Source organism: Cajanus cajan, chromosome 3 (assembly GCF_000230855.2).
Source record: "Cajanus cajan strain Asha chromosome 3, NIPB_CcT2T_4, whole genome shotgun sequence".
NCBI classification, from domain to species: Eukaryota; Viridiplantae; Streptophyta; class Magnoliopsida; order Fabales; family Fabaceae; genus Cajanus; species Cajanus cajan.
Window position 1 is genome coordinate 78,056,159 of NC_138519.1, and position 121,896 is coordinate 78,178,054.

Consider the following 121,896-nt stretch of genomic DNA (forward strand, 5'->3'; position numbering starts at 1 on the left):
CAAAGTACTTAGATGGAATTCTAATTTATATTTTTAAAAACTGTATCACAAGTACCAAAAGAACATTGTTAAGTTTTTACCTTTTAGTATATCCCACTCAACCACTCATGCACTAAGACATGAATCCCAATCTTTGCATATCAATTCGGTTATGTCAGTATACATTCATGCAGAATTCTATTTAACATGAGAATTGATGAAATTTGATTTCAGGAAGAAACTAAAGTGAATTCAACCAATAAGGTTTTGGTTATAATACATTTTTTTCCACCAGTCTTTTATTTGAATACATTCCATTTAAAGAGAAAGGGAGTCAGAGACAGGGCACTTGAAATGCTTTCTTCATCCAAATACCGTTCTACAAATTGAAAAAACAGGGCAAATTAGAAGTTTGAATCAGTTTTTTCTTTAAATTAAAAGGAAACATTAGAATGAACAATTAGATGTACTTAAATTGAGTTAGTGACAGGGTTTGACAATATGTTGATTTTCGGAAATTTCCTCTATAAATCCACATTTATTGAACAATGCAGGGTTAAGGAATGTACAACTGAGAATGGTAAGATGACTAGACATCATCTGCATCACTTCCACCGACATGTGCCTCATGGCTGATCCAATAATGGCTTCCATCAGGACCTGACACTTTGTACCTGCTCAATAATAGAACTTATCTAAACCACTACATACTTAACACTCATGATGACTTCACTACTTGATTGTATTATCAATGTCTACTCAACATTTTTACTGACCGTTCAAGCACTGATTTTCCCTCCTTGTACTTCTGGCTTTTTTCATAGGCAGTCTCCTGAAAAGCACCACTTGAGTGACTAAAAACTACAGAAAAACAGGCAAAAAAAACCATGATGTTTGATGCACTGCCTCATAATCTTACATATTTCCAACCCACAATTGATCCACAACCCACACAGAAAATGTCAGCCACGGTATGTAGCCCAGTCATCATCATTCTCTCTTCCATTTCACCAAGAGAAACATTCACACTGTCAAAGAATAAGAGGTTGAAACACAAACTATATCTGTGAACAGAACCAACTGCAATATTATAATGTGACAGCTTTAGAGGTCCAAGAGTCAAGAGGCCATGAATAACTTAACTGTTTTGATCAATAGTTTTGTGACACATGACATGCTATAAGATCTGCAATCACCTAGACAGTTGATAGGACTGAATGACTGATAGCAATAATGCAATGTTCTGTCATGCACTTGTTATTCACATACAATTGTATGATGCAAGCATAAGGGGATTTACCGGTGATGCATATCCTCAAACAAGTTCTTGGACCAACAAAATATCAAAAAAAAAATTTCCTTCTCCTTTTTTAACATCTTAGTTGACAATACTACATTGCCAAGTTTCATTGCTGATGGTCTTGATACAACAAGGGAATGTTTATTTCAGTTTTAGTATTGCACAATGATAAGGTGCCGAAGGTAAGAATAACTTACACCTTATTGAAGAGATAAGCTTTCCCATGTCTGCATTGGAATGTCTGAATATAAACAAAGGAAAAAATGATAGTCAGATAATTTTTTCTTATATAGAAAATCAAAATCATAATTGGGGAGTCCCAGCAATAATGCAACATACAGTTTGTTTAAAAGATAATGCACTCCATATTACAACCCATAAGGTAGCCAAGATAAGATGCACTTATCAATAAATTGAAATAGACTTCCATCTCATCAATTACAAATAATAACAGATTCCAAAGATGCATCTATGCAACCAAAGTGTGTCTGAACATAACTAAGTGCACTAGAGGTAACAAGTTGAAATGCTTGAAGATGCAAATTGAAGTCAATGGCGCAAGCCGATTGAGGTCTCTCTGGGATCTAGGTCAGTGAACAGGAACCTAGAGTGAACCCAACCGATAGTCGATTAATTAAAATGCTACTCAAGTTACTCACATTCAGTTTTCTCCAACCAAGATAATCAATATGGTGCAAATTCTAATTGAGAAGAAGACCGATATTAATTGCAGGAGCACTCTTCTGCTAGTAAACGGGCAAGGAGGCCTACAACTCTACCACATTTATTTCTGATCTAAGATTTACAAAATTATGAGGAAATGGGAATAAGAAAGGGTTAATGGGTTGTTTTCCATAGGTTCCCGGTGAAAGATGTTGAACCAACCATGTCTCAACAGAAGGAAAAAACTCTAAAGAACATCAATGGTCTCTCTATATAAAAGATCAAGAAATTTTATATATTATAGTTCATAAGTAGATAAGAGAGAAATACCTCAACTCTCTAGACAATTCGGTTCATTTACCACAAAAAACAATAAACGCACTCACGAGAATCAAGATATCCATGACTTGAGAGGGGCATAAGTATTAAGTAGCTAATATAAAGTCTAAAAGCACCAAAAGCATAACACGATAAGAGTAACGAATAGCCATTTCAAAGGTTCTAACTTCTAAGATGATCGCATTAAACAGACAATTGGGAAAAGAAGAGGAAAACCCTCATCTCTTTAACAAACCGATTCTAGTAAAGTCAAACATCAAATTTGGTGAAAGTAAGAAAAAGCAATGAATGAAACAGAAAAAAGAGCAGAATAATCCATTTGAAGAGAAGAATGAATTGAAATCTAGGAAAGGGATGAAAATGAAACCCTGGAATAGATGTCTTCGTAAAGGGCAAGATGGGTACGACAGTGTTTGCAGCTATAGATCTTCCCTTCCAAGTTCACCACAAACAACCTCCCCATGATTCTGCAACTAACAACAACAATTCAGATAAAGAAGAATCAGAGAAGAATAATTATGGATCAAGGTTTACCTCTGTCAATTGCTACAATGTACTTGCAAAAAACACAACAAAAATTGTGGACTTAAAAGTGAGAAACTATTGCATATTTGTATTTATTTATTCTCTGTGTTGTTTTCTTTTAATGTTTGTATTTTGTTGCCTTTTACTTACGGCGATAAGGCATATATTTTTTATTTTATCTTCTTGGTGTAATTGTGCCCTCCATAATCTTCTATGAATGGAGTAAAATTATTTTAGGTGATAACTTTTAAATATTTAATATAATTATATATCACAATTTAATTTTGAAATCATTGATTAAATCAAAATAATTTTCAAATTTAACTATATTGTTGTGGCAATTTATTTTTTCTTTTTAAGATATTTCATTTCGTTGATTTTGATATTTTACTTTTTTAATCGTTTATGCCTACCTAGCTAGCTTTACACCCCCTAGTTGCACTTAAATAATGTAAAATGGTTGATTCATTAGTCATCGATCACCAACATATTATAATTACAAGTTAAAAAGGGTTAGGTCATGCAAGTTTTATTTTAAAAATGTGTGGTTCGGTTTGGATTTTAGTAAATGTGATTGAAATGCATACTTAAATTATTTTAATGTTTTTTTTATAAGAAATGTGGGTTATGGTGGGTAAAATTAAATTTAGATTTTAGGTATCAACTAAATAAACAATAACTTACTTTACCAACTTAGGGTTTGCAATTTTTTTTTTCGCCTAAGATACCTTTTTTTTTTGTTTTTGGTAACATGGATCTTAAAGGCTCATACTAAAAAATGAAAAGCATAAAATACTTTCATCAAATAATGTATTTTATAGCATAAGTATTTTGTTTTATAAATAGTTAGAAATAATTAATAAGTACTTTTAACGAGTCTATGAATTTGTTAAAAATAATTTAAAGGAGAGAATATATTTTAAGCATAAATACATTTATAATTATTGATTTGAATTGATAAAAAGAATTATTGATTTGAAAGCTAATGTAACATCATCCTATTAAATTGTTCCTAATTACTTCAGTAAAACGTTTTGTATTTATGATTTAACTAGCATTTTAAACAGTAAATACATTTATAATTATTGATTTGGATTGATAAAAAAATAATTATTGATTTGAAAAACTAATCTCACATCATCCTATTAAATTGTTTCTAATTACTTCAGTGAAACGTTTTGTAATATTTATGATATAGCATTTTAAACGGTCCATTTATAAGATAATTATTTATTTGATATAACTAAATTTATAATAAATAAGTATTTGTGATTATCTGTATTTTATTATAATTAAAATTTATAATAAATAAATAATTTTGAACATATAATTATATATAATATGATAAATAATTTTTAATTGTTGATTTTTCTAAAGAATAATGAAATAAATATAAAAATGATTAATGAAAATAATATTTAAAATTTGAAGATAAAATATATATTTCAGTTTGATACTAAGTCACTCTTTACATAATAAATTATTTATTTGATATGAAAAATATAAGAGATGAAATTCATGTGATATGTTAAGGAGAGTAGGGGAGCAAAATGTTTACAAAAACAAATAATTATTCTAATTCATGTATAAAAAATGATAAATAATCATATTTAATAATAAAAACACTTTTTTCTTTATTGTTAATCTTACACTAAACATATAATTCAAAAATCTAAGCACACAAATGAAAACTTGCACATGTAATTTGTTAGATACAACTTACAAGATCATTCTTTTCAAAAAAAAAAAAAAAAACTTAGAAGATCATTGATTCAATCTGTATATAATAATTTATCCAAATATGTTGAAATAGGTACAATGACCTCCCTTAAACTTTATAGTAAATACACTTAAACTCTACTAAATCTAAAAAAATTACACGTAACTTCCTTTTTTATATTTGACTAACATTTTAATCTATCTTATGGGTTAGTTTTATCAAAAACGTTTTGTATTTCATTGCTTAATCACGAATCATGATAGTCTCCATGAATGTAGGATTTAAAATAACTTTCATACCCTTTCTATGGTCGAGAAGGTTTTTTAAATCAAGTAGCATGATTTAAGTGTATTTAATAGTTATCACTAATATCACGAGAGGTTAGTAAAATTATCCCAAATTGTTTCTTAAGAAACATAAATTGTACCAAATATTACTTTATATCATACAGAAGCATACAACAGAGTAGGTACATACATACAAACATAATGATACGTAGCAGCTTTTGTCTTTTGGGTGCACAGAAAAGAATGAATAAAATTAGAGGATACTTAGGTGGAAAGTTTTTATTTATGAAGTTATACATATATATCTCACTTGCTGAAGGTAGCAAGAAAACTGATAGGGCCTTTGCCTGTTACTGCAGCTTGAATTGCGAAGATGAGGAAGACGACCATGGCCAAACGAGAATGCTTGATCTCTGCAAGTTGAAGTCTAGCCTTTTCTTCAGGATCATTGGCCAAACCCAGAGGATCAAAGAACCTTCCCCCAGGGTACAACCTTTTCTCTGGGTCAAGTTCTGCATTTCTTTGAAACTCTATGTACCCTATCACTATCACCTCGATCCAGATCAGTGTGGTCAATGAAAATGGAAGAGGAAGTCCCAGGTAAGATGACCCTTCTACCAGCTCTACCTGAAATTCAAAGTTACAACATCAAAACAAATAGATCAAAACTTCATACATGTATTGGACTACACAACCACTTTTTTTTCGTCTTTAATAGTAATCACTACTGTCATATTAAACTTCATACATGGTTCACTCAAAACCCATTCTAAATGTAGAACTTATTATCTAGGACTTATATGTCATTTTGTCCGTTTGGGGGAAAGAAGGAACCCATAAAAAGACATTAACGCGACGGGCCAAATAATAATGTGGAGCTTTGTTTAATTTTCATCGTTCATGGCCACAAGGGTCTTCATCATCATCTTCAGCCGGTCATATATCATTGTCGCACTACAGAAATTACATTAGTACAAAATTTTTATTAAAAAAAAAAGTTATATAATATATAAAGCGATAAAGAAAGTGAGTCGTGAAATGAAATAAAAAATAGTTATAAAAATAAAATGTTATTTTGTTTTATTTTTTAATTATGTGAATAAAAATATGTAAGAAATAGATTAAAAAATGTACAAATTATTTTTTATTTTTTCTATTTTGATAATGTATTTTTTATTTATAATAATTTTAGTTGATTATTAAAATAGTTTGTTGTAAATATCTGGTGGCACTATTTCTATATGGCAGTGGATAACAATGAGACACGTCCAAGGTATGTTATTGATACGGGACCATGTTACGTTGTCCGTAACTCATACAACAAAATACCCCCATCCAACAAAATAAAATAAAATAAAAAAAATCAACATCCCCATGCAAATTCTATAGTCTTGTCAAAAAGTTCAGCTCCCAAGTTTCCACGCGCAAGCAGATATCCCTAATTATGTCGTTAACCAAAGGAAAATCAAACGAACAAAGCGTAATCACAATTCACAACCACCAAGTGTTCGATAAATTACCTAACCGAAAACAATGCTCCGTTTCCAAAAACCGGCGAAACGCAGAAGAGAAGGAGCAAAAGGGTATACAAAAGTAGAATCAGATGAAGGAAACAGAAAGTAAAACGGTACCTTTCCGGCGTCTTGCCATGCGACACCGGTGAGACCCTCAACGGCCAAAGCACCGAGAGCACCCAGCATCGCCCACCTTCCGTGGATGAGCTCGCACTCGCGGAACCGCTGCAAGCCGAAGACCTCGGAGTAGGGCTGAAACGGCGTCGGTTTGACCTCCGCGGCCTCCACCCTGGTTCCGATGATGTCTCCGGCGACGTTCTTCGCGAGGTTCTGGTCCAGCGAGTCCAGGTCGAACTGAAGGTACTCCGCGGGCTTCGCGAATCCGAACGGGTCGAACCCGCGGTCGCCGATCATGCTTCCGTCGAGCCACTCCGGCGGCTCCACGTTCGGGAACCACACCAGCCGGTCGCCGGCGGGTTTCAGCTTCACTTCCTTTTTCTTCGGCGGCGGCGGCGCCTTCTTGGTTCCGAAGTTGAAGAGAGCGTGGAATTTCCCAGTGTTTAAGGTTGTCGGGCTGTTGAGGCGGGTGCCAAAGAAGTATGACGTGGCGGCGGCGGTGGCCATGGCGGTGTTTTGGAAGAGTGATGAGATTTTTTTTTTTTGTTGGACAAAGTGGGAAAGGGATGTGTATATATAGTATAATAGATATGTTTATGTATGTGTTTCAGTGTAGGGTGATTTTTGTGATGGATCGAGTGTGGAGTGAGTGTGTGAGCACAAAATGTGGCTTATCTCTCAGCCTTATCTGATTGCTGCTTCACATTTATTCTGTGGACCTGAAGGAAAAACACCATTTTTACATTTTCACATTTTGTTGGTTCCCTTGATTTTTTTTATGCTTGAAAATTATTGTTTATTTTCTACTCGCTAAATAAAAACCAAAAATTAAAAAATACTTGTGTTAGCATGATCCGTACATTTGCACTAAATTTACATGATAAATTACTAGATAATCCAAGATGATCATTTTCTATAGTTTCGGTCAATTAATCTATATATGACATACAATTAAATTTTTATATGTAGAGATTACATTTAATGCAGTAGTTAGGCACTAGTTAATAGTTAGGATTATCATGGTTCGGACCATGAAATGATTTTTCATAGTCAATTACATAAGTCATGCAATCTGGTGACACCGTAGTTCAAATAGTGGAATATCAGGTAATTGAGGTAAACAAGGCAAGAGAAAGTTGGGTGAAGGGGGAGCGCGGGTTTATGATGCTGCGGTTTCTTTAGTTGTATCTAATTTAATAATTGATGCGGTATAGTCTTACGAGGCTTCAGAGGAGCATAGTTAATTACTATCTCTTGAATATTAACCTAAATGGTTTACTGTATACGATATGCGATTCGCTGTACTTAGCTTGTGTTAATGTATGAAATATCAACCAGACATTGTTTGAACACAGAAATACACAAAATTATGAATAATCTTGATATAAATTGTGACTAAGATGCATTGGTGTTGGATAAAGATGCTTAGATTTTAGATAAAATAAGAGTAAAAGCTTCTGCAATTAGCTTCTCTTGCTTTCAGTTTTTGAATGATGACGATAAATTTAAAATCTTCTTACCAGTAGCACCCAACAAGGTCTAATCTCTTGGCAACGCGATGATGCTACTCGACACAACACTTGTGTGCCTAGTGGTATTGTGGTATGTAAAATAGCGTTGAAAGCATGAAAGAACACTTTTATTTCTTCAATTTTCACTTACATTACCTAGCAAGGGAAGCGAAATCCATTTTCAGTTCGCTTTAGCTATAAGCATTGCTAGCATGGAGTAATTTGTGGGGGGTAAAAAAAGAAGATGAAATACGAACGACAGAAATACAGCAGAGCAAATTTCAACTGTGTACGATACAATTTATGATGATTCATAATAATTAAAATAGCCTGAAAATTTTCAATTTAAAAGGAAAAAAAAAATCAAGTTATAGTTCTTTTCATTGTGAACTATGTTGGATCTGTACTAAAGTGGTTTTCGCAGTAAGAATAAGTTTGTCTTCGCCACCTTATTATATCTTGCATTCTAATAGCCCTTTTACCCTGAATTTTAGGTCACTTAATTATGTAATATATTGTTTATTGCAATGATATCATTTGTTTCAATATGTCAACTATTCCTAGTATTGATGTGATATACTTGACTTATTATTTCTGTGCAATAGTAGTGAGTTATTGAAGTGTTTCTTCTGTTATAAAGCACAGTGAAAATTTAACAGTTTACTTGCTTTGTGTACGATGTGTTTGCCATGATGCTTGATCACAATATTCATTTTAATTTTTCTGTCTGCAGTTTTTCTGATTCCTTTTCCCCTTAAAGAACATTTCTTTCAAGAGAAACAGTTAAAAGGTCCTCACCATATTGATCATAAGCTTCACATAGGCCAGGAAAAAGAACTGCAAGTGTCTGCAACAAGTAAGAGCAGGCACATAAAGTTGTGCTGATTTCTTTGTTCCCTGTCCAGGATTGCATGCAGGATCCGAATCCTCATGATTTATGTCGTTGAACAGATGAAGAAATCAACATTATTCCTCATGAAATGGTAGACTTTGCTTCTTGTTTCTTTTGTATTATGGTTTGTATGGTAATGTTATGGCACGTGATGATGATACTGCATAGTACTACACTACTACAGTTTATTTCTGTTCACAATTTCCTGTCTGGCACCATGTATCCTACCAACTTAAAGATGAAAAACAATATCTACATGCCTGATGCCTCTGATCACCTGTCAAATTGCATAAGTTGTCATTCTTTTTTCATACAGTTTTTTAAATTCGTCTGACATTTGTGCACCTTTTCTTTTTCACACGTGGAGGCAGAGAGTAATAATATGACTAGAACCGTAGATTATGAAGGTTAAATATGATGCTCTATTTCCATTTTTCTTTCCTTTCCTAAACTTTTGAGAAAATGAGTAAAATGGACATCATACACACATGGTGAAGAGTGACATTATTGCGATTTAGTTAAATTCAGATGTTATCATGTGTAAAAGTTTAAAGAGTGAGCCTTGGCATAGTGATATTAATAATGTTGTTGCCTGGTGAATTGGCCTGAAAACACTTTTTTTTGTTCATGTGTATATGTTTAGAAAGTGTCTATAAACAGAGGTTACTAGTTACATCTGTGGCCACTTTATATAGTTGTATAGCATTGCCTTTATGTTAATATGGAAATGATTGAATTCTTGATGCTGTTATGTACTTGTATTTAATATGCAAGTTGCCTTGATGTTAATGTTGCATATGCATTCTCTGTTATGTACCTGTATTGGTTCTGTATTTGCTCGTCTTCCCATGTTGGCGTAACACTGTAATGGACAAGCAAAACTGAGACATACATCATTGAAGTTTTCAGATGTGTTTTCATAAGGGTACGACTCTCTATTCTTTTGATCAGCATTATCCAACAATTTGGTCACTGAGTCCACGAAGCCCAAATATCAGAATTTAAATTGATTGACAAATCAAGCCCATGATGAATTCCAAGTTGAGAATCTGCGCACAGAATGGCCCACCATCAAGGGCTAATGAAGATTCATAAGTTGGTCTTTAAAAGTTTTTGTATGTTATCATTTTAATGTTCTAAAAACAATTAAGGTAAAATTGCATTTTTGTCTCTATTTTTTTTTTATCACAATATTAGTTCCTTTAGTTTAAAATTAAGATGTTTAATCTTTTTAATTTTAAAAATACAAAAGTTTGATTCTCCCATTAAATTGACATTTATTAATCTTATATCTTAACATTTATTGATATTTAAGTAATATAGCAGTTAGTAACATGATATTAAAAAATTAATATATATATATATATATATATAAAGTTTTTTATTAATAAAATAAATATTAATCACTCGTAAAAAATAGATTCACCTTTTATATGTTATTTTTAGTTTTTATTTTTATATGTTGCATCACTAAATATCACATCACGATAATAAATTAATCGATAATGTCAAAATTTAACAATACACGAATATTAATGAGACAATCAAAATTTTATATTTTAAAAATTAAAAAAATTAAATATCTCTAGTTTAAAATAAAAGGACCAAAATTATAGATTAATAAAAGTACAGGAACCAAAATAATAATTTAACCAAAAATTAATCATCAAACTAAAATATAAAACCTTTTCATATTTTTATTTTAAAAAAATCTCCAAAAAAAATCTAAATTCATTATAATGGATTAAATCTCTAAGAGATTAATTTTATAATAAAATACTTAAATAATCAATGTAGTAATATTTTATGACTTTAATTAATAAACTAACCACGCATTTAACTTTAAAGAAACTTCATTTTTACATTACCGTGCACAACTTTTTACTATAGAAGGCACCATGACAAAAGGAAGGGTCAAACTTAAAGAGGAAATTGTGTTATTTTCATGGCATGCCAATGAGCCCTTCTTTTCCTCACATATGCCTTGCATTTTATGGGTTATAACTTAAGTGGATGAGATCATGGAGTATTGTAAAAAGAGGAGCTAAGTTAATCATGGAAAGTAAAGCACTTTCCAAACCCATTATATCACCCTAGTTAATGATGGGTTAAATTGCTTGTTATGAAAAAAAATTGAAGTGAGAAAAGCCACTATTCACACGTGTTGGATGTCGGAGAGTGTCACCGGAAAGTAAAGAATGTTGATGGCCTCAAGGTTGCAAGGGACATGCCAAAGTGGGGCCATGAAGCAAAAAAAAAAAAAGCAAAGGAAAAGTCAAAATAGGAAATGAAATACCTCCCACAATGCCTACACTCTAATTTTGCAGGTGTGTTTGTTCGATTTCGATGCTAATCATGATTTCACCTATAATTTAGTCGTGTGTCAAATCCCATCGTCCCCGACATTAATTATTCCCAATGTCAGTTCCAACTGTTACTAATCCTCCCAGGTTGAGGTTAGTGTACATCTTTTCTTTCTAAGCACTTGCTTATGTTGGGTCATCAACAAATCTATGCCTGCTCTTGCTTAGTTCACACTGAAGTAATTAATCCAAATGCTGTCATCATCTTAAGTAATTGAATAACTTTTTTTTTTTATTAATGGTAACAGAAACCAAACTTAAGTTCATGTTTTTATTTGTCATTAATTTGAGGGATATCATTATTTTATTTTATTTGGATATTCTAGTATTCCTCAGCTAATAATTAAAGAGCAATATTTCCAGATAGAAATTGACTTCTTCAAATAAATATTTCATTAGTTACATAAATCTAAAGAATGGTGATCAAATTTCTAATATGACATTTAAAAGACATGTTATTCATCATACTACATTATGTTAGTCTTATAAATTTATATAAATGTTTTACAATTAAAAGTTAAGAGAAATACTAATAATATTCTTTCTAACATTTTTCATTAAAAATGTGAGTCTCGTCCCTTAACTAATAGAACCAACATAAATTAGAATCAATTATAAAAGAATATATTAAAAATATTAGAAAAATTATTTAATATTGCGTTAAAAAAAATAAAGTGATTAATTATAATTATATGATAACAAAAAGATTGCCAAAATTCTTGCAAAAGAATATAATTTGATTGATATTATAATCTTTTGTTCCATCATGTACTTGATAGCTCCCATTGTCATCAAAATTTCTTATTTGAAAACAAGAAAAAGAGAAGTACATTAGAAAAAGTCATATGGAAAGGATGGCAGTAGCATGGAAAGATATCATAGTAAGAGATGTGAATGGCATATTAGGAAAAGTGAGAAAAGAGCATGCCGACCATGGATCATAACTTGTGACTTGTGAGCCATACATTTATATACTTTGCACACTTTTTTAGCCTCTGCTTCCCGCTCCAAGTTAGAAGATGACTAGTAAACTGTAACCACGTACTTTAGTTTTTTCAACTTTCAAGACCATATATAATGTGATAGGAAAAAAAAATTGATAACTAACTTGATTGGTTTAGGTTTAAAAATAATATATAGAGTCGATTAAAGAATGATTAGGGTGGAAGAAATTTTCAATGCTTGGATCAAAGGATTTGACACAAAAGGACCAGAAGAGGCAATTTTGAGCTAGGATTTTGTCCAAATGAACATGATGATTAGTTGGAGACAAAAGTAACCACAACCTAAAAGATTAACAGTGATTTAGCCCGCAATTAATGTCAATCAAGGTAATCCAATTATCACCACTGATTTAATCACAAAGTCTTCCAATAATTATTGGTGTTTTTCCAATATCCTTGTCCAATCAGAGTTCCTCCAATGCTTTTGGTACCTAAAATTTTATAGAGAAGGTGACCAAAGGGAATGTTTTTATTTCACTTTCCTTTTAGCTTTACGCAAACTCTCCATACCAAATTATTTTACTGTGGATTAGTTTTTGGAGACATTAATCCTTACTTTGCGAGGAAAAACAAAGGGAAGGCAGTTGGGTGCTCTCCAAAAAAAAGTGACTATATTATAATATTCTAATTTGGTTGGAAAAAAGTATAAGGGAAAAACATAATAAAATAAACTACACAATTACTCTCTCCATCTCATAATAAGTGTTGCAATTGAAAAATAAATAAATAAGTGTTATATTAAATTAAATATAGTATTCTTTAAAAAATAGTTTGTGTTGCATCATTTTAAGTAAAAAAAAATTAATCATAAGATTAATTTTGTAAAATAAAAATTATATTTATTATTTTTTCTTAATTTGTGTAAAACAATTCAATTCAACACTTGCTATGAAGTAGAAGTATTATTTTTTTCCTTCTCATAAGAAGAAAATAAAATTTATATAAATTTAATTGAAACATTGAATTTATTTATTACTCCTATTTATTTACATATATTTATGATTATATTAAAAAGATATACAATTATTTAATATTATAAAATTTCTTCCCTCACTTTTCTTCAATTAATCACTTTTTCTCTTCTTTTTTTTATTTTCATTTACATAACAGATCAAAAATAATATTTGTTTTTTTTCTCTGCACATCCAAACAAAATGTAACTTGGATAAGGTAATAAAAGACTCAAATGATTAAAAGAAAATTATGACCATTTTTTAAATTAACTTTTTCATGATATGGACCACTTTTTTTCCTTTTAATTTTAATGTTAACCTTTTTTTATAGATTACATTTATTTTTCCCCAAAAGACAATTTAAAAATTTGTTTAGATATAAATTTGAAGTATTTTCAAAGCTTGTTTTACTAATTTCCTTTTATTTTTAATTAAAAAAATCCTTAGAAATATATATTCTTAAAACTCATCCAAACAAATTCTAACTCAAATCACACAAGATTAGGAGATAAAAGTCTCTATCAAATGGTTAAAGCAATTATATATAGACAACTCGGATTGAAGACTAATAATTATGCCAAGTTTAATACAATCTAAGTAGTTTTAATAAGAAATTCCAGTTGTATTGTGCATATATGATCACATACAACAGAAAAGCGCAAGAGATATACATGGTAGCTAGCGAGAAAAGGTCGATAATGGTTGAAAAAACAAAAGAAAATGAATAAGGAGGATAAAAGAAAACAAACAAGTAAAATAAGCATATGTAAAAGGAAAAATAAGAGGTATTGAGAGTTGAGAGTCACTAAATGCATGTTAGCGGGTAAAAGGTGAAGACTAGCAATGCAATGACAAAGAGAAGAGAATGAATGAAGGTGAGATAGACACATCGCACGGAAGAAAGAAACAACAGAAGGAAAACGTCAAAAGAAATCAATGAATAATTAATTAATGACAGTAACACAACATGACACTAAAGCAAAGTGTGGAGTAGCTAATTACATGTGAACATGGTCGCCATTTTATAAGCTCCAAGGATTGGACATAGTGGATTATTATTCATCAAGTATAAGAACCACCCAATAAAACTATTTAAAAAATTGAAAGATTTTGGTACACGTGTGAAGACTGACATAAGTATTCGTGGGAACGAAAGCAGAAATAGCAGACATGGGAAAGTGTTAGGATCAGAGGGACACGTGTGGATCAGGTCTCGTGTCTCGTTGTTGACCACTCACAATCTTTTTGTTGACTTTCTGACGTCATTGTCTCATGGGACTGACAAGAGAGATGGGCAGGTTATAGTATTTATTTAGCACAGTAATTTGAAAAAACAACAGAAATGTACCTCATCTTTTAGGCTTTTTGACCAAATGGTACTTTTAAAAGTTTATTACGCAGTTGGGACTATTTTGTAATTAATTATGCCTTTGAAGTCATTTACAACAGTTGTTATGGGTCATAGCGACACTCATGACACGTGATAATTTTTTTTTTTTGTCTAGGATGGGCTGGAATGAGCTACATCAATGTTACTATAGGCTAGACCAACACAGTTGATGGACTAACAAAAATGATGTAGCTCATAGCGACACCCTCTAAAAAAAATGAAAATAATAAAAATGTAAAATAAAAATAATAAACTGAGTTATTTATTATATATTTATAAAAATAAAATTAAGTTTTTTAAAAAAGTAATTTTAAAATAAATTTTACGTATTTTTTAAGAGAGGTGTTATGGGTCATAGCGACATTGTGTCGCTCATATGTCGCTATGAGCCATAGCGCCTTGCATTTTTTATTTTTATTTTTTACAAAATAATCACGTTTTATTTATAATTATTCGTTTTTGTATTTTTAATTCAAAGTAAACAAACTGAATAATTAAAATAAAATTATATTATATTATGTTCAATTTAAAAAAGAAACTGTGGAAAAAATAAGTAAATAAAATAAAAACGTAAAATAATTTTTTTATATGTTAATTAAAAAATACTAAATCAAAATGTGTAATTAAAAAAAATGGAAAAAAAAATTAAAAGCAGTGTCGCTATGGACACTGTCACTTTTTTTGACTCTTTTTTTCTTTTTTTCTAAATTATTAACTTAATTAATTTTTCCAGATTTTAATTTATTTTTTAATTTTCATATAAATCTATATTTATATAATTATCTTTTCTATTTTTTTTTTATCTAATATTCTTTTTTCTCTTTTTATCATTTTTAATTTTTAATTAGGTGGCGCTATGGCTATAGCGTTACAGTGTCGCTATAGGCCATAACGCCACTTTTTTTGACCTTTTTTTATATATTTGTTTAATATAAATTTTATTTTATATATTTATGTTTCAGGTAATTTTATTTCTTTTTATTGTTTAAGTGTATTAATAATTTTTTTATATGTTAATTAAAAAAAATACTAAACCAAAAATGCGTAACTAAAAAAATGAAAGAAAAAAAATAAAAGCAGTGAAACTGCCACTTTTTTTGACTTTTTTTTTTTTTAAAATTATTAACTTAATTAATTTTTTCCAGATTTTAATTTATTTTCTGATTTTCATATAAATCTATATTTATATAATTATCTTTTTTATTTTTTTTTATGTTATATATATTTTTTTTCTCTTTTTATCATTTTTAATTTTTAATTAGGTGACGCTATGGACTATAGCGACATAGTGTCGCTATAGGCCATAACGCCACTTTTTTTGACGTTTTTTTTTATTATATATATTTGTTTAATATAAATTTTATTTTATATGTTTATGTTTCAGGTAATTTTATTTCTTTTTATTGTTTAAGTGTATTAATAATTTTTTATATGTTAATTAAAAAATACTAAACCAAAAATGCGTAATTAAAAAAATGAAAAAAAAATTAAAAGCAGTGTCGCTATGGACACTGCCACTTTTTTTGACTTTTTTCTTCTTTTATTTTAAATTATTAACTTAATTTATTTTTTCCAGATTTTAATTTATTTTCTGATTTTCATATAAATCTATATTTATATAATTATCTTTTCTATTTTTTTCTTTGTTATATATATATTTTTTCTCTTTTTATCATCTTTAATTTTTAACTGGGTGACGTTATGGGCTATAGCGACACAGTGTCGCTATAGGCCATGGCGCCACTTTCACAAATTATTTTTTTAAAAATTATTTACTTATAGTAAAACTATTTTTTTATATTAAATATTTGACACTGGGCTATAGCGACTTCAGTGGAGCTGTTTTGTGTCGCTATAGGCTGTAGCGACATTATCAATATGGCTTTCATGGCTTCGCTGGAGTTACAAAAATGCCACGTGTCACTGGTGTCGCTATGGGCCATAGCGACACCGTTAAAAGTGCCCCAAAGGTGTATATTGTTTAAAAGCAGCCCCATTTACGTAATTAAGTTGGGGAACTGCCCCAATATGATTAATCATCCCATCTTTTAGATATATTGAATTTTAAACAAAAATTAATTTGTACCTCATCTTTTAGATATATCGATGAAAGAAAAAATAAATTTATACAGACAAAAAGAAGAAAACTAGGGTGAGAGAACAATAGAAGAAGAAAGAAATACATAATAATAAAGATTACTAGAAAAATATCATTTTCCTGCGAATTTTTCTATAAAAAAATATTTGCAAAATTTTTTTGCGAATTTTCTTGCAAAAAATAAACGTAAATTTTTTTGTAAATTTTCCTACAAAAAATATTCGCAGAAATTTTTTGTAAATTTATTTGCGAAAATATAATTTATAGATATTTCTTACAAAATTTGCTACAATTTTAATGATCATAAAAAAAAATTTCATGATAAAAATTTGTAGAAAATATTGTAAAAGTTTTATTTTGTTTCTTGCAGATTTTTTTGCAAAAATAAATTCACAAGTAATGTTTACTAAATGGTAGAAAATATTTGCAAATAACTTTTCTTGCGAATTTTTCCACAAATTTTAATCCGCAAGAAAAAAAATATATTTAAATTTATAACTTTAATATTTTTTAAAAACTTCAAGTGTGAGACCCCCCGTACGGAACCCTTTCTTCCCCAACTCTCTTACCCTCTAACTCTCATTTTCTCCTTGCTTCCACTTGAGTCTTGGGCCTCATTCTTCCATTTTCGTTGTCTCAAGGTGGTGGTGAAGAGTAGGTTCAGGATTTCCTAGGAGAGTTCACGGAGCTCTTCTTCTCCCTTGCTGTTCAAGCTTGTCCATCTTCTCCGATCAAGCTTCCCCCTTCTTCATTTTCCTTCCCGAAGCTCGGATCTTCGAACTAAGGTAAGGGAAGTTAGATTTCTGCTGTGTTTTGGGTAAAGATGGGTCTAGGACTCATTTAAACGGTTGAGAACTGATGATTTTGGCTGAGAACTTCTAAAGTTTAAGTTTTTGGGGCTTTCGGGATTTTGAGAAATTTTGAGAAAATTCTTGGATTGTGGTTGCATGTGGAAAATGAGGTATTTTTCTTGATGTCTGATGAGAATGTGACATTTTGGCTGGATTGCATGCTTGTTTTCTGTTAAGATTTGCAGGTTTTGAACAATTTTCGAACTTGGGGAGAGTTACTGATGAGTTCGCGCTGGGCGCTGTTCTTTGCGTCGGGCGCGCGACCACCAGGAGACTCTGTTTAGGCAAGCCCGCCGGGCGTAAGGCTGTGTGCGCTAGGCAAGCTTGCAAATGGGAGTCTCTGGTTGGCCTGCGTCGGGCGTGACTTGAGCTGCGCTGGGCGCGATATCAAGAGTAACATGTTTTGGGATACGTGGTGTCGCGCTAGGCGCACTTTTGGACTCACTGGGCGCGGAGGCTCCTTGGGAGTCTCTTCCAAGAGCACGCGCGGGCGGAATGCGAATTGCGCTGGGCGCGAGACCTTGGTAGGTCTCTGCCTTCCCCACGCTGGGCGCAGGTTAGGCCCCGCTGAGCGCACGAGACTCCTTGAATCTCTGTCAGGCAAGCGCTGGGCGCAATTTGGAATTGTGCCAGGCGCGGGAGAGCCTTGGTGCTCTCGGGTTGAGTCTCGCTGGGCGCGAGTACTCCTGCACTGGGCGCGCTGGTCCTGGTGCTCTCGGGGTAAGCCGCACTGGGCGCGACCTCGAGTGCGCCGGGCGCGCAAGGAGATGATGACCTTTATGATGTTGGCTGTTGAATTGTGCCAAAATTGTAAATCAATGACGTTATATGGTGAACCATGTTGTATTTGATGAATATGCTGTGATGACTAGGAGATAAATATGTTAGCTGTATTATAGGTGTATAGTTGAGCTGGAATCATTGGATTAATAAGTGAAATTTTATAGTATAACGGAATTTTAGACTGTTGGGCTGAATTGTGGAAAATAATAATTGTGTTGAATTGCTGTGTTGTGTGGTGTTGTGTTGTGCTGTGCTGTGTTGTGTTGTGCTGTGCTGGGTTGTGCTGAGTTGTGGGATATTATAGCCGCTAAGTCGGTGTTGTTGTTAGCCACATATGTGGTGCTGATTCTAACCGCTAAGGCGGTGCTGTTGTTGCCGCTTTGCGGTGCCGTTATAGCCACTCAAGTGGTGTTGTTGTTGCTGCTAAGCAGTGCTGATATTGCCGCATTACGGTGCTGATATTGTTGAGTGGTATAAGCTGTACAAGTGTGCTGATAACTGTATCTGTTGTTTATTTATATTGATATATATATGTATGTTGAATTTTAATTACACTAGCTTACCCTTTTGTTGTCTCCATGATGTTGGACTGCGATGATCATAAAATGTATGGGAGCAGAGTAGGGATAGGTGGGTGTCTGGTGGTGAGTCTCCGGTGGACCCGTGGAGCTGATTTCTGTTGTGATATCTTTTTGCTGTGTAGTTACTTGTGACAGTAACATTTGATTGTAATTTCTTTTGTACACTTTAACTCTGTTCAGACTGGATCATGTATATGTATATTCTAGACTCTATATGTATACATTTGTTCTCTTTTGTGCGGTATTTTTAGTGCGCGGTGCCGTGTGTAGTGACCAGCCGGGTCGTTACATCAAGTCCTACATCAATTGAAAATAAAACAATTAGAGAGTATATAAGTTGGGACAACACTTACCTTATAAGTTGATTTGTATGGTTAAGTGTTAGACTTATAATTTACAATATTAGAATTTAAAAGATTATGTATCACATGTTGGAGGCATGGAAACAAATGCTTCGGATGAATTCATTGTGAGCATTTGAAAGTTGAAGAATTATTGATAGAATTTATAGTAATTTCTTTAATTTTTTCGTAAAAAATATTCTTACAGAATTTCTTGCGAAAAAATTCGCAGGAAACTTTCCTGCGAAATTTTTTTTGCAGGAAATTTTTTTATTATCTACGAAGGTATTACCTGCAGGTAAAATTTCGCAGAAAAATTTGTAAGAACAACGTTTCTTGCGAATTTTTCATAAAAATTCGCAGGAAAAACCGCATGTATTAAGAGAAATTCTAGTAGTGAAAGCATTGAACTTAATTAGTACCAGGGTCATTATAACTACTTTCTCAATCTTGTAGAAGAAAAAAAGAAAATAAGTTTTAAAAAATTATTATTATAGTTTTTAATATAATATTTTTTTTATTATTTTTAATAATATTTTTAATTAATGTTCATGTTGGTTGAGCTTAGGAGACTTATAGAATGATTTCTTTATGGTTTCATAATTGTGTTTTTAGGGATAGATATAGAAGGAACTTTTCTTTTTCTTCCCTCTAAAATTTTTCTTCTTCTTGTGTAGCTAGTCAATAATCATGAGAAGTTATGAGAAGTTGTGTTGCAAAACAGACACAAAGTCGTGTGAAACTTCTTCTTCCATTTTCTTCCTGGATTTTGGTTTTCCAAAAGGTAAGGAAAGCTTGCAATGTGTTTGTGTCATGTGCATGAGATTAGGGTAGTCCAAGATCGCTAAATTCGTATTATGTTGTTGATTCTTTGGTGGTTGAGTTATGGGTATGGGATCTTGAAGCTAGATATCTTGCTCATGGTGAATATTTGATATATGGTTGCATGTTGTTTTTGATGGTGAAATTTTGATGTGCCTATATTGTATACCCATTATATGTTGCCAAATTTCTGTTGTTGGGTTGGTGTGTGCAGGATTTTGAGCAAAAATCAGTTCTACACAAGTGTGAAACTGATCGCGCCAATGCATGCCTTCACCATAGCTGGTGCAACTCAACTAGAGGGTTCTCCATTACCCATGCCAAGCATAGAATCGGTGGGGTCAAGTGTGAGAAGAGGGAATAATCTATTGGGTTGGACTAGCGTCGGGCATGATCCGAAAGGTGTCGGACATGAGGAGAGAGACTCCTCCCTTCCTGGGTTTGCGTCGAGTGTGAGACAAATAGAAATCCCATAAGTGACTTAGTGTCACAAGCTAATGTTGTGGTATATCCATATCCAAATTGTTCTACCTTGACATAGTATCATACTTCTCAATTTAAGTAATAAAATCTTATAAATCAAACTAAGTTGTCTATACTTGGCTCTTTTTGAGGCCTAACATTATACTATACTTGATATGATTAAGATAAGTCTAACGCAACGCTAGGATTCAGTAAGGTCAAGTCATTTAAACTATTGATCTCTGTTGTAAGAGATCTCTTTAGTTGACATGAATGATGATGCATTAATTGTTAATATCTGTATGCAGAGATTGATTTTAATAAAATCGATAAATGTTGAGCAAGGTGTGATTTGTGTTATTGATGATATATGTTGTTGCCTTTATCGTATTGTTGAATGTTGTTTCTTTTATAAGTTTATCTTTCTTTTCCTTGTGATTAAGACTACAATGACCAAACTTGATATGCGAATAGGGAAGGATTAGACAGTTAGTTGGAGTGATGAACTTGAATCAAGTTGGAGGTGACTTGTTTTGTATGATTCTTCTAGCAAAGTCATGTTTTGGAGTTTTCAATCGATCCACTAGAAGATTATTTTTGTAATGATTTTAGACTATGGTGTATATAGTATATGTAAATTGGATTTTTTTATATATATATTGTGTATAATCCATATATTTTATCTTATGTATGTATAGTCAGTTGTTTATATATGCTCATTCGTCTACATGGTTTGCGTATATTTTATTTTAGCTTCCACTTTATTGTCAATTATCGTAATAAGTGTGATAACATGCAAATCGTTACATGTTAAGTGTTACATGATTTATAAGAGAGAAAATTAATAACAAATTAATTTTTATCATAATATTCAAGGACGGAGCCAAGGGGGGACCTACGGGTGCCACGGCCCCCCCAACAATTTTAATTTTTTTTTATATACATATATATTACTATATGGCACCCCCTATTTTTAATATAAACTCATATGTATAATTAAATGAATAACCCAAATTTATTTTTTTATTCAACTTTTGGACTTCTGGTACGGCCTGCTATGTGGTATCACTTTGGAATTTTTTTTTTTTTTTTAAAAATGTAGCGCCTCATTTGATCATTCCAATTCTCGGCCCCCCAGTATTGAAATCCTGGCTCCGTCCCTGATATTATTTTATTTATTTATTTACTTTTATTGATTTATATTAAAAGAACTTCGGAGGACAAAATATGATTTTTTCGTGAATGAACGGTATTTAATAGTTCAAAATCTTAATATATATATATATATATATATATATATATATATATATATATATATATATAAAGTATTTTTCTAATTGTGATTTTTTTTTCCATTTTTCATTTAATATTTATGTTCTAATTTTATTTTATGATTAGGAATTTGGTTTTTAAATACGTGAATATGAAAAAATACTAAATTTTTTCTCACTATACTAATCCTAATAATTTGGATATGAATTTCTTGAGAAATTATTGTTTTAACTTTTGCAAGGGGATACATAAGATAAGTTCACATAGGGATATAATTAGGAATAAAACCTGGATTTATGTTGTAACTTGTAAGATTTGATTAAAGAAATAAATATATTGAAAGTGTGGAAGGATTTGAGAGAAACAAAATCCTGATCATTTCCACACCTGACAGAGCCGGAATCCTTTGTTGCGGCAGCTTGGATTTGAGAGAACATGTGGTGATTCACATTTTGTCCAAATCCCGCAAATCGTGGCTCCTAATCTGTCTCTAAACCACTAACCTACCTACTCCTACTCCTGCTATATTCATATTCCTTATCCATGCAACTTGCATCATCTGCTCTCTATAATTAATTAGTGTAAAATCACAATGGATATTCTTCCCCAGAGAGTAATCTTACGCATATTTCAGTTCAGACACATATAAAGCCAATCAAGTGTGTTTGTCTGATATTTTATATTTAGCCTTAAAGCAAGAGAATGTATGCTGTATAATGTATTTTATATTAGCTTTACCCAATCAAGTTTGAAAATTCGAAGAAAAAAAAATGTTCTGCTGCGTGATATTTAAGTCTGTTGTGTCACTTCGAACATACACATGTTTTATAAATACCATAAATTTTACTGCATCAGTTCTTATACTACCTACATATATACGATTTTTTTTTTACTTGTCCTTCTTTATAATATATTCTTCTAATACTTAGTTGTATTAATTATATTTTTTTAAAATACGTCTATTTAATTAAAAAATTTTAAATAAAAGATAATAGATGTTTGAGATTAATTATATAAAAACATTCTTATTAAATTCATTTTTAGAAATTAGATCAATTCAGTTCAGTTTTTTTTTTAAATTGATTCATACATGAATAAAAAGTAAGTAATTACACCAAATCCATCTAATTTTAAAAAATTTGATTCATATTTAAAAAAAGAATTAATCCACTCTATAAAAAATAATGAATTAATCGATCAATTTTTATAAAATAAATCTGTTTAGTTTAAATTTTTTAAAAATTTAATCCATAAATATCTCTATTTTTACATTAGTCCCATTTACGATGGTTCTATAATCAACTTTAAACGTCTAAAATAATCAACTTTAAAAATGTCTCCCCCAGTAATGTGCTGAATTGGAAAAATTTGTTGTATTTATTAAATTTCATATTAATAAGTATTTTGTATAAGTAAATTTTATGTGAGAATTTTTATTAAAAAAAATAAAATATAGAAATGAAAAGTATTAAAAATATAAGAAAATTACAAATAGTTAATTTAAATAGAAGATTAAAAATAATTATTTATATTAATAAAATCATAAATAATTAATTTAAGTAGTGATATCTGAGAAATCAAGTTATTGTATTATTGATTAATATCTAATTTGTTGTTGATCTAACAAGTCAAAAATATCACCTTGTGTTATTGATTTAGTAGGGTCAAACCACTTAAACTATTCATTCAGTATTGTAGGAGATCTCATAGTTAAAGTACATGATAACACATGTAATTGTAGTGTTATAAATACTATGTTGTTTGACGAACAATTTGAATTATTAATATTATGATGTTTGAATTGTTCATGATGATATATGTTGGTTGTATTGTGATGATGTATGTTGATAGTGTTAGAGATAAGATAAGATGAAGATGTGACAATGTGAAAAACTTGTTGATATTTTCATATAATTTGGATTATGATAATTATATGTGATATGAGAGTAGAGTATGAATAGGCATAAGGTGTTGTAACTCAAGTGACAGAATTGCGGCATTGTTTATATTTTTGGATGCTATCCCAAAGTAGCATTCATATAAGAGTTATTTAACCAACAACTTAGATTACATATGTAACGATCCGGCTGGCCACTACACTCACGACCACAACGCACCGGAAACACTAGACAGAATAGAACGAATATATAAATATAGGATCTAGAATATAAATATATACAAATGTCCCAATCCGACTAGAGTTAGGGTGTGCAATACAAAAATACATCCAAAGTCACTATGCCAAGTAGCTGAAACAAACAAAACATCAATAGGAGACAGCTCCGCCTGCCAGCTGCAGACTCACCACTAGCCACCACCTATCCATGCTCTGCTCCCATACATAGTATGATCATCGTAGTTTAACCACATAGAAACAACAAAAGGGTAAGCTAGCATAAAAAGAACAACATATAGGAAGATTTAAGTAGTATGAACAACTACAACTATCAACACTTCATCAACATACATCTCGTCGATTTTTACGGCATAATCATCAATAAGCATACAATGCGTCGTCATGCATATCCACTCGGAGATCTCCTACAACAACTCAGTCTTTCGGCCTACATCAACTCGGCCTTGCGACCTACAATAACTCAGCCTTGCGGCCTACAACATCAAATATCAACATACAGCACAACACAACTTTACAGCTCAACACAGCAACTTACAACAATATACAACTCAACATCAACAACAGCATTATCTACTAGTCATCATGTAATATTCTAAATTTGTAATACAACATTATTAATATTATATATATATATAAATATATATATATATATATATATATATATATATTCTTAAAATAATACTTCTTTTAAATTTTAATTACCTTATTTAAAAATAAATAAAATTGGTTGTATTATTATTATTTATTAGATAGTTATAATGCACAATTTTATTATTATTAATTTTAAGACTCTTAAATTTAGATAATATATAGATAAATACTAATGATTTATTTATAAATTAAATATATATATATATATATATATATATATATATATCACGTAAAGATATAGCTTATAATTTGATTCTTTATATGATTTCTCATCCTTTTATATATAGGTAATTTTATTCTTGGCATCAATACATTATCCATCAAGAAAGACACGTAAGTAGGTAACATGTTTGATTAACAAAGAAATATCAGAGAACGTATTGGTCTGATCATTGATTCACTTTATTATATAAATCTAACAAAACATGCATCTATGTGCATTCACGTGGCAAGAGAGATAACGAAAAGTGGGAGGGGGTATGTATAAAACGTGTACTGTGAGTGATGTGAGTGAGTGATGTAAGTATTAGGTGAGTAAAGTACAATTACATGTGGAAACGGGAATAATATTATTCCAGGTACTGTGTAAGTTCCGAACGTGGCCAATTTATGTAAGTTTTACAATAAATGGAGCGCAGGGATAAGATTTCCTATATTCTCACTTATCTTTAAGTAACTACAGGTTTATAAGAGTAGTAAAAGTTGGCAAATTACAATCAAATTCTCATTGTATGCTAACGAAGTAATCATTGCATTTTACACTATAAATAGCCTTCACTCAGTAAAATTTTGAGACATAAGAAACGAGTAAAGAGAACAGAGAAGTAAGAAAAGGAAGGAGAAAGAAATAGAGAAAGAGAGCAGAAAGAGAAAACACTTTTACACCACTACTATTTTTCTATAAACCTACATTTCAAGGTAAGGGGGAAGAGAGCTTTGTTTCTTTAAATTTTATTTACTACTATGTTATTTATTTATGTTATTTTCTTGATTCATTTATCTAGTGAGGTGTCCCTAACCTCTTTTATTTGCTTAACCTTTGATTATTTTTGTCTATAATAATTATTAAGGTGTTCATATTTTATATTGTTTCATTATTTTATAATGATTGTCATTTTTATTTATATTATTGGTACTATTAATATATTCTTTTTACGTAAATATATTTATTGTAAATATATTTATAATTAACTATGATATAGTTTTGTTAAAGTCTATTTGACTCATATTGTTATTATTTCTTCACGTATTTATGAAGATAAATATTGTTTTATGGCCATAGAAGATAAAGTTTGAATTATTTATAGCTGGAGGTTTGACCTTGGGGATTTAAATGAGTAATCATTCATGGTAAAATATTCTGTTGACATTTGGTTGGTACTACAATAATGCTCATTTATCCTAACTAGTCACTATTAAAATGATTCAAATTTTATTATTTAATTTTTTATGTTATTACATATAATCTTGTTCTTTATTTAACTAAAAATATTTATTTAATAAGTGTTCTCACTCCTTATTTCTTGTTTTGGAAAAATTTAATAATTAAACAAATATAGATGGATGTGCCAGCGATCCCTGCTCCTTTTCCTTCAATTATTTCTGCTGTATTTTCCGGGACTACGTGGAGTGTGGATGCGGTAGCAAACGCAGTCACCTTCAATGGAGTAGCAGTGTCTAGCTTTACTTTCTCCCCAAATCAAGAAATCCCTACCGTGATCGATGGTCCCATAATAGTCACCTTCTTTTTACCATCTGCGAACCATGTGAACCCCATCGTGAACCTGTTCCAACCACCTATGTAATTATTATGGAAGTAGAAAAATAAATACTATGATGTGTAAATAGGCTTGCAATAATTTGTATTATATAGGTAAGAAAAGCAACTACACACATTTTGTAAAATATTGTAATGATAAGTACTTATGATATGATATAATGTTCTTTTAGCTATATATATATATATATATATATATATATATATATATATATATATATATATATTATTGAGGTTAATATTAATACTATTAGGCGTTACATTTTAATGGTATCAGAGCAATGTTCCATGTGTAACTTGGGGAATGTGCTAACCATGTTTCTAGTATAATAACTAATCTATAAATTTCAGATGGCAGGAAGAAGAAATACAGAACTGACTGAGGCTGTGCAGGCTATTAGAGACATGGCTGCCGCCTTGTTAAGGAATCAACAACCGGAAAGAGTGGGGGAGTCACAGGGACTAATAGAATTTAGAAACAATAAACCTTCCCAATTCGATGGAGGATATAATCCTGAAAAAGCTGAATTATGGATTAAAGAAATAGAAAAAATATTTCGAGCTATGAACTGTCCTGATAATCAAAAAGTAAATTATGCAGTATTTATGTTAGTAGGAGAAGCAGAATATTGGTGGGATAGTACCAGGAGATTATTAGAAGGAGGGGGAATAATCATTACATGGGAAGTATTTAGAGCCAAATTTTTTGAAAAATATTTTCCTAATGATGTTAGAAGGGCTAAAGAAATAGAATATATGCAGTTAAAACAAGGAAACATGACGGTGGGAGAATATGCTTCTAAGTTTGAGGAATTGGGAAAATACTCTACTTTCTTTTATCACCCTGATGAGAGAATGAAGTGTATTAAATTTGAAGATGGACTTAGGCCAGAATTAAGAAAGGCAGTAGGAATATTAGAAATCTTTGATTTTCCCACATTAATACACAAGTGTCGATTTTTGGAAGGTTTTGATCATAATAAGGATAATAGACCAAAATCCTTTGGCCCTCAGTTTAATAAGAAAAAGAATAATGAAGGAAAATCTTATGATCGACCACAATGGAAACCCCAATCTTCTCAATTTGCAGGAAATTTTAGTAGACCCATGAATAATCAAGCTAAGTGTCTTAAGTGTGGACAGGGTCATTATACTAAAGACTGTCATCTCAAAGGACCTGTTTGTTTCAAGTGTGGAAAGCCTGATCATGTGTTTTCTGAGTGTGGACAACCAAAGGTACACGCAAATACCTCTGGACCCAAGCCGAGACCTCCTACAACTGGAAGAATTTATACCATGACCGGAACTGAAGCTGCTCAAAACAACGATCTAATACAAGGTAAATGTTTCATTAAAGGAAAAACTTTAAATGTACTGTATGATTCAGGCGCAACTCATTCTTTTATCTCCAATGATTGTGTTCAACACCTCCAATTACCAATTTCTTCTTTAGAAAATAATCTAATTGTTTCAACCCCTACAAAAAAATCTGTAATTGCTAATAAAGTTTGTTCAGACTGTCCTATTTTTATTGGTGATAAAAAATTCCTTGTAAATTTGATTTGCTTACCTTTATCACAATTAGATGTGATTTTAGGTATGGACTGGTTATCTTCCAACCATGCTCTTCTCAACTGTGCAGAAAAGTCTATCATATTTTCTGATTCTAAGGACCTATCGATTTCATTATCCAAACCAATAAACAAAATTTCTTGGGGTAAAATTCAAGGATATTTAATCTTATCTTCTATGGAAGCTAAAAAGGAAGTCAACTTGAAAAACATAGCTGTTGTTCAAAATTTTCCTGAAGTTTTTCCTAATGATATTCCTGGTTTACCACCTGATAGAGAGATTGAATTTTCGATTGATTTAGTACCTGGAACTGGACCAATTTCAATGGCACCTTATAGGATGTCACCTTCTGAATTAGCGGAGTTGAAGAAACAATTAGAAGAGTTACTTGAAAAACAATTCATACGCCCTAGTGTATCACCTTGGGGGGCTCCTGTTTTGTTAGTTAAAAAGAAAGATGGAAGCTTTAGGCTGTGTGTGGATTATCGGCAATTAAATAAGTTTACCATAAAGAATAAATACCCTCTTCCTAGGATAGATGATTTGATGGATCAATTGAGAGGAGCCACTGTGTTTTCTAAGATAGATCTAAGATCAGGATACCATCAAATCAAAGTGAAAGCAGAAGACATACAGAAAACTGCATTTAGAACAAGGTATGGTCATTATGAATATCAAGTGATGCCTTTTGGAGTAACCAATGCACCTGCAGTGTTCATGGATTATATGAATGGGATTTTTCGTCCATATTTAGACCATTTTGTGGTGGTCTTTATAGATGATATCCTCATGTATTCTCGAACTCAGGAAGAACATGAAGAACACCTACAAACTGTTCTCCAAATTCTAAAAGATAAACAATTGTATGCCAAACTTTCTAAGTGTGAATTTTGGTTAGAAGAGGTTAAGTTTTTAGGACATGTGATCTCCAAAGACGGAGTGTCTGTGGATCCGTCTAAAGTTGAAGCAGTTCTATTATGGGAACCTCCAAAGACAGTAACAGAGATCCATAGTTTTTTGGGTTTGGCAGGATATTATAGGAGATTCATTGAGGGGTTTTCTAAAATAGCTATGCTTTTAACTCAACTCACCAAGAAAGGGCAACCCTTTGAGTGGACAGAGAAATGTGAGAATAGTTTTCAAGAGCTTAAGAAAAGATTAACTACTGCACCAGTTTTAGCCTTACCCAATCCTAATGGACAATTTGTCATATTTTGTGATGCCTCAAAAATGGGATTAGGGTGTGTTCTTATGCAAGATAGAAGGGTAGTAGCATATGCTTCTAGACAATTGAGAGCTCATGAAAAGAATTACCCAACTCATGATCTAGAACTAGCTGCCATTGTTTTTGCACTCAAGATATGGAGACATTATGTGTATGGTGGGAAGTTTGATGTTTTTAGTGATCATAAGAGTTTAAAATATTTATTTGATCAAAAGGAACTGAATATGAGACAAAGAAGGTGGATGTAATTTTTGAAAGATTATGATTTTGAATTACATTACCATCCAGGCAAAGCCAATGTTGTGGCTGATGCACTGAGTAGAAAATCTTTACATATCTCTTCATTAATGATTCATGAGATGAATTTGATAGAAAAATTTAGGGATATGAATTTATCAACTACAGTAAGTCAGAATAGAATACAATTGCATGCGGTTCAAATTACTAGTGACTTACATGGACAAATTGGAAAGGCTCAGGTAGTTGATAAATTTATTCAAAAGAAAAAGAGATCGTTGGGTAAAAAGGATGGTGAGAAGTTTAATATAGATCAAAGAGAAATTTTGAGATTTAATGATAGGATATGTGTGCCTAATGATTCTGAAATTAAGAAAATAATTTTAGATGAGGCACATAAGAGCAAGTTGAGTATACACCCTGGGGCAACAAAAATGTATCAGGATCTCAAGAGAATAGTTTGGTGGCCTAAAATGAAAAAGGAAATAGCACAATATGTGGCTACATGCTTGATTTGTCAAAAGGCCAAAATAGAACACCAAAAGCCAGCAGGAATGTTACAACCCTTAGATTTACCTGAATGGAAATGGGACAGTATAGCAATGGATTTTGTAGTTGGTTTACCACGAACAATTCATAAGTTTGATTCCATATGGGTTATCGCGGATAGACTAACAAAATCTACTCATTTCTTACCCATTAACATTAGGTATTCACTAGAGAAATTGACTGAACTGTACATAAGGGAAATTGTACGATTGCATGGTGTACCATCTAGTATCATATCTGACAGAGATCCTAGGTTTACTTCAAAATTTTGGGGAAGTTTACATCAAGCGTTAGGAACTAAGCTTCGCCTTAGCTCTGCATATCATCCTCAAACAGATGGACAATCAGAAAGGACCATTCAATCCTTAGAAGATTTATTGAGAGCTTGTGTGCTAGAGGATTCTGGTAGTTGGGATCAATATCTGCCTCTGATTGAATTCACTTATAATAACAGTTTTCATTCTAGCATAGGTATGGCACCCTATGAAGCCCTATATGGGAGAAGGTGTAGAACTCCTTTGTGTTGGTTTGAGACAGGAGAAAATTTAATCTTAGGCCCTGAGTTGGTGCAACAAACCACATAAAAGATCAAAATGATTCAGGAAAAATTGAGAACGACTCAAAGCAGGCAGAAAAGTTATGCTGATAAAAGAAGACGATCTCTTGAATTTCAGGAAGGTGATCATGTATTTTTGAAAGTTACACCAACAACTGGTATTGGTAGGGTAATGAAATCAAAGAAACTCACACCTCGATTTATTGGTCCTTATCAAATCCTCAGAAAAATAGGTCCTGTTGCTTACCAAATTTCTCTACCTCATTTTCTTTCTAATCTTCACAATGTTTTTCATGTGTCTCAATTAAGAAAATATATTTCTGATCTACCTCATGTAATAATTCCTGATACAGTACAGTTAAAGGATAATCTTACATTTGAAACAATGCCTATATAGATCACAAACAGAAGGATCAAGCAGTTGAGAGACAAACAGATTTCACTGGTAAAGGTCATCTGGAATGATGTTACTGGAGATACTACGTGGGAATTGGAAGAGAAAATCAGGAAAAACTATCATTATTTATTTCTAAGCAATAAAAATTTCGAGGACGAAATTTCTGTTAGGGGGGAAGAATTGTAATATTCTGAATTTGTAATACAACATTATTAATATTATATATATATATATATATATAAATATATATATATTCTTAAAATAATACTTCTTTTAAATTTTAATTACCTTATTTAAAAATAAATAAAATTGGTTGTATTATTATTATTTATTAGATAGTTATAATGCACAATTTTATTATTATTAATTTTAAGACTCTTAAATTTAGATAATATATAGATAAATACTAATGATTTATTTATAAATTAAATATATATATATATATATATATATATATATATATATATCACGTAAAGATATAGCTTATAATTTGATTCTTTATATGATTTCTCATCTTTTTATATATAGGTAATTTTATTCTTAGCATCAATACATTATCCATCAAGAAAGACACGTAAGTAGGTAACATGTTTGATTAACAAAGAAATATCAGAGAACGTATTGGTCTGATCATTGATTCACTTTATTATATAAATCTAACAAAACATGCATCTATGTGCATTCACGTGGCAAGAGAGATAACGAAAAGTGGGAGGGGGGTATGTATAAAACGTGTACTGTGAGTGATGTGAGTGAGTGATGTAAGTATTAGGTGAGTAAAGTACAATTACATGTGGAAACGGGAATAATATTATTCCAGGTACTGTGTAAGTTCCGAACGTGGCCAATTTATGTAAGTTTTACAATAAATGAAGCGCAGGGATAAGATTTCCTATATTCTCACTTATCTTTAAGTAACTACAGGTTTATAAGAGTAGTAAAAGTTGGCAAATTACAATCAAATTCTCATTGTATGCTAACGAAGTAATCATTGCATTTTACACTATAAATAGCCTTCACTCAGTAAAATTTTGAGACATAAGAAACGAGTAAAGAGAACAGAGAAGTAAGAAAAGGAAGGAGAAAGAAATAGAGAAAGAGAGCAGAAAGAGAAAACACTTTTACACCACTACTATTTTTCTATAAACCTACATTTCAAGGTAAGGGGGAAGAGAGCTTTGTTTCTTTAAATTTTATTTACTACTATGTTATTTATTTATGTTATTTTCTTGATTCATTTATCTAGTGAGGTGTCCCTAACCTCATTTATTTGCTTAACCTTTGATTATTTTTGTCTATAATAATTATTAAGGTGTTCATATTTTATATTGTTTCATTATTTTATAATGATTGTCATTTTTATTTATATTATTGGTACTATTAATATATTCTTTTTACGTAAATAAATTTATTGTAAATATATTTATAATTAACTATGATATAGTTTTGTTAAAGTCTATTTGACTCATATTGTTATTATTTCTTCACGTATTTATGAAGATAAATATTGTTCTATGGCCATAGAAGATAAAGTTTGAATTATTTATAGCTGGAGGTTTGACCTTGGGGATTTAAATGAGTAATCATTCATGGTAAAATATTCTGTTGACATTTGGTTGGTACTACAATAATGCTCATTTATCCTAACTAGTCACTATTAAAATGATTCAAATTTTATTATTTAATTTTTTATGTTATTACATATAATCTTGTTCTTTATTTAACTAAAAATATTTATTTAATAAGTGTTCTCACTCCTTATTTCTTGTTTTGGAAAAATTTAATAATTAAACAAATATAGATGGATGTGCCAGCGATCCCTGCTCCTTTTCCTTCAATTATTTCTGCTGTATTTTCCGGGACTACGTGGAGTGTGGATGCGGTAGCAAACGCAGTCACCTTCAATGGAGTAGCAGTGTCTAGCTTTACTTTCTCCCCAAATCAAGAAATCCCTACCGTGATCGATGGTCCCATAATAGTCACCTTCTTTTTACCACCTGCGAACCATGTGAACCCTATCGTGAACCTGTTCCAACCACCTATGTAATTATTATGGAAGTAGAAAAATAAATACTATGATGTGTAAATAGGCTTGCAATAATCTGTATTATATAGGTAAGAAAAGCAACTACACGCGTTTTGTAAAATATTGTAATGATAAGTACTTATGATATGATATAATGTTCTTTTAGCTATATATATATATATATATATATATATATATATATATATATATATATATATATATATATGTATTTATATATATATATTATTGAGGTTAATATTAATACTATTAGGCGTTACACATCACATTATATTCATCCATCTCAATTCAACTCAGCATATAATGAATTATCATCTATGCGCCCGGCGCACTCATGGTTGCGCCCAGCGCAGTACAACCAGAGAGCACCAGGGGGCCAGCGCGCCCGGCGCAAGCATGCCTGTGCCCGGCGGGACTCAACCAGAGAGCCCAAAGCTCTCACGCGCTTGGCGCAATAAATAATTGCGCCCAGCGCATGCCAGGTAGAGACTCCAAGGAGTCTCTCGCGCCCGGCATGCCCAAACCCGCGCCCAGCGTGGGGAAGGCAGAGACCCCCCTTGGTCTCGCACCCAGCGCAATTTGAATTGTGTCCGGCGCCTCCCATGGCAGAGACTCCAAGGAGTCCCTGCGCCCAGCGCGACCAAAATCGCGCTCAGCGCCATGCCAGAAGCCCAAAAACGAGTCACAACTGACATCGCACCCAGCGCGGTTCAACCCTCACCCGACGTGGCCATCCAGAGGCTAACATTTTCAAGCATGCCTGGCGCACACATCTTTGCGCCCGGCGGACTTGCCTAAATGTTGCCATCAGGTGGCCACGCGCCCGGCGCGAAGAACTGCGCTCAGCGCGAGATCAGCAACAAACCTCATACTTTCGAAAACTCTTCAAAAATCTGCAAAATAATCAGAAAACTCCACATGCAATCGGTTCAAATTACCACATTTTCATCCAATAGTCCAAAAATACTACCTTTTTACACATGCAACAACAAAATAAGAAGATCCCCAAATTTTTCTCAAAACCCCGAAAAACCCCAAATCCCATTTTTGAGCCATCTCTGCTCAAAAGCCAGCAATCATCCAACAGCAAATGAGTATACACACTCAGTCTTAGCCAAACGCAATAAAAACAACTAGCTTCCCTTACTCGGTTCAACGGCTCCGAGCTTCGGGAAGGAAGACGACAATGAAGGAGAAGTGGAGAATGAACGGAGGAAGGAGGAGAAAAGAAATCCCAGTTACTCAGCTAGCAAATCCTGAAGCTACTCCGCACCACCACCTAGAGACAACAAAATGAGGAGAAGTACCAACGGAAAGGATGAGAAAAGTGAGTGTTTGAGAGTGAAGGGAGTGAGGGATAGTGAAGGAAAGAAAAGAGGGAAAAAGGGATCTCACAACATATTAGTTATTTAGTTGTTTGTTTTTTAAGAACATTTTTTCTTCTTTTCATTTTTACACACAATCTTTGATCAATGATTATTTTTATATTTAATGACTATTCACATAACTATTTTTATTTAAATAAAATACATAAAGGATTACGGTGCTTCTTTTTCATTTGTATATATAATATTTTTATTTATTCTATTAATTAATTAATAATAAATAAATAAATAAAATTGCACCCCTCCCCAAAATCCCAAAAAACACAACTAGTGAGCATCTCACTTAGACAACTAATTAACTCCTTGCAACTGATTAACCCCTCTCAAAATAACATGCCGCAACTAACATATTACCCGCGTCGTACATATTAAAGACTTAAGAGATGGTTGCAGTTATTTTTAAAAAAAATTGTAATAAAAAATCTTTACGTTTATAAAAATTTAAAAAATCTTTAAATTTAAAAACTTTCTATAGATCACTTTAGAAATTATAAGAAAAAGTTTTTAAATTAAAAAAAACTTATAACAAAAATATCTTTACTTTAAATATTGTAATTTAAAATTTAAAATTTAATTTTTTAGTTTAATTTTTCTTTCTACACGTTAGTTGTCATCTAATTCTCCTTGCTGCTTGAACTTCTTCATTTCCACGACATCCATACTTCACTTTAGGTTTTGATTTTCTTGTTATCCAGGAAAATTATGGAATATTGTTGCTAAATTTTAATGTTTCATCAATACATGAAACTCTCAAAATTCATGATTAACTTTTTTTAACTCTTTTAGAATTAAGTATCATACAAATATGAAATATACATTTATATGATAATTTACACTCATGTATTGTCTATATCTATTTGATGGAAAAACAATTATTACGCGGCAATTATATTTATTGTTATAAAAAAAAATTATGTCTTTATCAAATAAAAATAGAAGTATATCATAATTTTAATATCTAATAAGATTTTTTTAATGTATTTTATTAGTACTAAAAGTAATTCATGAGATATATAATATTTGAGTAGTTATTGTTAATTTTATCATGTGATAAATTTTTTTCTCCTAATATTTTTTTTTAGTTCTGTCCCTGTGTATGAAGTATGCCTAACAACGGAAAAGGAAGATCTCTGAATTTCAGGTCACTTCCACCAAAACTAGAACTATGCCGTTGATATGGAATAATTTATTTCTCAAAAAAAGGAACATTTTTTAAAAACTTTATCTTTTTTTTTAGAAAAGAAAGAAAAAGTAATGTCCTACACCATTTAATAAGAGTTCATTTGTTTAAGTTTACTTTTATGAAAAATTACTTTTGAAGTATGTTAATTAACCTGCTTCAGTATATTTCTTAAAACATCATAACCTGCTTGAACAAATGAACTCCGATAATTGTTTCAATCATTGAGGAGAATATCAACCAATTTGGAATTGGATCATCCACTTATCAGGAATAATTAATGACATTTTACCTATACGAGAGAATGATTTAAAATTAGTATACAAATCAATACATTCTAAATTTATATTTGTATAGTAAGATATTGATTCGGAATGCTACATTTGGACTGGTGATGAAAATTTGAAGTAATATTTATAAAAAAAAAAATTGTTCAGTTATTGTAATTAGTACTTGTAGTTGTATATATATAAAAAATAGATTGTTAATTCACAATAAACTAAGTCTAATTTTTCGACAATAAACACTACATCAACTTATGAATAACATTGCAAGCCACCAAATTGAAGGAAGTTGATAGATAAACATATTAAATAGTAGAATTTAAACAATATATCAGAAAAGTCATTTTAATTTACTACAGTGTGGGCCAAACAATACACATGCACCACATGAAAGAAATAAGAGACACGGTACAAAATTGATTAAAACTTAAAAGGGACATAATGTAGCTACATATTTTTCTTCCACATGATAAAATGCTAGTTGCTATCCATGGGCTACGTGCATCATAGTCTGCTACAAATTGCCCATTAATTTTGACTCTTATATGACATCAAGTCATGGGCTAAATGATTAGTTGCTTCTAAGAATAAAATGTCCCATCTTTTTCTAATTAATTAAATATCATACATACATTATCAACTTAGCAAAAAAAAAATATTCATCGTTTCAACTTTCAATTATTAAACGTGTAGAAATGATTAGTTTCATAGACTATTTTTTTTATATTAATATTCACAATCGAAAAATAAGTCATTATTTGTTTTTTTTTACAAAATAATAATATAAACATATAAAAGAATAAAAATACTAACAATATATTCTTTATAATTGGTCTTATTATTTAATATATTTCATATTTGACATTTTAGTAACTCCACACGATAAAACTTTACACGATAACCATTTACATAATTCCTTATTAGTTAGAATTTTTTCATTGATTAAAGCCCTCGGTAATTAATAATTCTTTTTTGAGATGTTTGTTCATCATTAAGATCAACATCTATTCCTACACACAATCACAAAAAATTTTAGTGTGTTTGGTCTACACAAACTTTTGAAAAGGTCACTTATCCCTAAATCGTTGTAAGTCAAACATGTTTAACTATGAAATTTTTAAGAAATAAATCATCATCAAAAATTAGATGCATCTTGTTATTATAGTAGTACTAATTAATACCTCAAAGTTATCCTCAATCATACAATCTCACATATGTCCACATTTTGGTGTGTTGGGGTATTATAATTATTAGTTTAAATTTATTAAAAATTATAAAATTAGGATAAAAAAAATGCATCAATTAAGAAGTATATTCCATTAAAAAGTATGTTTTTCAAAAAGATTTCAATCAATAATAGAAAAATGTTTTTAAAAGAGATGTTAGAAAGTTTGTCTTACTAACATTTCCCATAAAAGAAAAATACTCATAGATAGGATGTTTACATAATTGCATATTGACCATTAAACTTCCATGCTTACTTAAATCTGGACAAACACATTGTATTTATATAAACTAGATTTGATACCCGTGTAGTGTAGTATTTATTTTGGTGAGTTAGGTAATTTAATATTTAACCGATTACATAATTAAAAATCAATAACAACCATAGCTACAAAATATAATAATATTAAGAATAAGAGAAAATAATAGTAAAAAACTAAATATACACTTGTTACAAATTTGTGAAAACTTATTTGTAGTTGACATTAAAATACATATTTGAATCTTCATTTTCATTATTAGAAAATAAATTTTTTAATCTACTCTTTAATATAACTCTTGAAATTGCTACATATAATTTACCATGAGAAAAAAATTGATCTTGAAAGATATAATCTAACATGCCTTAAAGATTAACTTTGACTCTTGTTAATAGTCATTATAAATAAATCAACCAATAGATTCTATCTTTGTTGAAATTTGAATGGAATGTTATCATCTGAAGTGGTTAATAATAATTTAGATATATATACCTTGAAACTAATTTGACTATTTAATATGAATTTTATCAATTATTTAAATTTTAAAATAAATGTAAGTAAAAAATTAACATATAAAATACAAAATGTTTATTATAAAAATCATTATACGTTAAAAATTCATGTAAAATATTTATATAATTGACATTTGACAAAAAAAATTCTTGTAATATTAAACGTAAAAGTAAAAAATTCAAAATTTCTCACCTAAAATATTTCTATAAAAAATAATATTCTTATAAAATAAAAATAATAACACATTAATATAGTAAATTGTAATTATATCATAAAACATTAATTATATTAATTATTAATTATTTATATTTTAAAAATAAATGTAAATAAAAAATTCACATACAAAATAAAAAATATTAATTATAAAAATTATTAATTATTACCTTAAAGTATTTATATAATAGACATTTGAAAAAAACAAAATTTCTTGAAATATTAAGCGTAAAAGTAAAATATTCAAAATTTCTAACTCAAAAGATTTTAATAATATATTCAGTTTATTTTATAATATTGTAAAAATTTAATAATAATTAATAATTATTAAAATATTTTTACCTGCATTTTCTTTTTATTTTGATATATTTATTTTTAATTATTTTGAATAATAATTTTGATATATTTATTTTTTTTAATTATTTCTAGTAGTAGTTTATTTTACAATAATATTTATTTATACATAAAAATATTTAGGAGATAGATATCGAAGAAAATAAATATTTAAGACAATTTTATTGAAGGGAAGTTTATTGGATGAAATTATTTTAAAGAAGTTTACTAGAGGAAATTATTTAGAGAATATTTTGGACAGATTTATAAGACAGAAGTTTATCGGAGGAAATTATTAGAAGGAAATTTATTGGATGGAAGTTTTGAAAAGAAGATATTATTCCTTTTATATTTACTATAAATTAATGAAAATGTTTTACATTTTCTAACACGCTCTTTCTAATATATTTTCAATTATTAGTTAATTAAAATTCATAAGAGATCATAAAGTTATGTGTAGGTCTCATTTTATTTAATACATCTCATTCATAATATTAATCGATCAAAAAGAATATATATTAATCATTGGTTATTAATTTTAAGATATTATGTAAATTATATTATAAAAAAATATGTTAATAACACTCTTCTGAAATTTTTTTTAGACACTGATCTATATTAATTGAACAAAGTCAGGGATACAGTAGATGAATACGTTTGATGAATAAACATGATAAATTCGGTTGATGCGAAAAAGAACCATCGATTGCAAACAAAACTAGCATGGTTCTGTATAAATAACCACTAAAAAATTTACATACTCATACTAGTCTTTATATTTGTCTCCTTGTTATAGATTTTTCTTTCGAAACAAAACTATTAATATTAACAAATCAATCTTAATAATGCTTGTACCAATAAAAACAAGGCAAAAAAAAATAAAAAAAAAAATATATATATATATATATATAATCATCTATATATTGTCAGTATAAAAAAATTTTACACTGACAACCAACCATATATTTTAATAGTACATTTTTTATATATTTTAATTTGATTAAATAAGCAAATGACATGACATTATTAAAAGATATGATTGGTTGTCAGTATAAAAAAAAAAACTTTACACTGGCAGTATATAGGTGATTAACTCATATAGTGTTAATCACTTATACAATGTCAGTGTAAAGTTTTTTTACATTGACAACCAATCATATATTTTAATAGTGTCATGTCAGTTGCTTATTTAATGATAAAAATAAAATAAAATAATTTAAAAGATTTAATTGGTTGCTAGTGTAAAAAACTTTACACTGATAGTGTATGGATGATTAACTCTTATACTATAATGGTTTACAACAATTTTACACAATTATCCAATAAACATTATATGTGGTAATCTTATTGATTTTTACAATAACTATCTCAAAAGTTATATTAATAGATCTTTAATTAGTTGATAGTATAAAATTTTTTTTTTTTACTTATAGTGCATGCATGACTATTAAACCTTTAATTAAAATTTTATTATAAGCATCTCTTATGAGACTACTTAAAGATGAGAATAGGTTAGGCTAGGTTTTGAATATATAGGTTATGCCTATTCTATAAAATTAAAGCTTAAGTCTGGTCCATTATCTATTATAGACTTTTTTTGTAAGTCTGATTTGGTCTTTTTAAAGTCTGGTCTAGCCTATTAGTCTATTTAAAAGTATTTAAATTATTAATGTTAATTAGGTCAATAAACTTAAATTTTAAAAATTAATAAAGCGATTTTTAAAATACAGTTTACTCAATATTATTAAAATTAAAATTTTAAAAGAAATACAGGAGAAAAATTAAATTATTTTTTTTGTTAAAAAGACAATTCATGCATAGCCATATATGATGTACACTCATGCAAAGGTCATAAACTTATAAACCTATAATAAAAAAATAATTGTATAAAAGAATATATTTTAAATATTGAAAAATTATTTTATTTTATAAATTTATTTGTTTATTTATATTTTTAATAATATATATTAATTTTTATTATATTAGATAAATAAATAGATTAACCCATCAGATCTAACAAACTTTTCTATAAGTCTAAGTCTGACCTTTTTATATAAATAGAATTTCTTAAAAGTCTAAACTTGACATTTATATTAAACATGTTAACTAGGTCAGACTTTAAAAAGTCAAATCATAGGTCTCCTATATAAGATTTATCCTATTTTCATCCCTAAGACTACCAAAATCGATATCACCGTCAACACCCTCTTAATAATTGTTGTCACCTATTTTTAATCTCCTTTTTCATTATTTTTTTTCACAACACCCTTAATTAATTAATTAATTTTTTAGGTAAAAAATAATAAATGTTGAAAATTAACAAAATAAACTTTTTCCCCTTTTTTTTGTTTATAAAGGATGAATAAACATACTAGTAGATTTTAGGTGATTAATATTATTTTGTAAAATATTAATTAATTAAGTGAGAAGCATGAGACATGTAACGATCTGTCATGGTCATCACACCACTGGATTAACTACCTTCAGCAATGAAAATACAACTAACTACTTAGGATTATATACTCACAGTATTATTAGGATATGTACACTATAGCAGGTATATATGTGGATACAACTAAAAAAACTATATAAGTATATTTATAATAATCCAATAAGTATCGAATATAAAACCTTGAGTTGCCAATCAAGCAACATTTGCCAACAAAAATAGTCGTTTACTACATCGTCAACAACATAGCTCCACAACAACTCCAAAAGCCCTCTTTAGATAACCTTGTCCTGTTCCTATGAAAATCATGATCATCACAATGCAAACCACATGAAAAACACTTAAGGGTAAGCTTGATTTCAAAAAGAATACAAGTATAGAAATGAAACATTTATAATACTCACCAACATGTAAACCATCAAATCAACAAATCATGACTCACATCATACGACAATCAGCAAAATTCCAACATGTTTGAAAGCTAAACAACCAAGTCAATCAAACATTCATCACAAGCATACCACACATCAAGGTATTCACATCATGTATATGATCAATATCAACTCACACCACATCATATGCACACACCATACACAATGCATCATTATGCATTCACTTACGAAGACATCCTAATACACTTAAGTAGTCTAAGTGACTTAATCCTATTGAACCAACTTGATCACTTTCACATCCAATGTGCTCGCTAGATCAACAACTAAAATGGGATACCAATCCCTAGCTCTGATTTCTTAGGTGTCACGACTTAGATTAGGAAAGTTGGATTCCACCGTCAGGACTAGTTTCCTAGTAAAGTTGGGTATAGGTGTACTACAACCTTGACATGCATTACCAAGACACATATGGAGTTAGTCCACTAACTATCCATGAGGAATCACACAACCTTTCCAGTAATCAATTAAGAGTTGTAGTTCTCGACTTTGTACTTCACTCCACATTGACTAAGGACCTAAAGGAGACTCAACAAAATCTACTATAAGAGTTTCACACATACTTGATGAGGGTTTTCAACAATTGGCCTTCTATAGTGCCAAAACAAGATTTCCTATATAAGATCTTCAACTTTCAAACAACACTCTCTCCTTTACTCCTAAGTCAATCAATGTGTTTTAATGACTACAACATTTTCAGCATCAATGTCTCAACATACATCATCTATATACATTACCCTGTGTCAATGCATATAGAGATCAAATCACATCAATCATAATTAACATACCAATGTTATACACCTCATCCAAGACTAGTATACCAATGCTCAATGACTTATTCAATAATAGAATATTAATGCCTATTCACACTCCAATCATATAACTATAGCATATTCCTCACACATAGCATATTGATACTCACCATCATAATACATCTTATCACATTTACATATATATGTCATCACAAATCAATATATATAGACTCAAACATTCATCATACAACATGTGATAGACTCAAATACTTTATTCATATCCACCAATTCACCCCTTAAACAACATGTATAATCAGCATAACCCACACTCAACGTAACTTACCTTATGCTTGGTGCCATTGAAACAGGAAGCTCTCTGTCTCATCCACGTCTGACACCACTCAACCTACACTCAACATGATTGAAGTAGGAAACCCCTCGGACCTCATGCCTAGCGTGACAAAAACCCACGCCCATCCTTATATTAAGTAGAGAGCCTTTACCTTAATCATGCTTAGCACCACCCAATTAAGGTCCAACGTCATCAAGTTAGAGACTTTCCAGTGTTCTCACACTCGAAGCCATTCAAACCATGCCCAACATCATCCCAACTTGAGACGAGTCTCTCTTCTCACATTTGGAACCACCAATCAAGCGCCTGATGCGACATAAAAAATCTGCAAATGCAGACTTCGAAAATTGCCTCAATCCACCTAAAATCCAAAAGAACCAAGCATGCAATACATCCAACAACTTCTACTTATCATTCACAACCAAATTCCAAGTTCAAATGACACATGCAACTTAATTTGCATCATTCACCAAAATCATCCCTATAACTCCAAACACCAAAAACTCAACATGCACCCTACCTCAGATTTGTCAAACAACCAATAATTTAAAGAAATATAGGCACATACAACTCAACAATTCAATAAGAATCGAGTCTAGCTTCTCTTACCTCCCAAAGAACCAAAAGGAAGAAAAGAAAAGATGAAGAAAACTAAACTCCCCTGATGAACTCCCCTGATGGACTCCACACACTCCACAACTAAGATTTGAGGCTCTTAGAACCTGGATCACATCATACAAATAGATTAACAATCCTAGGAAAATATTATCCAATCAAGAGAAGGTTTAGGAAGAAGAAGAAAACTCATGGACTTAGAGTATTTCTCACTAGTTTATCTTTAGAATATGGGAAATTAAACTTATGAGGTTTAATTCTCAACGGAAACCTTATATACCTCATTCCCTCAAGGTCAACCAAACTTCTAACCATAGATCTTCAAAGATTAACTAGATTCTTAAGAATTCCTCAACTCTCTTAGAATCACTTCACACACCTCAAGCACATGATAAACAATTATTATCACAAAACAACAATTAATAACTTACACTGTTACAAGAAAAATGATTAATTTAAAAAACATTGAAAGATAATTTTGAAAAAACTATTTGAATTATCGATAAATTTAATGTTTGTAATTAAATTAATCAATAAAAACTAGTTAAAAGATAATAATATATAAAAATAAAGATAGTATGATATTTCATTTACATGATAAAATATAATTTATAACGATATACAATCATTATATATATTACTTTGAGTGAAATTAAACGTGAATGAAAAAATATGACAAAAAAGAAAAAAAAATCATTAAAACAAATGAATCAAGTCTTTGTATAAATAAATTATTAATTAAGTCAATGAATAATTAAATTCTTATATAATAACAAAAATTGCTTTTACTTGTAAAAATGTTTTCCACCAACCAAAGGAAGTAAACAAGTACATTGACAATATGGATATGCAACCTAACAAATTGGTACATGTATTCAATACATTGTCCTTTTTACCTCATCTAGTGTTTAAGGTTCATTTTTTTTAAAGAAAAAAATGTAAAAGGAAAAAGAAGATGAAAGAAAAAAGAGAAGAAAACGGGAAACTTTTCATACTTTTTTCTCACCCAAATTCTTGTCCTCGGAGTCAGAGTGGAAAAAAAAAAAAAGTTATTTAGGGAGAAGAAATAAACAGCATCAGGTTCTAAAGTTTTCCACAATATCTTATTTTTCATATCATAAATAAATAAATAAAAGGCCTCATACAAGAATGCACTTGTGAAAAAAAAAATTGTCTACTCGAAAGTGAGAACTGCACTTTTAAAAAACAATGTAAGAATAATTATTAATTAAAATATTAATTATTAATATTATAGTTAATTTTAGTTTTATTGTATAAGAATTTAATTTTTTTTCACAATTCTTATCTTATAATCAATATATTTTATCTTATAAATATATGTCTTATTTTAAAAAAGTCAAATCTAAAAATCTAAAAATATAGTCAAGTGTCATAGAAAAATAATAAATAAATAAATATGTATTTATTTAATTCTCTGAATTAATGATTTATTAAATTTTACATTATATTATAACTATATTTAGTATAACTGATTTATAAACTAATCGAAAATTTATAAGCAAGGTAAAACTTAAAAACTATAAATTAGGAGTTAAAAAATTTATAAAGTAATTGATGAATAAAAAATATTTGATAAGATTAATTAATAAATTAGGTTTTTTTTTAAAATAGAAAATATTACAAAGATGGTTATAATGAGGATTGAACATAGGTTCAATACTTCTAACTACCCAACTCTTCCCTGTCCAACTACAAGGCTAACTCTAGTGGTTAATCAATAAATTAGTTAATAAATATAAAATATTATAGTTATTTATTTGAGGTGAAAAAAATCAAATTAATTAATAAGGTTATAAATAAAAAAGAAGTTAAAAAAAATAAAATATATATATATATAGCTTAAAAGCTAATGCATTTTTGGTAAGCGGCTCATGAAAATAAACTAAAAGTTATCCTTTTCGTTTGGTCTAAATTAGTAAATTTCCCTTACAACAAAATTATTAGACTTAAATCTGTCTTGCCTCTTATATATATATATAAACTAATAAATTAATAAAATTGATTTAAAAATATTATTAGAATGTAAAATTAAGAAAAGTAATTAATGTTACATTAAAAAATAATAAATATTATTAATTAATTTTGATAGATGAGATGGAGAAAATAGAGAAAGATATTTTGAAGGAATTAAGTGAGTCAAATCAAAAGGTAAAATATCCTGAAATAATTGATTTATTTTCTTTCATTCATTCTCCACACAACACATCCTTTTCTTCTCCTTCTAGAGTCTGAGCACTGGGCACAGCTACCCCCCACCCCCTCGTGCGCTCCTTCACTCTTCCATTAATACCCTTTCTCTCTCTCTCTCTCTAACAATTTTAACTTCTTTTTATATTCACACAGTTTTTCTCTACTGCCTCTTCATTTTTTCCTCTCCTCTGTCACACCAATGGTTTCTCTTCCCACGCTCCTCTCCTTCGCCGCCATCCTCGCCGGCTTCCTCCTCCTCCGCCGCGCCTCACGCCGCCGCCACCTCCGCCTGCCGCCGGGGAGCTACGGCCTCCCGTTCATCGGCGAGACGCTGCAGCTGATATCCGCGTACAAGAGCGACAATCCGGAGCCCTTCATGGACGAGCGCGTGCGGCGGTACGGACCGATCTTCTCGACGCACGTGTTCGGCGAGGCGACGGTGTTCTCGGCGGACCCTGAGACGAACCGGTTCATTCTCCAGAACGAAGGGAAGCTTCTGGACTGCAGTTATCCCGGTTCGATATCGAACCTGCTCGGGAAACACTCTCTTCTGTTGATGAAAGGCACTCTCCACAAGAGAATGCACTCACTCACCATGAGCTTCGCCAACTCCTCCATCCTCAAGGATCACCTTCTCCATCACATCGATCGCCTCATCTGCCTCAACCTGGATACCTGGTCCAATCGCGTTCTGCTCATGGAACAGGCCAAGAAGGTTCGGATGAACACTCTCACTCTCCTGATAAAATCAACTTTTCTAAAATATCTTTCAATCAAATTATCTTGTCGTATCACATTTTCTATGTAACCACTAACCACTAAATGCATGAACATTTATGTTTAATTTTTTAATTCTTCATGTTATAATATTTCTTTATCATAAAATAATATTTTATTTTTTTTTATAAAATTATCCGATATTATTAGGACCGAAATTTCATCCCGTAAATATATGTCGAATTTATATTCCAAGATTAGAATATTGCATTAAAAGTGTTTAAACTTTACTAAATCATCACCAGCGACTAAGGAGTGTTAATTCAGTTGGTTGAACGGTTTTGTAACCTTTCGATACTAAGTTTGATTCATACAAGTATGTACGTGTACTGAGTCAACTCAGCCATGGATCGCTCGAGTTTAGCTAGCTCACCTCGCCATCATCATATCATATGGGGGAGTGAGTAAGAGAGAATTGGTGGACCAGGACTGGCTTTCTGCTCCTCAATTTCTCTGATTTTATTATCTGGATCTGGTTTTGTTTGTTTATTTACTTAGTTTAAAGTTATTTAGCAACTTTTGTCTATGTGTCTAACTAGTACTTGAAAGTGTAAAGGCTTTCTCTCTCTATGCTTCTGATTGAGTATTTTTTATTTTTATTTTTATTTGGGTTGATTGGAGAAAGCTGTTTTTAATTAATTAAGTAATACGGGGGTTAGCATGTGATTGCGATGTACGTGATGGAAGTGGGGATGGTGACTCGGATTCCATGGTTCGGTACCATGTGTCCAATTTCCGTGTACATGAGCCTTTGCATCACGTTAACTTAAATGAAAAGGTTTTTCTTGGGCTGCAGAGGATAATAATCACCCTCTGCTTATAAAACGTTTGGTCATCATCATGTAGGGGTAGGGCAAGCATGCACATGTATGAATATGTTTGCATATAGTATGATATAAAACATGTGGAAAGCTAGGGATGGGGGTTGCTTTTTATTAATTCCTTTTCATCTTCTCGGTTTTTTTATTCACCAAATTGCTAAAAACGTTTATGCAATGATGACACGGATGATTATGGATAATTGTTTTGACAACAAATAATTTTGCTTGTTTGGGGTAATCACTTGCAGATAACATTTGAGCTGACAGTGAAGCAGTTGATGAGCTTTGACCCTGATGAATGGACTGAGAGTTTAAGGAAAGAGTATGTTCTTGTGATTGAAGGATTCTTCACCGTCCCTTTTCCTCTATTCTCTACCACATACCGCAGAGCCATCAAGGTACATGCACCTCAATTTCCCTCTCCTTTTTATTATTTTCAATAGTTTTCACGTGGTTAATGTTAGTTTTCCTCATTTATTTATGATACTAATACATGAGTTTTGAGGCTAATTTAATCTTATAAATATTAATTTATAAAATGAGGACAGCCTCTAATTTATATACTCTATTTTGATTTTCTATGTGCGGGTGAACATAATGAATTGACTTTGCAGGCAAGAACAAAGGTGGCAGAGGCACTAACTTTGGTAGTGAGGCAGAGGAGAAAAGAGTATGAAGATGGAAAAGAGAAAAAGAATGACATGCTTGGGGCACTGTTGGCCTCTGGTGACCACTTTTCCGACGAGCAAATAGTGGATTTTCTGTTGGCTTTGCTCGTCGCCGGTTATGAGACCACCTCTACCATAATGACTCTCGCTATCAAGTTCCTCACTGAGACTCCTCTGGCCTTGGCACAGCTCAAGGTACGTAAGCCTAAGCAAGCGCTATAGCTATTACTATTTTTTATAGGATCATGAGAATATTCGTTATTCCTTTTGTATGTCACTTATTAAAGTTTGTTAACGTAGGACTAGATTCACAAAATTAGTGGTCTACCTCACAAATCTATCTACACTCATGCATCTCATTTAATTTTCTTAAGTTCTAAGAATTTTTGTCATTATTAAAATTGCGAAATTTTGATAAAATGATTTAATTGGAGGTATACTTGGACTGAATGGTTGTGGCTGCACGAAACCCCATCACCACCACCCAGTCTATGTCCATGACCACCACCACTCCACCGTGTGGTGTGCTTCCTTTGAAACCTCATTTTCGTTATCTGATCCTATAGACTCATTGTCTCCGATGTCTCCACCCCAAATGGTATTGACTTTCAAAACATTAATAAAAGAAAACTGTTTTACTTAGAAAAATGGGTAAAACAATTAAATTTGGATTTTTTTTATTAAAAGCACATAACATTCAATATAGTCAATATAAATATCACGATTTTTAATACTAATCTTTTATTTATTACTAGTAATTCTTTGACTGTTGACTTTATTTAGGACAATCACTAATAAAACCAAATTTTGTTAAGTTGTTTCCTAATAAAAAAAAATGGTTTACTAGCACTAGTAAGCTAAATTTGGAAAAGCGAAAAAGTATGACTAAGAAATATTAATGTGAGATTCCTTTACTTGTTTTCCCTAGGACAGAGGAAAAGATTTGATGTCTGGTTTTGTTGTTTTGTGCACGTTAAATTCATTCAATTCAATTGAATTCAGACCATGGAGTTAAAGCCTGTCTCCTTAAAATTTTCACCGCAGTTTATATGGTTGAAAACATGAAACTGATCACGTCTTGGCTTGATATCGATATGTCATTAATGATCAGGTTGAGATGGTGGTCAAGGTCATTTCACCATTGTCTCCGTATTTTCACTTCCCCAATCAATTATTCTTGCTCACCGCCCGAGTCCAAGTCTTTTGTCATTTTGTGACACGATTCATCACACAATACTTGACATGCCAACAAAATCCCAACACAAGTGCTTTCAAATAATTGGATAGTCTAATTGTATTAAGAAGACTTTGATTCATATATTCTACTATACAGAAAAAGTTTCATTAGAAAAAAATAAAACTATCTTCATTAGTTTCTAAAGTAACATTATTTTTATAATCAGGATTTCACTTAACAGAGAAAATAAATGATGGTGTGAAAACGTAGTAGAAAAGTAGACAAGAAAAAAGTGATAGGAGACATTGGTGGAACCAAGAGGCAAAATTATTACTTTCAAAGCTCACGCTTGGTGTTGGTCTTTTGACCTGATCGTTCGTGTGTGGGGTGTTGAAAGACGAAAACACCCTTGCCACCATGCGTCTGCATCTGCATCATCTGCACTCTGTAGCAAGTACCTTTTGTGTTGTGCAGAACTTGTTTATCTCCTTGGACCCCTTCATGCATGGGAAGTCGTGTGGCTCTGATTTCAATGCCTATTTATGATCACACGGTCGTAATTAAGTGAAAGATGGACCATGCTATATTAGTCCCAAACCCCACGTGCTAGATGAGAATCCAATATACTATTACTAATTACTGGTTCAGATTGTTATTTGATGTTAAATAAGACTAATGGAGGATTAAATTGCATGTTCCACTATTGGTCGAAACTTTGATTGTGTTATTTGGCAGGAAGAGCATGACCAAATCAGAGCAAGGAGTGACCCACAGGCACCACTGGAATGGACGGATTACAAGTCAATGGCATTTACTCAATGCGTAAGTATACACTTGTAACTCACTCCTCAATGTTCAATTAAATTAACAGTAAGGGTATCAAGTAACAACTATACTATTAATTTGTCTGTGTTTCTAATCTTGTCCTTTCCTTTTTTTTGACTTTTAATAATTTGTGCAATATTACAGGTTGTAAATGAGACCTTGAGGGTGGCAAACATAATTGGTGGGATATTTAGGAGAACAACGACAGACATCAACATAAAAGGTAACCACCAAATTAAAAAGAAGTGTATGGAATATATAGCCTATGACACTGAACATTTCAATTTACAGCAAAGTTTCAAATGCTTCTCACATGTAATGTAGGTTACACTATTCCTAAGGGATGGAAGGTCTTTGCATCATTTCGTGCTGTGCATCTGAATCCTGAACATTATAAAGATGCACGCACATTCAATCCCTGGAGATGGCAGGTACTTCGATTTTTATTACTAACCTAAATTCAGTCACACATAAAATTATATCCTTCAGTTACTTACTTGTGATCAAAATTCATCAGAGTAACTCATCAGAATCAGCAAATCCTGGGAATGTTTATACACCGTTTGGAGGAGGACCACGGTTGTGCCCTGGCTATGAGCTAGCCAGAGTTGTACTTTCTGTCTTCCTTCACCGTTTTGTCACTCGCTTCAGGTACAAACATTTTGTATAGTTATGCATGTGTTAGTGTTTAATATATATATCACTAATATTGTGCTTTCAATTCATGGCAGTTGGGTTCCTGCTGAGGAAGATAAGTTGGTGTTTTTCCCAACAACAAGGACGCAGAAGAGGTATCCTATTATTGTGAACCGTAGAGACTAAAGAGTGCAGACCAATCTATAGCAATATCAAAATTAAGGGGACAACAGATAGAGAAGGGCAAAAAGAAAGCCGAGAGTAAATGAATTTAATAAGTTTATGTTCATTATATAGAATAAATAATAAAATTATATCTTTCAGTTTAGCAGTTCATATGTGGTTTTAATTAATTTTCTCTGCGATGCTCCACAATCACAAATGGCAAGAATTTTGACACAGTTCAACTAGATTTAAAGGTAAAGGTAGTTGTTGGATGAAATAAATAAGCAGATCATTCGATTCAACTTAATTAAATTATAACCGAAGTGGTTTATGGATTCCAAAGGCAACAAATTAAAAAATAAAATAAAATTGTGGAGACTACTCATCCATGAATGCAAGAGAACCAAAAATATGTTTCTTTTAAATTTATTGGCACCTTTATTCTTTCCATTCCTTTCACTTGCAAAAGTAAAAGTCCTTGTGGGAATTTAATGCCATTGCACAAAACGAACAAACGTAAAAAGAATGCTGTTGATTGGCCTGCTTTGATTTGTGTTACAACGCTAACGGAACAGTATTGGGTTTTTTTTTTGGTACATAGAACAGTATTGGACTTGCATGTCTTTGAAGAGCAACCAAATAAAACATATATATGCATTGAATGAATGACATAGATCAAAATATAATAAAAACATCATCCTATTTTATAATAAAAGTATGCTTACATTTCATTGTATGTAAAAAAAGATAACAAAATGAGATAATTTTTAAAATTTTATAATATTCTTATTTCAAATATATTATCATTAAGAAGCTTATGATTAAGGTGAATTTTGCAAATAAATAAAAAGTAATAATTTTATAATCTAGATGTTTTATTCCATCAAGTGCACTCTGCAATAAGGATGAAGAAAATTGAGATTAAACAAAGGAATGGGTCATAATTTATCTTCTTTCATTATTCTTACAAACTAAATAAAAACACAAATTTCCCCCATTCCACTCTATACAGGCAATTCAAACGTTCATTAGGAATAAAAAAGAAATAATGAAACAAGCTTTTATCTGTTGTAAAAGATGTAGGGAGCACATGAAAGCCAATTATTTTTAAATGCGTTACAATATTTTACAAGTGTATTTATCTCTATTATAATTTAACCTACATTTTTCTCTATTTTTTATTTAAAAAATACCAGTTTAAAGCTATAAAATCCCTAATTAGACAATTTTCATGTGGAATGGTAATACATGAAGATTGAATAACTTATATACAATCTTATCAGAGGTTATCGCTTGCCAGATAAAAGATTTGACACCACATGTAGTGGAGGGGATGCCAAACTTGTGAATTTGGAATAAAAACACTTCAAACACATATTCATCAAAAACGACATACAAATGGTTAAATGGAGAGTAGAATGGACAAGAGTTGGAAGACTGCGATTGAATTTGACAACTTGTTGTATTGACTAATATGATTTTTTATTCAACAGCTCTATAACCATGTCATACCAATAAGAATATATTAGAAATGAGAGGTATCACGACAACTGTTTTTGCCCGAGACATGTAGATATTATAGAAACAATCGGTCATTATATGTTTCGTTGTCCCTTGTCTAGATTTGTCTAGAGAACCTGTGGATATACTCCCTCACATTAACAGTTTTCTGAAGGTAACTGTTGTGAGTGACTAGAAAATCTTGTCAAAACACGACTTGTTATGCACCTTAGTCACATGGTTCATATGGTGTGGTAGAAATCAACTTATCTATGAGGCTAATGAGGTATATGCAAGTGCTATTTATGCCAAGGTGCATACAATGTTGCACCATTGTGCTATAGCCTTCCATAAAGACCTGGGGATTAAAATAAATAATTTGATTCCAGTGTTCATGGTGGCTCCTACCTCATGACACAGTTGCACTTAATGTGGATGGTAGCGTGTTGGAGGACCCTTCCAAAGCAGGCCTCGATGGTCTTTGTTGTAACAGTCAATGAGAGTTTCTCTTGGATTAAATGGTTTTGACTTTGTTCTTATTAAATGGTCTTGACCTTATACAGGATGAAATGTCATTTTATCACATATTTAAAACGAGGTTATGGAGATTTATTTCTTCCTTCCTATAAAGAAATTAGAATTGCACGCTACAACGTATATTCCAAGAGAGCAATTAGTGTACAGATGCCTTGGCTAAGACACAGATGGTAGAGGATAGGCATAAGTAGAACTGATACATCAATCAACAGTTTCAGTTACAGCTAATGATGATGATTTTGATCAGCAATACGGTAACTCTTACTAGGATTATGCTACATATTTAACTTGGTCTTTTCTCTTCTTTTTTTTCTTTCCCAATCTTGTTAGGGACCTGTTTGCACCTCATACATTAAATATGACTAAACAAAGTCAAGTACACGGTAAATACCAACTTTCCTGGAATTTCTTCTGTAACACTGACATATTGAAAGGGGAGTTATGTCCCAGTGTACAATAAAGTTTGCAACCTTCTTTTTCCTATTGACGTTGATAATAAGCTAGTTTATAATGTAATAAATATGTTAACAACTTCATCCTATGAATTTCCCAAATTTTATGGACACGATTGAGGTGACTAAACCTGTGGGAGTGCAAATAGTAGGATCATAATTCAAACCACGCCAATCCTGCTAGGTTTTAGGTCATAGGCATGCTTGATTCTCTACCGCTTCTATTTGTGTTTCTCATGTAGACTCCACATGTTTAACTTTCTTTGAATGTTCAATATTTACAAGTGATCAAATAATTTACTAAATCAAATAATTTTTGATACTCCTCTTAGGCCCATCGTCCTTTGTTACCATTTGTTGATTTTATTCCACACCATGCATCCTTTACATGAATTCGATGCTTTCCCAATGCTAGAGCTACTGATTTCCAATCAGAACCATGTTGTTCGTCACAACAAATATCCACTTGATCAGAAAAAGTTACTCGTTTGGGTTTGGATGATCCTATGTGAGCAGGGTTGGGAGATTCATCAGTATCTACCTGTCTTCGTCTTCTTCCTCTGATCATCAACTTCAGTGACAATTGATTTAACTCACTATTCTCCTTATTTTTGCTTTTGTCACGCAATTTCTTCTTCTTAATCTTCATATACCTTAGCCATTATTTTCACCTTCATTGCTTTCAAGCTCATTATACTCTTTACTTTTGCTTTCTTCACTCAGTTTTTTCTTATTCCTCTTCTTCTCCTGCCATGTTCATCTTCATTGCTTTTAAGTTCATTGCAATTCTCATGTTGGCTATCTTCACCCAATTTCTTCTTCATCTTCTTACCTTGGTCATTATAATTTTCACCTCCATTGCTTTCAATAGTTCGATTAAATTGAAGCATGAAAGTATAAAAATATAGAAATTTAGACAAATGAAATTGCTAAAAAAATCATAAAATATAAACTATCAATTAAAAATTCCCAAACATGAGCATAAATAATAAGTGGAATCAATTAGAAATAATTTACGAGAAACTTCATAAATGAGTATTGGCCGATTATAAAGACACATATATAAAAGGAATTTCAGAAAGGTTATCATAGATTACCAAAAATACTAAGACAATTTTAAGATAAATGAAAAATTATAGAACAATTGGAGACTGAATTGAAGCATGAAAATATAACAGAATAGAATTTAATTTAGACAAATGAAATAGATTAAAAAAAAACATAAAATATAAACTATCAATTAAAAATGGTTAAAACCTTATTTTGGTCCCTTATAATCTTTTTTTGTTTCAATTTAGTCCCTCATTAATTTTTGGTCTCAATTTGGTTCCAAATTAATTAATTGGTTTCATTTTAGTCCTAAATTAATTAATTGGTTTCAATGTGGGACTTTCCGTCCAAATTGCTTTAACGGTGTTAACTTTTGGCCACGTGGACGCCACGTAGATGCATACGTGACATCCACGTGGATGAGAATTTTTTTGAAAACACTTGGACCCAGAACGGCCCGTTCTAAAACCAGAACGGGCCGTTCTGGGTGCATTTTGTGTGTGTTAATTTTGCATCCGGAACGGCCCGTTCCAAGTGCAAAATTAACACACCCAAAATGCACCAGAACGGCCGTTCCAGTTTCAGAACGGGTCGTTTTATTTTATTTTTTATATATAAAATATTAATAATTTTATAAAATATATATTATTAATTATATTTTAATTATGTTATTATATCCAATAAAATAAATATATTAATATTTTTTTATATTTTATTTTATTATGTTTATCTTATTAATTTTTATCATTTTATTCCTTTAATCTTAAATAAGTTGCAAAAAATTATAAAGTGATATCCCTTTTATCTTATTAATTATTATATTTTTTAATAAAATTAATTAAGAATATTGGTTTAGTTGCATTTTTTATCCCTCAAGTATTACAATTGTGCAGTTTTGTGATCTCCAAGATTTTAATTGCATAATTTTAGTCCTTAAAGAATTGCAATTGCGCGATTTTGGTCCTTCAATTTTTAATTGAACAATTTTAGTCCCTCAAATATCATAATAGTATGATTTTTGTTTCTCCCATTAAAAATTAATAATTTTAATATATATATAATGTTTTAAAATTAAATAATTATTTATCTATTCAAATTAACGTATATTATAATTTTCGATATTATATCAATAATATTATTAATATATTTATAGATAAACTAATAATTTGATAAATATAACTTGTTATATATTAATATACTTTTACAAAAATATAAGTATATTAATTAGAAATATATATATGATCTTATATATTTATATTTTTGTAAAAGTATATTAATATATATTAAGTTATATTTATCAAATTATTAGTTTATTTATAAAAAGGGTAAAAATATTATTGATATTAATTTATCAGTAATATTAAAATACTAATAATATATAAATTTTATTTATTTAGTAATAGTAAATATATATCATTTGATACATTAAAAAAAATAATATACGTTAATTTAAATAAACAAACAATTATATAGTTTTAAAACATTATATATATTAAAATTTTAAAATTATTAAATTTTTAATGAGAAAGACTAAAATTTCACAATTATGATATTTGAGAGATTAAAATTGTTCAATTAAAAATTGTGAGACTAAAATTACACAATTATAATCTTTTAAGGACTGAAATTACTCAATTAAAACCTTAGAGATCAAAATTGCATAATTATAATATCAAAAACACAATTAAGTAAAGAATATTTTATTCACAGTTATGGAACGGGCCGTTCTGAAACCAGAACGGCCCGTTCGGATTTCAGAACGGCCCGTTTTGAAAGCAGAACTGTCTGTTCTGTTTCACTGGTGGTGTTTTAATTTTGCAACCAAAACGGCCCGTTCTGAAACTAGAACGGGCCGTTCTAGGTCCAGGTGTTTTCAAAAAAATTCTCATCCACGTGGATGCCACGTATGCATCTACGTGGCGTCCACGTGGCCAAAAGTTAACACTGTTAAAGCAATTTGGACGGAAAGTCCCACATTGAAACCAATTAATTAATTTAGGACTAAATTGAAACTAATTAATTAATTTGGGACCAAATTGAGACCAAAAATTAATGCGGGACTAAATTGAAACAAAAAAAGATTATAAGGGACCAAAATAGAGTTTTAACCATTAAAAATTCCCAAATAGGAGCAAAAATAATAAGTGGATTCAATGGGCAAGAATTTACGAGAAACTTCCTAAATGGGTATTGACCAATTATAAAGACACATATAAAAGGAATTTCAGAAAGTTTATCATAGATTACCAAAAACACCAAGACAAATTTAAGATAAATGGAAAATTACAGAATAATTCGAGATTAAATTGAAGCATGAAAATATAAAAGAATAGAATTTACGTTAGACAAATGAAATAGCTAAAAAAAAAAAAGCATAAAATATAAATTATCAATTCAAAATTCCCAAACAGGAGCATAAATAATAAGTTGAATCAGTTGGGCCAAACTTTAAAGTAACTTTAAAGCCTAAAAAAAGTTGGGCCAAACATAACCTAAGTTTAAATGGAACAAAAGTTACTTCCATTTTGTTTTTTGCAGGAATACAGAAAATAGCTTTCTTTTCCTAAATCCATAAAGAAGTCACTGGACTATGGATCTGGCAACTAAATGCAGGGATGCATAATCAACTGTGTCTAGTGCAACAGCAAACTAGATCAGTGAAAATAGAATAACAACAGTAAAATGACAAAAATATTAATGAAAAACTATAAGTATATAGAGAGAAAATTACTCAACTGAGTACGCTTGGTAATTGTATGAAATTAGAACAATTAATATTGATCACTAGAACTTATCTACATGATCAAAATTGAAATGCGTGCACAAAATTTAGCAGTTACATGACACAAACTGTTAATATTTCTACCAAAGAAAGCTAATTGACTTAGTTACTGCAACTCTACCAAAGTCTGATTGAGTTCCAGTCTAAGCTTGGTAGAAGTAAAGGCAGTTAGAGAGAGGCATCACTAAAATCTAATTGAGACTCACTCCCTTTCTTCCTTTTCCAATTTCACCAACAAAATCTTGACAAGAGTGAATGGAAGATACAAAATGGTAATAGTTGCGATAGGAAATTACATAGCAGAGGGTTGGCTGCGATTTACTAGATTATTTATTGTATATAATTAAATTTTATAATGAATACATACAAATAAATATTATATTTAAAGATAAAAATTATTTAATATTTATATAAATAAAAAATTTTAAACATACAAATTATACTTTTTGTAAATAATTTATATTATTATTTTTAGTTATTGATAATTTGTTTTAAAAATATTAAAATTTTAATTCATAAATAAATATAACAAACAAACAAAAATGAATTGATTAAATTAAAAGAATCTCTAAAAATATTTTCATTAAATAATAGTTTCTAAAAAAGGTTATCAATAACATAATTATTTGTATTTAATATATAAAATTAATTGATTTTGATATAATTTTAATTTGTTTTTCGTTTGAACCCTTCTTTTATATATATATATATATATATATATATATATATATAAAAGAAGGGTTCAAACGAAACCGATGTAACTTTTACTAAGTATTACATAACTCAATAACTTTATATTAAATGTGAATTTTGTAAATCCAACCGTTAGGTTGAAAATTCAAATTACTTTATATGTTTATATCAAATTTTGTTAAAATTGAACAACAACTTGAAGATAATCAAAGTATTCATATTTTAGTATATTTTAAAATGTATATATTATGTGAATTTTATTTTATAAGAATAAAGTATCAAATTATCTTGGATTAATATAAAATTTTGTATATATGATATAAGAGTAAAGAACTTTCAATCTAACGGTTGAATTTACAAAATTCACATTTAATATAAAATTATTAAACAATGTAATACTTAGTAAAAATTACACCGGTATCATTTGAACCCACCTATGTGTATATATATAGAAGTGTTAATTAGAAAAGGTTCCGAAGAGAGAATGAAATACATACAAATATATAAAGCGAAATTATCCAGGTCTATTAAAATTGCCTTTAAGAATGACACTAAATATTAAGATCTATAGGAACAATGAAAAAAAAAAGTAAATTATTTGCAAATCAAAAGAATAAAAATAAAATCTAGATTAAATATTTGTGAATTAAAGAATAATAAGGCAAGCAAAATTCATAAAAATAAATTATGGAGGTTAATAGCTTAGTCTGGAGTTTTTTTTTCTTTTCAAGTGTAATAGAAATTAAATTCTTTTAAATTTTAGCAGTTCATATGTGATTTTAGAATTTTAGCTGATTCTCTCTGCGATGCTCCACAATCAGAAAAGTTGGCAAGAACTGTAGACTGTAGTTGTTGGATAAAATAAAGACACAGATCATTTGATTTCAACTTGGTTAAATTATAACCTGAAGTGGTTTATGGATTCTAAAGGCATCAAAAAAAATGTGGAGACTACTCATACATGAATGCAAGAGAACAAGAAAAATATGAAAACACTTTCTCTTAAATTTATTAGCACCTTTATTCTTTCAATTCCTTTCACTTACAATAATCGAACACAATAAGAGCCTACCCAAAAATAAAAGGCCTTCTCGTGGGAATTTAGTCAAAATTTGCTGCAACGGCACAAACGTAAAAAAAAATGTTGATCGGGTTGATTTGATTTGTGTTGCAACGCAAACGGAACAGTAATGGACTTCCATGTCTTTGAAGACCAACCAAGTAAACATATGTACATGCAAGGAATGAATGAAATGGATCATAGTATAATAGAATAAAAATATCATCTTATTTTATATGGAATTAAAGTATTTCATTTCATTGTATGCAAAAGGACAAATGTATTTTTTTATACTTTTCTAATTTTAAATATTCTATCCTTAAGAAGTTTTTTTTTGTACAATCTTTTTTCTCTTGGTACAAGACTGACATTGTTGAAAAGCCCTTGAGAAGCATATAATTAGGGTAAATTTTGCAACAAAAAAGATCATCATTCCATAATGTAGATTTTTCATCCCATCGTGTGCATTCAAAATTCAGGATGAAGAAAATTGAGATTACACAAATGAATGGATCATAATTCATCTTCCATCATGTTTCATTCTTATTCTTACAAACTAAACAGTGAAACATTTTATCTTCCATTCCACTCTTTACAAGGAATCTAAACATTCCTTGGAATCAGAGAAACAATTAAAACCAGCTTTTAGGTATTGTAAGGGAAGGGAACACGAAAGCCAATAATTCTGAAAAGTTTTGTAATATATTATAAATGTATATCTCTATTACAATTTAACCTATAATTTCCTATAATTCCCAACTGATACAATAGCTACCTTTTGTAGCTTATAATTGCCAGTGTGTTTTACTCTTCACGTCAGTTTGATTCGTCTTATTTCTAAAGTTATTTTAAATAATTATATAAGGAGGAGCAATTACTTCCTTAATTTCCAAACATGCTATTAGAATGTTTCAGTTGGGGCAGGCACAAGCAGAACAGACAGATCAATAAGCAGTTTCAGTTACAGCTAACGATGCTGATTTTGATCTGCAATTCAGTAACTCTTTGATTATGCAAGAGATTGTTCACCTTGGCATGTTTGGGACCCGTTTGCAGCTCATACACTAAATATGACTAAACAAAATCAAGTAGCTTCCGAAAAGGCAGTTGAAATGTCTCTGTTGCATGTTCCATTCTAAACAGAATGTAAATACCAGCTTTCCTGGCATTTTTTCTCTGATACTGATATATTGAGCCGGGAGTTAGGTACAAGAGTACACAAACTTGGCAACCTTCTTTTTCCTATTGACGTTGACATGAATTTCACACATTTTGGTACGACAATTGGGATGACTAAACTAGTGGGAGTGCAAATAGCAGGATCATAATTCAAACCACGCCAGTCCTGCTAGGTTTTAGGGCATAGGCAGGCTTGATTCTCTGCTGCTTCTTTCCTTGTTTCTCAATGTAGACTCCACAAGTTTAACTTTCTTTGAATTTTCAGTATTTACAAGAGAAAGTTTTTCAAGTGATGATTTAAGCATGGATATCTGATTATCTCCAGCATAACTTTTCTTCCCTGGTATTTTCTGTTGTTGGTGATTAGCTTTTGCAGCTTTCAAGTGCCTTCTCAGCCTTGCACCTAGCGCATCAACAGAAGAATGCAAAGCATCCAACTCAACTTCCTTGAAGTTGTCTGGAAAAAAAAAAGGTGTGATTAATTGCTTTGAAAAGATTTTCACATCAGATAGATATCACAATAAATGATGCAGAACAGGCAATGGTGTATAGACTACAGGAAAAGAGAGGTACAGACTCCAAATGTCTAGATTCAGGAAGAGCTCTTGTGAAAAGCATAATTTTATTGAAAACCTTTAAATGCAAAACTTTGAGAAAAGGTATTCAAAATTTCATAAACATAAAAGTACTAAAAAGTAAGTGATCGAACATCCATTACCAAGCTCAGATTTAAACTGTCGCTCTGCTCTGGACAGTGGTTTTTTGTGAGCACAAGGTAAGTTCCTTAATCGTTGCAACCGCTCTTCCAAAGAGTTGTGCATTTGAACTGCACGATCTATCCTTTTCTGTAATATAGCTTCTCTTTCCTCAACTTTCAAAAGTTTCTGTTGTGCATCACCTAAACGAGAATGTTGGTCATTAATGATTTTCTTCAACTGAGGTGCATGATGCTTAAGCTCGAGGTACACCTGTTATGGCAAAATGCAATGAAAGAGAGCCAACAATTATTATCGTGTAAAACATAGCTCTATTTAATGAACTACCTCAATTCACATGATACGATACAATTTCTAATATATTCTAAAGGGATCTTCCCGTGCAAATATATTGCACAACTGATCATCAATAAACATTAACCTTCAGTTGAAATAATTTTTAATCAATTATTTAAGCGACATTCAGCCTTCTGTAGAAACATTAATGACTCTTGGTTGAAAGATTATTACTTCAGTTTAGACCAACATTGATCAGAGAATACAATTGAAAGAGCAAATAACAACAACTAGCAAAGCAGATAAGATAAATACACAAGGTCAAAATAAGGACTCAAGAGATCAACCAAAAATAAAAGGTTGGGACACTACGGTAGTCCTACCTTGTGCCCATATTCCACATAAGTTTCATGAAACAGCTTGAAATACTGATGTAATGTTGATCGGCCTTCAATTGAATCAGCTGCAACAGAACGCAAACTTGGAGAGGCCTGAGGAACAAGTACCTCCTTGGGTCCACTAAGTAGTTCTCTGCTGATTATTGTTGGTATATCTCTCTCTTTTGATTCTCCCTCCGATGGAATGGGTTTCTTCTCTGTATCAATGCTTACAGGAAGCAAGAGGTTCCAACTTTTCATCTCAAGCACAACACATTCTTGAGAAAGAGTAATAGCTACAATCCATGAATATCCAAATGAATCTGATAACGACACAAACCCACAAAGTGAAGGCTCTGAGGTGAATCCACTCTGGCAAGTATTTAGAACAGGGTGTACAGATGGTGTTTTCATTGTATCGTCCTTGCCATTTGTCTGACTTGTAAATGGAAGAAAATGCAAAACTATTGAGTCAATCCCTCCATCATGAAGGGAATATATTCTTTCTGGCATGAGCATATCAATGAATAATGAAATATTATAACCACTTTCTGCTCTCCGCGGCAGAGCCAAATCTACAATAGCCAATCTCAGCAAAGGGGGTGGACTACCCAACCAGGCATTGTGATCAAGCTTCCACAGACGACTGATTGCAATTGACTCACAAATCATAGCAAGGCCAAGAATTTGGTCATGGGAATCAACACGGAGACGAGGCGGACTGCCGACACTCCAGACAGGTTGGATCTCATCAGCTAGAGCATCTATCTGTAATTGCCCACCACTCCAGGCAGTCACCAAAATAGAGTCTTTGCTGACTAAATTGTAGAGAAAACTAACTGTGCGACCTTCACATTCTGCACTTCGACCAACTGAATCTTCATTCCCATCCTGACCTACTCTTCGCAGAGGTCCCTAGAAAATCAAGAACATAAAGAAGTAAAGTCATCATATAACACTGCAACTGATGGAACATTCTGTCAAAGGCATTTTTTCATCTATTGATAGTGCAGAATTCCAGATTTGAATGTGTATACCTGCAAGACAAGGGATGCATCAAATAAAGCATGTGCATGAGCTCTTAAAAAAGACAGGTTATCTCCTTCAGTTTCTTGGTTCTGTAACTCGGGAAATGTTGCTTCTAACCAGGAGATTGCCAGCTTTGAATTACTCGCCGCAACAGAGTTGGCTGATTGTATTCCAAATGTATGAACATCATTGTATATTTCTAACAAAGACTCACATTTGAAGAGACTGGGGATAAGCAGAGAAAACAGTCACAAAATTTAGAAATATCTATGGGTATGATATGAGCATTTTAAAGAAAATAAATGCATCTGGCATGAAACCAACTAACATTGCAAATGGCCATGACATCAATGTTGTAGAGCAATCTTCATCAAATATATGGGTGCATTTGAGTAAAAAGCCTAATTAAGCACATATTGAATAAGTGACTGCATCTAAGCAGTTATGTACAATAAGTTGCTTCTATAATCAAAGAGGAAAGGTTAAATTGTTCTCATATAAGCTGAAAACATCTTATGAGCATATCAGAAGTTATTTTCATAAGCTATCCAAAAAGATTTAAACAAGTACTTATGCCATAAGATAAGCCTAAATAAGTTTTTCCAAACAGTTCTGCAGTAAAAAATAAATAAATAAAATATGAGCCATAAAATACCTTCCAAATGGAACAACTGGACAAAGCACGTAGATAGCCCCATCACTGAACAAAATAAAAACCTGTTGAATAGAAAATAAATAAAATGTTTACAACTAATAAGTAATGCCAAGAGAGACTGAAAATGGACAAAGAAGAATATCCAAAAGTAGTTAAGCAAAATAACAGCACAACTTACACTAAACCTGTCCCATAAGTGGTCTCCCCCAAAAGAAAAATCAACCGGGCACACTGATGAGGCATTTCTAGATCTACCAAGCTCAACAGGCTGTAAATAATATTCTTGCTCTGGTTGCAAAGGAGCCACGGCCAGGTTGAAAAGCCTACAAAGATGAATTTGCAATATGAGGGGCATGTGACAACTTAACTTAATAAGTCACAGTTAAATAATGTCTCACCCATCTAAGAAAGAACTATAGACAAAGTAAAACTAAAGAGATCCCTATGAAATGTTGAGGTTAAAACAATTATTTTCGGTTAAGGAACATTTTATGCATGTGAAAACAATCCAATCAAAGACCAAGAAAATTAAATTAAAAATGTTCTGATAAAATTTAACTGATAGTTAGAAGAATAAAATAAGTAGCAGACAAACACAAAAAGTAATGGTTGGATGTAATTTTCACTTTCTTCATGGAGATAAATAATGGGAGCACTTATCAGCTAGGCTTTTTACCGTCTCATAGTATTGTAGATAACATTAAAAATACTTCAAATAATAGTGTAGGTAATTAGCTATGGAAATTTTGTCACATATTACAATATCAAACTGATATTAACTCCCTTGTAAAAGTGTAATCTCTCAAACTCAAGTTTTAAATTTCAGCATTGCTTCTGAAACTATTCCAGCGGCAAGATCTTTCCTGGTCTAGCATAAGCCAAGACGACTCATTGAATAGTCAACATTCATGCTTCATATGTCACACCATAGCCACATAGTAAACAACATCCTTCACTAATACATGTACAGATTAAAACTTACCGGAAAACAGAGTCAGAAGAAAGGATTCCCAAATGAGTATCACTGTAAGGGTGCCATAATGCTTGTAACACACGAATATCATTGCCACCAGTGTAATATGTCTGAGAACCAACGGTAATAGTCCTACAACAATATATCCAAAAAAAATAAGGTAAAAAAAAAGGCTCTGATGGTAAGGAGAAGTTCACAACTCCACCAACATCAAAATAATTACACTCGTTAAAATTTGGAGTATTGCTACATAGAGACCTTCACAATGTACACACCTAATTGACATTTTTCATTTCTGATGGTAAGGAGAAGTTCACAACTCCAATAACATCAAGATAATTACACTCATTCTAATCTAGAGTATTGCTACATTGACATTAGACACCTGCGTAGTGAACACACCTAATTGACATTTTTTAATTTCTTCCTCTCTATGTTCTTATCATGTCTTATCACCTACCATATCTAATCTACCTTTCTCTCTCATCTATCTCTATCTCTCTCTACGATTCTAGCAACAAATAGGTTCCGTTCCATGCATCATTTTCTTATAATTCATAACCATCTCCCTCTTCCTAATGCAATGCACCTCAAAATTAAACTAGAAGATCCGATAAAGATAACTTGAACACTATCTATTTTAATAAACCACGAAAATTGAAGAAACATCAAAACGTATTAGTGATTTGCGCTCGGAATGGTACCTGCAAATCAAGTTAACGTCCTTCTTAGAGGTGCGTCCGTAGAGGTACATAACACAGAGTCTCTCAGAGCCGAAAAGGAGTATCGCCGTTCCGTTCCTGTTGATGGAGATCTTGTGAACATCGAAATCGAGCACCGCGTCCGCTTGCAACACCTGTTTCAAATTCACAGAGCATCGGATTCGGTGTCCGCGAAAAGCTAAGCGCAGCAGAAGAGAGAGAAAGAAGGAGCGACCTTAGAAGGGGAAGAGGCGAGGACAGAAGAGGGATCGGGGTCGCCGAGGCGAAGAGAGAGGCGGTGGAGGCAGCGGGCGTTTGCGTCCCAGAAGTAGAGGCGCGAGGCTCCGTCCCAGGCGAGGAGGTTGCGGGGAACGGCGGTGGAGGCGGGGCGTGCGGTGGCGGTGAAGAGAGGGTGTTTGGGGAGTGGAAGCCATTCGAGTTCGTCTTTGGGAGAGCGGCTAGGGCTTGGTTCCGAGCTCGGGTCTAACGTGATTCTCATCCTTCTGCTTATTTCTTTCTTCCTTCGTTTTTCGCTTTCACCTTAGCTGCTTACCAACTTCAAACTTCAAACCCTCACTGCTTTTCTTTCCGTACGTAGTTCGTAGTCGTACTCTTCCCTTCATTTTGAAAAAATAAAAATTAATTAATATTATTTTTTCAAATTTGCTTTTTGTTCTTTTAAATTTAAAATTAATTTTGCAATTCTGTAAATTGAAAAAAAAATATATATATATATATATATATTATTTTACTTTCTTTGTTTAAATGTTGTTTGTAAATTGTCACTTAACTATTTTCAATATGGTAATACATAAGGTTTTCTTTTTATTAAGTACTTAGTGCGTGTTTGGTTTCACGTTTGAAACGTGAAAAATTACGTTTAACGTGGAAGCTACAATATATAACTTCACGTTAAACGTGATTTTTCACGTTTCAAAGGTGAAACCAAATACAGGCTTAGAATATTTATGGATATTTCTCAAAAATGTAAATTTTAAAAATAAATAATTTTAAACATATATGTATATTAAAATATTTATACTTTTAAAATAAATAATCATTACAAGTACTTATAAGTTTTACTTTATCAATCATCTTTACCTCATTATTAACTGGGGTACATATTTAACTATTCATTTAAAATTTATAGTAGATTTATCTACGAATATTCGCACAAACGGATTTTATTTTATTTTTTTCATCCTAAATATAAATATAGGTATGGTCCATTAACTATACCAATTGATTTAAATGAGCTTCAAAATTTAGGTCCGAGATAATATGGCCATCTGACTCAAATTTTAGCGTGAGTGAGCTGGTCTTTCTTTAAATTATATATATTATCAATGTATATTTTAATATTAATATTTTATGAATGTTGAGTTTTTTTTTTTAGCATTTATTTATTGTTACAGTTAATACACTTATTTATTTATATTTTATGTATTACATTTTACAATTTTATAGTATAAAATATATTCTATATTTTCTTATTTTAGTTTTTAGTGATTATAAAAAAGTTATTAACTTACGATAAGAAAAAGTTATTTGTTTTAATATTTTTAATTTTTGTATTTTAAAAAATGTTTGGCCCGTTTTACTCTCGACCTGCTAAGGAATGGGCTAGGTCAAGAGAATTTCAGCCCAATATCAAATTTGCAGCCCAACCTGATCTGTAAAAGTGTTTGCCTGTGATAGATCAGTTCGAATGGACTATACTGGCCCAAATTAATAGCTCTATGCAAAACTGACAAAAAGAAACCCAGGCCATTAGGAACAGAGAGAAAACACAATAAAATATCTAAAAACAAGTCATTTTCAGTTCATTTTAAAACATATATACAACAAAAGAAGCAGAAAAATGTATCCACAGAATTACAACTTTAACGTATGACGATATTCCAAGAATCTCTCACTTATCTTATTATATATTTTTACATTCCTCTTTTATATTACAACTTAAAAATATTCCAGTGTGTGAAAGAGAATCTTTGATAGGAATTTTATTTCTCCTATCTCCATTTATAAAACAAAAATATTGAAAAGTTTGAGCCGAGAGGTATAAATTTAAACTCAAGTCATAATTATTATAAATAAAATATTTACTAAGTGAGCTGAAAAGCCAATTTGAGATTCCCTTAAAAATTAGAGTTGGGGCCTTGGTGGGTTTTCATAGTTTTTTTGTGTATGAAGCTAACTTATGACTTTTCTGTATATTATATATCTCTAAGGATTTATTTTTTTTACCAGGACACCAAAGAGTGAATAGGTATCCACTTCAAATTTGAGATAAATAATATTGGACAATACATTAATATTAATCTCTTCAAGAAGCTTGTTCTGTAAACTTCTGTATCTTTTGTTTAATGATGTATTGAACTGGTCCTACTATTAGAAGAAAACAAGATACAGATTGTTGAAGTTGTCAAATTTATTCATGGGTAAAACATGTCTCTCATGTCAAAACGCAGTTAATCTGAGTGGAATTGTGCTCAAATTCTTAAGTAAGATCTAAAATTTTAGTTTTTTATCAGATAAAAAATGTGATTTAAAGAAAAATTTATTAAAAATTAAGAGTCAAATTTTTTCTAATAGAGGTAATTATTAATAAAATTGACAAATATTTCTCAACAATAATATAATAAGAAGGGAAAAAAAGAAAGTATAGCCAATCCAATGAATCTAGGTGTACCCTTAATATTTGGGCTGTCTTTAAATCAAATCCATACATTAGTCAACCAATTTCATGGCCGAGTAATTAGTCATAAAGCAACTTATCCCCAACCCAAAGCTTGTCCAGACCAATGAATTGAGGGCAAAGATGGTAGAAAAGGTGGGGTGGAAACAATCTTGCACTTTTGACGATAGAAAGTTACAATAAGGAGAAAATTATATATATATATTTTTTATAATATGCTAAGGAAAAAATATTCTCTCGTGTGCATATAAGAAATTTTCTGAAAAAAATTGTAAATAACAAGTTAGCCGGAGCAAAGAAAGTTTTTCTTTCTTTTTTTTTCTTTCGAGGGCTAGGCCTAACACAAAGATTAAAAATAATTTTCATAAATTAATATAATCAACTTAATCAATAGCTAAAATATGTAATTATTATGATAGGTTATTAATTAAGCCTGACAACATTTGTTGGACGCAAAATCACCAATACTTTATGATTTATTTTATTTCTTAACGGGGATTAAAATAGAAAAGGGGAAAAACGTGAAAAGTTAAAATTAAAGAAATAAATCCCAGACTTCAAGGAGAGTTAAGAGTAAATGGTAATGTTTTATTGTTATTTAAAAAGAAGAAGAAGAAGAAAATTGAAGAGCCTGTAAAAAGTTGGGCAAAATATTTTTTTAAACAGCCAAGCCACCATTTGCAAGTTAGGTAAACCTTGACATTTTATAAATTTTTATATTAAAAAATATCCTTTTTTATTATTATTGTCATTGTGAAATGTGAAGCCTTTAATATTTATTTTAGGACCATCATATTATGATTATTATACGTAATACGTAGCACAATTTCATTTCAAAATTTAATTCGAAAGCGTGGAATACGTGCACGAAAACGCCAACTTAAATAATCAAGATATAAATCCCATGAATGCTTAAACACCAAGTTAGTGCTAATTAATCAAGTACACATCTTAATAAGAATCCAGTACTATAACAATCCATTCACTTTTATATATACAAGAAGATATACACGAAACAATTGCAAAGCAAAAATATATAAGAATAACAAAACAAAAAAGTTATCATAAATGGCCAAAGATGAACCTCTATCGTACACAATAGTATACCTAAACACCATTCAACAACTTTATGTATCATGGTAGCCGTAGAGTGTAAACTATAAACCGATGTATCAAAGGTTAGAAAGTTAGGTGTCAAGGTTACTGGCATCCTTTGGATAAACCTGAAATAAGAGAAGAAAAAAGTAACAATTAGGTTTCTGGTTTCACAAAATCACTATTTATTTTTTAATTGAAAAAAAAAATAGTTCATTTTTCATACTTAAAAGATAAGTAATTACCGTAGCATCCCTTGACGCACGCAAGAACATTCATATTCATCATATATAATATGAATATTGCTGAAGCTGTTAGCTGAAAATCTATATATACGGTTAAATGATATGATTAATTTGCTTTAATAATCTTTTACGGCAGAGTGAGATCCATCGATCATTTGATTCTTTCTTCCTGAGGAATCTTGGGATACCTGGGATACCCATTTTTGCAAGCCGAAATCTGCGTAGATATCAAAAGAAGAACATGTTAATGCTTTGATCACTTTTTTTTTTTTTATTTGTTTCTTCGGATAAACATGTAACATCAAAATATGGTGTGTGTGTGAGAGAGAGAGAAAGAGAAAGAGGTAGACACGTGGAAATAAGTTGTTGGTGTCTTCTGACTAGGTGAGAGAAACCTATAATAATCAACTGTTGTTAATGGGCAACCTTCAACTTGCAAGGTGCCCAAATGGGTTGGCAATATTGAAGGCCGTGATCTTAGCCTAAAATTATTATTTCGCATCAAAATAAGTTAACTTATCTCAGCATACCGCACATGATCATATACATACCTAGATATTTGTAAATTATATATTATCTACTTTATTCATCAACTAAGGGCGGCACCAACATGAAAACTAGATTTCATCTCAATATATAATGTTTTGATTCGAGTTTTGTAAATAAAAATAAATATAATTAAAAATTCACTAAAAATATTAGTCAATTTTTTTTTAATAAATATATTGTACCAATAATATAGTCACTCAGAAAATCAACACTATTTCCTATTTTATATTATAAACGTTTTATATGTGAGAGACCGAGTCTTATTTTGATTAATAATAAGAAAATGAAAAGTTTCATCAATGTTACAATTTTTTATTGCGAAATTCAACGATTTGGAAGAATAATTTGCCCTTGCATGTTTTGATGAGGAGCCCAACTTCCCCATATGCCCAATTTCCAACCAACTCAACTAGGCTGTGTTTGAAAAAGTCAACAAACTATGTTGCTAAAGCTGAAAATATTGAAATAATATACAGAGCAATTTGAATTTTGCTTTCTAGCATTCAAGAGAAATTGTACCCAACCAAACTATTGACCTTCCAGAGAGCCATGAAAATCAAGCAACTATACTACTATTACTAATCACTAACCCCAATTAATAACGAAGTTTCCTTGTTCAACCCAAACGGTACTTACACGGGGCCCCATTCTCTCAAAAATTCCCATTACTTTCCCTCCGTGTCCCCTCCGCGTCACCAAAACAATAAAGTAAAACTAGAAACTAATTTGATCTTTCACTAAAAAGATACCAACTTCCAAAATTACGCTACTTTGCAAAATTATCTTGTTCCACTCACACGCAATTATTTTAATTAATTTCAAAAATTAATAATTAGCCTTTGGTGTATGTATGATTTGAGGGGAAGATACACTTACAGCTTCAATGTCAATTTTGTAGACCAAAAGCTTCCTCCTTTCCCTGCAACTTGTTCTGTAGGCCACGACAACATGCCCCACTGCCAACGTACAAGAACACACGAACAGAGTGGCTCCGACATACCCACTTCGATCGAAACCAGAAACACTGAAGATGTAAACGGCTTTGAACGACACGAACATCAGAGACAAAACGGAACACATCGTCGTGATCCCCAAATAAGGCCCTCGCGAAAGCCTTGGTCCATCACACAAACTATAAACACCTAAAAAAAAAATTAACAACCCATTTAATAATCTTCAAAAGGTTCCCCGAAAATCACAAAAAAATCACACCTTGTAAAGTGGGTGTAAACAAACAAAAAAATTGTTATTTTTTTTCATATAAATTGTTGGGTCACTAAGTGTGAATATGCACTTACAGAAGATGATGAAGGATCGAATTAAGGAGACGAGGGGTATGTCAATGAGGGAGTAACGAAAATCGTAGTTGTGGAAATGGGAAGCTAGATTTTCGAAGGAGAAGGAAGAAGGGGAGAGAGTGGAGAGAAGAGCAGAAGGAAGAAGTGCATCGGCAATAACAAGGAGAATTGGGGCTGAGAAGAGAAGAAGCGATATAACCATAGTGATCAAGAAGAACAAAGTCTTGAAGCCCCTCAATATCCTCTTGGATTTCTCTTCTTTTGAGGAAAAACCCATGTTGGATCCTATGATGATTTGCGGATTCTGGCTAGCTCGATCAAATATATGTGGTCTTGTTGCAAAAGAAAAACAAGTATTTGTTTTTGTGTTGTTGTGCTTACAAGGGGTACGAGGGAGGAGGCTTAAGATTAAGAGGGTGAAGAATTAGAGAGGAAGGTGCAGGCCAAGGTGCAGCAAATTTGACCGGACTTGTCTACTCTTTGAGTGATGACAAATGCTATTGGGACTTTATTCGGTCATATAAAGGAGCCACGACCCTTCACACTTTCTCTCTCCTAACCAACGGCAATACCTAAAACCTTATACCACAATTAACTATATCTGTCTTTCCATCTTATTTTATTATCAAAAATACTTAATTACAGTATCTATCAAATTCTATTAAATATTTCATTTGGTGTATATATTTTTTAAATAATAAAAAATAATATTAATAATTAATAATTATTATTATAGAGATAAAATTCAAATTCAAATACAACACCAATTCATCTATTAAATATTAATAATTTTTAAATATTTTTATTAAATAAAATATAAAAATAAAAAATATCTCAATCCCACTAATTATAATAATAATTGTTTTTATGCTAAAAATGTATATGTATTTAATTAAACAATATTTATTATTAAAAATTATTCTTTATTTATATTATCAATATAATATATATTGATATATTATTAAAAAATATAAATAAAATTTATAGACGTTAAATATATATTATTAATTTTATATTTAAAAATAATATTAAAATTATACGTGAGTTTATGTTAAATAAATTTATAGCAATATATATTATATTTATAATAATATTTCTATATGATACAATATGTAATGTTTTTATAGTATTTAATAAGAATTAAAACTGTATTTATATGATATGCATAAAATATGTGCATATATATATTACTGAAATTTATATTACCCTATATTATCAAATAGAAATTTTAATTTAATTGAGAAAAGAAATGTAATATTGTACTTATAAGTTTTCTTTTTTCCTTTTTTATTTGGTGAGGGCAATTCACTGTGTGGCTCTGGCAAGTGGCAACTGCCAAACGACCTTCTAGATCCTCGACACGTGTCCATCTGTTGCTGTTCTTAACCATGCTGGATGGGTTCATGTACGACGTCATCTCGTACGTAATGTGTTTCCGCTGGGGTGAGTCTTTTTAATTCTAGAGGGTTTTTTTTTTTTAAAGAAATATTATGTGTTGTTCCATTTTAAAGGATCAACTACAAAACCTTCCTTGTATGCGAGCCAGATAGTAAAAGGGGAAATGTAAATGCTTTTTCCATTTTGTTTATTTGGATGGATTTGAATGGTAAAAAGAAAGAAAGAAAAAAATAAATAAATGTCGCAAGAAATGTAACAAGAAAGAAAATGATATGGAAAATGAAAAAAAAATTATGTGTAAAAAACTTGGATACAATATTATTAGAGTTGTTATACAGTTGTCGTATTAGAATGTGGAGTTTCATTAAATGTCAATATGTATTATTAAAATAAAATTTTAATCTTAATTGAAAAATTATTCAAATAATATCTAAGTTTTATCTTTAATATAATTTACTCGTAGAAAAATTGAAATGTCACATGATATATATAATATAAATCAAACTAATTATGAGTTTGTTTAGATAATTTTCTTTAAAAATACTTCTAAAAAATCAAATATTTTTTAAATTAAATAAATAAATTTTTTAAAATTTATTTTTTTATCTTTTTAAATGTTATTTTTAACTTATACAATAATAATTTATTTCTTATTTTTTTTATCTATATCAAATTTATGCAAACAAATCTTATAATTTAGAGCAAGAATATATATATATATATATATATATATATATATATATATAATATTAGAGTTTATTAAATACGAGTTTAGAAACGTTTCTATACTGAAAAATACTCTTTAATCTTAATAAAAGAAAATTAAAAACACTTAAAACTTGTATATGATAATGTTCTGGGCAGCATTTTGTCGTCAAAAGATGATCTTGAAGCATTTGAATATGAGAAGACGTGATTTTTGTATTTGGGGTCAGAAGTCAGAACTGAGAAAGTGTGTGATTACTGATTACAATATTTCTGCTAATCAAGCGGGTATGGTGGAACCGAAAGATTGGTGGCATGTGATCACATGCTGTATTTTGTCTTTTCGAGTCATACTCATGCACTTTTTATTTTAAAAACATGAATACAATGAATTTTGTTTTGTTCTGTAGATGGGCACATATACAAAGTAGAAACTAAACTATTACTAACTGTAATGATGTGATAATATATCTATCTCTCTCTATATATATAATATTATTTGCGATTCATGCAGCCATAATTGAATATAATTCACCAGCATTTAGATCAATCATTTTAGCATGTATGTATTCTCGTCCTTCTTCGTTGGCATGGGATTCTCTTACTCCACAGACTTTTAATATATTTTGTTTTGTTTTTGTTAGAGTTATAAATTATGATTTGCAACAGACAACCGAATGTTGGATATATATATATAGGTGGCTTCAAATAACACCGGTGTAACTTTTACTAAGTGTTACATACTATATCAAAATTAATTTTTTGTGATAATTATATTATTATTTCGCGACCATATAAATGGTCATTATTTTTTTTACCAGCATTTAAATAAAGGCTGGTGTATTCAGTGTCGCTAATACTATTATCGGCATTTATATAAAATGTTAGTAAAGATCTATTAAATTGTCGAAAAAACTTATTTTTTTAGTGACAATTCTAGTAGTCATTTTAAAGGCTATTAAAAGTTATTTTTTTCAATTGTCTCCTTTACTTTAAATAATTTATTCTTATAATTTCTTTTTCTAAATTCATAACTTATATATTTTTTTTATCTCTACTCGATGTGGGATTTGTAAGATAAGGGTTGTCTTTTATTTATATATTTTTAATTTATTTTTTTAATTATCTTGTCTCTTAAGAAATGTGAGATTCATAAGATGAAAGTTGCTCTTTAATTGTTTTATAACGTTATTGAATTTGGTAATAATGGGTGATTTGATACCAATTTAGAATAGGGAATTAGGACTTAACCCTGTAAAATGAACCTGTAAGGTGATAGTTATTACTCACTTATATACTATTTAATTATCTTATCTCTAATCGATGTGGAACTTAATTTTTTTCTAATAAATAATTATCGCTAATAGTAAACTTTAGTGTAATATAAATACATTTTTAGTGACTATTATATATTAGCCATTAATATTTTTATATATGACGGCAATTAAATTATTGCCATTAAATAATTGTTGTTAATAACAAATTTTGTTGTAGTGACACCGCTCAATAACTTTATATTAAATGTGAATTTTGAAAATCCAACTATTAGATTGAAAGTTCATTACTCTTAGATCATATATATCAAATTTTATATTAATCTAAGATGATTTGATACTTCATTTTTATAAAATAAAATTGACGTAATATATTCATTTCAAAATATACTAAAATATGAACACTTTGATCACCTTCAAGTTGTTGTTCAATTCTAACAAAATTTGATATACACGTATAAAGTGATATGAACTTTCAATTTAACCACTACAAGAAAAATGTTAATTTCCGACAGAAATTTTTGATGGAAAAGGGAAAATTTCGGATAGATTTTGTTTTTTCCGACAGATTTAAATCCGTCGAAAAAAGTGGCGTCGGAAAAAAAATTCATCGAAAATAATTTAATCCGTCAAAAATTTTTGACGGAAATATCTATCAGAAAATTTCAACGGAATTGTCCGTCGGAAATTTTCGATGGATATTTCTGTCAAAAAATTTCGTCATAATTTTTTTTTAATTTTAATAAATTTATTAATGTAACAGTCATCATATTTGGCCTTAAGGGTTATACTTCATAATATTTCACTTTTTAGCGTGTTTTATCCTTACTTGCGCAATTTGTGAAAAACTTCCCATAAGATCACCCATCTCTATACTACTCCAGGTCAATCAAGCTTAACTGTGAAGTTCTCATAAGTAAGTTACCGAAATGTATATATATGTTATCAGTATAATTTGTACAAATTAATTCATTTAAATCATCCTCAAATATACAATCTCATTCTTATACTATAATAATATATAATAATTTTATATTACGAATAATAATAATAATAATAATATATTCAATTATTCTTTATTTATATGTACTTACTTTTATAATTAAAATCTATTTATTTCTACTTAAAATTATAATTTAAATTATTTAATTTTATAATTTATAATGAGAATATAATTTATAAAATTATAAATATTTATTTATTACATACTTATAAATTAAATTTTAACATTTTAAATAAATTATTAATTAATTTAATATATTTATTTATCTTAAATCAAACATACAAAATTTAAAAAATGTATTTATCCTTGTTTTATTTTCTAATTATCAGCCATTAATAAAATACTAACTTAAAATCTTATCTAATTATATCATAATATTCTCATATCAAATTTAAAACCAGATATTAGTTATACAAAAATTTTAAGATCATATAATAAATTGTCAATAAGATTTTAGTTAAATAATTTAAGATAATTAATATTTCAATTATATTGTTAATTAGCAAATAATTTATTCCAAAGTTAATTAATTTTTTTATATTAATTATTAGTAAAATTTAATAATTTTTAATTTAACAATTAATTGAATCGATGAAATTCAACACACACCATGAGTTATTGAGCAGAATAACTTTATCAAGAGTTATTTTGTAAGTTATCTTAAATCAAACATATAAAATTCAAAAAATGTATTTATTCTTGTTTTATTTTCTAATTATCAACTATTAATAAAATACTAACTTAAAATCTTATCTAATTATATCATAATATTTTCATATCAAATTTAAAACCAGTTCTTACATTTTTGACAAATATAAATTTGTCAGAAATATTCCATCAATAATATAGTCTTTCCTACAAAAAAAAAATTCATCAAAAATATAAATTTTCCAACAGATTTAATTCTTTTTTATAAGAAATCATCTTCGATTAATATAACATTTTGTATATAAGATTTAAGAGTAAAGAATTTTTAATTTAACGGTTAGATTTATAAAATTCATATTTAATATAAAGTTATTGAACAGTGTATTTACACTACTGTAATTATAACCCCCTCTCATATATATATATATATATATATATATATATATGAGAGAGAGATAAATTAGTTAATTTACATCTACTTAATTTTTTAGAATTTTAATAAGTTATAATTTTGATTCTTTTGATATAAATCCAAAAAGTATAATGTATTAAAATGTAGGCGTGGCTAACAAATCTTATATACGATTGCTGTTTTTATATTAACTAAGTTTATGTTTACAGTGCGATATACCGGTAGTTTAATATAATAATAAATATATTAAATAAATTATATTTATTAGTTTCATATTTTAATTTATATCTCATTTATATTTTAAAGTTATTATTATCTTTATTTTATAAGAATATAAAAATTTGTTTATATAACATTCGTAACTTAATGTATATATTAATAATGAGATTAATATATTTTTTTTATAAAAAAATATATTATAAAATATGTAAAAAAGAACTTCTTCTTTTTTTTAATCTCCATAGTTAATTTGTTACTGCTTAATTATTATATAAAAAAATTATTTTACAAATTAAAAAAAACATCATAAATTAAAAAATATATATATATTTAAAAAAACTATAAACTAAAACACGTGTAATCCAAATTACGGATAGAAAGTTACATACTTTTTCTCTCCCTCGTCTTACAAGTATGGTTAAAAAAATATATGAACTATTTGAGAGTCCAGTTTGTTTTTTTCTTTTTCTTTTTCTTTTTTTTGAAAAAAAAAAAGAGTCCTAATATAATTCGAGACGTGTAACAGCCCCCCATACATAGAAGACAATTTAACGAAGTTCACTTCAATTGCTAGAGAAATTTGTAAAATATATATTTCCTGAGCCTTTGGCTGAAATCAAGTGTGTAATGAAAAATTTACAATTTCATCATATCAAAGTGTATTTGGTGTATTAAAAAAGCTGTGTTGGTGGCATGTGAATGAAAATTTTAACCATAAATGTAGTACTTGTAACTGCCTAACAGGTGCGGGTTGTTCGTTTGAATGATTGGCTCGAGTGGTGGTCCGATTGCAGAAAAAAGAGAATTTTAAATTTGATGTGCATAACCTTTATAAACACCTCGTGGGGCTATTTTGCCGACAAAATTCATATTTGATGTTCACCGTATGAAAATAAAAATAAAAATCTTTGAATTGGTTGTAGTTATAATATGGTAAATGAAATTATTCTTTAATTTAGTGAACTGAGAAATTAATGCATTACAAACACTATTTTTAATATTATGAATCTAACAAAACAAGTTTTCAAGTCGCGTAGTTGAACATTACTGATAGAAAATATAATTGAAAAATAATATTTAATTATAAAAGATTAATTAAATTTTTTTTATAAAAATTAATTTTCAACTAAATTAATGTTAACACTTTGTAGTAGTAATATAGTGAAAGAAATGAAATATATAGGCAACTTTTCTCAAATAAGAATAAGGTATGTTTAATTGAAATATATTATTAATTAAATGTGTTAAAACCCTATTACATAATATAGAGATTATTCTTGTAAAAAAAATATAAATTATCATCTTAAAAGCTATTAATTCTTATACTAATTGTTATAAAAAAAATATTGTGTTGTGATACTTTGAGAGTCCAATTTATTAAAAATCTTTATTGGAAAGTTTATCCTTTAAGTGAGTAGTTGAATATCTTCTAAGGCTTTAGTTGTGCGATATGTGGGTAAGGTCGAGACATATCACCTACAAATGAACATTATTGATTTGTATATGGACAAGGTTGAGATATACATGTATAAAGCAACTAAATGTTGATCCATATGTGAACAAGGCCAAAAATACATGTATAAAGTGACCAAATTAGAGTAAGGTACAAGGTCCAGAATCAAGATTCCTAATTAAGTACTAAAAGGGTATAATATTTGAAGGATAATCGACTGATTAATCTTATAGATGGCTTGGTTGTGTTAGCTAATGTCGTAGTAAACTTACACTCAAGTTGTTATATCTTGACATGAATACTAGACTTCTTAGTTTAAGTAGAGCTGTCAAAATGGGCTTAGCCCGGTGAGCCAACCCGGCCCACCACGGGTTCGAGCCGGGTTGGGCAAAAAAAAAATTAAAAATTTCAATACGGGCCAATTTTGAACCCGGCTCACTAACAACCTAGCTCACCCGGGTTGAACTTGTGGTGAGTCGGGCTGACCCACCAACCCGTTAAAAAAAACTTATGCTTCAACTTTCATTTTATTGGGCCCAATTGCCCAAATGAGCATTAAAGTTTGAATTATATTTGAATTATTGGGCCCAAAAGAGTATTTGAGATGATTTTGAATTATATTTGTTTACATGAGATTATTTAGATTTTATTTGATTGTATTTAGAATTATCATTTAATTGTGATTTTGGGTTTTAGTTGTATATTAAAAAAAATACATTTTTTTTTTTAAATTAGGTGAGCCAACCCATTTAACCCACCAACATGTGGTGGGCTGGGCCGGGTTTAATTTTTTTGAGCTCACTAATAAATGAGCCGGGTTGGGTTGGCCCACCAAATGCTCAACCCGTGGTGGTCCAGGCCAGGCTAGGTCGGGTTACTCATTTTGACAGCTCTAAGTTTAAGTGGCGATATTTGATAAATCATGTTTTTAGGGATTGATATTCCAATTGGTTGTTGATCTAGCTGGATTGAAAAAATAAAGTTGTTGATTTGGTAGGTCAAACTACTTAGACTGTCCAACTGTGTTGTAAAAAATCTCATAATTAAAATGTGTAACGATGCATGTAGTTAGTCATTATGCATATGTGGTTGAGTTGTTGAATAATGTGGTTCATATGTTATGTTATAGTGTTGTTTAAGTTGAATGGTGTGTTAAGCACGTGATGTATTGATGTTTATGTTATTGCATCATGTTATGTTGAATTATGATGAGTTGTATTGTTGTGTTGTCTTAATTGATTTTCAAGTTGTATCACATGGATAAGTTATGAGTATATGTTATGTTGAAGCATATTAAGTTGTTTATATATGTTGATAGTATAGTAGTTTCATTTCTATACTTATTATATTGATTATTTTGAATATTAACTTACATTTACATGTTTTCATGTGATTGGATTGTAGTAATTATATTTGGTATGAGAGGCCATATAGGAGGATTGGTAACGTTGATCTTTTTGAGTTATTCTGAAGTGATTGGTGTACTATGTTACTTAATTAGCAACTAAAATTTCTTTTCATACTTTAGTACAAAATTACTTTGTGTGTGTATATTATGAAATGTATATTCACACATTGTAAGTATGTGAGTCCTAGGTAGTTATATTTATATTTTTTCATTATTAGGAGTGATCAACTAAGTGTAGCAATCTAAACGAATAATTACAATTGTTATGTTTTTTAATTAAAAAATAACCAATAGACGATAATCAATTGTATATAATTTATCCAATTCAAAACTAGTTAAAGTAATCTTAGGCCAATTATCTACTAAATCAAATTTAAGTTTTAAATAGACTAATGTAATATTCAAATCTTAATCGAACAAATCTAACCAACGAGTTGGGTCTAATTTTGACAAAAACAGAAAAATGTTGGCATGTGAAAGGTATATATGACTCCGTGTCTAAGACCCAGGTAAATCAATTTTCGCGTGAACTTGCTAAATAGTTCTATGCTAAATTATAAGTCAAACTAAGCGAAAAATAGAATAAAAAAGATAATTGTGTTAATTAATTTTGTATTTTTTGAGAGTTGATTAATATTCACATCATATGTTTCAGTTGATCCTCGTGAGTAAATTAATGTAGTCTTATATATGTAGAGAGGAGTCAAAGTCAAACGCACCAAATATTGGACTCTCTAGCCGTCACACCAGGACAAGTATTTCATGCCATGGGTGCTTCTAGATAGAGTTCACCATTTTTAATGGTACAAAAATATATAAGTACAAAACTCGGATTAATTTAGTATCATAATCATAATCAGAAGGAAAATATGTTGATTTGAACTCAATACTTTGGTTAAATTCATTGATCGTTTTCGGTCAAAGGCTTTCACTCAAATAAAAAACATAAAAGCCTTAAAGAAAGAAGGATCATATTTTATGTTTCATTTTCTGGTTCTTTTAATATGATCTCAGTGAAATAAAAATCCAATAAAATAAAAACCATAGCTAGTGTTTGTAATAAAATTAGAATTTAATAGATACTGTATGTATTGTCAATGTAAGATAATTTTTTATAGTCATTTAATATTAAGAAAAACACTTTTACAATATTATTATATTTAAGTAACTTAAAATTATTTTAATTTCAAAATAAAAGTAATTTTTTATGATTATAATTAAATTTATACGAATTTGTTTACATTAGATAAAAAATTAAAAGAATATCTTTATGTGATCTTATACATATTTTAAACAAAAGAAACTTTTTTATATTTTAAAATTTATTTATATTTATACTTCAAAGTAATATGTTTTTATCCTTCAAACATTTTTTTTTTCAAAACATTATTCTAAAAAAAAATTAATATAAAACTTTCAAAATCTAAAGCAAATATATATCTAGTTCGTTAACTTGTATAGTATTTTTTTTGCTCAGAAGAAATTGTAAATCAAAATTTTGAATTTGATATTTCGATTTAAACATTCATTAAGTTTTGAATCGAAAGAAATTTAGATTATATACAATAGACAATAGACGTCAGCGTCATAAATAAAATACTTTTTAAAGCCATTGTTTTTGTCATGAATAAATGTTTTTGAAGCCATTGAGTTTCTATTTTTAACATTATAATTTTTGAACTATATAATTAAGGTAATTCTAAAATGAAAAAATATATTTTATATATAAAATCATACAAAATAAAGAGAAATGGACAAAAATAAATAAATATATATATACAAAAATTAACGTGAAATAAAATAGTTAACGTGATAAAAAGCAATATAAAAAATAATGTTATAACAAATTATTGTGCTAATAAAATAACTTTTCTATAATTTACAGTCAATATCATGTCTCACTTTCTTTATTTTTGTTGTTTTGACCTAAATATTAACTGCAAGGTTGCTTTTAATACTGTTTGACTTTCACTTGAAGTAAGAAAATATATCAATTCAAGTTCAAATTGACCACAACATTTTAATAGTGATAATGTCAGATGTAAGAATTTCTAGAACGAGTTCGATCTGGATGCAAAGTTTTTCAATATGAAAATTTGAAAAGGTCTTAATTTGTGTTGAAAATTTTTTGTTGAAACTTTTGAATAGCATTGATCTCTTGTGTGAGTTATGTATTTGACATCCAATATGCGTGTAACTTTCTACTTTTAGAATTTTCTTAGAGGAATATTTTTCTTGTCTATTGATACAGTGTCAATATCAATACATCATATTAAAGCATTTTAATTTTCTATAACAAAATATTCTTTAATTGATGATTAATTGGATGCTAATTATTTTTGAAGTGTTTAAATTGTTAAAATCAATTTTATTTCTCTCAACAAAGTCTTCTTCACACATGTAATTAGAAAAGCAAACTTTTATATAATCCTTGACAGATGAAACAAAATGATGAGACAACATTTTAGCCACCTCAAACCTAACTTCTTTTTGTATAAAAAAAGTTTGATAAAGCTAACTCAATCCATAGTTGACCAGACAGATCCTCCTTCTTCTGATCCTTATCCAAAGTCTCTTTTGTGTGTTACCAACTTACTTGGGTGTTTCCTCCTTGCTTACAACTTCCATGACCAAACGCACATAATATATTGTGATTCCTTTGCTAGCTTTAAATTGCTGACAAGGGTTGATAACCCCTCAATATTGTCTTACAATGAATCTTTCGGTGGAAAAACAGAACACAAAACTTTAGTTAAAAAGAAAAAAGGAACTCATGACGTATGTTATGTCCTTCGGATGAGATTGAAACATTAGCGTAAAATGCAATCTCTCATTGTCTGTACGGAGGCCCTTTTTATCGCATATTTGCGTTCCATGTAAAATCCCTTTCGAAAACTGATAATTTCGTTATACGAAATATTTACTGCCGTAAGAAACACGTTTTTATATATTTTTCAGTATTTTAAAATAAAAAATAATTATAATTATAATTAGTAATTAATGATCAGACAGTGTAAACAATTTTTCAGTAATTATAAGAGTAAAATAAATAATAATATAAAAGTTATAAAAAAAAATTTATGTACACCAAAAAAGGAATGTTCCTTTTATTATTGTGTAGATAAGAAAAAAAGATAAAATGTTTCCCCAAAAATGTTACTCCTTAAAATATTACATATATATATATATTATTGATATAAATTTATATTAAAATAATTAAATCATGTTTATTTTATTGGTGAAATTCACGCAACCAAAAAATGTTTAAAAAATATATTATTTTTTAAAAATACTCCTAGTGTATGAGTAGAACATTAATGAAATACAAATAGATTAATTAAGTGAGCCATGTTAGGTAAAAATGTTGCATTAAAACTCTTGTAAGAAAATTGATTAAACAAGTGTGAATTTAAACTTTTAATATGTGTGTGTGAAAAATCTAAATAATTCAAATATAAGGATTTTTTATTTTTTTATTATTCATCGATCGAGTGATAAATTTTTGTCTGTTTACCTAAGTTCGTATTGATTGGTTCATATGAAGCTGAATTGAATTAGTTACATTGACTTGTTAATTAGTGTACTTCGATTTTACCTACTCGTACTTATTTACTGGTACTGGTTCCCATGTTGAATAGTAAAGGATATAAAAAAAATCATATTTTAAATTATGAAATGATTGGAAACCTTAAAAATTATTTAAAATTGATAATAAAAATTATAACATAAGATTAATGAAAATTTAATATTAATGTAAAGAAGTATGCACACATTAAAAAAAAATAGTGTAATATAATTAAAAATACTGAGAAACAAGTTATGACCATTCAAATATTATTAAAATAGAAGTTGATATATACTAATTAAATATTAAGCAATAGTTATCTAATCACTTAATTAAAAAATTAAAAATATATGATAATTAATTATCAATTCGGCTCAAATATAACTAGTTATAATAGAAAATATATAAAATAAAAATTATTAGTTAAAAAATTGTGGATTCCAACTCACATAATCTACGGGTTAAATAGATCGTGCCAAACGAGATCATCTTTACGTTTTTCTAATTTCTTTTTAGAATAAACACTCTATTTGTTCCCTATAAATTATAGAGGTAGTTGATGAGTCTCTGAAAAATTTTCTGTGACATAATAAAAAGAAAATTATGTCAAGTTTATTAGAACAACACAATAAAAAGAGAAACAATTTGCTTTGAAATTGTTAAAAAATATTATAAGAAAATGAAAGAAAAATAGTATTGTGTCATGAAACTAGTCATTTCTCTAAAAGCAAATTATGATGGACCTTGAGTGTAATCCAAATCCAATTTTTCTTCCTAAGGTTTACATAATATTGTGTTTGAATCCTTACACTCAAAATCAAAACACGTTTGAGTCTCACAAATAATATTCAAAACAACAAAGAGTACAAAGGAAAATATAGAAAAATAGATAATATTATCTATATTAAGACCCATTATGTCACCTCTTTATATAGTGTAACAAGAATTAGTCCGTTGACAAATAATTAAGAAATAATTTTAATACCAATAGTAACAAAACAATTTATATGTCATAGTTGCCGATGAAATTAACACTTATATGTTATTATTTTCACACTTTGTAGCTGGTACATGTTAAATTGTGAGAAAAAATATGTACCAATGTGACAATTAACTATTGACTATTATGAGACTAACAAAGTAAATACATAAGTATAACAGAATGACTACTTTGCATAATGTGATTAAAATTTAGAGATCTATGTGCCACAAAAAATATTTCAAGATCTATAAGTCAGCTCTATAATATTTCACATACGAGATTTAGTGTTTATTCGATATTTTTAGCTAGTTTTTGACTTGCTAATTAAATAGATTGTCTACTAGATATTTTAAATCATGTTGGCGTATATTAAAGTTTAAATATTTTAATTATTAAAATGTTTAATTCTAATTTTTAAAAATTAAATAATTATTTTTAAAAAATACAAAATAAAAATATATTTTTTTATCAAGATATTAATTAGAAATACCTAATTTCACCTAACCATTTAAGGTAAAGTTTAATAGTCAATGTTAATCTGACAAAGAGGCTCAAGTAATATATGAAGAACTCGTTTGTATTCATTGTGTGTGAAAGAGTTTTCTTTTGACAAAATATATTTTTTTTTTGTCTTCATAAAATGGAACATAAAAGATCGTGTAACTTGTTTTATACGGTAAACAAAAACTTTGAATGCATAACGATGTATTTTGTAATTAAAGAAAAACAAATTTTAATTTCCTTTTCATCTTTAATTTAATTACTATGTTCCATCATTTTCATTAATTAACATTGAAACATAAGGAGAATCTTTCATCAGGGAAAACACATGTGTTAGATTTGAATACAATAGTTAGCTAAAAAACCAAATAATAAAAATAGTGTTGTCACATACAGAAATGCAAAATCACCAAAAAGAAAGTGTGCATTTGCCTCCATAATATCGAACCTTGTGGATGTGAGATCATGTGGCCCCTTAATATCTTATTTGTCATGCAACGTAATAGTGTGAGTTAGACACGCATATTACGCGGATAAGTTAGGGATCATAATAATTATGATAGATATTTATTTCATTGTGATAAAAATAAGCGACCTTCTTTTCAAGAAAGGGACGCATAGGATATATACGACATCAGACTTGGTCATTTTTGCATTGAAGATTAACCATTTGATTAATAAAATATATATATATATATATATATATCAGTGGCTTCATTGTAATGGCTTTTACATATTTCAAAAAATCATCCAATAATGCAAATGCTTGTGTGTATTAAGCATTATTGCAATTTTAATTTAGGATTCTGGACTCTAATACGCAATTTTCCACCATCGTTTGATATCTATAGCCCAAACAGTGGTGGCAATTGCAATTAATGCCAAGTGTGTTGGTCTCTGGCTAGCCTTGGAAATTTGGCATACATTTTATGGTTAATACGAGTCATTCATTAGACATTTATTTAGTGCATGCATGACGCAGACAATATATATGAATTTCTTTATGGCTATTTCAAATTTAATATAGAATTTCAGTATCCAAAAAAATAAATTATAATGGAATGTTGACAGTGCGTATCAGATCCAAAACACATACAATAAAATTGCTTTTCTCATCTGATTACATATATATGTTCCACAACATCAAAATTATGCATACAAAATATGATTGATTTATTTCGATAGTACTTTTTAATAAGCTTGTTTTATTTAATAATTTATGATTTATATTAAATTTTAATAATATAATTAATAAATTTAAAAAAAAAATTAATGAATAGTTTAAGTTTATAAATACAAAATTTAAAAATTATTAGATACTATTCATTGTATAGATTTGTGTATAATATGCTTTTATGAATAATCGTTAATTTAAATAAATGTAATAAAGTATTAAATAATTTTCAAATTTAATCTATTCATTAAAAACTTTTAATTTAATAATTAAATTTTTTAATTAATATAAAGTTATTGAATAAAATAACTCTACTAAAAATTATTATTAAAGCAAATAAATTCACACACATAGACACACACTTAAATCTAATTTTTGGTCTTTATAATTTTGTAAATGTATAACTTGAGTATGATAGTTTTCAAAATTAAGTGATATTAGTCTAATAATAACAAATCATTAACAATTAGACAAAAAATACTAAAAAAAATGTGTGAGTGATACTACTTGCAATTAATATATGCAACTTGATTAAACAATTGTTAAGTATAAGTAGTATCATTTATGAGCATATAAATAATTTTGAATGAGATATTAAAGTGAATTGTTTAATTTAAAATTAAGAGAACAACATATTATTATAGAAAATAAATTTGGATACTAACATATTACAATAGAAAACATTTTTTTCTTTATTGTTCAATATATCCTTTTTTTTTCTAAGTATTTTTCAATTAAAGTGTATAATAGGGGGAAAAAAGAGTTCTATATTTTTCTCTCTTTGATCTTTTTTCTTCCTGCTATTAGAAGGCTAGTCAATATTGGATTAATACTCCATTTAATGGCTCACTATTTGTGTATAGAATTTGATTTCCATCATTTAATTCACCAAAATATAGTTGGAGACTTTTTCCCTACACCATACATGCATAGCCAGTTTTTTACTTTTAAGATAATAATAATGGCTTTACTTTTTTTTTTCTTCTTTTATTTAACCGTAGAATCATTAAAAGAAATATCCCACTATTTTTTTTATTTTATGTAAAATTTAAATTCAAAACAGTACAGAGTGTTTGAAAATAAGCTTTTGATTGCATGAGCTAACAGAACATTAAACTTCTTACTACTTAAACTAATTAACACGGCATTGATATTAAGTACTTCTTACTTTACTTTCATTTATACTAGTACATTATTGCGTAATAAGAGATCGTATCGGTCAGAAATTCAAAAAATAAATTATCTTCAATTTTTTCTTTGGTAGCGATCTTCAATAATTTATTGATTTAAAAATAAAAATCTTTAAAATATTATGCAAATCAATATGTAGTAAATTGAAAAGCCTTTACGCATCTAGCCGATCTTCTTTGAAATATCCAATTATATTAAGAGAAATGTAAAAACCCCAATCATACCATGTCCATATATTTCTAAAATAATTATTCCAATTATACGAGTGAATATAGTTTTGAAATTAGTTGTTGTACCTCTCAAAATAATATTTCCAGATAATAATCTTGATTTTCAAAAAACGACTAATTGAAAAAGTTAAATTAATTTCCTTTAGATTTTCTGTTGAATTTAGAAAAGTTTTTTTTTTTATTTTATAAATAAACTATATAGGTTATTTTAAAGTTGTTACACATGACTCTCGTAATTTTAATGGATAAAAAAAATAATGACCCTAGTTGTTGAATAATTACTTTGAATAATTAAATAGAAAGGTATAGGTAGTATAATTTTTTAGAAAATCAAAACACAGAAATTTAATATAAAAAAATTATTTGTGAATATATATATATAAATTTTGATAATTTAAATATAATATAATAATTTATATTACAATTATCATTTTCACGATATAGAAATGATTTTTATTTAATAAATTTCCTTCAAATAATATATATAGCCCGGTTAGGAATTCGGAAACAAATATCGTCTTAGGCTAATGTTATTTGTTCTTCAAAAATTTATATCACAATTTATATTTAGTTTTATTTTATTTTATTTTTATCATATTACTTATTGTATTTTCTTTTTATTTCTCTTTATTCTAAGATATATCTCAAGTTCTTTAAATATGAATAGCATCATTGATGATCTTTTGAGGCATGCCACGGTCTAGACAAGGCTAACTTGAGGTTGAGGGTCACGTCATGAAAAAGAAATAAGAGTCGGCCATACAAAATACCAAATTCTAGGAACCACATGGCAACATATTTCAAACTTACATAACGCTTTCAACGTTACATTCAATTCAATACCTTAGCTTAAGTATTCCTTAAGATGATGAACAATTGGCAAATGTTATCTGTCCAATATTTAATAGCTAGAGCTGTCAAAGAACATTCCCGAGTTTAAGTCTAAAAGAAAGAACAAAATCTCTGGATGCCAAAATAAGAAACACCTATGAATACAAATACTAGAAAAATCTATATATAAATAGTAATTGACAGGCCAAAAAATAGTTATAGTAATTGATAGTTTACTTTCACTAAAATATCATTTAATTTATAGTTTGAGATTTTTTGAGATGTAAAGATCATTTAAATGTATTTTACTTTTCTTAACAAAATCTTCTTTATATACACATGCCCTAAAGTCAAAATCCCAACAAAGTATTAAAGAAATTTAGCTATCTTACTGTTTCTTAACCTCGTTGGTAATTATAGTTCAATTTGTAGCAACTTCGGTCGCGACGGGACGGCGAAAAATAAATTGAAAAAGAGGAGTCGCCACCAATGTTATTTTTTTACGGAAAAACATTGGAAAAACCATAAAATAGAAAATAGTCTATGAAAACCAAATTTTTGAGTTCGGGAGTCGACTACGTGTGAGGAAGGTATTAGCACCTCACAACGTTCGTCCTAAGACGATTACCTTTAATTAATTAAACTAATTATTTATAATTTATAAAAATATTTATCTCACTAAAATAATCAAATATATTTTATTTAACTAATTTAAATTATGCATTGAAAAAAAGGTTAAAATTATTATTGTTATATAAAAAGGAAAATAAAATATTTTTTATTCTTTTGGCTCGACAAGATTTAGTTCTTGCTCCTACGTATCTTCATGTGTAATGAAGAATCAGAGTCACGTAGTTCTTTGTAAAAAATATTTGTGTGTTGATATTTTTTAATTAAATTTTATTTTTGTTAAATATAAGATTCTTGAACTGTCTCAGCTCATTCATCTTAAAAATATAAAATTAACTAAGGTGTACACCAAAGTCAATTCAATAAAATTTTAATTATAATTATTGCTAGCGATGTTATGATGTTAAAAATTCTTAGTCGGACATTTTTGTTTTTGGAGGAAAAATTTAAAGATAAGCTGTCACAACTTGTACTTTAAATTCAAAGGTTAAAAAGATGTCACATCTAATTAACCATTCCTCCAATAAAATTTTTAATACAATAATTTCATATATTTATATTAAATATTTTAAAACTATATTATGATATTTAATCAAATTTTGAATTTAAATAAGGACTAAAGATATTACTAATATAAAAATAATAAAATAAAAAAAAGAAAAAGAAATGAGTTTAATATACTCACAATTCTTCGCTACAGAAGTGGGTCTCCTTCTCTGGGTTCCCTCTGGTCCAAGGTGGAGATGTGTGTGGGAAGGGTATCCTTTGGGAAGGCCAAGGGGGGAGAGATGTGTGTGTTGGTGCCTTTGGGAAGGGGAAGGGCGCTATTTATAGACTTTCTGGAGGGACCGGTACGGCCCGTTCTGAATCCGGAACGGCCCGTTCCGGGGCTGCAATTTTACTCACAACGGCCAACTTCGAAACGGGCTGTTCCAATTTCGGAACGGCCCGTTCTGGACTAAATTTTTTAGGTATTTTGGTAGTTTGAGAACGGCCGTTCTGGCCTAAAAATTATAGGTCTTTTTTAAAAATTGGAACGGCCCGTTCCAGTTTGGGAACGGCACGTTCCAGTTTGGGAACGGCCCGTTCCAGTTGTGGGAACGGCCCGTTCCATTTTGGGAACGGCCCGTTCCGAGCTAGAAATTTAGCTCTTATTTGGAAGATTGGAACGGCCCGTTCTGAAACCAGAACGGCCCGTTCCGGGCTAGAAATTTTAGGACTTTTTTGAAAGGTTGGAACGGCCCGTTCCAGTTTTGGAACGGCCCGTTCCGGGATAGAAATTTTAAGGCATTTTGGAAAGTTAGAACGGACCATTCCAGATTGGGAACGGCCCGTTCTGGGCTAGGAATTTTATAAAAAAATACTAAATTACCCTCCATAAAAGTATAAACAATGAGGTGTTACATTTGACTTACGTATTTTTGTCTTTTTTATTCTTTTTTGAATATACCTTTTTTTCTATTTTTTTTAAACAAAAATTGACATTTCCCGGACGAAATTGGGTTACTACAGTTGCCCCTCTTTACTTAATTTTACTAGATAGTATAAACAACTCTTGTTTCCATATTATCGTAGTAAAATATAAGTAAAGAAAACACCAATTTCGTCCCTGAGCTTGAAACATTAAGGAACATGAGCACGAGGGACACGAAACATTAAAAAACATGAGCGCGAGAGCTCGAAACATTAAAAGACATGAGCGCGAGGACTCAAAACATTAAAAGAGTGAGCATGAAGGCGCGAAACATTAAACAACATGGGTGCAGGGGCTCAAAACATTAAAAAGGTGAGCGCGAGAGCTCAAAACATTAAAAAAGTGAGCGTGAGGGCTCGAAAGATTGATAGAGTGAGCATAGAGGCTTAAAAATTAAAAGAATGAGCACGAGACTCAAAAGATTGATAGAGTGAGCATAGAGGTTTGAAAATTAAAAGAGTGAGCACGGGGGCTCGAAAAATTGATATGTGAGCATAGAGGCTTGAAAATTAAAAGAGTGAGCATAGAGGCTTGAAAATTAATAGAGGCATGAAACATTAAAAGAGTGAGCACGGGGGCTCGAAAGATTGATAGAAGCTTGAAAATTAAAAGAGTGAGCGCGGGGGCTCGAAAGATTGATAGAGGCTTGAAGATTAAAAGAGTGAGCATGGGGCTCGAAAGATTGATAGAGGCTTGAAAATTAAAAGAGTGAGCACAGGGGCTCAAAAATTAAAAGAGTGGACATAGAGGCTTGAAAATTAAAAGAGTGGACATACAGGCTTAAAAAGTAAAAGAGTGGTCATAGAGGCTTGAAAAATTAAAAGAGTGGACATAGAGGCTTGAAAATTAAAAGAGTGAACATAGAGGCTTGAAAAGTAAAAAAGTGAACATGGAGGCTTGAAAATTAAAAGAGTGAACATAGAGGCTTGAAAATTAATAGAGGCATAGAGGCTTGAAAAGTAAAAGAGTGAGCATAGAGGCTTGAAAATTAATAGAGGCATGAAACATTAAAAGAGTGAGCACGGGGGCTCGAAAGATTGATAGAGGCTTGAAAATTAAAAGAGTGAGTGCGGCGGCTCGAAAGATTGATAGAGGCTTGAAAATTAAAAACGTGGGCGCGGGGACCCGAAAGATTGATAGAGGCTTGAAAATTAAAAACGTGGGCGCGGGGACCCGAAAGATTGATAGAGGCTTGAAAATTAAAAACATGGGCGCGGGGACCCGAAAGATTGTTAGAGGCTTGAAAATTAAAACGTGGGTGCGGGGACCCGAAAGATTGATAGAGGCTTGAAAATTAAAAACGTGGGCGCGGGGACCCGAAAGATTGACAGAGGCTTGAAAATTAAAAACATGGGCGCGGGGACCTGAAAGATTGATAGAGGCTTGAAAATTAAAAACATGGGCGCGGGGACCCGAAAGATTGATAGAGGCTTGAAAATTAAAAACATGGGCGCGGGGACCCGAAAGATTGATAGAGGCTTAAAAATTAAAAGAGTGAGCGCGGGGGCTCAAAAGATTGATAAATGCTTGAAAATTAAAAAGTGAGCACGTGGGCTCGAAAGATTAAAAACATGGGCGCAGGAACCCGAAACATGAAAGAGTGAGCACGGGGGCTCGAATCATAAAAGAGTGAGCGTGGGGGCTCAAAACATGGGCGCGGGGACCCGAAACATTAAAGAGTGAGAATTTTGATAGAAACAATGTTGATGCCAAGTAAAATAAACTTCAATGCATGTGTTATGCAAGTACATTACTTGATTACATGTGGATGATAAGTACCGAACTTTGGTACAAATGTTGTGGATGCTAAGCATGTATTGAACTTGAATGCATGAGTTAGGGATGGACCAAACTTTTGGTGATGCAAATGACAAGTATACATTGGGCTTGAATGAATGTGTTAAACAAAGTATTAGACATTAATGTGAACAATGTGGATGTTGGACAAGTATTGGATTTGAATGGGTGTACCAAACTATGATGTAATGAATGTCAAACATGTGCCAAACTCAAACGTAGATGATATAGATGTCAGACTAGTGCGAGACTTTATATGCAAGTGATGAATTTGAATGCATGTATTAGGAAAATACCAAACTTTGATGCAAACAAAGTGGATGCCAAGTGATGATTGGACATGAACGAACACTTTAAACATATTAATGCAAATGATGTAATGCTTGATTCGGTGTTTGGATTCTTATGAGGTGTCATAGACACATTTCAATTTTTGTTTTTTTTTCTTCTTCTTTTTGTTTGTTTTTTTTGTTTGTTTTTTTGTTTGTTTTTGTTTTTGTTTTTATTTTTGTTTTTATTTTTTTAGAAAATCATAAAAATGAATATTTTCTTTAGAGAAAGCAAATCCATGCAAAGCCCTTTTTGTGCCTCAATTATTCACCCTTTTTTTTCATTTTTTCAAATCCATGAAATCATGTTCTTTTCTTCTTTGAAAAATGATCTCACAATTTATCTTTTCAAGCTTATCCCACCTAGAATCAAGTGAGACTCATTTGGCCTAACTTGTCAATCAAGTGATTATCACCACCTTGTCATTCCTTTTGAAACATCATTTAACCAACATGCATAACAATGACAGCTGATTTTTTTTGGAATGCTATTCAAAAAGGATATTTGAACGTGAATTTGTTTTGATGTAGAGAAAATAGAGCAAACGACCCCAAGATATGACAAAAATTGAGAACTTGATGGAAACAAGAGATTGAGCAATTGTCCCAGTTTGATGTCAAATTAATGGAGTGAAAACTGGAAGGATTTGGACTAACTTGGACTTTGAACAAGTGAGACAAATGATTTACATCACTTTAGACTTTAGTGGATAGAATCAAACAGTGACACATATGGGAAGGATCACCCGTATTTAGAATGGTGGAATATGGATGATACAGGCATTGACTTGATTAAACTTGAGACACATGGATCATATGATTGGAATGAAAATGTGATGATAGTTGACAACTTGTCCCGGTATAAAAGGAGTACTTTGAGTTGCCCCAATTTATGAAGAAATAGGGAACAAAGTTGGACTAGACAATTATTCCAATTGAAAGTTAAGGTGATGAAATGACAATGAGATCCTTCGCCCCAGTGTGAAGTGGTTGTCCCAATTTAGTTTTGAAAGGAAGGGGTAGAGTAGGAGACAACGATGAATGTGATTGCCTTCTTTTCTGACTCAAGGAAATAATATTGATGTATGAATTGATGGAGAAATAAGACATAAAACAAATGTCTCATTTAATTGGGTAAGGGGGAGTTAAAGGAGGGCATGACTTGTGATTTGTTCCCAATCTATCATTTTGAATGATTCTCATAATTATTGAGTGTAGTAATGAATGAACATCGATGAATAGAAGATTTTGCACTGGATGTTTGTTTCTCTCCATGATGTAATGGATGTACAAGTCTTACGAACATTTGTATTTTTTTTTTGGAGCAATCTTGTTAACATCGATAGATGAGTTCAAGTGTTTTGTCTTAAGACTAAACTTAAAAAAAGAAGCAACCAATTTTTGATCTGTATGGACTTTATCAGATTGTAACACTGGTCGGTGAGATGGATATGAAAGAAAAGATACAAAGGCCCAAATGTGTGTTTGGAGGTTATTCGAAACAAGGATCTTTGCTATAGTGTTGGCTTCAATGCTTTTTCGGTTTCTTTCCTTCGCCCCTTTTTTTTTTTTCACCCCAGCTTTTGCCTAGGTTTTTTCTTTTGGAGTTTGCAGCCTACCAGGTTGCTCTAACTTTTGCCTAGGCCGCCTTTTTGAGGTTTTCAGCCTAGCGAGCTCTTGTTTCTTTTATTTATTTTCATTTTTTTTAGACCTTAACTTTTGCCTAGACTGCTCTTTTCGAGTTTTTAGCCTAGCAGGTTGCTCTAAATTTTGCCTAAGCTGCCTTTTCAGGTTTTCAGCATAGCGAGCTTTTTATTTTTGTTATTATTTTGCATAGAATTTCTTGGCTGCATTAGAGTTTATTGGGTTCAATAGATCTTCCCGTCAACTTCCCTCTATAATCTTTTTGAGGTGGTAAGATCTTCAATACCACATCTCTTTCTAGAAACTCTTGCGGGCAAACCTTTTTGGCAAAAGCTCTCTTGATCCTTTTTTGATATGATTGACCATGACACAAGGCATTTAATCTCTTCTCTTCAATTAGGTTCAACTGATCATAGAGAGCCTGAACCCATTATGCTTCCTCGAGTTTAGTTTCGGCCAATACTCTTAGAGAAGGTACCTCAACGTCAATGGGAATGACTGCTTCCATACCATAAACTGGAGAATACGAAATTGCCCCAGTAGAAGTGCAAACAAAAATGCGATATCCATGTAGAGCAAAAGAGAGCATTTCATGCTAATCCCTGCAGGCAACCACCATCTTCTGAATAATCTTCTTTATATTCTTATTTCCCGCTTCTACTGCCCCATTCATCTTAGGATAATATGGTGAATGATTGTGATGTTGAATTTTGATGAACTTAACCACCACATTGCTTGTCACACGGATAAAACAATGGCCTTTTGATGCTTTTGGTTCATTTCTCTTCTTTTTCATTTTCATTGTTTTGATGGTATCATAAACAAGCTAAATTAAATGGGACCATTGTGTTGTTCCTGTTTTGAGGGTGAGCCTTGTTTGAGGTAATTTTTGAGGTAATTGAAGAAAATTTTCACTTTTAGGCTCAAATTTGGGTAGCAAGTGGTATATTTTTGGAGATAGAGAAACATAGTCATACATCATTTCAAATCTCAATTGCTTATTTTTAAAGGTTAATCCTAAGACAAAACTTAATGAACTCCATGTTGCTCCTTTTCTTTTTTTTCTTTTTTTCTTTTTTATTGTCCTAACTTTTGCTTAGATCGCCCTTTCGGGTTTTCAGTCTAACGGACTTTACATTTTTTCACTCTTTTTATTTTTTATTTTTTGCTCATAAGACTTATCACCATTAAATGTGGTAGATGGTCGGACAAATACTCATAAAATGATAAATTTGCCCCGATAAGAAATCTTCAAATTTCTATTGCCAAACTTTCTAATTGAGAATCATCCAACAGATTTGACTTTTTATGAGGACAAGCTCTTCATTTTTGGAAGAATAATGAGAAAACTATAAGATGTAATGGGACAAAGAAAATTTATGACAATGAAGATAACAACACAACTTGTTATGCAAGTTAATGAAATAAGTACTTCAAAAGGTTAACAATGATTTTAAAACCATGTCAATTGACAAGTTAATTTGTCAAAGAGCTCATCTTCTTGATTGAGAATTAAATGTAAGTGAGAACAATAATTTCATGTTATTCCCCATTTTTCTTTGTTTCCCTTTTTTTGAGACATTGCATAAATTTGTTGCTTAACATCCTCTTTAAAAGAAAATAATCAAATTAGATAGTTGTTATTTTTTTTTAAAAAATGACATGAATGAGCAATCAATTAGACCTTTATTTTACTATGAAATGCATGTATAAAAGAAAAATGTTGGAGTGAAGAATTTGAAATGAAAAAAAATGTTTTTTTGTTTTTCTTTTTGTTTTTTTTTGTTTTTTAGAGAAACAAATGCATTTGATTCGGGATGATGAAATGAGAATGAATGCAATTATGAGAATGATAAGAAAAGACGATGGATATGTTGATGAATATACCTAACATGATTACTTAATATAAATAATGCTTATGCGTGAATGTCATGGGAGATTATGAAAATATTGAATGTTATGAGATACATTTTAGACTAAATGCTCAAATGGAATAATGATCTTACTTTGAATTATGCAAGAGAGAACTGTATTCATTTTTTAGAAACAAGTGTCAATGATGATCACAATTGCAATCTTTTAAAGTTGTATGCATGATTTCATAAAAAAAAATTTATGCAAAGATGTAAAATGTATGTCATGAATGAATTATGAAATGTAGATGAATGCATGCATGCATGAATAGTTTTGTGGTGATGAATGTTATATTGAAGATGTGTGAGATATGATAAAAGTCAAAAAAATGTATGATGTGTATTATGAAATGGAATAAAATTCTCTCTTTTTTTTTTGCGTCATTCGAACGTAAAGGTAGAACATTGCTCCTGTGATACTTAATAAGGACATCCTTAAGTTGAAAACTCTATGGACTACTAACACGTGTTCCTCTCAAAAGGGTGGGACTATAGTTCTAAAACAGGTTCCTAGAGTCAATAACCCTTCTTAGGATATTAGTCACAATAATAGGTAAACTATTAGAGGTGATAATACCCTTGAAAGGATCAAACTCTAAGTGAGGCCTTCATAATAACCAAACAAGATGTTCATCAAGAAGGTTACTACTACTCAACCTCTTACTATCCTATGTTGCACTTAAGTCCGGGCATAGGACTCCACTCATAAACGTGTGTAAAATTATGCAAGTGAAGTGTGTGAAGGGAGCAACCTTATACTATCCAATCTACAAAACATAGCACATATGATAAAAAAAAAATAAAATCCTTATATCCTAAAGTTCAAATTACACAACACCTATTTATATAATTCATGCATATAAGACAAACAACAAATAAGGAACATAAAAAAATAAAAGTGAGATAAACATTTTAAAAAATTATTAATTAGTTTAACTAATTATTATAGGCTTGACTCTCAAAAATATCCCCAGTGGAGTCGCCATCTGTAGCAACCTCGGTCGCGACGGGACGGCGAAAAATAAATTGAAAAAGAGGAGTCGCCACCAATGTTATTTTTTTACGGAAAAACATTGGAAAAACCATAAAATAGAAAATAGTCTACGAAAACCAAATTTTTGAGTTCGGGAGTCGACTACGTGTGAGGAAGGTATTAGCACCTCACAACGTTCGTCCTAAGACGATTACCTTTAATTAATTAAACTAATTATTTATAATTTATAAAAATATTTATCTCACTAAAATAATCAAATATATTTTATTTAACTAATTTAAATTATGCATTGAAAAAAAGGTTAAAATTATTATTGTTATATAAAAAGGAAAATAAAATATTTTTTATTCTTTTGGCTCGACAAGATTTAATTCTTGCTCCTACGTATCTTCATGTGTAATGAAGAATCAGAGTCACGTAGTTCTTTGTAAAAAATATTTGTGTGTTGATATTTTTTAATTAAATTTTATTTTTGTTAAATATAAGATTCTTGAACTGTCTCAGCTCATTCATCTTAAAAATATAAAATTAACTAAGGTGTACACCAAAGTCAATTCAATAAAATTTTAATTATAATTATTGCTAGCGATGTTATGATGTTAAAAATTCTTAGTCAGACATTTTTGTTTTTGGAGGAAAAATTTAAAGATAAGCTGTCACAACTTGTACTTTAAATTCAAAGGTTAAAAAGATGTCACATCTAATTAACCATTCCTCCAATAAAATTTTTAATACAATAATTTCATATATTTATATTAAATATTTTAAAACTATATTATGATATTTAATCAAATTTTGAATTTAAATAAGGACTAAAGATATTACTAATATAAAAATAATAAAATAAAAAAAAAGAAAAAGAAATGAGTTTAATATACTCACAATTCTTCGCTACAGAAGTGTGTCTCCTTCTCTGGGTTCCCTCTGGTCCAAGGTGGAGATGTGTGTGGGAAGGGTATCCTTTGGGAAGGCCAAGGGGGGAGAGATGTGTGTGTTGGTGCCTTTGGGAAGGGGAAGGGCGCTATTTATAGACTTTCTGGAGGGACCGGTACGGCCCGTTCTGAATCCGGAACGGCCCGTTCCGGGGCTGCAATTTTACTCACAACGGCCAACTTCGAAACGGGCTGTTCCAATTTCGGAACGGCCCGTTCTGGACTAAAATTTTTAGGTATTTTGGTAGTTTGAGAACGGCCGTTCTGGCCTAAAAATTATAGGTCTTTTTTAAAAATTGGAACGGCCCGTTCCAGTTTGGGAACGGCCCGTTCCAGTTTGGGAACGGCACGTTCCAGTTTGGGAACGACCCGTTCCAGTTGTGGGAACGGCCCGTTCCATTTTGGGAACGGCCCGTTCCGAGCTAGAAATTTAGCTCTTATTTGGAAGATTGGAACGGCCCGTTCTGAAACCAGAACGGCCCGTTCCGGGTTAGAAATTTTAGGACTTTTTTGAAAGGTTGGAACGGCCCGTTCCAGTCTTGGAACGGCCCGTTCCGGGATAGAAATTTTAAGGCATTTTGGAAAGTTAGAACGGCCCATTCCAGATTGGGAACGGCCCGTTCTGGGCTAGGAATTTTATAAAAAAATACTAAATTACCCTCCATAAAAGTATAAACAATGAGGTGTTACATTTGACTTACGTATTTTTGTCTTTTTTATTCTTTTTTGAATATACCTTTTTTTCTATTTTTTTTAAACAAAAATTGACATTTCCCGGACGAAATTGGGTTACTACACAATTCTATTTACGGTTTTTTATTTTTCATTTCTCATCTTCCAAGTCATTCAACACTTAAAATTATTTTTTATCATTTCTTTTTTAAAAAAAATTCAATTCTTTTACAAAATTGACAAATAAAACATTTTTTTAATAATATGAGAGAGAACAATTTAAGTTGAATAAGTTGCACTTACATTAAATACTTTGTTATTATTAGGGTGGGCTTAGATTTTTATAAGAAAAAAACTTTTCTTTTACAAAACCCTTAAACATAGAAAGAAGAGATGAGATGAGATGAATTGCTATTTAGTTAAATTCAATAGAATTTCAAACTCACTTAATACATGTGTGTGTATTAGTTATATCTAATATATCCGTCAATTCAACTCCAACATTTTGTTTACTTAGTTGGAGTGAAAAATCCTTAATAAAAATATTTGATCACTCTAATATATTAAAAGTCAGATTAATTCTCTTTCTGAAATAATGTCTAAAATGTTCAAGAAGTAGATAAAATGCATCATCCAATTGAAGTCTCATGAAAATCACTTACAGTTGATTATATGAAACTAAATTTAGATGGCATCTCCTTAGACGATTCACGATCTTCAAGGTTCTAAGGTGTTATTAGAGACAATCTGGGTAATTAAATTATTGGATATTATAATTACTTGGGTTGCTCAACCAACCTTAACACTAAATTAATGATTATCTATTGTGAATTATGTTCTGTGTAATGACTCGTCTGACCGTCACACATCAAACAACACCACGCAGAATAAAGCATGTATATATAAATAACAAAATATATACACATATGTCTAGCTTGGGGCTCAAAAGTAATACAAGATACAACCAAAATACATCAAAATTAGCTACACTAAGTAGCCAAAAACATCAAACATTAGCTGCATCTGCCAGCTGCAGACCTGCCTCAACACACCAACCTATCCCTGCTCTGCTCCCATACACAGTATGATCATTGCAGTCCAAACCACTTAGAAACAACAAGGGTAAGCTAGTGAAAAGAATCAACATATGTATATATAAATACAAAAATTATAAACAGATACAACTACCAACACATCATTAAGTTCAACATGAATCAGCATACAACGCATCACAACATACATCTCACTTCATTAAGCAATAACAACATTAAACAAACAATGCGTCGTCACGCATATCAGCTCGGAGATCTCCTACAACAGCTCAGCCTTACGGCTTACAATAGCTCAGCCTTACGGCTTACAACAGTTTATATCATCATGCAGCACAGTACAACATAACAGCAATAACAACATACACCATACGACACAACTCAACTTTTACAACAATATAGCTTAAACATCATAATTCAGCAATAAACATCTCACAGCACAACAAAATCATCAATCATCTCAACAACATTCATCAATAACAGCTTAACTCAGCAAACATCAACATATATCAGCATATATCAGCATCTCTCAGCATATATCAGCATATATCAGCATCTTTCAACATACAAAGAAAGATCACATCCGCGCCCGGCGCAAGAGTACTCGCGCCCAGCGTGGACCAACTAGAGAGCCCAAGGCTCAAACGCGCCTAGCGTGCCAAACCCGCGCTCGGCGCAGGGAAGGCAGAGACCTCCCCAAGGTCTCACGCCCGACGCAATAGCAATTGCACCCGACGCCACCCCTGGCAGAGGCTCCCAAGGAGTCTCCACGCCCGGCGAGACATAGTTACGCCCGGCGAGACATAGTTACGCCCGGCGCCACACCAAAACCCCAAATGCTAAGTTACTAACTAGTATTGCGCCCAGCGCGATCTAACCACGCCCGGCGTGGGCCATCCAGGGGCTCCCATTCTCAAGCTCACTCGGCGCACACAACCTTGCGCCTGGCAGGCTTGCCCAATATAACCCTTTGATGGTGACGCGCCCGAAACCCCGAAAATGAAGTTTCTTCAACTCAGCACCTCAATCATATCCAACATCAAACAACTAATGAGTTTCTAACTCATTTCCAACCAATCCAGCAAAAACCTAGCTTCCCTTATCTCGGTGGAGAAGATTCCGAGCTCCGGGAAGAGAAGAATGGAAGAAGGAGAAAAGGAAAGCTCCGCTATCCGCTAGCTCCACGAGAAGAGCACCGCCTTAGCTCACTGCTTCAACTTGGGGAAGAGAAAAGGAGATCAAAAACCAGGAGAAGAGGCTTGGGAGAGAGTAAGGAGAAAAGAAGAGAAAAGAGAGTGGAAAAGAGATGTTGCGGGTGTGGGGTCTCACATTTTGCTTGAAATCAAGGCATGCACAAACTTATTTGTAAGACTAATGCCAAGCTGACTTATTGATCTTATAATAAATGATCAACTGATCTTTCATCCTCGTAAGGATATTATTTCAAAGATTCAAGAATTCAAAACTCTTCCATGGACTCACTTTTCAGCACACACATACAATGAGGATAATTGATATGTTGAATAGCTTGCAAAATATATATGAAACATCTTTCATTTGTGAAATTTTTGTTCTATTTTTTTTAGCAATGCTTAGGCTTAGTGATATTTTAGGCAACATGGTGACTCCAACATAACTGTCTTATTTTCCTTTTTCTTTTGTTATTTAGATTTTTCCAGCATAAAAAAATTGTGACGGGAAGTGGAAAATATATGTTCAACCAATGTTGAATGGATTTTCAAACACAACTTTATATGTGAATATTGGGCGTGAGTATTAAAACATTTTGTTATTTGGATTTTTCTTCTTCTTAGTTTGACTTGTGTATATCAAAGGATTTATTTGAAAAGAAAAATCAAAGAAACAAAATTAAATACCCAAATAATATCGACTTATCATTGATTCTAATGAAATTGAGTTCAAATTCTTTTAATAATATTTCAAATTTTAGTATTGTAGATTAAAAAAATGATTAAAAGAAAAAATTCTTAGTGATTAACTAAGTTTTTCAACTAGAATTAGTAATCAATAAAATTGATACGTGCTTTAACTCAATTACACTTAGAAAATAATAATAATAATAATAATAATAATAATAATAATAATAATAATAATAATTTCATAAGGAGTTCAGTCTACTCTTTGTGATTATTTTAGTACTTAATGAAAAACAATATTTGCACGTAATTTAAAGCACAGAAAATAGTGCAGGGAAACTTGACAGAATTTAATATGCAAACATTTAAATAGACGTTGTGAAATTGGGTCAGTAGCATGTGTAGATATTGTCTCCTGGAATCGCTTCATTGGGCCTACACATGTCCAAAACAAACCATTCGACCCAACCCAAATTGAAGATTTTTCTAACTTCCAGACAATTCAATAGCCACGTCGTTGCAATGCTTTATTACAACTAGAGAAATATTTGTATCATGCACAAATTTATGAATAAACATTTTTCATAATTAAACAGTTTTATTTATTTATTTTTTTAAATAACATATTTCATCTATTAGAGACCATCTTGCTCAAGTTAAGTAAAAATTTTATGGGTGGCAAAAGTTATTTCTGCGAATATTTCACATATCTAATATAAGTGGATATTAGATATGTAGAATTCCTTTCGTATGGTGAATCTTTTATGAATATTTATTAAAACATTTGGCATTTAAATTAATGTTTATTATAGCAAAATAATAACAATGAAATAGAAGTATATATAGGTTGGATATGAAATTCTCATTTAGGAGATTTGAGTAAAGATCAATCACAATAACCACAATTGAATCTAGAGCTGTAAAAATATCTACCTGATTTATTGGGTTAAGGAGTTATAAATGCTTCAACTCATTTCAATTTTTATATGGATTATGGGTCTATTTAAATATAAATTTAGGAGTGATTTTAAAAGTTTCTTTATAAATTATGAGTCTATTTAAATATAATTTTAGAAGTGCTTTTTTATTTTTTTAAAAACTAATTCTTTATTTTCAGTAAATCTAAAAAATATTTTTAATTTCTACTTAAACATGCTTTTATATTTTTGTTGATTCAATTAGTTCAAGTCGAATTGACTATATTTTTTTTAATATATGCATTTTAAAGGAAAAAATAGTGAGCTAAATAATTTTGGTATTTTTTAAACTTAAATTTTATCATTCTGTTGAGACCAAATTAAATTGGCCAAATTATTTTAACGCCTCCAAATAATTATGTGTCGACCTTCTAATAAATGATTTATAGTTGGACCACTATTATTATTATTTTTATTTATATAAGTTAAATACAAAAATTACAATAATTCACACAACCACTCAATTAATTAAACTACAATTTTTTAATTTTAAAATATACTTCTTTAATATAGTTAAATCAATTAAATATTTTAATAATAAAATTAAGAGCTAATAATAATAGTCCTTTCTCAACCTAATTTTAGTGGTCCACCTTAAGAATAACTCACTAGACATTGCTTCCAACTTATTATATTTAATTTTTCAAAACTCTTTTACATTAGTCAGTAAGTCTATCACGATCTAGGACATAGGGGTGGGGAAACATTTTAAGGTAGACTTAGTTACCTCAAATATATGATAAATATATCTGGTTATCTATAAAAAAAAAATTAATTATCCTATTATTTTTTAAAAGAAAAAAGTTTGAGTAAATTGATTAATTACAAATTTAAAAATTATGAAAAATTAAAATATTAATAAGCTTCTTTAAGATGATAATTAAATAAAAATGAAGAGTTTTCATAAAAATTTAATCAATATATATATATATATATATATATTTAAATTTATTTCATCATTATTTCTTATATATATATATATTTAATTAATATCTATAAGACATTTGTTAATGAGACCATTAAAAATTATATATGGTTCTTGTTCCAATGAATATATTAATTTTTAATGTTAATATAATTATAATCAGCTCTAATTTAAATTTATTTATAATTCACTATATAAAATTGAATAATTTATTTTCATATTTTTATTTTTATTTTTAAAATTTATTTAAAATTAAAAATATACATATAATATATGAAAAATTTACTAATATGTGTATATAACTATATTGAAATGAACAAAATAGAACATTCCCACGCGTTTATTTTTGTTATAACACTTTTGATACATTTACATTAGGGATGGCATCATTTATATCGTTCACATTTTGTCACCAACAATCACATGGCTTGGTTATGGCGCGCGAGTGCCAAATTCTCTCTCGTTGCCTCCGCCGCGGGCGGTGGCGTCACGGCGGCACTCATTGCCTCCTCCGACGACCCCAAAGCAGCGCTCAAACTCTGCACCACCGTCCCCCATCGCCTCTTCCGCGACGCCGTCACGGCCGCCAACATTGCTTTCGGTACTGTAGATCTAACTCGACCTCCTTTCTTCTCGAAGCTTCTCAATTAATGATTACTGAAGCGTGACTAGTGCTTAGGATAATTGAACTTGTTGAAAATTGACGTGGACTGTGTATAATTTAGGCAAAGAAATGGTTTATGAATTGAAGTTTTGTGTGATCCTTTTCTGAATTATGGATTATGATTTGTGTGTGCGTGTGTAGGTTAGGAGACATATTGTTTAACTGTTTAATTTCGTGAAAGTGAAGATTGGATGAATAAGGCTGGTTCTGATTTTGTGTTGTTGCTAGATTATGAATATTCACTGTGGGGACTCGCGGAAGGGAGTAGTGAGAGGGAGAGAATCAAACGTGAAGTTCACCTCCGGTCAGCGCGAAAACTTCAAGAACTTTGTTTTAAGAATGGAGGGATTTATATAAAGCTTGGACAGCATCTTGGACAGTTGGTATATTTTGATTTCCTCTCCTACTGTTTTTGAAGGGAAAAATAGATATGAAGAAAACTGACTTTATTAGTTGCTGTTGTTGTCCATCTATTGCACAATAGACAATGTTGAGTTGTTAGTTTATTTATTTATTTTCAGGAATATTTAGTTCCTGAGGAATATGTTCGGACAATGAGGGAGTCTATGCTAAATAAATGTCCAGTTTCTTCATATGAACAAATATGCAGCGTCTTCAAGAAAGAGCTTGGAGACACCCCGGATAAAGTATGTATTATTTGTTTCGTTCCTTGTTGACATATACGTTGTTTTTGTCTAATTAGTTTTGTTGGTCATGGTTATGGTTATTGCTATCACAGTGAATGAATTTTGCCTTCTAATGTGTAGATATTTTCTGAGTTTGATCCAGTCCCTATAGCAAGTGCTTCCCTTGCACAAGTTCATGTAGCTCGCATGCATGACGGCCAAAAAGTTGCTGTGAAGGTTCTTGTTGTTGCTAATTCTTTGTACATATTTTTTAAGAGCATTTTGGATCAGTTTTCTTCTATATCAGTATTAATGCTTTATAATTAGAGTAAATTACACAGACACTCATAAGATTTCACTAGATTGCAGATACCCCCTTGCTTTTTCTACCTCTACACTACTTTCACTTAATTGTTTGAAAAACATGACTTTGACATCCCTTAGACATTACTTTGACTTCCCTTATTTGTTTGCAAAACATTGCACTGTGTTCCCCTATAAGGAATGTTGTTGTAAAAGATAAAAAAACAAGGGGGTTACATGCAATTTCACAAAACCTCAAGAGGTGCAAGTGTGATTTACTCTTATAATTAATATTTCCATTTATGTGTTATCTGTCAATGTTCAGGTTCAGCATACACACATGACTGATACTGCAGCTTCTGATCATGCTACTGTGGAATTGATTGTGAACACATTGCACAGATTTTTCCCCAGTTTTGATTACAGGTACTGCTTTCATGATACTGGCTGTTAGGAATTTACCAGCATCATGATTTTTGTGGGAAATTTAGAAGCCATCTGATGGATGTGTGTGCGTTTAATTATTGGAAAAACTGAATGGTCTAAGTTGTTTTTATAGCAGGAGTTTTTTTATCATCTGTTCTCATAGGTTGATTTGCACCAATATTTTATTAATATTCTGTTTACTTCTGTCTGCAGGTGGTTGATTGATGAGATTAGTGAAAGTTTGCCCAAGGCAAGTTGCTATTTAACTTTGAAGCAGTACATGTGCCTAAAAATATATCCATGCTTATTTTTGGTGGTTTTTTGTTGGTGGACCAGTGGTTTATATCCAAGTCATCCTTTTTCCATTTAACAAGCCATTCTGTGCATGTTGAAAGGATTGTGTAACCCATCATTGGGGTCAAAGAAAACATAAATTTAGAAAATTTTAAGTTTTTATGCTTGCCTCCCACTTTCCCCAATAAAAAAAAGTAATGTGGGGTAGAACTTTACTTCCTTAGTTGAATCTGCATATTGCTTAAAATATTGGGCATTCATGTGATACTCCTCCAGTATGTTACATACCTAATATAAGTTCACTAGGTCTTCATGTCATGATGGTAGTTTATCTTGAGTTTCTGGATTTTTATTTTGTCTTTGGTGCTGGAGGTGGGGATTGAATTGTATTCATTTGGTCTCATTGTACACTGCATTCAAGCCTTGATCTCTTTCTCTGTAAATGTTGTCTAGAAGTTTAGTTATCTTGTTAACCTTATTGTTTTACAAATTTTTTTATTTGCATGAGATTTTTTCAAAAAAATATGTATAGCCATACCTTAATTGATATGTTTGAGTTATGGCATCCTAGCATGCCTAATATCTGTTTTACGCAGGAAATTTTCTTGATATATGCTGGATTTTGGGAATTTTATGTTTTCTCATTCATCATTCTTGCATTCTGTTTTATTTTCTCCTTAATGTTTTTCCTTTTGGCTACGTGATTTGTGATTTTATTTCTTAATATTATGAATTATGACTGCAGGAATTGGATTTTTTAACCGAGGCAAAGAACAGTGAGAAGTGTTTGGAGAACTTTCACAAGTTGTCGCCTCATATTGCAAATTATGTATATGCACCAAAAGTGTATTGGAATCTGAGTACCTCAAAGCTGCTAACAATGGAATTCATGGAAGGTGCTTATGTAAATGATGTGAAGACCATTCAGAAGCTTGGGATCAACCCGCATGAACTTTCAATATTGGTAATTTCATGTTTATGGGCTTCATTATAAATACTTGTATAATGTTCAACAACAATAGGTGTTGCTAGTGCATATACCTTTTGATATCTTTGACAAGGCAACATATATCAATGGGGTTTGGCAATTTAATATTAATAATGAGCGTTTCAATTCCCTCATGCAATTTTTGTCAAAATAAATGATAAAGCTCCTTCCCACAGAATGGTCAGATCACTTTGTGGGTTTATACTGTGTAGTACAGCCTTTCCTTTGCATTTTCAAGAGGATGATTCCGAAACTCAAAACTGTGATTTCTTGATTGCATGGTGACAACTTCAACCATCATGCCAAAGCTCCCTTTCACACGTCAAGTAATTTAGTAAAATGTCATCAACGTTTTGCAGGTTAGCCATGCTTTTGCGGAAATGATGTTCAAACATGGGTTTGTGCATTGTGATCCACATGCTGCTAACTTATTGGTTCGCCCATTGCCTTCCAGCAAAGCTAGCATTTTGGGTAAGGATTCCTTCCCTTGCCAAACTCAAACTATTTCTTTTACTTATTATTGTCCAGAAATAACTTTTTGTTTTGTGTTTTTTTAATATCTTTTAGACAATTGGTTGTGCTAATTTAGCTTCTACAACAAAAAAAAAAAAAATAATATGCAAATTTCTCCCCATAAGAATGACAGTCCCTCCCCTAACTAATTGGATATTATTAACAAAGCCTTGGATCAACTAAATTTGGCTTTTCCAGGAGAAGCTTTTAAGCACTAATTCAATATGGAATAAGCATTTCAAATACGGTTTTCTAGAATTATGGTGGCTGTTCCATTGATTTGAATTGAGGGGCTTAATCTGTTTTCAATTTTCAGGGAAAAATTAATAGCTATTATGAGTAATCGAGCATTAACAAAATGATTGTATCAACTGGTAAAAAGGGGGGAATTTAGGACTTTAGAACAAGACGAAAATGAATATGAATTTTATTAAGGGAACTCTAGATCGGTAAGATGCTAGAGAAGAAATGTTTAAGAAACAACACTTGCCAGGTTGAATCTATTCTCCACTGCTATTCACGAATATTTTAATGACCATAATTAATATTTTCCGATTTCAAAATTAATATGAATTTTATTAAGGGAACTCTAGATCGGTTAGATCCTAGAGAAGAAATGTTTAAGAAACAACACTTGCCAGGGTGTATCTATTCTCCACTGCTCTTAATGAATATTTTTAATGAACATAATTAATATTTTCCAATTTCAAAATTAATAAATATGCAATTTCAATTTGCAAATACCATAATGTTTTTCATGCTTTCCATTATCATCCAAATGCAGATACCTATACTCTCCTTAAATATAATTGATCTTGTTCCAATAAGGTTTTTGGTTTGTCTGCTCACCTTCGGCTTCTTCTTGTTTAACTTTTTTTACAAAAACTTCAAAACGGCAATGCTGGTATAGTGTGATTATTAGTTTTTTTATTGGTTAATTTGCAAATTTATTTTTTTCTAATGTATAGGCAAGAGAAGACCACAGTTGGTCCTTTTAGACCATGGACTCTATAAAGAGCTTGACGTCCAAACAAGAACTAATTATGCTTCACTATGGAAGGCATTGATATTTTCTGATGCTAATGCAATCAAGGAATACAGTACAAAGTTGGGTGCTGGGGAGGATTTATATGCACTTTTTGCTGGAGTTCTAACTATGAGACCGTGGAATAGAGTTGTTGATCCATCTATGGATCATTTAGTTATACAGGGAAATGAGAGTGATCGATTAGAACTGCAGGTAAGATGTAGTTTAAGGGAAAATTTTCCCTAGGATTTTGTATTTCAGTCACAGGTTCATGTTCTTTTGGATCATAGTGCTAGCACTTTACACGTCCTAATAACGTTGGGAGTAATACCCATGTTCATGCTGGTTTTCTTACCAGAGTATTTATATTTCTTAATTCTTCTCTTGTCTATCCTGACTCCTATGATATGCAGTTTAACCACCTGTTTTATGAAATTGTTCAATTACAACATAGTTCACTTTTTATTAAATATTAAAATAAAAGTCAGCCTGTTATAACAAGATATAAAGATGTTTTGCTCGGTTGAATTTACTTGCTTAGCATGCCCTTGGAGTAAAAAAAAACTCTAAAATGACTTTCCTGATTGTTCTGCAGATGTATGCTTCTCAATATTTCCATGAAATCTCAGAGCTTCTTAGGAGATTACCTCGTGTGATTCTTCTAATGATGAAGACAAATGACTGTTTACGGGCGGTCAACAATTCTCTGGTACATACAATTCATACAATTTCCATTTATTACATTGCACCCCACATGATTGATTGATGAATACTCTTGAAACAAATGTTGCTTGTGTCTAATTGTAAATTTGCCAGTCCAGCACATGCAAGTAAAAATAGCACTTGAGAGTTGAGATTGTCCTGGTTGCTGTCAATGCTGTGTCTGTTTATAATGATAGATTTCTTTTTTCCTTTTGGATATATGATCAGGTACAGGGATCATCTATGGAGACATTTTTTATCATTGGAAAAGTTTCTTCTGAGGCTGTCATCGAGGCAAAGTTGTTGCAAAGCAGATCACTTTTAACTTGGTTAAACGTTGAATTGAATAAGATTTTGCTGGAAGTACGACTTTGGGGAATGCAAGTTGCCTTGTGGCTTTTACAACTTAGAAAGGCTTTGTCTTGGTCTAACCAAGCATTGTAGAAGAATTAATCTGCCTCATTATTTGCTACATTTTATTCTTTTGGGAAATAAGCTCTTATATTCTTTGTCTCCGTGGTCAGAATTTTCTTTTTGTTTGAGCACGGATTGACGAATTGATTTTTAGTATGTTCGGTTTTCTGTTTGGAATCTCAAAATCATGTTTGAACAAATGGCACAAGAGAGACACTCTTTTGCTCAAGTCATGATTTTTAGACATGCCTAACAGAAACTAAACATGTAGTTTTTAGGGTAAAGGGAAAGGAAAGGAGCAAGTCATGCCTTTATATTAGTGTGTACGCGTTATAATATTCATGTATTTGGTGAAGCAGAATGTTGTTGTAAACCCCCCCATTAATATATGGGAATAGTGTACTGAGAAATATAGACTACTTTTGAGTTTTGACACCAATATCAATGGTTGCAAGTGTAATTTTTTACACTTTGATGATTCGGGTCCATTCAAATGTGTGTTTACGTGTCTTGTTCCTCGTATGTGGTATGTGTTCGTGCTGATATTCAATTACTGTTACTCAAGTTGAGGATACTCCGAACAATGACATTCGATTACTTGGGTTGAGGATACTCCTAACAATGATGTTCAATTATTTGGGTTGAGGATACTCCTAACAAAGATATTTGACTTTCTGAATAAGTTGTTTAAAGTTATCGATAATTTGCTATTTTAAAGGGAGGAATATTCCATTTCAATGTTGATAATTTATTAAATAAAGTACAGTACTATTGACTAATTCAAACTATTAAATATAGAGGGTTAAACTTCTTTCAATTGACTACTCCGAACAATTACCAGAGAGGCTTTTCCTATAACTAATAAAAAATAACCATTGTCTGGCGTAGGTGGTAAGGTGGTCAATTTTTGGCAAACAGTTAAGAATTATCCAATTACATAAAATAATTGAGCCATTTTTAGCAAAGTTAGTTGGAAATGTGAATGTCATTGTTTTCTAAAAGAAGAAAATAAATATTTATTTTTGGTTAAATTATTGTTTTTATTCTTATAAGTTCACTTATTTTATATTTTAATCTCTGTAGTTTAGAATAGATTATTTTAGCTTCTATATTTATCTTTTTTTTAATAATATTTTTAGTCCTATAATTTAAGGTAAATATTTTTAATTCTTATATTTACAATTTTTAATCTTTTTAGTCTTTATCTTTAATTTTTTATTTGTAACATCTCAACAATAAGAGTCTTAAGTGAGTATAAAAGAGAAACAAAATATTAACAACTTAATTTACAATTATAATAAATTAAATTCGATATCAAACATAAAAAGTTAAATTAATACTTCGTCAATACAAAAGAGGCAATGTTACAAAAATATTAACAACATAAATTAAAAAAGATTAACAACTGTAATATAGGAATTAAATTTTTGTTATCTTAAATTAAGAGGACTAAAAAAGATTGAGAAAGATAAATATAAAAATTAAGAATGTCTATTTTAAACTATAGAGACTAAAAAATAAAATAAGTAAAACTACATGTATTTAATACAAATATTTTAACCTTTTTTCACATTAAAAAAGCGAAAAAAAACTATATTTTTTTAACTACAGTTATATCAAACGTAATCTAGTTAAAAAACAATCTCAAACTTGTCTTCAAATTAATGCGCAATCGAATTTTTAATGTTACAAATTAACTACGTATATTACACAAAATGTGGTAGTGCAAATTAATTTATAACATTATGCACTATGCAGAATGCTTTGGCTCGAGCTTTCTCATTTCTTACCAAAATTAATGAAAACCATGACATTTTTAAAAGATACCTTAGAAACAGTTTAAGGGGGGTGTATTGGTTTAGGATTTCATAGGATTTTAAAAGACTTTTTTGGAGTAAAAAAATCCATTGGTATTCAATCAAGATTTTATGTCACTTAAAAATAATTCAGTGGTATTCAATCTGGATTTTCAAGATTTTTTAAAGAGTCCATTAAAATCTATTGGTATTCATTTGAGATTTTTTACAACTTAAAAACAATCCATTGGTATTCAAAAATATAAGGATTTTAAAGGATTGTTGTGTGAGGGGGATTTTGAAGGACTTTCTAGTGTTATCTATAAATACCAAATTCATAAAACAATCCCATCCAAACCCATCGGATTTTGAAGGATTGTTTGAAGTGACTTTTCAAGAATTTTCAAGTGAGTTTTTCATCTTTTTTTTTTTCTATGCTCCTATCTTCTCCATTTTTTCTCTGGTAATAATACTGCACTATTATTCATTGCTCATATATAATATTGTAGTATTGTTCTCATCCCATTCCCCTATTTTCTGAAACTCCGATATGTAAATGATAGTGTCATTGATTTGCTCTATTTTTCTGTTCATTCTCTTTAATTGACTTGCTTTATTTTATTTTATTCTATGTAGTTGAATTTGTTCCTTTATATAACACAAAAAAAAAATGCTTGAAATTTTAACTTTTAAGTGATAATTTTTTTTATAACACACGTCAAGAAAAAAAAAAGGTGAAAGATAAAATTGATATCATAATCTCTACAATATATAATATATAAGATGAATTTGTTAGGGTTTCTGTGAGTAGAATGAGATGAAAATGGATCTTAGTTGGGGGAAGAACCCTCTCAGCATAAAAACTGCAATTTCTCTCCTTCGCTTAAGTTTGTTACTCTTATCCCCCTTCTTTTACGACTCAACAATTATTTTATTTTTTTTACTATGAATTTTTTTATTATTTTTATATTGTAAAATTGGGACTTTTTATATTTTAAAAAAAAAATTAACATAAGATATTGCAGTATCTAATTTTTTAGGGTTTAGGCTTATTTTTTAAAAGAGGAAATATTGTTAAAATATTTGTTAGAATAATTTACATTTATAAATATTGTTAAAAATTATCATATAATATATAACTAAAATAATATATATATATATATATATATATATATATATATATTCTATATATCTAAATGCTTATTCTTTAAATAATAATAATAATTATATATAATAATTATTATTATTATACTAATATTATATATATTGCATATGTAATTAAGTAAATATTTTTTTGGTGGATTGTAGATTTCCTAATCGACGTCAATTTTTAGCTCCATTTCGAGGTGTAAGATATCATCTACAATATTTTGCAGGTCAGGGTAATGACCCTGAAAATGAGAAAAAATTGTTCAATCTGCGTCATGCATCTTTAAGGAATGTGATCGAGAAAATATTTGGTATTTTTAAATCAAGGTTCACAATTTTTAAGTCAGCACCTCCATTTTTATTTAAGACACAAGTAGAACTTGTGTTAGTATGTGCAACACTACATAATTTTTTACGTAAAGAATGTCGTTCTGATGAATTTCTAATTGAAGTGGTGGATAAACCTTCATCTTCAACGTTACTAGTTAATGAAGATCATACTTTTGAACCTATTATTCAAACCCAGAAGCAAGAGCGAAAAGACGCTAATGCTTGGAGGAATAATATAGCTATAGATATATATGTGGGTGAATGCTATTTAAGAGGATAAGATATTATGGAGAATTATTATTATTATTATTTATCTAGATATTATTATTTTTTATTATTTTTGTCTTTGACTCTTTTTAAATTTGAATGTATGAATTTTTTTTTGAAATCTTATCAAATGTCAAAAATCCACGAAAATTCTACAAAATCCCACAGAATCCATTAAAATCCTGATTTAAAAGTCTTGCAGAATACATTAAAATCCTGATTTTAAGTCTTGTAGAATCTTGCAAAATCTTAAAAGTCATGAAAATCCTGCAAAGTCTTTTAAAATCCGCAGGATTTTTTTTAACTAAAAAAGTTCTTTAAAATCCTAATTCAATACACCCCCCTAATACTCTTCTTATTCTTTTTTTTTTTCATTATTTTTTTTTAATAGTTTCTCATTGCATGTTACCAATCGGATATAGTGAAAGACTGCACTTCGTCAATCAGGTTGACTCTAGTGATTCAATGTGTTTTTCATAATAACACATTATATGATATGTGTAACATGTATGAAAGAAAAATGTTAGTAAGACAAGTTTTCAAAATATTTTCTCGCATATAGTGAAATTTATGTAAATCTTACTAAATATATGATTTTTATTTTTCATTCAGGAAATCTTATTTTCAAATTAGTGTATCTTACGTGAATTTTAACTAATAAAAGAGTATATTAACAGAAAAATATTACAAAGTGTGTTATTGACACTCTTGATTATGAAAAAAGAAATGTTTTCTACAAAACAAATATAAGAATACTTGTTATTTTTATCAATTTTATTAATGAATACAATTTTGATAAAGTTAACTGTTTAATTTTTCCACATGCCTTTCATCAAATAGATAATACAACATGGAAGAGCAGTGAAACGTGATTTTATGTTTTACATCAAGAGCAAAATACTTACATTTTTACTCTTAGATAGTATATTTTTTCATGAATAATATTATTTTGTAGGACAAATTTTACAATTAATAAAGAGAAAGAGAGAAAAGAAAAAGAAGTATATAAGATATGATAAACAATATAACATTCACGAGAGAAAGAGACAAAAAGAATTGTGGTATAAATTGTCATAGAATGAATAACATCTCATTTTGTTATTGTTGGCATCATTCCTAACATCTCATAAAAATAAAAATAAAAGAGTTGACATGTAGAAAGAATGGTGTGAAAATTCATTCTATTTTCGTTCTCCAACAATCCACCTAATTTTCCACCTACTCGAACAAACAATTCCCAGCCTCTGACAAAACTACGCACAGTTTTTCTCTTCTTTGGGTGGCATATGGTTTGTCCAATAAACAGCCATCTATTCTTCCTAAACAGCATGAGACTCAGATTCATCATGGTTTGGATTCACTTCTCTAGAACGGTGTGAGGCATTATTATTCTCAAATACCATTCCACCAAAACCATATTGCTGTACAACAAGCAGTGAAGAACACGAACCAAAATTATTTGATGCCACCATGTCCCCTATAACACCAAGTTCCGGACAATCAGTCCAGTGCATCAACTCTGTCATGATCAAAGAGTTCCTACCTGCCCCTTGTCCTAAAATGTACAAATCATAACCATTTTGGTCAAACTCATTAAGCACACGAGGAATATCATCACTACAATGAACCTCTTTTTCTGAATACTTTATAGAATCCTCATTGCTCACTGCCTTGAGTCTAAATGCACTCACATACTCATCATCCAACTCCTTCTGCTTCTCATTGTCTAGCACCACAGATAATAGTCCACGGTTACGAGACTCAACATTGTTCAACATATCAACTTCTGCAGCCTCTCCAAGCATGAGGATCCTCGCAACAGAAAGTTGAACCCCTTGGTGCTTTGACATCCTCCATGCAACAGCCAAGGCTTCACGGTCATCAGGTCCACCAATGAAAATCATTAGCACACGTAAGTTGACTTTGAACAATGACCCTAGTCCACGGTCAACAAAGATTCCAACAGAACAAGGTGCATCCCTCATCACATTTCGGTTCACGTCTTGGAATGTATTGTTGGTTAACTCTAGAATGCCCTCTATGTTTGAATGCTTGTGGAAGGGAAGTAGCATGAGGTTTGCTTGCTTCTCTTGTGACACATTGTATATGTCCTCATGAATAGTTGAGTAGGTAGATGCAGCTGCAAAGGTTTCAACTGTTGTGTTCTCTTTTGTACCTGTGAATGCTTGGAAAATGTTGACGATGCTTTCCAAATCTTCTTGTGCTTTGGTGAGTGCTTGTGAACCGCTTTGTTGTTGGTTGTGCTGGTTGATGTGTGTTGCCAAAAGGGATGTGGTGTTCCCTGTTAGTTCTACAAGCTGAAGTGCAAACACGTGTAAAGGGGAAAGTTTTGTGGTGTGGTATGGTTCAAGGATGTTGATCATTCCTGAGGCTTGGCGAGGGTTATGGACACAAGCTAGAATTCTCAACTCTGATTCGGCCTTTAAATTCTGTATAGTCTTTAGTTTATTTTGCCTGTATAGCTTTCTTGGCTTGTATATGGCATTGATGATTAGAGGCACCATCATGGTCATTATGAGAACAGCCACGGTCAAAATCGAGAAGGATTCCACACTCAAAATCTGGGAGGAAAACAAACAATAATAAAATCAGAGCTATTTATCAACTATAATTATTGAGTAATAAAGAATCATTTGGCAAATGCTAGTATACTGGAACAACTTTAAATATGTTGAGTCAGTTATATTGATTAATGAGTGCTATAGTTCATCTTATAGGCAATGTATTTTTAGAAGTTTTGGTCAATCCTTTATCTAATTTTGTCTTTAGCCACATCAACATTTGTTTTCAATCTTCATTATGCTTATTCTATGTCCTTTCAGCATTTGACTTCAAGTGGCATGAAAGCAAACAACTTATATATGAAGGTGCTAAACTCTATTACTCAATACCTGCTTGTCCCAGGCACTGTTGAGCATTAATATTGGTAAGATGCCCTTGGTGTTCATAAGGAGTCCAATAGCCACACCATCAAGAACAGACATGCCATAAAAGCGAGTGACTACTACAGTGCTTATAATCTTTGGGATGCATGACAGGATCAAAATTAGAAGCACCAGGCCCAAACCTTGAGTTTTTAAAACATATATTGCTCTGAGTCTTATGCCACTGCTACCAAAGAACAATGGTGCCAGATAAACAACACCAAAATCCTCAGACTTCTCTATCAGCATGTGAGTAAACTTACCACGAGGTATCATTATTCCATACACTAGAGCCCCAACAACAGGGTGTGTCCCTAGGAGATCTGTAACAAGTGCACAAGCATAGGCCCCCATGACTACAAATAGCAAACCATAATTGTCCCACTCATTTTTATTGGTTTTGCGCACTATTAACTCCACCAAATGAGGTCTGATAACAATGAAGCAGAATAGGACAAAACCTATGGTGCACAGCACCGAGTAGATGGCAGTTTCACCGTTAATGGCAAATGGAACCAACAATGCAAACATGACCCAATTATAGAAGTCACTGATCATGGCTGTTGTTAAGGCCACTCTGCCAAGTCCTGTATAGAGAAGCTTGAGATCTGCAAGGATGTGACTAACCATAGGAAAACCTGTGACACTATAAATTAAGGTCCAAAATATATAGGCCTTGATTGTGTTGAATTCTGCCAAATACTCCGGATGTCCCTTGTACATAGTTTGAGCTAAAGCGTATATGAAACTCCCCAATATCATTGGAATCGCAATTCCAGCAATGGCAATGCTTGTGGCCTTCTTTTTTGCTCCTAAGATTGTGTCAAAGTTCATGTCCAAGCCAGCCAGGAAGACGGAATAAATGAGTCCCACATATGATATGGTTTCAGTAGTTAGGATTGATTTTATAGGCGTGAGAACCTCTGATAATGCTGATGATCCAAATAGTTCTGGACTTATCAGAAACCCCATCTGTTAACATCAATTACCCACAAATTAATAATAATGTAAAACTTTATGCCACTTTATATATATATAATATAAGGTCAAAAACTTATGAACAGTTCTTTAGGTATTTTACGTTTAGTTTTCCAATTAGAAACAGGATTTTATCTCAATAATATGCGTGATAAATGTTAATATGCAGATTACTTTGATGAAACTCCAATTTTGATTGAAATATAACATCAAAAGTACCAAAAGAATTAGGTATAAGTTTTGTCCATAATATGATACATAATAAGGCCTCATTGATACATGATTAAAATGAATGCATGGAAACAAACTCGTACGCACCAAAATCTCAGCAACAAGACGAGGTTGGTTTAAGGGTCTGAGGATATAGTACAAGCAACGAGTTGAGAACAACATAAAACCAACTTGGGCTGCAAACGTCGGAAGGTAGAAATACAGGACGGTTTCACTTTTCCAAACTGAATTGGGATTTGACACATCTACGTCGTAACATCCTGTAGTCACGTGTCGTTTCAAGTATTGATCTTTCACATGTTGCATGTCCATTATTCCGACAAGTGAATGTGAATCCTTAAGCTTATGTATTTGATATATGGGTGATTGTGATGCAATATCAATTGGCTTTTCCTTCCAAGTCTAACTTCTGCTTTCTCCTTGAATACCCTTAGAAGTTAGATATTTGTAGCCAACAAAGATGAATTAATCAATTATCATATGAAGACTTTGGTACGAGGATGAATGTTGACCATTAATAGGAGTGAACATATAAAACCAAGTCATGTTGGGGTTTACTTTGTGTTTGGGTGTCATTTGTTTGAGGATTCGATGTCATTGGTCATCACCAGGTAGAAATCTCGTTACAACTATTTCTGTCTCATTTTCTCTGAACAAATTACCCAAAACTTGAATGATTCTGCTATGGATTTTCCATTCCCTGCCTCTAAAAATGCACTATATAAAACCAATTTTAACTGTCAAATAAGAGAAATCTGTTTATCAGTAAACAGGGTCAATATGTACATCTGTTACGGTTTAAATTAGATTATTAGACAGTTTACTAATTTGAGTAATTTCAGTCAGGTGATGGTAATTATCATGATGATAATTATAATGATAAATGAAAAAAAAAAAAACATAGGCAAAACATGATACGTGTATAACTATAAAATAACATTAGCTAAAACAAATAACTATAAAATAACATTGGCTAAAACAAATATTAAAAATTTAGATTAAACTGCAACAAACTTCTTTATAACTAACATGTGAAAATTTTTCTTTCACTATCACATGAAAATTCTCAAATCTCTATATGTAAAAGAATTATTAAGGTTGGCCTATTAAAGGGTTAGAATAGATGAATGAGGATTTAGACTCAATTCTTTTTGTAATCTTTCCTTAATACCAAAAACAAAAAATCTCTATGTAAAGTAATCATCAAAGTTGCAACATACTATTGATTATAGAAAAAAATAATTGAGAATGATATATATATATATATATATATATATATATATATATATATATATATATATATATAAAGTTGTCTAGCTTCAAATTGAAAAAGAACTATCTTATCAAATTAAATTAATTATAATTTTCAATAAAAACTTTTTTTTTTCTGCATTACTTTACAATTTATATCGATAAAATTTGAAAATTTAAATATCATTAAGCATTAAATTTTATTATGTAGCAAAAAATTTAAAGTAAACAAGGAATTAAAATAAAAAACAAAATTAAACAAAATAAAAAAGAAGCGGCTATAAAAATTGTAAAAACAGGGGAATTGTAATAATATTAACATTAATAATTAATATCTCTGTTACAATAATTAAAAAAAAAGTTGCATAATAAAATAGTATATCACAAAAGAAAAACAGGGGAGTTGTAACTTAAAAGCGATTATAATAGTGTATTTTAAAAAAATAAAAAAAAATGATAAAAAAAATAGTTATATTAGTTGATTTTATACCCCGATTCTTATTATAAGATACTTCTATCTGAATCATGTAAACCAATATAAATAATTATATTAGTTGATTTTATTAAGTATATAAAAAAATATGATTTATCAATTTTACCCTCCTTACTTCATTAAATTTTTATGAGAAAAATGAAGAAATTACCAAATACCAATAAAAATGATAAATAACAATTGAAGAGTTTAAGAGTCAAAGAAAAATACATATTTTTATAATCTTTAATTAAAATATAAAATAAAAATAAGAATTAATATTTATAAAAATTATAAAATATCTTATAAAAAACTACTACTAATTCGTATGTTTTATAATAAGAACATGAAGATGTAAATAATAAACATTTTTACCAGCTAAAATATTGATGTTTATTAATGTGGACCAACCTAATGAATTTAGAAAAGTTAGTTTAATTCACAAGTATCAAATTTTAACCAAACCATTGACGCTCAATCATCTTATTTATTGATTATATAATTTAGAATGTGATAATCAACCCCGAATAAGTGTTCAAGTGCCGTTATATATATCCCATAAAATTAGCTAAATTCAAAATTAATTTTAAAAACTTTTATATACTTTTAATTGTTTTTAAAACTTTGAGTTATATTTAACATATTATAATATAATATTTATACTAATATTAATTGTTTTGAAATGTATAATATAAATTATTCGTCAGTTTTAATTTTATACCTATTTAAGATTTAATTATATAATTTAAAGTGCATATATATATATATATATATATATATATATATATATATATATATATATTCAGATAAAAATAAATAATTTTGTAGCAGAATTTTATATTGAATAAAAATCCATTTACACACGTCAAACTCAATAAACCAAATCACTTCAATGACTGAATTAAAGACACCAATTTACCATTTATATATATATATATATATATATATATATATATATATATAATATAAGATTTAAAAATTATTGTCCTGATTTTTATTAAGATGATAAATTATTAAAATATCATTTAATATAATATTTATTAGTTAATTTATTAGCCATGTAAAACACTCTCAATTCAATCTATTTTTATTTTTATTTTTCTTAAACTCTGAATCTATAAATTTTTTTGTTAACATCTAATTAATAAGTTATTTTTTTCGAACTCATCATTTATAATTTTTATAGATATATCTATAATAATATATAAAAGAATGTCCATGTTTATAAACATTTAGTTAGACAACTTTATCTTTCAATCATACTATAATTATGTACCACCTTGCAATTATATTTATTTCACTTAAAGAATATAATAAAAACAATTTAGAAAATGCAACAAAAAATTGTTGAACTAAAGGTAACTTATCACTATCTTTTGAAATATAATTGCTACCTCTGATCTCACGCACCATTTCACAATTCAAAGTTACAATGGTTACTTTTCTCATTCTAACTTCTACCTTCATATAATTGCAATTTTATTTTATTTTTATTTTGTTTTAAATATAAAAACTCGAAGTGTTTCTTTCCCTCTAATTAAATATAAAAGGAGTATTATTCAGTACCACGAAATATATTTGAGAGAAAACACAGTCCTTTATATTTTACAAAATTCTTTTCATTCAATTAAGCAATTTTGCAAATATAACTATTATTAATTAATGATTTTGTTGTCTGCCTTATTTTCATTTTTTTTTGGGTAAATTTAATGCATCTATATCTCAATTTAAAATTGAAATAAAAATCATGACATTAATCTTTTGCAAACTTTCTTTTCTGGATTGCTCTGATGTCATAAAAAAAAAGGGAAAAAAAAGAGGAAAGCTAAAGTCAAAGTATCACAAGATCTAAAATTAGACAACAGGGCACAAAAGCAAAAGCAGCATATATTAGGAAACCATAAGGTAGAAAATATAAGAAAAATGCTAACCTCGTTAAGGGTAGGGTTAAGAAATATGAAGTATGTTTATATATATATATATAGAGAGGAGGGATCCTTTTACGTTTGCATTAAATTTTAACGATCAAACTGTTTAATTAAAAAATTTTAATGCATAAATTAAATTTGCAAATTTTTAAAAAATTTAAAAATCATTTGATACTTCGTTTCATTAATTCGAATCAATGTATAAAATGATTTTATGATTATCTGTCAATTTAAATTATAAAATTTTATACATTGATTCAAATTAATAAAATGAAGTATCAAATGATTTTCAAATTTTCTAAAAATTTGCAGATTTAATCTATGAGACCCCGTAGCATTCTTCTCTCTTTTCTCCCTCTCATCACTCACCTTATACTTTCCCTTCTCCTTTAGGGATTGCGTGACACGGGAGAGTTTCTGGAGCCAAACGGCTGAGCCGTTTTAAAGCGCTGAACGCTTTTGAAACGGCTGAGCCATTTTGAAGGGCTGAGCCCTTTGGGGGCAGAGAGCAAGAGGAGAATCCCTGGAGGTAAAGTGTTGAGCGCTTTGGAGGCGCTGATCTCTTTTGTGCTTTCCGAATTGGACTTTGTAGTCTTCATGAAAGTTGTAGCCTTGGATGTTAGCTTTCCAATGGAGCTGGAATCACCCAAAAAGGAGTCCTAGAACTCCATATATGGCTGTTTTAGTGAAGATGGGTCAAGCTGCCAGCATTGGTTGTAGATGTTGCGGGTTTTATAATTTTTAACAAGGTAGATGAAGGAATTAAGACTTGGTTTCTTCATGAGAGTTGTAGGAAATCTTCTTATCTTTCATATGAGATAAGGATGAGCATGGTAGGAGTAGTATAACTCCTGATGAGCTGTTTTATGTGAAGGTTGCCATTTCACAGTTAGTGATTTGGTTAAGTTGAAAGTTATTTTAGGTACTAGGTTGATTGGTGTTGTTTGGGTGGGTAATTTGACAAGATAGATGAGTTGTAAACAAGATGGATGCGCAGTATTATGTGTTGAATATGCTGTATGTTGTTTGAGCTGTTATTGCTGTTAAGCTGGGTTGTGCTGAATGTTGTTGAGCTGTTATTGTTGTTATGCTGAGCTGTGCCAAATGTTGTTTATGCTGATGATGAATGTTGTTGAGCTGAGTGATGATTTTGATGTGCTGTGAGATGTTTATGCTTCATTATGATGTTGAGCTGTAATTGATGAATATTGCTGTGTTGTGAGCTGTTAAGCTGTGTTGAATATTACTAGCTGGGATGTAAGCTGTTATTGCTATAAGCTGTTAATGTCGTATGTTGTTATTACTGAAATGTTGTATTGTATAATGTTGAGCTGTGTTGTTTAGCTGTGCTGGATGCTGATATTGTTGTGCTGTAAGTTGTTTAGTTGTGCTAAAAGACGATAATGTTGTGCTGTAAGCTGTTTAGCCGTGCTGTAAGTTGATATTGCTGTTAAGCTATGCTGTGTTGTATGCTGATATAAACTGTTGTAGGCCGTAAGGCTGAGCTATTGTAGGAGATCTCCGAGCTGATATGTGTGACGACGCATTGTATGTTTTATTGCTGTTTATGCGGTATAGCTGATGAGTTATATGCTGATGATGTGAGATGTGTGCTGTTATAGACGCTATGTCGGTGCTGTTATAGCCACTATTGTGGTGCTGTTATAGCCGCTATGTCGGTGCTGTTATAGTCACTATTGTGGTGCTGTTATAGCCGCTATGTCGGTGCTGTTATAGCCACTAATGTGGTGTTGTAATAGCCGCTAAGTCGGTGCTGTTATTGCTGAATACTGTGGTATTTTAAGCTGATTTTGTTAAGCTGATTGATGTGCTGATAGCTGTAGCTGTGTACTATTCATATATTTATATATGTATGTTATTTCTTTTCACTAGCTTACCCTTTGTTGTTTCCATGTGGTTTGGACTGCGATGATCATACTATGTATGAGAGCAGAGCAGGATTAGGTTGGTGTGCTGAGGAGAGTCTGCAGCTGGCAGATGGCGTTTGTTTTTGGTTGTTGTATTTAGCTACTTAGTTTAGCATTGCCGGATGTATTTTTGAACAGTCTAACTCCACCCAGATTTGGACCTTGTATATATATATATTATAGACACTATATGTATGTACCTGTTCTATTATGTGTGTTGTTCTAGTGTTCTGTGCTGTGTGTAGGGACCAGTCGGGTCGTTACACTTTAGTGGTATCAGAGCAGTTCGAGTTTAGTGGACACTCTGTGGGGGTGGTTCCTTTAGGCTTTTGTTGTGCTGAGCTCTGTGTTGTTTTGCTTTGCTGTGTTATTTTGTTGTGCTGATTTCTTC

At 30.5% G+C, this 121,896-nt stretch overlaps 7 protein-coding genes and 1 pseudogene across 8 annotated transcripts; 2 read left to right on the forward strand and 6 right to left on the reverse strand.

The window, feature by feature from the left end:
• Window positions 1–113: 113 nt before the first annotated feature.
• Window positions 114–2,967, reverse strand: LOC109795266 (Yippee family putative zinc-binding protein). Of its 2 annotated transcripts, none has more exons than XM_020354720.3 (7): window positions 2,816–2,967; window positions 2,649–2,748; window positions 1,477–1,520; window positions 899–1,007; window positions 756–811; window positions 549–653; window positions 114–358 (listed from the first exon to the last, which is right to left on the reverse strand). In XM_020354720.3, exons 2-6 carry the CDS (start codon window positions 2,742–2,744, stop codon window positions 569–571), a joined length of 390 nt encoding a protein of 129 aa, XP_020210309.1. In that variant the 5' UTR covers window positions 2,745–2,748; window positions 2,816–2,967; the 3' UTR covers window positions 114–358; window positions 549–568. The 2 variants fall into 2 exon arrangements, with proteins under 2 accessions (XP_020210309.1, XP_020210317.1); XM_020354728.3 differs by having other exon boundaries at window positions 2,649–2,754; window positions 2,816–2,919.
• Window positions 2,968–4,947: 1,980 nt separating this feature from the next.
• On the reverse strand, window positions 4,948–7,093 carry LHCB4.3 (light harvesting complex photosystem II). Its single transcript, XM_020355707.3, has 2 exons — window positions 6,445–7,093; window positions 4,948–5,440 (listed from the first exon to the last, which is right to left on the reverse strand). The coding sequence occupies exons 1-2, from the start codon at window positions 6,949–6,951 to the stop codon at window positions 5,120–5,122; spliced, it is 828 nt and encodes a 275-aa protein (XP_020211296.2). The 5' UTR covers window positions 6,952–7,093; the 3' UTR covers window positions 4,948–5,119.
• A 38,075-nt stretch (window positions 7,094–45,168) lies between these two features.
• Window positions 45,169–50,372, forward strand: LOC109805365 (3beta,22alpha-dihydroxysteroid 3-dehydrogenase). Its single transcript, XM_020367799.3, has 8 exons — window positions 45,169–45,847; window positions 46,979–47,128; window positions 47,345–47,593; window positions 49,311–49,397; window positions 49,545–49,623; window positions 49,725–49,831; window positions 49,918–50,051; window positions 50,132–50,372. The coding sequence occupies exons 1-8, from the start codon at window positions 45,332–45,334 to the stop codon at window positions 50,220–50,222; spliced, it is 1,413 nt and encodes a 470-aa protein (XP_020223388.2). The 5' UTR covers window positions 45,169–45,331; the 3' UTR covers window positions 50,223–50,372.
• Window positions 50,373–58,958: 8,586 nt separating this feature from the next.
• Window positions 58,959–64,771, reverse strand: MOS7 (nuclear pore complex protein-like protein). Its single transcript, XM_020356988.3, has 9 exons — window positions 64,417–64,771; window positions 64,185–64,336; window positions 63,490–63,612; window positions 62,686–62,830; window positions 62,508–62,569; window positions 61,861–62,077; window positions 60,830–61,738; window positions 60,173–60,422; window positions 58,959–59,911 (listed from the first exon to the last, which is right to left on the reverse strand). The coding sequence occupies exons 1-9, from the start codon at window positions 64,678–64,680 to the stop codon at window positions 59,631–59,633; spliced, it is 2,403 nt and encodes an 800-aa protein (XP_020212577.2). The 5' UTR covers window positions 64,681–64,771; the 3' UTR covers window positions 58,959–59,630.
• A 3,059-nt stretch (window positions 64,772–67,830) lies between these two features.
• LOC109795916 (uncharacterized) lies at window positions 67,831–70,574 on the reverse strand. Its single transcript, XM_020355514.3, has 4 exons — window positions 70,067–70,574; window positions 69,645–69,910; window positions 68,220–68,436; window positions 67,831–68,102 (listed from the first exon to the last, which is right to left on the reverse strand). Exons 1-3 carry the CDS (start codon window positions 70,341–70,343, stop codon window positions 68,371–68,373), a joined length of 609 nt encoding a protein of 202 aa, XP_020211103.1. The 5' UTR covers window positions 70,344–70,574; the 3' UTR covers window positions 67,831–68,102; window positions 68,220–68,370.
• Window positions 70,575–102,654: 32,080 nt separating this feature from the next.
• Window positions 102,655–108,708, forward strand: ATH9 (ABC2 homolog 9). The gene is made up of 11 exons (XM_020360107.3): window positions 102,655–102,874; window positions 103,166–103,320; window positions 103,459–103,584; window positions 103,705–103,800; window positions 104,192–104,292; window positions 104,506–104,542; window positions 105,332–105,550; window positions 105,934–106,045; window positions 107,056–107,327; window positions 107,710–107,823; window positions 108,045–108,708. The coding sequence occupies exons 1-11, from the start codon at window positions 102,697–102,699 to the stop codon at window positions 108,258–108,260; spliced, it is 1,626 nt and encodes a 541-aa protein (XP_020215696.1). The 5' UTR covers window positions 102,655–102,696; the 3' UTR covers window positions 108,261–108,708.
• Window positions 108,709–113,091: 4,383 nt separating this feature from the next.
• LOC145956475 (cation/H(+) antiporter 15 pseudogene) lies at window positions 113,092–114,156 on the reverse strand (annotated as a pseudogene).
• A 737-nt stretch (window positions 114,157–114,893) lies between these two features.
• On the reverse strand, window positions 114,894–116,663 carry LOC109788548 (cation/H(+) antiporter 15). Its single transcript, XM_083072081.1, has 3 exons — window positions 116,014–116,663; window positions 114,981–115,689; window positions 114,894–114,901 (listed from the first exon to the last, which is right to left on the reverse strand). The coding sequence occupies exons 1-3, from the start codon at window positions 116,236–116,238 to the stop codon at window positions 114,894–114,896; spliced, it is 942 nt and encodes a 313-aa protein (XP_082928207.1). The 5' UTR covers window positions 116,239–116,663.
• Window positions 116,664–121,896: the final 5,233 nt, after the last annotated feature.

Bases quoted from the DNA above. Each gene is read 5' to 3' on its own strand.
- LOC109795266 (XM_020354720.3), bottom strand. From the start codon at position 2,744: ATGGGGAGGTTGTTTGTGGTGAACTTGGAAGGGAAGATCTATAGCTGC. The intron at 1,008-1,476 runs GTAAGTTATTCT...ATTCTTTGACAG, and splicing joins GCTTATCTCTTCAATAAGGT to TGTGAATGTTTCTCTTGGTG. The intron at 812-898 runs GTAAGATTATGA...GGTGCTTTTCAG, and splicing joins CAATTGTGGGTTGGAAATAT to GAGACTGCCTATGAAAAAAG.
- LHCB4.3 (XM_020355707.3), bottom strand. From the start codon at position 6,951: ATGGCCACCGCCGCCGCCACGTCATACTTCTTTGGCACCCGCCTCAAC. The intron at 5,441-6,444 runs GTACCGTTTTAC...TTTGAATTTCAG, and splicing joins CATGGCAAGACGCCGGAAAG to GTAGAGCTGGTAGAAGGGTC.
- LOC109805365 (XM_020367799.3), top strand. From the start codon at position 45,332: ATGGTTTCTCTTCCCACGCTCCTCTCCTTCGCCGCCATCCTCGCCGGC. The intron at 47,129-47,344 runs GTACATGCACCT...TTGACTTTGCAG, and splicing joins CATACCGCAGAGCCATCAAG to GCAAGAACAAAGGTGGCAGA. The intron at 50,052-50,131 runs GTACAAACATTT...AATTCATGGCAG, and splicing joins CGTTTTGTCACTCGCTTCAG to TTGGGTTCCTGCTGAGGAAG.
- MOS7 (XM_020356988.3), bottom strand. From the start codon at position 64,680: ATGAGAATCACGTTAGACCCGAGCTCGGAACCAAGCCCTAGCCGCTCT. The intron at 62,570-62,685 runs GTAAGTTGTGCT...TCTATTCAACAG, and splicing joins ACTTATGGGACAGGTTTAGT to GTTTTTATTTTGTTCAGTGA. The intron at 61,739-61,860 runs GTATACACATTC...TTGATTTTCTAG, and splicing joins ATGCATCCCTTGTCTTGCAG to GGACCTCTGCGAAGAGTAGG.
- LOC109795916 (XM_020355514.3), bottom strand. From the start codon at position 70,343: ATGGGTTTTTCCTCAAAAGAAGAGAAATCCAAGAGGATATTGAGGGGC. The intron at 69,911-70,066 runs GTAAGTGCATAT...TTTTTTTTTTAG, and splicing joins TCGATCCTTCATCATCTTCT to GTGTTTATAGTTTGTGTGAT. The intron at 68,437-69,644 runs GTAAGTGTATCT...ATATCTACGCAG, and splicing joins ACAAAATTGACATTGAAGCT to ATTTCGGCTTGCAAAAATGG.
- ATH9 (XM_020360107.3), top strand. From the start codon at position 102,697: ATGGCTTGGTTATGGCGCGCGAGTGCCAAATTCTCTCTCGTTGCCTCC. The intron at 104,543-105,331 runs GCAAGTTGCTAT...TTATGACTGCAG, and splicing joins TTAGTGAAAGTTTGCCCAAG to GAATTGGATTTTTTAACCGA. The intron at 105,551-105,933 runs GTAATTTCATGT...AACGTTTTGCAG, and splicing joins CGCATGAACTTTCAATATTG to GTTAGCCATGCTTTTGCGGA.
- LOC109788548 (XM_083072081.1), bottom strand. From the start codon at position 116,238: ATGGACATGCAACATGTGAAAGATCAATACTTGAAACGACACGTGACT. The intron at 115,690-116,013 runs GTGCGTACGAGT...TGATGTTAACAG, and splicing joins GTCTTGTTGCTGAGATTTTG to ATGGGGTTTCTGATAAGTCC.